This window comes from Henckelia pumila, chromosome 4, assembly GCF_033568475.1.
Source record: "Henckelia pumila isolate YLH828 chromosome 4, ASM3356847v2, whole genome shotgun sequence".
Classification (NCBI taxonomy): domain Eukaryota; kingdom Viridiplantae; phylum Streptophyta; class Magnoliopsida; order Lamiales; family Gesneriaceae; genus Henckelia; species Henckelia pumila.
In genome coordinates this window covers 207,863,050-208,007,228 of record NC_133123.1, presented here as the reverse complement: position 1 = coordinate 208,007,228, position 144,179 = coordinate 207,863,050, and the positions used below count along the sequence as shown (strand labels likewise).

Genomic DNA, 144,179 nt, shown 5'->3' with positions numbered 1-144,179 from the left:
TTGGATTTTATAGATAAAATATGATTTTATTTGATAAAAAGATAAAATATGATTTTGTATGTAAAATAAGATTTTATATATGGAATATGATTTTATCCTTTTAAATTTAAATTGCCATTGCATGTTATCCAATAAATTAATTTTGAATTAAATGTTATTGGATAAGGATGATCGATTGCCATGACCAATTTTGTAGGTGTATGTTAGGAATTTACATTTGTTTTTATTGTTGTTGGATTTAATGAAAGTGGGCTTGGTTTATGGCCCGTTCCCACCCCTTAAAAATGTATCCCCTACTTGTCATTGTTATTTATTGTAAATACATTAGATTTAGTGGGAGATGAAGATTTGAAGACGGAGGTGGGCCCAGCAAACAATAAAGACAGAAGAAATGTAAATTGGAAGCTCAATGTAATAGGATTGCATTGCATACTGCATATTACCTAGGATTGGACTAAGACTCGTGATTGGCAACCACGGGTCGATTAGAAATGGAATCGATCATCCTATATAATATGTGATATTATTGTTGTATGCATGTTTTAGACAAAATTGTGTGAATCCGGCAAGCATACAAAAATTTAAAAATGATGAGACAAATTTTCATAATTAAAATCCCTCATTTTAAATATGATTTAAAATTGATATCAAGATAAATAAAGAAAATTTAAATTTGTTTAAATGTTCCTACCTTCCATCAATGATCAATGTATGAGATGCTACCCGCGGATACGGTCCGGCTCATATTATTGGGGGGGCCCGTTCGTCGGAAAGCTGTACATTGGATCGACACATGTTGTAAGTTGGGTGGAACTCCCATGGGATCGGCTCATATTATTGGGGGATCCACATGGCGACCGTCCATCACAACTTAATATTGATGGGTCATCTTGACATGTCACAATAATCGGCGTCATATTATTGGGCCCTTATTGGACATGAGGTAAACACGTGGAGGTTGCTTTGGAAGAAATTGGGCTCTACCTTTTGAAAATTATGGTTGGCTGATATTATTCGGGACCATAGTTTGTCAATTGGACTCCATGTTCTCACTAAGGAAAACAGTTTCCCGTTTTCACTAGAGGGTAGTGAAATTGTTAAAATAGTGGGAGTGAGATTCATAAAATAAATTTTGCCTATTTTATGTCTTAGTAAATTACTTAAACAATCACTGATATTTGTCTGTTTCTTTTCAGTATTTCATAAAGATGAATTCGCGTAATCCACTTTTCTCGATCCTCGAACAAAATAAGTTGACTGGCGCAAACTGTACGGAATGGTTCCGTAAGTTGAAGATTGTCTTGACTTCGGAGAAGATGCTCTACGTGTTAGAAAAATCTCTTCCGAAGGAAGCACCAGCTGACATAAGTCCGGAAGAGTCAGCCAAGCTTGATACATGGTGGGACCATGATATCAAGGCCAAATGCTATATGCAAGCCTCGATGTCTGATGAACTCCAGAGGCGATTTGAGGACACCGTGAATGCTGCTGACATTCACGTACAACTCAAGGAACTTTTTGGGGCTCAATCGAGGGCTGAAAGGTTCGCTACTGTAAAGGAGCTAATGACGTGTCGCATGCGTGAAGGGAATTCGGTCCGTGATCATGGGGTACGAGTGATTTGGCTCATACAGAAGTTGGTAACCCTTGATTTGGTGTTGGAGCATGAACTCAACGTGGACTTACTACTTCTATCTCTTCCTTCTTCGTTTGACGGATTTGTGGTGAATTTCAATATGAACAAGATAGAGGCCTCCCTTGAAGAGATGGTCAATATGCTTGTGACATATGAATCCACATTAAAGAAGGATAAACCAGCTTTCTTGGTGGGCTCCTCTTCTTCTGCTAAGAAGGGGCCAAGTACAAAGGGTAAGAAACGTTCTGCCCCACCCAAGAAAATCGAACCAGAGAAGAAGTACAAGACAAAGGCTTCAAACATGGAAAAGTCCAAGGATGTTTGCCATTACTGCAAGAAGCCCGGTCATTGGAAGCGTAACTGCAAGGAATATCTAGAGCAGTTGCGAACTGCGAAGGGTATGTTCTATATTGAAATAAATGTTTCACTTAATACTACTTCTTGGGTATTGGATACCGGATGTGGATCTCACATTTGCAATGATTTGCAGGTGATGACAAGAAGTCGCAGGCTTAGAATGGGTGAGACCCAGCTGAGGCTCGGAAATGGTTCCAGAGTTGAAGCTAAAGCTGTGGGAGATATTTATTTAATTTTGCAGAACGGTTTTAAGTTACTTTTGAGAGATGTTTTATTTGTTCCGGATTTGATTAAAAACATTATTTCTGTTTCTATGCTTGATAGAGATGGTTATTCTTGCAATTTTGTGAATGGGATTTGCAATATTTACAAGAATGAATGTTTGATTGGACATGGACAACTTGAAAATGATCTATATAACTTAAAACTAAAAGACGTTCCAATAAATTATGTTGCTAAACCGGCAACAACAAACAAAAGGAAAATCGATAGCCAAAACCCGGCAAACCTTTGGCACGCTAGGCTAGGTCATATTTTCTCAAGGAGGATGAACAAGCTAGTGGGAGAGGGCATGTTTGATATGTCTGATATTAACTCTCTACCTACTTGTGAATCCTGCCTAAAAGGAAAAATGACTAAATCTCCTTTTAAGGGGAAACCTGAGCGTAGTCAAAATCTGTTGGATTTGATCCATACAGATGTTTGTGGTCCATTTAGAGTTGGTACTCAATATGGCCACACCTACTTCATTACCTTTATTGATGATTATTCGAGGTATGGGTATTTATATTTAATGAAATATAAGTCTGAAGCATTTGAAAAGTTCAAAGAATTCAAGGCTGAAGTAGAAAACAAGCTAGGTAAAAGTATTAAAGCACTTCGATCGGATCGAGGTGGAGAATACTTAAGTACCGAGTTTTTGGACTATCTAAAAGAGAATGGGATTCTTTCTCAGTGGACTCCTCCTATGACACCACAGCTTAATGGTGTATCGGAGCGTCGTAATCGAACTTTGTTGGACATGGTTCGGTGCATGATGAGCTTCACTGAGCTTCCACCTTCGTTTTGGGGCTATGCGCTTGAAACGGCGGTATTGTTGTTGAACAACGTCCACACTAAAGCAGTGGACAAAACACCATACGAGTTATGGAATGGCAAAGCTCCTAAGTATTCGTACTTGAGGATTTGGGGATGTCCTGCTTACGTGAAGCGGACAGTGGGAGATAAGTTGGATAGTCGATCCACCTTATGTTATTTTGTAGGGTATCCGAAGAATTCAATCGGATATTATTTCTATTATCCTGCTGAAACAAAGGTGTTTGTTTCAAGGAATGCCACCTTCTTGGAGAAGGAGTTCTTATTGGATAAGAAAGGCAAGATGATGGAACTCGAAGAAATTCGAGAAGAACCCGAAATACAAAATAACGATCCTACACCTCAGGAACCATTGATAGACACGCCTGTACCTAGAAGATCCGAGAGGACTTCTAGACCTCCTATTCGATATGGTCTTCTTCTTGAAGGGGATCAAGATGAACCCGATGTTGGATGTGATCCAAGAAACTTCAAGGAAGCAATTTCTGATGCGGATTCAAATTTATGGCTTGAAGCTATGCAGTCGGAAATAGATTCGATGCATACAAACCAAGTTTGGTCTTTAGTAGATCCTCCCGATGGAATTGTTCCAATAGGGTGTAAATGGATCTACAAGAGAAAGCTTGGGCCTGATGGTAAGGTATTGACCTACAAGGCGCGATTGGTGGCGAAAGGTTATACTCAAAGACAAGGAGTTGACTATGATGAAACCTTTTCACCAGTTGCAATGTTCAAGTCCATAAGAATCCTTATTGCCATAGCTGCGTGGTATGACTATGAGATATGGCAAATGGATGTGAAGACTGCTTTTCTTAATGGAGACATTAAGGAAGAAATCTATATGAAGCAGCCTGAGGGGTACACATCCATGGAAGCGAGCATAAGGTATGCAAGCTTCAGAGATCAATTTATGGTCTAAAACAAGCATCAAGAAGTTGGAACCAGAAATTTGATGAAACAATAAAAGATTTTGGTTTCATCAAGAACCCGGAGGAACCATGCGTGTACAAGAAAGTAGTTAAGGATGCTGTGACATTCTTAGTACTTTATGTTGATGACATCCTACTCATTGGGAATGATGTAGGGATGTTGCAGTCAACAAAGATATGGTTATCAGGTAGATTCTCGATGAAGGATTTGGGTGAGGCATCCTATATTCTTGGGATACAGATCTATAGAGATAGATCTAAGAGAATGATAGGACTCACTCAATCAACCTACATCGACACCATATTGAAACGGTTTTCAATGGATGGGTCCAAGAGAGGACATCTACCCATGTGTCATGGAGTTTCTCTATCCAAGTCTATGTGTCCCAAGACGGATGAAGAGATAGAGAAAATGACACATGTACCATATGCGTCAGCCATAGGTAGTATCATGTATGGGATGATATCTATCAGACCGGATGTAGCATTTGCTCTGAGTGTCACGAGCAGATATCAAGCTAATCCCGGTCAAATGCATTGGAAAGCCGTGAAGGACATTCTTAAGTACTTACGAAGGACTAAGAATATGTTCATGGTATATGGAGGAAGAGAACTAAAATTGGAAGGCTATACCGACTCTAGCTTCCAAAGTGACGTGGATGACTCGAAGTCAACCTCTGGATTTGTGTTCATGCTCAATGGCGGTGCTGTCTCTTGGAAGAGTTCCAAGCAGGACACCACAGCGGATTCCACCACTGAGGCAGAATACATTGCAGCATCAGCTGCTGCTAAAGAGGCCGTTTGGATGAGGAATTTCGTCCAAGAGTTGGGCGTCATTCCTGAAGTTGTTGGTCCAGTCCCAGTGTACTGTGACAACACGGGTGCCGTTGCTCAGGCAAAGGAACCAAGGTCTCATCAAAGATCCAAACACGTACTGAGGAAATACCACATCATCCGGGAGATTGTGGAAAGAGGAGACATCACTGTCGAAAGAGTGGCCTCTGCAGACAATATCGCTGATCCACTTACTAAGCCCTTGCCAGGACCATTATTTGACAAACATCGCGAAGCAATGGGTCTACGTAGTATGACTAGTTGGCTAAAGGGCAAGTGGGAGATTGAAAGAGTGGGTGCCCGGTGAGCCAACTTGTGGCTAAGGGCTTTGATGACTCTTTGTATAAACAATCTTTTGTTTAATATAATTTACACTTTTATTAATGGCAATGACTTTATCTTTCTTCATATTGTTATATTGTGATATACTATTGTTGTTTTGATAAAGACCTTGAATATACTATAGTGTATGTAAGATGTGGTAGAACATGGAGATGTCTATCATGAAACACATCTTATAGTCACTGTATATTCTAAACTGTTCCTAGTCGATTGAGCCGTCCGATAATAAGGATAAGGATCGCTCGAGTTTGAGACTAGCATTTGCGATGCAGAGTACCACGTTTCATTGGTAAGGAACATAGAGATGTTCGAAGCATGCAAATGGATATTCATACGATGAATGATCGAACTACCCTATCCGGACTTTCCAAGTGGTTATCACTTATCGAGTGGATAAAGTCCGCGGTTTTGGTTGTACACCATTAGTCCTTACTACTTGAAACATCATTGAGACTCTATATGCTAGTACTGTGCTTTGACTCGTTTACCGACTCTATTGGGGTCATCAGGTGTCGGGATTGGGTACAGTTACAACACATATAGGAGTCGATGCTTTGTTGTCAAGGATTCACCACATACTTGCGAGTGTGGATATCCTATGCGATCTGAGGAGATATTAGTGTGACGAATCTCTGGCCAGAGTACATGATGTGTTTTAAGAAATGGTTTCTTAGTAACACATGCGATGTCACTATTTGATCTTCAAGATGTATTGCATAGTTATCGAATCTCGAACGACTCTCGATATACCAATGGTTGTTGATTCGATCGGGATATATGGATGAGGGACCGTACTGTACGCTAACCAAAATCTATTGGTTCAGGCACTATCAGTGATACCTAGGGAATCATGGGGCGATGTTGCTAGGCGCTCTTACCATGATTCGATGGGCAAGTCGGAAATTGTTGTTCCGAGTCACAAGGAGTTGTGAGCCCACGTCTAGCTGTATCCCTGAACCATTGAGGGTCACACAGAGTAATGGATTTTGAATCCCCGTTGAGATAGTTAAATTTAAAGAGTTAAATTTAATGAACAAAGAAGTTGGACTTCTTAATTATGAGTAGAGGAGTGAGATTTCCTAAAATGACATAGGGATGGGCATTTTTGGAAACCACTGAATTCGGATTCAGAAAAATTTATCTTGACTTTAAAAGGTGCAGAAATGGTTTCTGTGCACATTGGTGAAATCAGTTTATCAATCGGAGTCACGATGAATTTTATATTAATTTCTGAACATGCGGGCTTTTCTTGTCGGGCTTGAACTTATGACTAATGGGCCCTAAGCTGTTAGTGGCCTACATTATAAATAAGTTATTGCAGTACAGAAATTACACACAACAGGTCACAAATTTTCGAAAAACCCTAAGTATTTTCTCTGATAGTGGCCGACCCCCCTTCCCCTCTGCTCGGAAAATCCAGTCTGTGAATTTTGAATTACAGTCTGGTTTAACGGATCAAATTCGTTAATTCTCTTCGTAGAAACTTCTGATAGATTTTCTAGTGCAATCTATCAGAGGGATTAATTATCCGTTCGTGGACCTGATTGAAGAACAGTTCGTCCATCAGTTCCAGGGATATACAACAAGAGCAGAGCAATCTGTTGGTGTCCATAATCTCGCTTCGAGATTGGAGGTAAAAATTTATAATCGTTATTTAATTTTTACACACACACAATTTAATCGTAAAAGTTTTGATACCCAATATGGAATCATTCCATATAAAATTTTTAAACTTCCGCTGCACCGGGTATCAATTCTGATTGATCTGATCGCCGCGTTCTCCAAAAATATAGTGTGAAAATAAGAGGTGAAAAGTGAAAGAAATTGTTAGATATATGTGCATTACCAGTGAGACACACAGAAAACTTACATCTGCATTCTAGAAGTTTAAACTGAAGAAACCTGTTCAAGCACATGCATATCGTCATATATGATCAAGTGTAGGATCATTTTGTACTATTGTAATCAAGATGTAAACTCTGTAATAGATCAGTTTAGTGAACTGTAAAGCACTACTATTGTAACAAGAATCATTCGAGGGCTGAGTTATTGAGTCTAGGAGTTCTGAGATAGGTAGTTGGATAAGCACTAGTCTTGGAGTGGGCTGTTGCAAAGTGTTGTAATATTCATAGTCTTCTAAAGTGAATCTTTTCGAGGTGGAAGAAGGGATGAAGTAGGAGATTGAGCTTCGAACATCCATAAACAAAGAATTGCGTATTTTACTTTCCAATTTCATTCACACTTTAGCCGAGCACACTCACTCAACTACAAAATCAGTCTAGTAATTTGATTATGGTTCTAATATAGTAGTTGGCATCATTTCGCACATAATAATTGTTTGTCAATTAATATCGACACAGGAGAAGGAGGCAGTTGGTTGACCAACCTGAACTGAACAAAATTTAGCATATTCGGTAGTCGACTGCTATAGTGCCATTAGTTTGGGAAGTCAGCATCCATGCACCCCAACCGATCTTATCAACTGGTATCAAAGCGAGGTCCCTTCTCGTCTTTGAACTTATTTCATATGGATATTTTGAGTGAGATTGCCAAGAGCTTCTGGTACACCACTGTGGAAACTGCACTGCCAAGACTGTTGAGACATTTTCTATGGTGAAGAATCTTTGGCAGCAGTTGATCAAGCTAGGCAATGAGAAAATAAATACTGAAGAGAGCAGGAGTCCATTAATCGAGCTTATTGAAGAACCCTACTGCTCAGATAGAACCACGAATATAGATGAAGAGAGATGGTTCATGGCTCATGATGATCAACCATCCATGAGTGAGGCATCATGTAGTGACCCGAACTCTGATCACCTACTAATTAGGAGCTTAGACATGCAATCATCTTAATCAAACATAATCAGAATTTTAAACAACAGAAATCATCAAAGTTATACAAACTCCAAGCAAAATAAATCCGAATACTAAAGTTATTGCAACCAAATAGAAATAAATTCTCAGTGCCAAACCAACAAGTTATGATACAACCCTCTGCAGAAACAAAATCTCCAACAGCTGCCAAAACCCTACAACTAAGTCCGCCCTGAGCCTCCTGCTCCGTCCAACCTAAGGCTTGCCCCGTGGAATGGGGTGTCCAAAACAATTCGAGGACGTGAGCGATAAAAATTCTCAGCACGAGAGTATGAGTATAACAATATAATGTGAGCATGAATGCAAGTGTATGGGGTACCAAGACACAAATTCAAGAAATTCTGTCCAACAGACTCGGCGCCAAGGTATGTAGCACTCTATGACGTTGCACCAGGAGGTGGCTCACTGTAACGCCCCGTTTTTATCTTAAATGAGTTTATTTGAGTTAATCGGAGATTGCAGAGTTCACGAGCCGACTTGATTTTGATCAGGGTCCTTTTTGCAAATTTTGGAATTTCAGGGACTAAAACGCAAATTTTGAGTTTTATATATTATCTACACTTATATTTAAGTTGAGAAGTCTCCTCCATCTTCCTCCAAGCCGTCTCCCTCCATTGTAGGCGCCCAAATGAGTTTCCAAGCTTTGTGATTTCATTCCAAGCTCGATCCGGCCGTTGGAATTTATTTCTGAAGGCAGATTATCGATCACAGCAGTGAGAGCTCTGTTATATTGTAAGTTCTTCTACGATCGGATACATTATAGTTTTTGGATGTTGTTATAATCGTTCGAGATTCGAGTATGTTGTTCTAGACAGAGTTCTGATCGTTTATTATCTGTCAGTTTTGAATTAGAGCGACGTTCGGATTTGTTATGATTTTTGGAAGCCATTTTCGAAAATCTTGGTTTTGAGATTTGTTGGGTTTGTCTTGTTGTTGTTGTATTAGCATTGAATTGAGTTGTTATCAGTATTGAACTGCTGTCTGCGTTGCCGGTTTGTTCAGTTATAGCCGTTATGCCGTCGGTTTGAGTTTTTGGAGATTTTGAACCGTTTTTGAGTTTGAACTTGGCTTGTAAGTTGATCGTGGTTATTGATCAATCATCTCTTGTATCTGAACAGATTCATTTGGAGTTGTCAAGCCCAGAACTAGCAGCTGTTTGATCGTTTCAGAGAATTGGACGAAGAACGGTATAAAGAGTTTTCCTTGAACCGTTGCCTTGTTGTTTTTAGATTGTGTAGTTGTTTATACAATCTCTTTTGTAGCTTATCCAGAGTTGGAGCTACTGCATTGAAAGGTAAAAGCAGTCATCGTAGAGGGATAGCATACTCGGGACTGTGGTTCTCGAGTTTTCCCTTTTGAAATCTCATACTTGCATCTACACTTGTTCTAGCATGAGGAACTTGTGTATTGTTTGATTGTATTGGTTTTTGTTAAAAGGATTATGTTTTATGTTTCTGTTATGCATTCATCTTGAGCCAATCTTGTTTCAGCGGGCAGAACCGCCCTTTTTGTTTAGACGTTTGGGAACTATGATTGAGTGGCCCAGGTCGTAGTCGTTTCGTCTGGTGCTAGCATACTCATTATAGTTGCTCAAAGTCTAGAGGAGTGAGATACGTGGCACCACCTCGATTGGGAGAGTCGGTGAGTTGTTACGTGATCTTATCCTCGGGATCCCAAAGGCACAGCAGCAATCCCTCGTTATCAGATTTGATATCCCTGTTTAAAGACATGCATTTCATTACGATGTTTTGATTTCGTTATTGTATTGAAAGCATGTTTGTTACTTGTATTACTTGTTATGTTGCTTTTACTGGGAATGTTGTTCTCACCGGTTATCCGGCTGTTGCTTTGTTTTGTATGTGTACTTGGCAACAGGTGGGGCAGGAACAAGTCAGAAGAGGCATGGTTAGCTTCGAGGGCAAGTAGTAGAAGTGAGACTCGGTTTAGAAGTTGAATTAGCATGTTTATCTAGTTTAAGATTGAAGCATGTTAGAACTCGAACTTGATATGTTTTGTTATTCGAATTAGTTTGTATTCAGATTGTAATCTAAAATCGAATTATGTTGTTGTTGTATCGATTTAGACTTCTGGTTGTTTTTAGGCCTTCTGAAAGCATGACTTGTTATGGCATGTTTCCCTACACCCTGTTATTGCTTATGTATTTGAAGGCATGTCGGACCAAGCGCGGAATCCTTTCCTTATTTTCTGCAGCCTGAGCATTTTCTGCCCAGGCCTTCCGCGCGCGGGCGAGGCGTTCCTCGCGCACGCGCGAGGCCTCCGTTGGGCCTCTGAATTGTTTGCCCGCGCGCGCGCGAGCTTGGTACCTTGCGCGGGCACGAGCCTTTGGTTGGTCTCGGTAGTTGAAGCCCGCGCACGCGCGAGCTTGGTTCCTCGCGCGGGCGCGCGGCGTTTAAAAAAAAAAAAAAAAAAACTTTGAATTGTTTTACTCTTGGATTCTTGTTCGCTTACTTGTTGTTTAATCCGAGATTAGTGGTTTAGAATCGAGGTCTCACATTAAGTGGTATCAGAGCCTTAAGATTCTTGGTCGAACTAGAGTGAGCGGGGTAGATCGAGTCTATGTGTAATGACTCCTCGCATGTGTTTGAATTATTTAATTGTGTACTTAATTCCATGCGAGCATGCTTTATTGTTTGAGCATTATTTGAATTACATGCAAAGTGTTATTTAAATTAATAAAGCATGATCTACTTGAGATATAACTGTTTCTGTTCTCGACTGGTATTCGGTATTCCAAGCGGTTGTAAGGGCACTGATGGTAGCGATTGAGATATCTCGTGTGCTAACCTTTGATTATCAGATGGGTCCTCGTCGAGTGATAAACAGAAACACACCACCAGTTATCCCTGCGACTGAGCAAGCTAGCACTGAGGTTGATCAGTTGGATGTTTCAGCAACTCCTATGGAAACCTTGCTGAAGAGGTTTCAGTCGTTCAATCCGCCATTGTTGATGGGTTCAGAAAATCCAGTTGACTGTGAGAGTTGGTTGGATGATATGGATCAGTTGTTTGATTCCATTGACTACACAGATGACCGCCGAATCAGGTTAGTAATTCATCAGCTGCGTGGTGGTGCTAAGAGCTGGTGGATCATGACAAAGAAAGCATTTGAGAGTAGAGGTACAGAGGTTACTTGGACTCTTTTTAAATCTGAGTTTTATAAGCGGTTTTTCCCTATCTCGTATCGTAAGGATAAGGGAGCAGAGTTTGCAAATCTGAGGCAAGGGAATCTGAACATTGAAGAGTACGTGGCTAAGTTCGATAGTTTGTTGCATTTTGCACCGCTAATTGCCGGAGATGAAGAAGCTAAGGCAGATCAGTTCATCAACGGGTTGAACCCCGATGTCTTCACGTTGGTTAACACCAACAGGCCTAGCAACTTTGCGGATGCCATGAATTACGCAAAGGGAGCAGAAGCAGGCTTGTGGAGGCAAAGAGGTAATCAGGGGGCACCTCAGCAGCAGAGGCAGTATCAGAACCAACCATCTCAGTACCAGAATCAGCCACCTCAACATCAGAACCAGCAGCAGAGGTATGAAGGTGGAAACAGTGGGGGAAACAGAAAGGATCAGTACAAGGCAAGAGGTAAACAGTTCAAGAGACAGGGGAACAGTTCGTCCAGTTCCAGTGGTTCGAAGCAATTCGGTTCAGGACCGAGTTCTGGGTCATCATCCTTGTACTGCAGCAAGTGTGGAGGAAGACACTCACCGGATCAGTGTGTGGGAGTCTTCGGCAATTGTAACACATGTCAGCAACCGGGACACTTCTCTAAAGTGTGCCCTCAACGTAATAGAGATAGAGCTCAGAGTGGGAGTTCGTCTAGACCTGCAGCTCAGATGGAGAGGCAGTCGTCTGCAGTACACTCTTTCCAACCCCAGCAACAGCAGAACAGACAAGGAGGTAGCTCTAGTGCAAATCAGCCTCCGAGACAGCAAGCACGAGTCTTTGCATTGACAGAGGATCAGGCTCAGGCAGCACCTGACGATGTCATAGCAGGTAACTGTTCAATTTTCGGTCATTCTGCTCATGTCTTGATAGATACAGGTGCTTCCCATTCCTTTATCTCTGAGAAATATGTGTTATTGCATGCTTTGCCAACTGAATTGTTGCCTACAGTAGTAGCTGTTACTTCACCTTTGGGTGGAGGAATTGTTTCTGTCCGACTAGTCAGGAACTGTGAATTTTGTTTCGAGGGGAATTTGTTAGAATTCGACTGTATTGTGCTTGGGTTGTCAGATTTTGATTGTATTGTCGGTATAGATGCTTTGAACAAGTACAGGGCAACAGTTGATTGTTTTCTGAAAGTTGTCAGGTTCAGACCTGAAATGGCAGACGAGTGGAAATTCTTTGGTAAGGGTTCTCGATCTAGAATTCCTTTGATTTCAGTGTTATCTATGACTCGTTTGTTACAGAGAGGTGCAGAAGGATTTTTGGTTTATGCGGTTGATGTACTGAAATCTAGCCCAGCTTTGGTTGACTTACCAGTGGTTAGAGATTTTGCTGATGTGTTTCCGGAAGATGTTCCTGGATTGCCACCCATTCGAGAGGTTGAATTCAGCATTGACTTAGTGCCAGGTACTCAACCTATTTCAAAAGCTCCTTATCGTATGGCACTTGTTGAATTGAGAGAGTTGAAGGAGCAGCTTGAGGATTTGATTGCCAAGGGATACATCAGACCTAGTGTATCGCCTTGGGGTGCCCCTGTTCTATTCGTTCGGAAGAAGGATGGTTCTATGCGGCTCTGTATCGACTACCGCCAATTGAATCAGGCTACAGTTAAGAACAGATATCCTTTACCCCGAATAGATGACTTGTTTGATCAACTGCAGGGTTCTTCTGTCTACTCTAAGATTGATCTGAGGTCAGGCTACCATCAGCTGAGAGTGCGAGAGGAAGATGTTCCTAAGACCGCATTCAGAACGAGGTATGGTCACTTTGAGTTTATAGTCATGTCGTTCGGTTTGACTAACGCTCCAGCTGTTTTTATGGGTTTGATGAACCGTATCTTTCAGCGTTATTTAGATGAGTTCGTCATTATTTTCATCGATGATATTCTTATCTACTCGAAGAACCGTACTGACCATGCAGAGCACTTGAGAATCGTCTTGCAGATTTTGCGAGTTGAGCAGTTGTTTGCCAAGCTATCGAAATGCGAATTCTGGTTAGATCGAGTTTTCTTTCTCGGTCATATTATTTCTGAAGATGGGATTTCTGTCGATCCCAGCAAAATCGAAGCGGTTATGAATTGGCCTAGACCAACATCAGTACCTGAGATCCGAAGCTTCATGGGTTTAGCTGGTTATTACCGTCGTTTCATCGAGGGTTTCTCATCTATTGCCAAGCCTATTACTCAGCTGACTCAGAAAAATGCACCTTTTGTCTGGACTACAGATTGTGAGGCTAGCTTTGTTGATCTGAAGAGGAGACTGACCAGTGCTCCAATTCTTTCTATTCCGAAGGGTACTGGAGGTTTCACAGTGTATTGTGATGCTTCTAACCGAGGTTTGGGTTGTGTTCTTATGCAGCATAAGCATGTGATAGCGTATGCATCGAGGCAGCTGAAACCGCACGAGACTCGTTATCCTGTTCATGATCTTGAACTTGCAGCGATTGTATTTGCTTTGAAGATCTGGCGTCACTATCTTTATGGTGAGACTTTCGAGATCTTTTCTGATCATAAGAGTCTTAAGTACTTGTTTTCACAGGCAGAGCTGAATATGAGACAGAGAAGATGGTTAGATCTGTTGAAGGATTTCGACTGTGAGATCAAGTATTATCCAGGGAAGTCGAATGCAGTTGCAGATGCCTTGAGCCGAAAGCTTTGTTCTTTATCTCTTTCAACTATCGGTGTTTCTCAGTTGGTCGATGATTGTTGCACTTCTGGTTTAGAGTTTGAAACAGATAGGGAGACTATCAGAGTGTTTGCTATTCAAGCCGAGCCGGAGTTGTTTGTTGCAATCAGAGAAGCACAGAAGTCTGAGCCGAGCATTCAGGTTTCAGTAGAGAAAGTCAGAACTGGGCATCAGTCAGAATTCCAGGTTAGAGATGACGTTTTGTTTGTGAATAACCGTATTGTTGTGCCTGATATTTCGGAGTTGAGACAACGTATTCTCCAAGAGACTCATTGCAGTCGGTTTAGCATTCATCCTGGAGGTCGTAAGATGTACAATGATCTAAAGAGTCAGTTCTGGTGGAAGAGAATGAAGAGCGACATCGCGAGGTTTGTGTCACGGTGTTTGAACTGTCAGCAAGTGAAAGCAGAGCGGAAGCGACCAGGTGGTCTATTGCACAGCTTATCTGTTCCTAATTGGAAATGGGATCACATTTCTATGGATTTCGTTACGAAGCTACCACGATCCGTTCGAGGATGCAATGCCATTTGGGTAGTAATCGACCGATTGACGAAGTCAGCTTGCTTTATTCCTTACAGGTTGACGTATCGTCATGATCAGATGGCTGAGCTTTATGTTAGCAATGTTGTGAGATTGCATGGGGTGCCGAAGTCGATCGTTTCAGACAGAGACCCGAGATTCACTTCGCACTTCTGGCATAGTTTGCAAGAGGCGCTTGGTACTCGATTGCATCTGAGTACAGCTTATCATCCTCAGACAGATGGACACTCAGAGCGGACTATCCAGACGTTGGAGGATATGCTGCGAGCGGTAGTGCTAGACTTTGGCACTAGTTGGCAGGATTCTTTGCCTCTTGTCGAGTTTTCTTACAACAACAGCTTCCAAGCGAGTATCGGTATGGCTCCTTTTGAGGCTTTGTATGGTAGAAAGTGCCGATCTCCGTTGTTTTGGGATGAATTGTCCGAGTCACCAGATTTGGGACCGGAGATGCTTAGAGATATGGCAGAGCAGGTTAAGGTCATTCAGACCAGAATGAAGTCAGCTCAAGATAGACAGGCAAAGTATGCGAATGTCAGACGTCGACCTCTGAGTTTTGAGCAGGAAGACCGTGTATTCCTTAAGATTTCTCCGTTCAGAGGCACCGTCAGATTCGGTAAGAGAGGAAAGTTATCTCCGAGATTCATCGGTCCGTACGAAATTCTCGAGAAAATAGGCGATCTTGCCTACAGACTTGCACTTCCTCCGTCTTTATCTGGTATTCACGACGTTTTTCACGTCTCTATGCTGCGAAAGTATCATCCAGATCCTTCTCATATCCTTCAGCCTGACGAAGCCGAGTTAGACGAGACTCTGAGCTATTTTGAGCGACCGATTCAGATCCTTGATCGGAAAGAAAAGCAACTCAGGACCAAGTTGATTTCGTTAGTGAAGGTGCAGTGGAGCCGTCACGGTGTTGAGGAAGCAACTTGGGAGACAGAGTTTGACATGAGACAGCGTTTTCCAGAGCTATTCGGATGACGTGAGTTGTTCTTCCAGTCTTTTGATTCTTTATTCTATCTTTGAGTTGTGGTTCTCGTTGATTTCGAGGACGAAATCTCTTCTTAGTGGTGGAGAATTGTAACGCCCCGTTTTTATCTTAAATGAGTTTATTTGAGTTAATCGGAGATTGCAGAGTTCACGAGCCGACTTGATTTTGATTAGGGTCCTTTTTGCAAATTTTGGAATTTCAGGGACTAAAACGCAAATTTTGAGTTTTATATATTATCTACACTTATATTTAAGTTGAGAAGTCTCCTCCATCTTCCTCCAAGCCTTCTCCCTCCATTGTAGGCGCCCAAATGAGTTTCCAAGCTTTGTGATTTCATTCCAAGCTCGATCCGGCCGTTGGAATTTATTTCTGAAGGCAGATTATCGATCACAGCAGTGAGAGCTCTGTTATATTGTAAGTTCTTCTACGATCGGATACATTCTAGTTTTTGGATGTTGTTAGAATCGTTCGAGATTCGAGTATGTTGTTCTAGACAGAGTTCTGATCGTTTATTATCTGTCAGTTTTGAATTAGAGCGACGTTCGGATTTGTTATGATTTTTGGAAGCCATTTTTGAAAATCTTGGTTTTGAGATTTGTTGGGTTTGTCTTGTTGTTGTTGTATTAGCATTGAATTGAGTTGTTATCAGTATTGAACTGCTGTCTGCGTTGCCGGTTTGTTCAGTTATAGCCGTTATGCCGTCGATTTGAGTTTTTGGAGATTTTGAACCGTTTTTGAGTTTGAACTTGGCTTGTAAGTTGATCGTGGTTATTGATCAATCATCTCTTGTATCTGAACAGATTCGTTTGGAGTTTTCAAGCCCAGAACTAGCAGCTGTTTGATCGTTTCAGAGAATTGGACGAAGAACGGTATAAAGAGTTCTCCTTGAACCGTTGCCTTGTTGTTGTTAGATTGTGTAGTTGTTTATACAATCTCTTTTGTAGCTTATCCAGAGTTGGAGCTACTGCATTGAAAGGTAAAAGCAGTCATCGTAGCGGGATAGCATACTCGGGACTGTGGTTCTCGAGTTTTCCCTTTTGAAATCTCATACTTGCATCTACACTTGTTCTAGCATGAGGAACTTGTGTATTGTTTGATTGTATTGGTTTTTGTTAAAAAGATTATGTTTTATGTTTCTGTTATGCATTCATCTTGAGCCAATCTTGTTTCAGCGGGCAGAACCGCCCTTTTTGTTTAGAAGTTTGGGAACTATGATTGAGTGGCCCAGGTCGTAGTCGTTTCGTCTGGTGCTAGCATACTCATTATAGTTGCTCAAAGTCTAGAGGAGTGAGATACGTGGCACCACCTCGATTGGGAGATTCGGTGAGTTGTTACGTGATCTTATCCTCGGGATCCCAAAGACACAGCAGCAATCCCTCGTTATCAGATTTGATATCCCTGTTTAAAGACATGCATTTCATTACGATGTTTTGATTTCGTTATTGTATTGAAAGCATGTTTGTTACTTGTATTACTTGTTATGTTGCTTTTACTGGGAATGTTGTTCTCATCGGTTATCCGGCTGTTGCTTTGTTTTGTATGTGTACTTGGCAACAGGTGGGGCAGGAACAAGTCAGAAGAGGCATGGTTAGCTTCGAGGGCAAGTAGTAGAAGTGAGACTCGGTTTAGAAGTCGAATTAGCATGTTTATCTAGTTTAAGATTGAAGCATGTTAGAACTCGAACTTGATATGTTTTGTTATTCGAATTAGTTTGTATTCGGATTGTAATCTAAAATCGAAGTATGTTGTTGTTGTATCGATTTAGACTTCTGGTTGTTTTTAGGCCTTCTGAAAGCATGACTTGTTATGGCATGTTTCCCTATACCCTGTTATTGCTTATGTATTTGAAGGCATGTCGGACCAAGCGCGGAATCCTTTCCTTATTTTCTGCAGCCTGAGCATTTTCTGCCCAGGCCTTCCGCGCGCGGGCGAGGCGTTCCTCGCGCGCGCGCGCGCGAGGCCTCCGTTGGGCCTCTGAATTGTTTGCCCGCGCGCGCGCGAGCTTGGTACCTCGCGCGGGCGCGAGCCTTTGGTTGGTCTCGGTAGTTGAAGCCCGCGCACGCGTGAGCTTGGTTCCTCGCGCGGGCGCGCGGCGTTTAAAAAAAAAAAAAAAAAAAAACTTTGAATTGTTTTACTCTTGGATTCTTGTTCGCTTACTTGTTGTTTAATCCGATATTAGTGGTTTAGAATCGAGGTATCACACTCACATACCTAAAAATGGATATAGGTGATCTGATCACGAGTCCACGTGTCCAACAATCTATTAACACATAGGGTAAACACCCTACTACAGGTTATCTCAAGGATAAAAGCTTGATATGATAATGCATGAAGCATAATATCGTGACATAATATATGCAGATAAAATCATGTCATATAAATAATGCAACACATAATACATTCATAGTCAGTCAAGGTATCTCGAACAGTACTTTCGTACCTTAAAAATATCAGATAAGCTAAACCAGCTCTACTATCTAAGCCTATAATCACAAGATTACTATATCACTAATCATTATCTAAAAGTCTTAACTAAGCTATTAAATACTCTCAAACTATTTATAGGAACTAAGGTATACCTACGTCCGTTAATAGCCCGTTGATGTCGAGAGTCCCACCTCGAAGGCACAACTTTGCTACAACTCCGGTAGCGCCTTTCTAATGCCCGACCCTCGATAACTAAGGCTAGGAAGCCCCTAAACCACTCAAGATTCGAGAGAAGAAATTCTGAATTGGTGCAAAATTATGAATCTCGAATGCCCTATTTATAAGCGGAGATCGGAACTTACGAACTGGAGATCGGACTTTCCCATCCTGCATGCATGGACACGTCGCATTTTTCTTTGATCGAAACTTCCAATCTGGGCTTTGGACCTTCTGATCCTGTGCATGCTCGAACAAGTGTCAAAAACCTTGCCATCTGTAATGACAAATCATTGGAAGCTCCAATTGTCGCCATGTGTTAAAATGCTGTTGAAAACACATCGAACACCTCATTGATGGAGTTCAAAAGCTGCGATCTCGGGATCGGACGTTTTGATCTCACCCTAATCTTCCGAACTTAGATTCATTCTTTCGAACTGGTTCAGACCTTCCGAACTCACCCGATACAAAATATTCAATAATCCTAATTAAATTCCAACCTTAATCTATCCTTAATCATGTTTAAATACTTAATCTTTTAAAATGAGAATGGGCTACTACATTCTCCCTCACTTAAGAGATTTTGTCCCCGAAATCAATTGTTAAGTAAGAAAACTCAACACCGAGTAAAACGTTATTTTATTACACCTGGACATTTTACAAGATTCAACATTGAAACCAAAAGTACCATCAGAACAACTCAAGGTGTTCTGTACACATACGACATTCCAATTCCCAAGTAGCTTTCTCTGTGCCTCAGTGTTGCCACTGAACTAGAACGAGATGAATGATCTTATTCTGCAACACTTTTGTAAGAGTGGGTGCCCAGTGAGCCAACTGTGTGGCTATGGGCTTTGTTGACTCTTTGTATAAACAATCTTTTGTTTAATATGATTTACACTTTTATGGCAATGACTTTATATTACTTCATATTGTTATATTGTGATATACTATTGTTGTTTTGATAAAGACCTTGAATATACTATAGTGTATGTAAGATGTGGTAGAACATGGAGATGTCTATCATGAAATACATCTTATAGTCACTGTATATTCTAAAACCGTTCCTAGTCGATTGAGCCGTCCGATAATAAGGATAAGGATCGCTCGAGTTTGAGACTAGCATTTGCGATGCGGAGTACCACGTTTCATTGGTAGGGAACATGGAGATGTTCGAAGCATGCAAATGGATATTCATAGGATGAATAGTCGAACTACCCTATCCGGACTTCCAAGTGGTTATCACTTATCGAGTGGATAAAGTCCGCGGTTTTGGTTGTACACCATTAGTCCTTACGACTTGAAACATCATGGAGACTCTATATGCTAGTACTGTGCTTTGACTCGTTTACCGACTCTGAGGGGGTCATCAGGTGTCGAGATTGGGTACAGTTACGACACATATAGGAGTCAATGCATTGTTGTCAAGGATTCACCACATACTTGCGAGTGTGGATATCCTATGCGATCTGAGGAGATATTAGTGTGATAAATCTCTGGCCAGAGTAATTGATGTGATTTAAGAAATGGTTTCTTAGTAGCACATGCGATGTCACTAATTTGATCTTCAAGATGTATTGCATAGTTATCGAATCTTGAGCGACTCTCGATATACCAATGGTTGTTGATTCGATCGGGATATATGGATGAAGGGACCGTACTGTACGTTAACCAAAATCTACTGGTTCTTGTAGGCACTATCAGTGATACCTAGGGAATCATGGGGCGATGTTGCTAGGCGCTTTACCATGATTCGTTGGGCAAGTCGGAAAGTGTTGTTCCGAGTCACAAGGAGTTGTGAGCCCACGGCTAGCTGTATCCCTGAACCATTGAGGGTCACACAGTGTAATGGAGTTTTAATCCCCGTTGAGATAGTTAAATTTAAAGAGTTAAATTTAATGAACTAAGGAGTTGGACTTCTTAAATAAGAGTAAGGGAGTAGGATTTCCTAAAATGACATAGGGATGGACATTTTTGGAAACCACTGAATTCGGATTCAGGAAAATTTATTTTGACTTTAAAACGTGCAGAAATGGTTTCTGTGCACATTGGTGAAATCGTTTCATCAATCGGAGTCACGATAAATTTTATATTAATTTCTGAACGAGTGGGCTTTGCTTGTCGGGCCCCAGCTTATGACTAATGGGCCCTAAGGTGTTAGTGGCCTACATTATAAATAAGTTATTTCAGTACAGAAATTACACATAACAGGTCATTATTTTGAGAGACAAAATTCGAAAAAACCCTAGCCCCTATTCTCTCACAATTCGGCCGAACCCTCCCCATACTCTGCCCGAGAAAATTCCGGTCTGTGATTTTGAATCGCAGTAAGGAATAACGAATCAGATTCGTGTAATCTCTTCGCAGAAAACTTCTGATAGATTTTCTAGTGCAATCTATCAGAGGGATTAAACCTCTGTTCGTGGACCTGATTGAAGGCGTTCATCGGTTCCAGGGAGAGACAACAAGAGCAGAATTGTTCTGTTGGTGTCCATTAATCTCGTTGAGAGATTTGAGGTAAAATTTATTTAATTATTATTTAAATTTTACACACACGTAATTCAATCGATGAATGGTTGATACCCATACCATGGAAACGTTCCATGAAAAATTTTTAAACTTCCGCTGCACCGGGTATCAATCATAATTGGTCTGGGAACTCGCCAGTTTTCCAACAGTGGTATCAAAGCCAGGTTGCTCAGATCAATCGATTGAATTAATCAATTGTACAAAAATTTTTGAGTCTCGGTTTTTGAAACAAAATAAATATTTTAATAAAAAAATTTTTTTTTCCGGGGGCGAAACCCGGGCAGCGATTGGATCGCTGCCCGGAGGGGGCAGCGATGGTCGCTGCCCCCAGGGGCGGCGCACGGCGCCGCCCAAAGGGGGCGCACGGCGCCGCCCAGGGCGGCGACCGTCGCCGCCCAGGGCGGCGCACGGCGCTGCCCAGGGCAGCGCTGTGCGCTGCCCAGCGCAGCGCTGGGCGCTGCGCAGGGCAGCGCTCGGCGCTGCCCAGGGCAGCGCTCGGCGCTGCCCAGGGGCGGCGCTCGGCGCCGCCCAGGGCGACGCACGGCGCCCCAGCGGCGGCGCCAGGCGCCGCCAGGGCAGCAAACGTTGCTGCCCTAAGGGGGCAGCCGGGCTGCCCCGGCCCGCGCCCCGGGTGCGGGCCAACCCGGGAGTGTCCCGGGTGGCCCGCGGGAAAAATTAATATTTTATTAAAAATTAATTTTAATATGTTAAAATTTTATTTTTGGTCCGGTCAAAAATTGTTTTTGATTGGTTCACGAGATTTCGGATCGAATTGTTCGAGTCCGTAAATTTTAAAATTGATTTTGGATAAATTTGAATTTTTGGAAAATTTTAATATTTTGTCCGTAAATTGAATTTTGAAATCAATTATTTTGGTACAATTGATGATAAGATATGATCTTATGATATATTAGATAAAATATGATTTTATTTGTAAAATTGGATTTTATAGATAAAATATGATTTTATTTGATATGGAGATAAAATATGATTTTATATGTGAAATGTGATTTTATATATAAAATATGATTTTATCTTGTTTAAATTTGAATTGCCACAGCATGTTATCCAATAAATTAATTTTGAATTAAATGTTATTGGATAAGGATGATCGATTGCCATGACCAATTTTGTAGGTGTATGTTAGGAATTTACATTTTGTCTTTATTGTTGTTGGTTTTAATGGGCCTGGTTTATGGCCCGATATGAATGTCATATGTAATAAAAGTGGGCTTGGTTTATAGCCCGTTCCCACCCCTAAAAATGTATCCCCTACTTGTCATTGTTATTTAATTGTAAATACATTAGATTTAGTGGGAGATCAAGATTTGAAGATGGTGGGCCCAGCAGACAATGAAGACTGAAGAAATGTAAATTGGAAGCATATGTAATAGGATTGCATTTGCATACTGCATATTACCTAGGATTGGACTAAGACCCGTGATTGGCAACCACGGGTCAATTAGAAATGGAATCGATCATCCTATATAATATGTGATATTATGATTGTATGCATGTTTAGACATAAATTGCGTGAATCCGGCAATGCATGCAATAAATTAAATATGATGAGACAAATATTTTTTAAATAAAATCCCTCATTTTAAATATGATTTAAAATTTATATCAAGATAAATAAAGGAAATTTAAATATTGTTTAAATGTTCCTACCTTCCATCAACGGTCAATGTATGTGATGCTACCCGCGGATACGGTCCGGCTCATATTATTGGGGGGGCCCGTCCGTCGGAAAGCTGTACATTGGATCGACAAATGTTGTAAGTTGGGTGGAACTCCCATGGGATCGGCTCATATTATTGGGGGATCCACATGGCGACCGTCCATCACAACTTAATATTGATGGGTCATCTTGACATGTCACTTTAAACGGCGTCATATTATTGGGCCCTTATTGGACATGAGGTAAACACATGGGGGTTGCTTTGGAAGCAATTGGGCTCTACCTTTTGAGAATTATGGTTGGCTGATATTATTCGGGACCATAAGTTTGTCAATTGGACTCCATGTTCTCACTAAGGAAAAAGTTTCCCGTTTTCACTAGAGGGTGGTGAAATCGTTAAAATAGTGGGAGTGAGATTCATAAAATTAAATTCGCCTATTTTATGTCTTAGTAAATTGTTAAACAATCATTGATATATGTCTGTTTTCCTTTTCAGTATTTCATACAATGAATTCGCGAAATCCTTTATTCTCGATCCTCGAACAAAACAAGCTGACTGGCGCCAACTATACGGAATGGTTCCGGAAGTTGAAGATTGTCTTAACTTCGGAGAAAATGCTCTACGTGTTAGAGAAAGCACCTCCGAAGGAAGCACCAGCTGACATAAGTCCGGAGGAATTGGCCAAGCTTGATGCATGGTGTGACCATGACATCAAGACCAAATGCTATATGCAAGCCTCGATGTCTGATGAACTCCAGAGGCGATTTGAGGACACGGTGAATGCTGCTGACATTCACACGCAACTCAAGGAACTTTTTGGGGCTCAGTCGAGGGCTGAAAGGTTCTCTACTGTTAAGGAGTTGATGACGTGCCGCATGCGTGAAGGGACTTCGGTCCGTGATCATGGGGTACGAGTGATTTGGCTCATACAGAAGTTAGCGACCCTTGATTTGGTGTTGGAGCATGAACTCAATGTGGACTTGTTGCTTCTATCTCTTCCTTCCTCATTTGATGGATTCGTGATAAATTTTAATATGAACAAGATAGAGGCCACCCTTGAAGAGATGGTCAATATGCTCGTTACATATGAATCCACACTTAAGAAGGATAAGCCAGCTTTCTTGGTGGGCTCCTCATCTTCTACAAAGAAAGGGCCAAGTATGAAGGGCAAGAAACGTTCTGCCCCACCCAAGAAAGTGGAACCCGAGAAGAAGCAAAAGACAAAGGCTTCAAACAATGGAAAATCCAAGGAGGTTTGCCATTACTGCAAGAAGCGGTGTCATTGGAAGCGCAACTGCAAGGAGTATCTTGAGCAGTTAGGAACTGCAAAGGGTATGTTCTATATCGAAATAAACATGTCACTTAATACAACTTCTTGGGTATTGGATACCGGATGTGGATCTCACATTTGCAATGATTTGCAGGTGATGACAAGAAGTCGCAGGCTTAGAATGGGTGAGACCCAGCTGAGGCTCGGGAATGGTTCCAGAGTTGAAGCTACGGCCATTGGAGATGTTTGTTTGATATTGCAGAATGGTTTTAAATTATTGTTGAGAGATGTTTTATTTGTGCCAGATTTAATTAAAAACATTATTTCTATTTCTATGCTTGATAGAGATGGTTATTCTTGTAATTTTGTGAATGGGATTTGCAGTATTTACAAGAATGAATGTTTAATTGGAAATGGACAACTTGAAAACGATCTATACAATTTAAAACTAAAAGACGTTCCAATTAATTGTATTGACAAACCGGCGATAACAAACAAAAGGAAAATCGATAGTCAAAACCCGGCAAACCTTTGGCACGCTAGACTAGGTCATATTTCCTCAAAGAGGATGAACAAGCTAGTGGGAGAGGGCATGTTTGATATGTCTGATATTAACTCTCTACCTACTTGTGAATCCTGCCTAAAAGGAAAAATGACTAAATCTCCTTTTAAGGGGAAACCTGAGCGTAGTCAGAATCTGTTGGATTTGATCCATACAGATGTTTGTGGTCCATTTAGAGTAGGGACTCAACATGGCCACACCTACTTCATTACCTTTACTGATGATTATTCTAGGTATGGGTATTTATATTTAATGAAATATAAGTCTGAAGCATTTGAAAAGTTCAAAGAATTCAAGGCTGAAGTAGAAAACAAGCTAGGTAAAAGTATTAAAGCACTTCGATCGGATCGAGGTGGAGAATACTTGAGTACCGAGTTTTTGGACTATCTGAAAGAGAATGGGATTCTCTCTCAGTGGACTCCTCCTATGACACCACAGCTTAATGGTGTATCGGAGCGTCGTAATCGAACTTTGTTGGACATGGTTCGATCTATGATGAGCTTCACTGAGCTTCCACCTTCGTTTTGGGGCTATGCGCTTGAAACGGCGGTATTGTTGTTGAACAACGTTCACACTAAAGCAGTGGACAAAACACCATACGAGTTATGGAATGGCAAAGCTCCTAAGTATTCGTACTTGAGGATTTGGGGATGTCCTGCTTACGTGAAGCGGACAGTGGGAGATAAGTTGGATAGTCGATCCAGCTTATGTTATTTTGTGGGGTATCCGAAGAATTCAATCGGATCATTTCTATTATCCTGCTGAAACAAAGGTGTTTGTTTCACGGAATGCCACCTTCTTGGAGAAGGAGTTCTTATTGGATAAGAAAGGCGAGATGATGGAACTCGAAGAAGTTCGAGAGGAACCCGAAATACAAAATAACGATCCTACACCTCAGGAACCATTGCTGGACACGCCTGCACCTAGAAGATCCGAGAGGACTTCTAGACCTCCAGTTCGATATGGTCTTCTTCTTGAAGAGGGTCAAGATGAACCCGACATTGGATGTGATCCAAGAAGCTTCAAGGAAGCAATTTCTGATGCGGATTCGAATTTATGGCTTGAAGCTATGCAGTCTGAATTGGATTCGATGCATACTAACCAAGTCTGGTCTTTAGTGGATCCTCCCGATGGAATTGTTCCAATAGGGAGTAAATGGATCTACAAAAGAAAGCTTGGGCCTGATGGTAAGGTATTGACCTACAAGGCGCGATTGGTGGCGAAAGGTTATACTCAAAGGCAAGGAGTTGACTATGATGAAACCTTTTCACCAGTCGCAATGTTCAAGTCCATAAGAATCCTAATTGTCATAGCTGCATGGTATGACTATGAGATATGGCAGATGGATGTGAAGACTGCTTTTCTTAATGGAGACATTAAGGAAGAAATCTATATGAAGCAGCCTGAGGGGTTCACATCCATGGGAAGCGAGCATAAGGTATGCAAGCTTCAGAGATCAATTTATGGTCTAAAACAAGCATCAAGAAGTTGGAACCAGAAATTTGATGAAACAATTAAAGACTTTGGTTTCATCAAGAACCCGGAGGAACCTTGCGTGTACAAGAAAGTAGTTAAGGATGCGGTGACATTCTTAGTACTTTATGTTGATGACATCCTACTCATTGGGAATGATGTAGGGATGTTGCAGTCAACAAAGATATGGTTATCAGGTAGATTTTCGATGAAGGATTTGGGTGAGGCATCCTACATTCTAGGGATTCAGATCTATAGAGATAGATCTAAGAGAATGATAGGACTCACTCAATCAACCTACATCGATACCATATTGAAACGGTTTTCAATGGATGGGTCCAAGAGAGGACATCTACCCATGTGTCATGGAGTTTCTCTATCCAAGTCTATGTGTCCCAAGACTGATGCAGAGATAGAGAATATGACACATGTACCATATGCGTCAGCTATAGGTAGTATCATGTATGGGATGATATCTACCAGACCGGATGTAGCATTTGCTCTGAGTGTCACGAGCAGATATCAGTCTAATCCTGGTCAGATGCATTGGAAAGCCGTGAAGGACATTCTTAAGTACTTGCGAAGGACTAAGAATATGTTCATGGTTTATGGAGGACGAGAACTCAAACTGGAAGGCTATACCGACTCTAGCTTCCAAAGTGATGTGGATGACTCGAAGTCAACCTCTGGATTTGTGTTCATGCTCAATGGCGGTGCTGTCTCTTGGAAGAGTTCCAAGCAGGACACCACAGCGGATTCCACCACTGAGGCTGAATACATTGCAGCATCAGCTGCTGCTAAAGAGGCCGTTTGGATGAGGAATTTCGTCCAAGAGTTGGGCGTCATTCCTGAATTTGTTGGTCCAGTCCCGGTGTACTGCGACAACACGGGTGCCGTTGCTCAAGCAAAGGAACCAAGGTCTCATCAAAGATCCAAACACGTACTGAGGAAATACCACATAATCCGGGAGATTGTGGAAAGAGGAGACATCAGTGTCGAACGAGTGGCCTCTGCAGACAATATCGCTGATCCACTTACTAAGCCTTTGCCAGGACCATTGTTTGACAAACATCGCGAAGCAATGGGTCTACGTAGTATGACTAGTTGGCTATAGGGCAAGTGGGAGATTGTAAGAGTGGGTGCCCAGTGAGCCAACTGTGTGGCTATGGGCTTTGTTGACTCTTTGTATAAACAATCTTTTGTTTAATATGATTTACACTTTTATGGCAATGACTTTATATTACTTCATATTGTTATATTGTGATATACTATTGTTGTTTTGATAAAGACCTTGAATATACTATAGTGTATGTAAGATGTGGTAGAACATGGAGATGTCTATCATGAAAATACATCTTATAGTCACTGTATATTCTAAAACCGTTCCTAGTCGATTGAGCCGTCCGATAATAAGGATAAGGATCGCTCGAGTTTGAGACTAGCATTTGCGATGCGGAGTACCACGTTTCATTGGTAGGGAACATGGAGATGTTCGAAGCATGCAAATGGATATTCATAGGATGAATAGTCGAACTACCCTATCCGGACTTTCCAAGTGGTTATCACTTATCGAGTGGATAAAGTCCGCGGTTTTGGTTGTACACCATTAGTCCTTACGACTTGAAACATCATGGAGACTCTATATGCTAGTACTGTGCTTTGACTCGTTTACCGACTCTGAGGGGGTCATCAGGTGTCGAGATTGGGTACAGTTACGACACATATAGGAGTCAATGCATTGTTGTCAAGGATTCACCACATACTTGCGAGTGTGGATATCCTATGCGATCTGAGGAGATATTAGTGTGATAAATCTCTGGCCAGAGTAATTGATGTGATTTAAGAAATGGTTTCTTAGTAGCACATGCGATGTCACTAATTTGATCTTCAAGATGTATTGCATAGTTATCGAATCTTGAGCGACTCTCGATATACCAATGGTTGTTGATTCGATCGGGATATATGGATGAAGGGACCGTACTGTACGTTAACCAAAATCTACTGGTTCTTGTAGGCACTATCAGTGATACCTAGGGAATCATGGGGCGATGTTGCTAGGCGCTTTACCATGATTCGTTGGGCAAGTCGGAAAGTGTTGTTCCGAGTCACAAGGAGTTGTGAGCCACGGCTAGCTGTATCCCTGAACCATTGAGGGTCACACAGTGTAATGGAGTTTTAATCCCCGTTGAGATAGTTAAATTTAAAGAGTTAAATTTAATGAACTAAGGAGTTGGACTTCTTAAATAAGAGTAAGGAGAGGATTTCCTAAAATGACATAGGGATGGACATTTTTGGAAACCACTGAATTCGGATTCAGGAAAATTTATTTTGACTTTAAAACGTGCAGAAATGGTTTCTGTGCACATTGGTGAAATCGTTTCATCAATCGGAGTCACGATAAATTTTATATTAATTTCTGAACGAGTGGGCTTTGCTTGTCGGGCCCCAGCTTATGACTAATGGGCCCTAAGGTGTTAGTGGCCTACATTATAAATAAGTTATTTCAGTACAGAAATTACACATAACAGGTCATTATTTTGAGAGACAAAATTCGAAAAAACCCTAGCCCCTATTCTCTCACAATTCGGCCGAACCCTCCCCATACTCTGCCCGAGAAAATTCCGGTCTGTGATTTTGAATCGCAGTAAGGAATAACGAATCAGATTCGTGTAATCTCTTCGCAGAAAACTTCTGATAGATTTTCTAGTGCAATCTATCAGAGGGATTAAACCTCTGTTCGTGGACCTGATTGAAGGCGTTCATCGGTTCCAGGGAGAGACAACAAGAGCAGAATTGTTCTGTTGGTGTCCATTAATCTCGTTGCGAGATTTGAGGTAAAATTTATTTAATTATTATTTAAATTTTACACACACGTAATTCAATCGATGAATGGTTGATACCCATACCATGGAAACGTTCCATGAAAAATTTTTAAACTTCCGCTGCACCGGGTATCAATCATAATTGGTCTGGGAACTCGCCAGTTTTCCAACAACTTTGTCTTTATGATCCAAAATACGCAATGTTCTCTTCACATATGTCAAATCTGTATCCAGTTGTACCTCGGACGACTGCAATATGTGAGACTCATCTGTCACATACCGTCGCAATAGTGATACATGAAACACATCGTGGAGCTAGACATATACGGCGGCAATGCTAGTATGTAAGCTAAATTTCCAACACTTTCCAAAATCTCAAATGGACCAATGAATCTCGGAGATAGCTTTCCCTTGAGACCAAATCTCATAATCCTGCGGAACGGTGAAACTTTCAAGAACACTTTTTCACCTGTTTGGAACTGCAAAGGTCTACTCTTGGTATTAGCATAACTTTCTTGACGATCTTGTGAAGTTCTAATCTGTTTCTTGATCTTATCAACTATATTTATAGCCTGTTGAACTAACTCTGGTCTTTTTACATGTCGTTCCCCAACTTCTTCCCAGAACAGTGGAGTACGACACCGTCGTCTGTACAATACTTCAAATGGTGTCATACCAATACTGCGATGATAACTGTTGTTGTACGCAAATTCAATCAATGGAAAATGATCTTGCCAAGATGGACCAAAATCCATAGCACAAGCTCGTAACATATCCTCAAGAGTACGGATAGTACACTCTGAATGACCATCAGTCTCTGGGTGATAAACAGTACTTAAACTGAGTGTAGTACCCAAAGCACGCTGAAAAGTCCCCCAAAATCGAGATGTAAACCTGGGGTTCCTGTCATTGACAATGCTCGCAGGCACACCATGGAATCACACAATCTCATTAATGTACAATCATGTCATCCGATCCAAAGTTCAATATCGGTTATACGGAAGAAAATGTGCTGACTTGGTGAGTCGATCCATCACAACCCAGATAGCTTCACAATTCCTCGAAGACATTGGCAAATGGGTCACAAAGTCCATCGTGATAAACTCTCATTTCCACTCAGGAATCGGTAAACTATGAAGCAATACTCGAGGTCGTCGGTGTTCTGCCTTAACCTGTTGACACACCAGACATATAGAAACATACTGGTAAATATTGCGCTTCATCCCTTTCCACCAAAACTGAGTTCACAAACCCTTGTACATCTTATTGCTCCTCGGATGAACACTCAACTTGGTACGATGCGCTTGAGATAAAATCTCATCTCTCAGAGCATTAATCTCTGGTACTACAATACGGGCGGATAAACACAAAAATCATCTGATTGATAATGGAATCCAGATGTAATGTCACTGTTGGCCAACCGAGCCAATCTTTGAGTCTTGGGATCAGTCATCTGGGCATCCCGAATTTGAGAATACAAAGTTAGCTCAGATAGAAATACAAACATCTAATACTCACCATTCCTTTTTTATGCTTAAAGGTGTACCCTGAAGAACAACAATCCCGGATTTCAATGGAGATATGACAAGTCTAAAGTTCCGACATGCGCACTTTGCGACTCAAAGCATCAGCGGTAAGATTAGCATCACCTGGTTGATAGTTAATCTCACAATCATAATCTTTCATTAAATCCATCCATCGACGTTGTCTCATGTTCAACTCAGCCTGAGTAAACAAATAATTGAGACTTTTGTGATCAGTGAAGATTTCAAATTTTTCGTCATACAAATAATGACGTCAAATATTTAGTGCAAAGATAATAGCTTCTAATTCAAGATCGCGCACTGGATAATTCCTTTCGTGAACCTTTATCTGTCTAGAGGCGTATGCAATCACATGCCCATTCTGAGTCAGGACACAACCTAACCCTTGTAGAGAGGCATCTGTATACACAACATACCCTCCAAATCTAGACGGTAATGCCAGTGTAGGAGCAGAAGTCAACTACCGACGAAGTTGATCACAAAAATTTTATTCACACTCTGAGGACCACTCAAAAGATACACCTTTCCGAGTACGTTGTGTCAAAGGGTCGAGCTAGTTGCGAGAAATTCGCGATGAAATGACGATAATACCCCGCCAGACCCAAAAAACTACATATCTCAGCCACTATCGTCGGATGCGACCATTTCAATACAACCTCTATCCTGATCGGATCAATAGAAACTCCCTCACTGAATATAACATGGCCAAGAAACACCACACGATCAATCCAGAATTCACACTTACTCAACTTAGCTTAAAGTTTCTTCTCTCTAAGAGTCTGCAGAACAAGTCTCAGATGGTATCCATGTTTATCCAAATTACACGAATACACCTATCATCGATGAACACAACCACAAACTTGTCTAAATACTCTCTGAACACACTATTCATCAAATCCATGAATACAGCTGATGCATTAGTTAATCCGAATGGCATCACCAAGAACTCGTAATCCCATATCTGGTCCGGAATGTAGTATTGGCTATATCTTGATCCTTAACTCGCATATCGTGATATCCAGATGTCAAGTCAATCTTGGAATATGCCGACGTACCCTGAAGCTGATCAAATAAGTCATCTATACGAGGCAGAGGATACTTATTCTTGATGGTCACGCGGTTAAACTGTAGATAATCAATACACAATCACATAGACCCATATTTCTTCTTCACAAAGAGAACGGGAGCTCCCCACGGAGATACATTAGGACGAATATATCCCTTGTCCAAGAGATCTTGCAACTGCTGTTTCAACTCACGCATGGAGACAGACGATACGGTGCTCGTGAAATAGGTGAAGTCCCTGGCACTAGCTCAATGTCAAACTCAACTTCCAGAACAGGAGGAAAACTCATAATCTCATCAGGAAAAACATCAGAAAACTCATTAACAACTGACAAATCCCCTATACCAACACTCTCAGTAGACAAATAAATAGCATAGATGAGGTAGCCTTCCCCGCCTGACTCTAAAGCTCGACAAATTCTCAAAGCGGATACCAAAGACATCGGAGGTCGCGCTCCCTCACCATAGAAAAACCAGCTATCATCCCCAACCGGATGAAACCGCACAAGTTTCTGATAACAATCCACTGAAGCTCGGTACCTGGTCAATATATCAATACCTAATATGCAATAAAAATCTTACATCGCTAATATCATGAGATTCGCTGTCAAAATGTTACCTTCAAATTCTAAAGGACAACCCAAAACTAGCGAATGCTGACGGCCAGTCGGTGTAGAAACAGAAAGTACTACGTCTAGGGAAATATATGGTAACTTGTGACGCTTGACAAAACGTGCAGATATGAAGGAATGAGATGCACCAGTATCAATAAGAACAAAAGAAAGTATACCGCATGAAAGAAACATACCCGCTATCACCTTCTCATTTTCCTCCACAGCTTGATCATGCCTCAGTGCAAACACTTGGCTCAAAGTAGGTGTTAGTAGATAAGAACCTCCAGATGATTGCCCTGGTGGCCTCTGCTGAACTGTAGTTTGAGAACCTTAACCAGAACCTGCTCGACCAGCCTGTGGACAATCCCTCTTGAGATGACCAATCTTCCCGCAACAAAAACAAGCTCCCGCAGCTTTACAACATCTATCTGATATATGATTCTTACCGCAATGATCACATTGACCCTTTTTCCCAAAACTCATGACACCACCAGATCCAAAAGATGAAGAAGTAGAAGCAGACTTCTTAAAATATTGGGCTCGAGGACCCAAAGAGTTACCTGGTCAAAAGAAAGAAGAGAAGTTCTGATTCCTCTTGAGGGTGTTCTCTGCTTGGTAACAACGGTTCACCAACACTTCATATGACGTTGGATCGTTATTGATAGCTACTTGCACATAAGTCTCTGGGTTAAGGCCTTGCAGTAATAGATCATACTTGGCTTTCGAGTTGTTGGCAACATACGGGCAGTAAGGTAGCAACTCAAAGAACTTCTGTTGATACTCATTGATAGACATGTTGCCCTGTTTCAAACTCATCAGCTCATTCATCTTTGCTTATCGGATTGTTGCACGAAAGTACAAATGTAGTAACCCATAGCATGTTTTAAGTTAATTAAATGATAAACATGATTAATGGGTTACTAAGCACATGATCAAGGGATTAAATGAATTAAAATATGAATTATGGACTTAGGAAATCATGGTGAGTTTGGAATGTCCGAACTACACACAGTTCGGAGGCAACGATGGACTTTGGAAGCAAGGCAGATCGAAACGTCCAATCGTGTTCGAAAGGTCCGAAGACAGGATCGGAGTTTCCAATGATGTGTACCAGTGACTATTCCATGAAGTTTGACATGTGTATGCCATGCAGAGATCGGAACGTCCGAACTCCGATCGGAGCTTCCAATCTTCGACATCCGATGATGTGTCAGGCATGCAGAGATCGGAACTTCCAATCCCTTGATTGGAGCTTCTGATAGACTTGATCTACTACTAGAGGTACGTAAGTACTGACTGAGATATCCAGCGAGTATACATGCTTATATGTTGCATTTACGTGGCATGATATATGTTTTACTGCTTTTATATTCATATGTCATGTGCACATACATGTTGAGCCTGTTTCCTATGATATAGCCATGATAGTAGAGTCGCTCAACTCTACACCTGTTTATATTGTTTGACACCGGGAGTTACCACGTGAGCGAAGACTGATACTACGATGATCTAGACGAGTGTGGATGTACCCCGTGGTTTGATTCCCAGCTGGTACTACACTCAGGGCGCCTAGTCTGAACATGACTTGATAGATAACCAGTTACCCAGTCATCACACTTGCATGCATCATATCTGTATGTTTACTCATATTTACGTGCTAGGCATTTGTAGTAGCCTGTATTCAAATAAATTTAATCAAGTACTTAATTATGACTAAGCGGGTCAAACATGATTAAGGAAATTTTCGATAAGTTAGCGGAGTCCTGAAATTGGTACAGAACGCTCGGAATTAGGACGAAAGGGTTCAGGCCATTGGAGAGATCAGACGGTCCGTTTCTGAGATCGGACGTTTTGATCTAGTAGTGCTGAAGTCATCCGTGATATCGGCAAGGTGACGTCATTGCTTACGAACTGATGTGACATTGGAAGCTCCGTTGGTGGATCGGATGCTCCGTTCGTGATTGGACGCTCAGTTCTTGAGATTGGACGGTCCGATCGTGCTCTATAAATATGGGATCCGTGGCTCACTTTCAACTCGCTCATTCACTTTTCTTCCTCTCGTTTCTAGCCCTTTCTAGTCAGATCTAGGGAATTCTATACATTATATTGGGAATTCGAAAGTAGCGGAGTGATCTCGGCATCCTAGCGGAGCTGTGCCTATGTTCTGAGGCAATATCCATCAACGGGCTAACGACGGACGAAGGTATAACTTTGGTGCCCTAAAAATATTAGGGAGTATCTATTAGCTTAGTTAAGGCTTTTAGATCATTTTAAGTGATATAGTGATTATTTCTTATAGATGGAGATTTTGAGTGCCTGGACTGCTAGATTGCTAGGGTGCTTGGGGTTCCCTCTTTAGAGAGGTACGGATGTATTATCCTAGATATCAGGTTGAATATACATGTATTATGTTTGCATTGTTTGTGTGCCATTACTATATGCATTGATATTATACGGCATGCATGTACACGTTAAGATTTATGCCTTGTTCTGCATAGCCTGTAGTAGGGGTCGCTCAACCCCGTATTTTAGTGGATGGATTCCATGGATTTGGATCCGATCATATCCACGAGTTTTTATGGTATGAGATCTACCTCCTGATGCGACGGCCCAACGTGCTACATACCATGGCGCCTTGACTAAGCAGTATTATGGATATGTTTTCCAGTACCCTTCATATTGCATGTGCATGCATGATATATGTATATTCGTACTTCTGTGGCGAGCGTTTATGCTTACGTCCAAGTGTTTTGTGTTGGACACCCTATTCGTTGGGGCAGGACTTAGGTTGGACGGACCCGGTGGCAGCGATCGTTGAGCTGCAGTGGTTGCGTGGGGATCCTTTTTCTGTTCAGGTTGTTAGGTTGAACCCTTAGTACCTTCCGTTCAATGGGTTTGTATAATATTTTATTTAGCCCGGTTGTTCTGCCGATGTATGTTGTATTAATAGGGATCAAGTTTCCGCCAGATTTATTTAATGTTGTATTAAGTTTTAATTGCGTGCTTAATCTCTGATTAGTTAGTGATTCAGTGTTGGATCACTAAATATATTGGTATCAGAGCATGCATTTGAATTTGGGATCTAGTAATCAGTTTCGGGATAACCTCTACCTTTTGCTCAGATGGCTGATGATGACGAGAGCCATGGTAGTGGCGGTGGACGGTGGGATGGTCGTGAGCATCATCGGGAGCGCCGTCATTATCGGGACGACCATAGACGTTTTAGTATGCATCGTTTTACGCAGATGGGTCCTAAGCCTTTGATGGGAGTAGAGTCACCCGAGGATGCGGAGAATTGGCTGCAACGCATGGAGGTTTGCTTTCGCGAGTTTCGGTGCACTGAGGAGCAAAATATAGAGACTCTTGACTTTCTTGTAGAGGGGCATGCGCGGAAGTGGTGGAATTCCACATCTGCACCTTTTGTTGTTGAGAAGGCACTTTTACTTGGGCAGAATTTCATACAGATTTCAAGAAGTTGTATTTTCTTCCTGCTCTCCGTCAGGCGAAAGCCAGTGAGTTTCTGAGTTTGTGTCAGGATACGATGACCATAGACGAGTATCAGCAGAAGTTTTTCGATCTCTTGTCGTATTGCCCAGAGATTTCTTCCAGTACCGAGATGAATTATAATCTGTTCCTTCAGGGTCTCAATCCGGAGATTCATGATCGTGTTGCAGTTTGTGATGACATGACTTACGAGGGTTTGGTGAGTCGAAGTCATCAGGCAGAGGACAGCCTTTGGAATAACAGATCCTTTCTCTCTTCTTCCAGACCAGCTAGTTCATTGGGCCCGAGAGCTCAACCTTTCAAGAAACAGGGTCTATCTTCTTCTTCTTTAGGTTCCGGTTCAGGTGGGGTTCACCACTTTGTAAAGAAGAAGGGCCAAGGACAGTGTGCTACTTGTGGAGGTCGTAACCCGACTGAGAAATGCCGCAGGTCAGGAGCTTGTTTTCGATGTGGCGAGATTGGCCAGATGAAGAGGGATTGTCCGCAGGGTACCGGAGGATCGGCATCTGGATATAGTTCTCATACTTCCGTTCCACAGAGGTATCAGAGACAGTTTATTGGGAGCACCAATCAGAGACCTTGTGTTTTCGGACAGGTGTTTGCGCTGAGTCAGGATTAGATTCAGCAGGAGAACGAGGACGTTATAGCAGGTACATTTCTTTTATGTGGCATTCCTGCATTTGTTCTCATCGACACTGTTGCATAACATTCTTTTATTTCAGCGATATTTGTTAAGCGCTATAGGTTGTCATACATGCCTCTAGATGTAGTGTTATCTGTATCTACTCCGACTGGTCATTCGGCTTTGGCTAAGCATTTAGTCTTGGGATGTACATTAGAGTTTGAGGGCTCGGAATTGTTAGCAAACCTTATGGTACTAGCAATGGAAGACTTTGACTACATTTTGGGTATTGATATTTTGACCTTGTATAGAGCTACAGTGGATTGCTATTAGAAGATTGTCCAATTTCGTCCGGTTGAGAACAATAGTTGGTTTTTCTATGGTAAGGAGGCGCGAAACCTTATGCCTTTGGTCTCAGCTTTGAGGGCCGGACAGGCTTTAGATGCGGGTGGGAAAGGCTACCTTATCCATGTGATTGATACATCCATAGGTAGCAGGTCTATAGAGGAGTTACCCATAGTTTGTGAGTATCCAGATGTCTTTCCAGACGAGATTCTAGGATTTCATCCTATCCAAGAGGTCGAGTTCGGGATTGAACTTGTACCAGGGACGGCACCGATTTCTCGAGCGCCTTATTGCCTAGCACCAGTAGAGATGTGAGAGTTGCAATAGCATTTGCAAGATTTGTTGGATAACAGATATATCCAACCGAGCGTTTCACCTTGGGGAGTGCCAGTTCTTTTCATCAAGAAGAAGGATGGTTCTATGCGTCTCTATATTGACTATAGACAGTTGAATCGAGCGAAGGTCAAGAACAAATATCCTTTGTCGCGGATTGATGATTTGTTCGATCAGCTTCAGGGTACCTCTATGCACTCCAAGATTGATTTGCGGTCGGGGTATCATCAGTTGCGTGTTCGAGATGTGGATATCTCGAAGACAACATTTCGTACCCGCTATGGTCACTATGAATTTTTAGTGATGCCTTTTGGGTTGACGAATGCGCCTGCGGTGTTCATGGATTTGATGAACAGGGTCTTTTGCAATTACCTAGACAAGTTTGTCGTTGTCTTTATTGATGACATTTTGGTATATTCGCATAGTATTGATGAACATGCGCAACACTTGAGACTGGTACTGCAGATTCTCCGTGAGAAGCAGTTATACGCCAAGTTTAGCAAGTGTGAGTTTTGGATTGACCGAGTGATATTTTTTGGTCATGTTATCTCTCGAGAGGGAGTATCAGTCGATCCAAGTAATACTGATGTTATTTCGAACTGGTCGCGTCCGACTACAGTTTCAAAGATTCGTAGCTTTTTGGTATTGGCAGGATATTATCGACGGTTTATCGAGAATTTCTCGCAAATTTCTAGACCATTGAAATAGTTGACAAGAAATGATGTTTCTTTTTTTTTGGTCAAGCGAGTGCGAGCAGAGCTTCGACGAGTTGAAAGGAAGACTGACTACTGCACCTGTTCTTGCATTGCCATCAGGACCCGAGGGCTATGTGGTTTACACCAATGCATCTCTTCAAGGGTTGGGCTGTGTTGACACAGAATGGGCATGTGATTGCCTATACTTCTCGACAATTGAAGACCCACAAAAAGAACTAACCAGTGCACGATTTGGAGCTTGCAACAATCATGTTTGCACGGAAGATTTGGCGTCATTACTTATATGGCGAGAAGTTTGAGATCTTTTTGGATCACAAGAGTTTGAAATACTTGCTCACTCAGGCAGAGTTGAACATGAGACAACGTCGATGGTTAGATCTTCTCAAGGATTATGATTGCGAGATCAAGTACCATCCAGGTACTTCTAACCCAGTGGCGGACGCACTTAGCAGGAAGGTGAGTATCAGTGCTCTCAGTGTTAGTGCAAGGGCAAGCACTATTCGATAATGTTGTTCTTCAGGATTTATGTTTCGACATAAGAAAGGACAACAGGGGATTCAATTTTCCTCCGTACTAGCCAAGCCATCCTTGTTTGCTCGTATTCGATAAGTGCAGTTTTCGGATCCGAAGATGCATAAAGCGAGACTTGTTCAGGAAGACAACGCATCCATTTTTCATTTTCAGGAAGATGGATTATTGTGTTTGTCTGGCAGAGTCGTGGTACCTGACGACTCAGCCCTGCGAGACGATGTTCTTCCATAGGCATATCGTAGTATATTCGCTGTACACCCAGGTAGTGCCAAGATGTATAAGGATCTATGTACCAGGTTTTGGTGGAAATGTATGAAGTGCAGTGTGTACCAATTCGTCTCTCGTTTCATTGTGTGCCAGTAGGTTAAGGCAGAGCATCGACGACTGGGTGGTCTGATGCATAGTTTGGAAATTCCAAAATGGAAGTGGGATCATGTGACGATGGATTTTTTCACCCATTTACCAATGACCTCCAGACAGTGTGATGCTATTTGAGTTGTGGTAGACAAATTGTCCAAGTCTACTCATTTTCTCCCGTACGATCGCGAGTTCAATTTTGATCGCATGACAAGATTGTACATTCGGGAGATTGTGCGTTTGCATGGAGTGCCGCTGAGTATTGTCAGTGATAGAGATCCGAGGTTCACCTCAAGATTTTGGGGTAGTTTCCAGCGAACTTTGGGGACTACTTTGAGTCTCAGCACAGCGTATCATCCAGAGACTGACGGTCATTCCGAGAGGACCATTCGGACATTAGAGGATATGCTGAGATCTTCCGTGAAGGATTTTGGATTATCATGGCAGGAACACTTGCCGATGAGAGAGTTTGCATGTAACAATAGCCACCATCGCAGTATTGGCATGACACCATTTGAGGCCCTTTATGGTCGTCGTTGCCAGACACCCTTATTCTGGGATGAAGTAGGGAAAAGAAAAGTGGAGGGACCAGGGTTGGTTCAGCAAATGATAGATAAAGTTATTTCAGAAATTGTTCTCTAAAACCGAATTTCGAGGACAAAATTTCTTAAGTGGGGGAGAATGTAGTAGCCCGTATCCAAATTAAGTTAATCAAATATTTAATTATGACTAAGCGGGTCAAACATGATTAAGGGAATTTTTGATAAGTTAGAGGAGTCCGAAAATGGGTATAGAACGCTCGGAATTAGGCCGGAAGGGTTCAGGCCATCGGAGAGATCAGACGGTCCGTTCCTGAGATCGAACGTTCCGATCTAGTATGGCTGACCTCATCCGTGACGTCAGCAAGGTGACGTTATTGCTTACAAACTGATGTTACATCAGACGCTCATTTGGTGGATCAGACGCTCCGTTCTTGAAATCAGACGGTTCGATCGTGCTCTATAAATATGGGATCCGTGGCTCACTTTCAACTCGCTCATTCACTCTTCTTCCTCTCGTTTCAAGCCCTTTCCAGATCTATGGAATTCTAGACATCTTATTGGGAATCCGAAAGTAGCGGAGCGATCCCAAAATCGTAGCGGAGCTGTGCCTAAGTTCTAAGAAAGTCTCCATCAGCGGGCTAATGACAGACGAAGGTATAAATTTGGTGCCCTAAAAATATTAGGGAGTATCTATTAGCTTAGTTAAGGCTTTTAGATAATTTTAAGTGATATAGTGATTATTGCTTATATGCGGAGATTTTGAGTGCCTGGACTGCTAGATTGCTAGGGTGCTTGGGGTTTTCTCTTTAGAGAGGTACATACGTATCATCCGAGATACCAAGTTGAATATACATGTAATATGTTTGCATGGTTTGTGTGTCATTACTATGTGCATTGATATTATGCGGCATGCATGTACACGTTGAGCATTATGCCTTGTTTTGTATAGCTTGTAGTAGGAGTCGCTCAGCCCCGTATTTTAGTGGATGGATTCCATGGATTTGGATCCGGTCATATCCACAATTTTTAATGGTATGAGAGCCACCTCTTGATGCAACGGCCCAACGTGCTACATACCATGCTGCCTTGACTGAGCAGTATTTTGGATAGGTTTTCCAGTACCCTTCATATTGCATGTGCATGCATGATATATGTATATTCGTAATTTTGTGTTGAGCGTTTATGCTCACGTCCAAGTGTTTTGTGTTGGACACCCTATTTGTTGGGGCAGGACTTAGGTTGGACGGACCCGGTGGCAGCGATCGTTGAGCTGCAGTGATTGCATGGGGATCTTTTTTATGTTCAGGTTGTTAGGTTGAACCCTTAGTACCTTCCACTCAATGGGGTTGTATAACATTTTATTTTGCCCGGTTGTTCTGCCGATGTATGTTGTATAATAGGGATAAAGTTTTCGCTGGATTTATTTAATGTTGTATTAAGTTTTAATTGCATTCTTAATCTCTGATTAGTTAGTTATTCAGGGTTGGGTCACTACAGCGTTAGTCGCTCATGTCCTGGTTATATTTTGGACACCCCATTTGACGGAGCAGGTCTGAAGCTATACGGAGCGAGTGGATCAAGGCAGGGCTTAGCTGCAGGTTCAGGAGGCTCTGGGAGTTTTTACTATAGTCTTGTATATAGTTTTGGGAATAAACAATTGGCTTGGTTTTACCGGTTGTATCCTGTCGGTTTTCTTGTAATTATGGGATTTTGGTTTCCGTGCAATAAAACTTTGTTTAAGTTTGATTAATTACTGTTATTTATATATTAAGCTACTTGCATGCTTAAGACTACTAGTTAGTAGGTGATCCGTGAGGGTCACTACATTTATGGTATCAGAGCATGCAAATATAAAATTTGGGACTTTTGGATTAGTAATCTGAATTAGGATTTGATTGGTTGATAATCTTTGCAGTATTATGGCCGATTAAGGATAAAATCTTCCTGTATTAGGTTCTGCAAGAGCAAGAGATGCTCCAAGACAGCAGCATGGACATCACCATCAGCATCACCACGAGGGTAGATGCTGCTATATGATTAATAAGTTTCTAAAGGTGGGGCCGAAACCCTTGGTGTGAGGCGAAAATCCTGAGGTTGCAGAGGATTGGATGGCCAGAATCGAAAGTATATTCCGAGCTTTTGATTTCACTGAGGAACAGAGGATGGAAGTGCTTGACTTTGTTCTGGAAGGTCGAGCACGTAAATGTGGGAAGCAAAGTTTAATCAGCTTCATACTGAGAAAGGACAGGTAACTTGGGAGGACTTTTGCCAGCAGTTCCAGAAGTTTTATTTTCCTCCAGCTGTACTCTAGGAAAGATCTATGGAATTGTTTGAAGCAATTATCGATGTCTATCAACGAATACCAACAACAATTCAAAGATTTGTTGCCTTATAATCCTCATATCAATGCCAGCGATGAATCGAAATATGACATGTTCTTGCAAGGGTTGAACCAGAAAATATATGAACAGGTGGTGATCTGTGACAATCCTACATATTATGAAACTCTGGTTAACCGATGCCGACAGGGGAGAATAGTATCAGATGGGCGAAGATAATGATGTCAGTCCAGCCCAGCCCAGTGGATCACTTGAACCCCGCTCACAGCCATTCAAGAAGCTGGGTATTACTTCTGTATCTACTTCTACTTCTTCTTCTAGTTCTCGTGGATTGTTTCAATTTGGGAAGGAGAAGAAATAGGGATGTTGTGATCACTGCGGACGACAACACCCGACTGAGGAATGTCGGAGGGCATCTGGAGCTTGTTTTATCTGCGGCGAGAAGGGACATCTGCGCCGTGATTGTCCACGATGGATAGAGGGCACTAGTTCCGGTGGAGCTAGTGGATCTCAGGATTCTATCCAGCCATATCAGCCACTAGCACCTCCGAATACTTCTATCCTGCAACCCCGGACTTAGGGGCAGGTGTTTGCTCTCAGCCAGGATCAGGAAAGTGCTGAAAGTGACAAGATGCTAGCAGATACTTTCTTATTATGTGGTATGCCTGCTCTTATATTGATTGATACTGGTGCATTGCATTCATTCATATCTAGCCGGTTTGTCAAGAAATACCAGTTACCCTATGTATCCCTAGATCTGGACTTAGTGGTGTCTGCTCCTATGAGTCGAGAAATTACAACTAAGCATCTAGTGATGGGATGTATGCTAGAATCTGAAGGTCATTTTTTGATAGCTAATTTGATGATATTAGTGATGTCTGATTTTGATTACATCTTGGGAATTGATATGATGACGTAATGTCATGCTACTGTTGACTGTTACCAAAGGCTAGTCCATTTTCATCCAGATAAGAGTGACAGTTAGTATTTTTATGGTGAGGGAGCGCGACCCTTTAGAGTTTGACGGGGACGGCTATCTCATCTATGTTGTTGATACTACCCAGAGTAGTCATGATATTGAGAATATTCCTATTGTTAGTGAATTCCCTGATGTATTTCCTGATGAGAGTCTAAATATCGATCTCACAGAAACTGTAGTCAATTCTCAAGATTTGATTATTTAATTAATCTAGAAAAAAATAATAAAGAGAGTGTAATAATTTGAATAAAAATTAAAATTAAAATAATAACTAATTATGAAACCATCTACTAACTAGAGTTCAATAAAAAAATTCAATTAAAAATAAGACAACCAAGACACACGCAGGTATCGAACTAATTTATGCATCCACATGGCACATACTGAAAATCATGTTTATTTCAATCACGGTGAATTTTCCTATCTTATTCAACAATCTATTTCTAGAATTTTGAAACCTATTCAAGTTAGACGGATTAATTATTTTTAATTAATTCTAATCAGACTCAAACACATTCAATATTTATGAAAATTCAGTTTTCACCTAAAACCGCATACTGAAACCGAATACTATTTCTAGTCGGTTTAATCATTTGTTGATTGATATTTTTGAAGTTATCTTTAATCAATCCTCTTTTGATTTGTTATTAATCAACACACATGTAAACAGGTGATCAAGGTATTCACATGAAATATTAAACAACATCAATCAATAACTGAAAAACCAAAATCTCAAACATGTAACCAAGTCTCAAACATAAATTAGTTTCGACCCAATCTCATAGTCTTGGTTGAAGAAAAACTATTCAATAAACAAGAACAATATTCAAAAAGTAGTTTAAATCATAATAGGAAGAAAAACTTAAGAAGAAGATGATGAAAATATGAAGGTTCTTCCATTTCTTCCAATCCCTAGCCGTAGCCTTCAATCTATGCGTGAATAATCTCACCTCTCATGTTCCGATGTCTTTTATTTATATGTCTTTGAAAGCCCATAAAATAAAGGTCGAAAATTTAATATTTTTAATTCCCAAAAATTCCAATTTCTGAGTCTGCGCGACGCCTCGCTCGAGCGGTAAAAATTTGCCCCTCGAGCGAGCAAATTTCTGCCAAATATTTTTTTCCCACAGCACAGGTCTCGTCCTAGCCGCAAAAAGTTACGGCTAGGGCGAGCGAGTTTCTGTCCAGCGCGCAACGATTTTAAAAAATTCATATCTTGAGTTCTAGCCGTCGGATTGAGCCAAAATTTGTACAGCAGCTTCAAAACATTTTGACTTTAATTTGAACGGTGGAGATCGGATTTGGATTTCTCTATCATCAAAAATAAATTTTTGACCATTATTGTTTCGTAATTCATGCTTGCGGCTCTTCTCTTGCTCCAAATTCTTTATTTCTTCAATATTTTCTTCAAATAAAACTCGGAGAGTGAAATTCACATGCATGAAATAAATTATAAATAAAACATGTAAAAACACACATGAAACCATATGAATGCATGCCAAATAAATCTAAAAATAGCACAAAATAATGCACACAAAAGACACTTATCTGTTCCTCCATACTTAAACTTTGATCTCCCTCGAGCAAGACATATGACAAACAAACACAAAACACAAATAAAACTAGGAACGATTCATGGCAAGTGTCAGCCTCAAAGAAGTTCTATTGTCAACTAAAAAACATGAATGCTCTCAATCTTTCATAATACACCTTCGGTTTAGCGTGAACATGTGTGTGTGTGTGTAATGTTATTCCAGTTACATACAACTTAGACAGAATCTGTTTCAAGACTTCTAAGCAACTTATGACATATTAGTGCAAGTTTCACCCTCAAGTGTCCATTTCTTCCAACAATCTCTTAACAAAACACACCTCCCTTGAGATAATTAATTACACATCTCCGGATTTTACATCCAGTTTTGTTTTAGCCCCAATAATTACCCGCAAACTTAGCTATAACTGTGAAAGGATTAGAATTTCAATCCCCTCGTCTATAGCCCGGATGGAGCATCAACCTCATTGAATCCGCAGACTTAGCCTTGGACGTGGTAATTAGGATTTCAATTTCTCGTCCATGACCCGGATGGAACTGAGTTTATCAAAACTAAAATTTTTTATCAATTTTTTCAAAAATTTTGGTGCGCCCAATATCATAAGTGCAAAGTTAGAGACTTGTCAAAATTCACAGAACATAGTTAAGCTCCACAAGAAACCTATTTTCGTGCAATGATCAAACAGACAGAAACTTTATCAAATCTTTCGCTACAATTCATTGGTCTAACATGAGTGCATAAAAACATTCAGGTTCAACCTATAGTTTCTCATGTCAAATCAAGAGCAAAAACAAAATTTTTTCACAAAATTCATAACTTCATATCATCATTGGCTCTCATCAATCATCCCACTTACACACATACAATCAACTACTAAAACGAACAAGACACAACAACCATGAAACGAACTATATGCAAACAAACTAAACGATTACGAATGCAACACAAACTTAACAAACAATGATAGAAACTAGTCTACCCCCATACTTATCCAAAACATTGACCTCAATACTTCAGAAACAATGAACAAAATACAAAAACAAACAAACACATGCAAAGACGAACATAAACATAATGAAAACAAAAATAACACTTCTTTGGTCTATGATTCTTCATCCTCCTCCGGTTGTAGAGAACGAACATCAACATCTTTTAGCGGGGAAACATACTGCACGTATAAAGGTGACGGGTAAGGCGGTAGATGTGCAAAATAAAAATAAAAATAAAAAGATCATTAAAAATAAAGGAAATAAAACACTGGGTTTCCTCCCAGTCAGCACTAAATTTATAGTCTATCGCCCGACTATCCAGTAGCAGCCATCAAAGAGGGCTACCGCCCATAGTAAGAATCATACGACTCTACGTATGGGTCTTGATTTCCTACGCCCTCAAGCTTGGCGTGATATTGACATGGGAAGCTCGTCGGTCCAGCAATACTCGGCATGAACTGATTAGTTTTGAAGGATACTCTGAATCAGGCTCAAGCTCATAGAGGATGTAATACTGTGGAGTTGGTGTCAATGGCAAGAACGTATCTTCTAATGGAGTACATGTAAAAACCATTGACGAGGTCAAATCTTTTGCCTTGTATATTTTTTTCTCCCCACTGTCACTTTTTGCTTCTCTTCGCATGAAAATTCCTCCAAAAATATTTCCTCATGATCTGGCTCAATTACTCTTTTCTCTTGACAGATCTCAGAAGCTGGTTCCATAAAACGCTCAATCTGCTCATCCGAAAAACTCAAAGAGTTGATGCAGTTTTCTAAGAACTTATTTATCTCTGCCTGTTTTCTCACAATGTTCTCCAACTGAGTCACATGATCCTCAAAATGCCCATACACACTTCTTGATGCTTAGGTGGTTGGTTCGCAAAATTTTTAAAGTTGATATCTGGAGAATGTTTGTGACTCCAACCCTGCAGTGAAGGATCACAATGCCCCAAATTGCAGATCCCATTAAAAAAAATCAAATGAAAAGGAACCCAACATTTCACAAATCTAAAAAAAAAAACTCGAGTTTTTATCGTAAAATCACACCTTAGTTTAATCCAAATCCAAGACTAACAATCCAAATTCCCTACAACCAGCACATGATATACTTAACCAGATGCCATACTCAGGCAAAGAAGAAGAGCAAAGGAAACTTTTACAATAAACAGAGAAGAACATGAAACCTTGGGTGTTGAATCTTGAATTTTAAGTTTTTTACAATAAACAGAGAAGAACACGAAACCTTGGGTGTTGAATCTTGAATTTTAGAATAACTTAAAATAGACACATTACGAGAATGCAAAAGACCATAGTAAAAAACCAAACATTAACAAAAATTAGAGAAGAGAACAAATGAAGATTGAAAGTAACGTGCTGAATGTTCAATCATTTTCATGCATGACTCCAGAGAGATTCAGGAAATTTCATATTCTTAACCTATTTCAACTGAAGTGACTTATTATTATTATAGAATAAAAGCAAAGCTTTAATTTTGCATTGGGCTAGATCTTATGCAGCATTCACTAAGCTTTTGTTGGAGGATATTTTAATGTTTTACTTTACTTAATGATTTGATAACAATCGTTGGAGAGTATTGATGGATAGGCATTTGGCAAGAAGTTCAATAAATGATTACTGGTGCTTGATGTTCATATTTTGATAGTAATTGCTCAGAGTCAGAGGTGTTCCAAATAAATTAGTGGTTTTCTAGGGATGAGGGGGATATGAAACTTGGTTTATCTTGAAAAGAGATGATGTCATACCAAAATAAATAAACACATGCATAGATCGTTCTTTGAATGGTAGTTTTTAGTTGCACAAAATGCAGTCGACACGAGAGAAATAAATAGAAAAATGATTTTCTTTTCATCGTTTTGTTTAAGATGAGACCATGAGAGGAATTCCATGTAAATGGCTACTCTAAGCAGAAGTGATCAAATGAGGCACATAATATCAGGGATCACAAAGAGAATGGCAAGAGCTTACAAGTTCTTGCTGAAGCTTGTTATTTTGCAGAGTAGTAGAATTTTTCTCCTCTGTCAGCTTATTTATCAGTGATTTGAACTGCATTCAAAACAAAAAAACAATCAGCAACAACAGGGAAATTTCCTAAATATATCCTTGTATCTTTTTCATTTTTCGTTTAATATCACTTTCACTTTTTATTTTCCAAATATATCCTTGATTCATTAAATAGTTTCTCGAATATGTCCTTAAAACAAAATAATCCCTATTATACCCTTTAATTCCTTATTTATTATTTAAAATTTTAATCCCATCATGCTTTCGTAAGTAAATTAAAACCAATTACCTCTTTGACCAAACTGTTGCCGGGTTATGTCCACCGAGTTTTATAGGTTGCTCCTCACAACCAAACCACGCGATCGCAACGATGGTTCCTGACACAGAATCCTTCAGCAGCAGCTTAGTACAACCTTATTTCATTTCCTACCTTAAGGTGTATAGTAACAGCTTAATTTTTAAATAAGAACAACATGACAGGGAAAAGCTTCGGAAATTTATTCAAACAACATATTATTACATAAATAAACCTTCTTTGAAGAGGAGGAGATAACTAGTTTAGCTACTCATAATAGTTTTTTTCTTGAAATACATAAAATTAAAACTTAATACAAACTTAGAAAGAGAAATATTAAAATGTTTTATTTGTAAGAAAACTGAAGGGAATTATCGATATCTTCAGCTTCCTCAATTGCCTGTATTTATAGCTGAAGTTCCACTCGTTTCACCGAGAAACTTTAGGGAATCTTACAGTTGTCTTGAATTATTTATGTCATTATTGATGGCAGTTGTCTTGAATTATTTATGTCACTATTGATGGCATCTTTTACTCGTTGAGGAGTCACATGTCTGCCACTTTCTTTTGGCTTTATTATCCTCACATGCCTTCTTTAATTTTGTCGGGGCATCTTTTGCTTTTGAAGTGGGCCCCTATGAAAGCGCGTCTTTAGTGGTCCTTGTCCACTTTTGCTAGTCTCGAAAAAATCCCACCGATCTGTTCGAGGTTTGAAGGTTTTTCCAAATTCTGGCTCCTTTTGGTTAGGACATTCTGGGCAGATATTTTCTGACCATCTCCGGATATGAGTCATATTGAAAAATTTTCGGCGAGTTTCTTTACTCCACGGTAGCTTGTTGTTCCACAAAATTTTTCTCTTCTTTTCGAAGAGTTTTTCCGCAAAATTCGTAGTTTTTCCTGTCATTGTATTTAACAGGAATGATCCATTCACCAAAGTTTGATAAAATTTGAACGGAAACTTGACCTTGTCCATCTCAGTGAGACAGACCCAGATACCCCATGCCCTCCTTGTTGAGATTTCATTCTCTCCGAAAGTGGACACCAATGGTATTTCTTCAGACATAGGATCCTTGATGAATCTTTGATTATTCATATCAGGTCTCCTTAGCTTGATGAAATGAAAGGACTCGTGTGATCCTTTCCCTGTTGGTTCTGGAGCTGCACTAAAGAAGTATAACTCGAGCACATCTCCTTTGGAAAAATGGTCATTATTTGCCCATGTTTCTTGGACTGCTTCCTGAATCCATTTTGGTAGATGTGATATCTCCTGGAAGCCTGGTGAAGTTGTATAAACTGAGGCTAGAGCCCCAAATTCATACCATAGCTTTACATCCTTAGGGTTGACATTATTTTTTAGCCAAACCCTTGGATATATCCCTGCAACATCAACTCTGCAAGTGTTCGGGTTAATTTCACTTCTTGTGCTTAATTTCTCCGACTTTTGTTGATAAACCTGGTATGGAGAAATAACAGTTGGGTTAGTATCAATTTAAGATTTTCCCTTGTCAGTATTGGGCCTAACATTGATCTCTTCCTCTTTTTTCCCAGAGGCGAAAGGTTGAGTTGATGAGTTTTTCTCATCAATTGTTGCTTTATCTAGATCATCAAAAGCTGATGATAGATTAGCACTTGTTTCTTGAGTTTTGGAATCCTCAACATCTTGTTTCACAACCGGTGGTTGTATTTCTTGTTCTTGTAAAACTAATGGTTTTAACATTTCTTGTTTATGAGAAACCAATGGTTTCTCTATAGCCCTCAGAATTGGCCCTTGAATAGCATCTCGAAGTTGAGTTTGAGCTTGCATACATCCTGTAATTCGATTAGATACTTTTAGGATGGAATCTACGTCACCGCCTTCCATCTCTTGTTAAAAAATATGCAAAAATATTTTCATGAGATTTAATAATAACCATATCAAAAATATAATTTTAACATAAAGCTTTCCATCTTAATAATCTAGCTTTCTCTGGTTTAGATACAATTTTATTTTTTAAGAAAGCTTTTACCTGGGTATTATCAACTTTTAAAGTAAATTTTTTAGCAAGTAAAAATAAAGGTCATTTCTCAAAAGCCTTTTTAACTAGGTAAAATTTCTTTTCGTTGATATGTCATCTGATACCCTCAGATTCTATAAAAAAGACCGCTACAGTATCTGCATGGTACCTCCCCATCTGGAGAGAGCTTAGTAAGGACTGCAGCCCACCAATCATCGCTGGCATCTGTAAATAACACCAAATCATCTTCATCTAAGGGTATAGTCATTTTCGGGAGTTTCTTACATATCTCCTTTAGTTGGTTTACCTCTTTAGTTTGTTCATCGGTCCATATAAACCTAGAATCCTTTTTTAATAAAGGATTGAACACCTTCATGTACATCGCTAGATTGTTTATGAACATTTCTGCAAAATTAACTACTACGAGAAAACTTTGGAGTTGTTTTACGTCTTTGAGTTTATCTGAAAAATTCTGTACCTTTTCCACAATATGGGGTTGTAGAGTTATTACAGATTTATCAACCTCAATACCAAGGAATTCAATTTTTCTTGTCGCTATGACTGCTTTCTTTTCAGATAAAACCAGTCCTTCTTGTTTACAAATTTTAGAGAAAATCTCTAAATGTTTAACATGTTCATCTATGTTTTTTGATGATATAAGAATATCATCAATATAAACAAACATGAAGTTGAAATAATCTTTAAAAAGATTATCCATCTTTCTTTGAAATATTTGGGGTGCATTAGCCAATCCCATAGGCATAACTTCCCAGATATAATGTCCTTGTGGTGTAGCGAAGACTGTGAATTTCTTACTGCCTTCTTCCATCCAAATCTGGTAAAATTCATACTTACAATCAAATTTTGAGAACACTCTAGCATTTCGTACACAGCTAATTAGATGTTCTCTACTGGGTATGAAGTACACATCAAACTCCAAGATCTTATTAATACATTGGTAGTTAATAACTAACCTGGGTTTTCCTCCTTTTATTTCACCATGATTTCTTACCAGAAAACCTGGGCTTCTATATGGTGAAACTCCTTCTTTGATTAAATCAAGGTCCAAATATTCCTTGATAATCATCCTTATATCCCTTTGATCTGGTATGTTCATCGGGATAGGCTTATATCTAAAAAATTCATACTCTTTGCCTTCCTTTAGAGTAAGACTGACTTTGAGTTGATTTCTATCCCACCATGCCAAAGGATGCTCGTTATAACTTTATTTGAGTCTCTTTTTGACATCTTTAAGGGATACCTTATTTTCTAACTCTATATCTCTGTGATTCAGAGTTAACTTGAGAAGCTTCATATCCTCTGTTTGGAGTTCTTGTTCTGTTGTTATTTTCAACATGGTTTCTCCAAACCTTCTTGGATCTTTCATTTTTGGGTAAAAAAGTTGTCTTTTATCACCATGTTGGTTGCGGAACATTATCGGCATTTGTCGATAAAAAGCAATCTTGAGTTTTGGGACGATAATTTTATGATCACAAATTGTAGTGAACATAAGTCGTCTTAACTCATTATCTTGGATATACTTCTTAAACATTTGTAAGAAGTTATTTTCCAACAGGATATCGGCTCCTGTATCATGGAAATATATTGGTGGTGTCTTTACCTTATACCAGGGTGTCTGACCTGCGCCTCCTATAAGTATCTCTGCTTGTTTTATTCCTTTGCAAAGAATTAAAATTCTTCGAGAGAAATTTCCTCCAGCAATTTTGGAAAGTCTTCTTCACATCCTTCAGGGAAGACTCATTTCTTTGCTGTACAAATTCCTGCTCCTGAATCAATATAAGTTGCAAAGTATTCAGCCTTATATTGTTCGTAAAACATCCTAATTGGAATGTATATGGAGAAAGGGCTTGTTGTCATGTTACTTGAAGGATTACTGAATGGTCCTGCCATTTTCAGTAAACTGCTTTGTAATTCTGTAATCCGTTTAAGACAATTTTACCTTAGTGTTTCTAAGACCTCAGTAGGTAGATTAGGGTTACTCTTTTCTACTTCTTCAATGTGTCTTAGTAAATCATGTTCATGATTTACTAACTTCAATAGGTGCTTCTTTATCTGTTTTTAAACAGAGTTTTCGAATCTAATTAAGGGTTTATGCCTTATCCATTTCTCTTGGTTTTCCATCTCGTAGAATTCTTATTGAATTCTCCAAGTTTTTTCTTTTGTCATGAACTCTATTCCTTTTTCAAAGCGTTTCCATGGTTTATGATCTTTCAGGAATTCTAAGCCAAGAATTACTTGATCTGTTCCTTTTCCCGGGATTCCTGACATTTGAACTTCCAATTCACCAACATTTATTAATCCTTGGTAAGTTCCTTTTACCTGCTGTTCTAAATAGTAAATCGAATTACAAGGAAATTGGTTTCTATGACTTGTAATTTCGAATACTATTTTGACTTTTTTTCCATCCTTCTAGATATCTAAGTTTTTCTATTATATAAAACTCATTTTTTTCTGGTGGAATTTCATGAATAGGAGTTTTTTCCCACCTTTGACTTGTCATTCGGTCACCTTGGAAATATAACCTTCGGGGTTCTATTTTAAGATCTCTGTATAAACCAGTTTATCTTGTATTTGAATGTCTGTTTCCTGAATTAAAGGAAACTCGATTCTTTCCGGGTATATTGCTTAAACAACTTTCCCAAAAATCTCTAGAATTTAAATAAACTCATTTCTAATAAATAATTGAGAATGGTGAGTATTAAAAAGAGCATATGAAATTTGATATGTAATAGAATATGGCCTATTACCTTCCTTCATTAATATTTTTTCCTTGATGTTTTGATGCAACATCAAGGCTCGACTAAAGTCTCTGTCAGCTAAATTGTAGGCTATTCTCGGATAAAATAACTCCTACAATTTTTTCTGCACATAGATTTCCTGATATAGTACCCAAAACAGCATCTTGGATATTCTCCATTCTTTTATCACATACTACGATATCTATGGGTGAATCTATTTCTTCTTTAAAAGTTGTCTTGATCATTATTTGGATTGCTCCAATATGAATCCAAGGCATCGTCCTTGCTACCTCACTTTTCAGCTTTTGCAATTCCTCTCTTACTTCTTTAAAAGGAATTAACTGCATCTCTATTTGATTACTCGTTAACTCCATAGGGATTGCCATTTCCCTTCTGGATACTTTGTAAATCAAATGATGTCTTATTTTTCTAAGCCCTAGTTTGCCTAAGACTCTTTCTACTTGTCCTGCCGAAAATCCTTGGTACTTCTGTAATGTTGGATTTTCTCTCATAATCCTTTGAACCATATTATGAGATATCGTGGTTTGACTAAAAAAACCCAGCCAAACTCTCATGTGTTTCATGTCGAAACACTTCTTCTTTATTCTGATTCTGATTCTGATTTATCATCAGATTTTTCTTGGCTAAACAATATCTCTTCTTTTTAAATGCTTTCATCTGAGGGGATATCCTCAAATTGATATACTTGGACTAGATCTTGAAAGAAGACCGCATCATCCATATCCGGTGTTGCTTCAAAGAGTTTAACTCTTTTTTTCTCATTTTCTGGACAGTTTGTAGATATATTTTCTCTTGCTCCACATGTCCAGTAATTGCAATCCTTGAAACTTTCACTTTCTCTTGAATGAGTTCTTCTGAAAGTTCTTCTAGATGGTGTTCTTCCCCTGCTTTGCGATGAGCTTGTTGCTGGGGATGTTCTTGTAGGTTCACTTCTTTTTCCTGATCTATAAGATCTGACCTTTTGTTTGGACCAAAATGTTCTTGGTTTTCAAGAACTTCTCATTATTTTATTGTAGAGATTATTTTTGAATTTCTTCCTCTTAACTCCCTGTGATTTATTCTCAATAACCGTAGGGAGATCATTTTCTCTATAACATAGAGGAGTATGCTTATTAATACCTCTTATCTTTTTGTAGTTCTTTTGTAATGCTGTCATATGGCACCATTCTGCCAATTTTCCTTTAAGAAAAGAGACTCTTTTTGCCAATGTATCTGGATTTCCTGGAACGTATTCTTTTATCAGCATTTCTCTCTAGGGACTTGGCATCTTTGCAAAAAATAGCTGAATAACTATATTTTCTTCGACTCCCAAATTCCATCTGTATTTAGTGAATAACATGATGTATTCATCAACTAAACAGATATCGTGCAACTTGAGATTATACAGAGCTTGAGTATATCTTCTTTTCTTCTCTGTATCTTGATTATTGAAATAATCCACTCCTATAAATTGTGCCTTTAATAAGGTGGGCATTCTTCCTCCGATTTCGCTTAGAGATTCTCCTGCTAAGACCGATTCTTTAGTCTCTGGCATAGTCATTTCCCAAGTTATCTTAACAGATCCCATTAGACTCATTTTCAGAAGCTTGATAAATCCTTCTTTATTGAGATCTAAAGTACCTGCTTCTATTCTCATAGCTGACGTCCAATCATCTATGAGATCTTTTCTATTTTTGAAGTCCAGAACATCAAGGTTTAACATAACCCCATAAGGATGTATCGGATCTAAAATAGTTTTTCCATAAGGAGTTTGATGTAGCAGTATCTTACTCCTTCTTGACCTAGTTCCTGCTGGATGTGAATTTTCTCCAACGTGAAACTCACTATGTGGTTCTTCTGTTTTAACCACATATCTTGGAGGATTCCCTATAGGTTGTTCACCCTCGGGGAAATTTATTTTCAGATCTACTACTTTAAGATTTGAAAATGAATCTGCAAGATCTTGTAGATCCTCGAGATTTAATCTATCTAAAGTAGTCATCAGATAGTGTTTTTCTCTAATACTGTTTTTATGAGATTAATCATCATTTTTTCATCAGTTAAAGGTTTTTGTACCATTTTGGTTTTACCTTTCTGATGTAACAGAGGTTCGGTACCAAACAAGAGTGGTAACCTTCCTCCTGTACTACCTTTTCTAGAACTAGAGGTGTGTTCTAGATTTATGATTTTAGTTTGAAGATCCTTTAGAGTTCCAAGAATTTCTTCTTGTTTCTTAAGAATTTCTTCAATCTACCGAGGTATTTCATACAGCTGATTACTTAATATTGTACCGTTTTTTGAATTTCTCTAAGATCTCCGGAGATTTTAGAGGAATCTGGTGTAATCTCTAGAAATTAAGAATTAGAAATCATATTTCTTAATCTCTTCAGAGAGTATAAAGTACCTAAGTTTTTTTAAGTTCTGTTGTAAAGAATCTATTTTAAATAGATTCACTTATTTATGAAATTTCATATAAATGAAATTCTTCTGGTTCAAACTCTCGTTTGAATCCATGGTTAGTTGAAAATCTCTTCCTCAACAAAGAAAAGTGTGATTTAATGAATGAGCTAATTGCATCCACACTCCCTGTGAAAAGTCTAAAAGACATAAAACCCCCTGTGTAAAATTAATAGCATGTTAGACCCTATGTTTTAAAAAAATTAGCATAAAAACCCCTATGAGAGGGTATAAATGTGCCCGAGTTTGTATAACATAGGGGTGAAATGTGCTACATTTTAAAAAACTGAGGGATGCATTAGCCTATTAATATTTCTTAAGGGGTTTTATGTCTTTTAGACTTTTCACAAGGGGTGTGAATGCAATTAGCCCTTTAATGAATAATATAAAGTCTGAATAATATTACCTAAGCTCTGATACCATTTTGTGAGCCATAAAGATAAATTAATACAAAATATTAATATAAGGGTAGTATAGGAAATTTTTAGTTTAGAGGACATATCAGAGAAACTGTTTGTTAAATGAGGGATATAATTAGGAACGAATAAAGTGTTAGTATATTTTTGGAAAAGTTTGGAAACTTTAGGGACGTATTCTGGTTTTATCCCGCAACAACAGGTATTATATTATTTCGCCATTATCACATCGATCTATTGTCACGTCAGCTGCTCAAGAATAAGAAAAGCGAAATGAATGAAAATTTAATAGTCTCCAGTATCTTCATTGTTTCAAGGTTCATCAAGATTGATTCAAACCGAAAATTGAGCATAAATACATCACTCGTTTATCTCAACTTTATATGTTTGACCTTTCCAAGTTCAACCTAACTTTTCTAAGATAAAAAAATTGATTTTCATATAAACATTCTCAATCCAAATGGACTTCAAACCCATAATAGGGACAACTGACCTCTAAATCGAATAGAAAAATCTTAAAACCTCTGTCCCAAATAACAAATAATCAAAGAAAAACAATGAATTCCAGACCCATCGGAAACCAAAAAGACCAGAAAAAAAGATGATGACATACCAAAATAAATAAACACGTGAAGGACCGTAGAATGGCCATTAATTAGATCGTGCTTTGAGTGTTAGTTTTTAGTTGCACAAAATGTAGTCGACACGAGCGAAATAAATAGAAAAATGATTTTTTTTTCATCGTTTTGTTTAAGATGAGACTATGAGAGGAATTCCATGTAAATGGCTACTCTAAGCAGAAGTGGTCAAGTGAGGTGCATAATACCTTGCAGGCATCTGAATTTCATTATATACATGGACATAAATCTAACACATCATTAGATCATTCTTTTACTCCAGAAACTATTTTAAAATGAACCAACAATAGACATCTTAAAATAAAACAAGCTTATGGTGAACGACGACGCTGAAAGTACTTATCGTAATTGAATCTATCTTTATTTGTTTTAATAATTTATTATTTGGTATTTGTTTGATATTTTACCTATTTGAGTCAATTAATAAATAGGTGTCGCATGTTCATAGAGGTGATAAAAATGCACTGGAGAAAGTAAACTTTGTACATTAAAAAAAGGAAAAAACACACAAGAAATTTTGGTTTTGTCAATCGAATCGTACATGCAAGTGCACTCTTAAAACAGTTTATACCCGTCGGCCAACAACATAAGTTTTAGTAAATACAACATGCAATTCTTTAAAAAATTTTAAAACATATAAGCATGACTTTAGTTCAATGTTTTTGCCCAGTAAAATTAAATGCAAGATGTATCAGACAGAAACTGAAAGATACTAAACCCAAAAATTTTTTTAAAAAAACATAACACTAATGTACTAATGTTACTTTACCCAAAATGTTCAATCTTTTGGATTTAAACTATAGTGAATAACCTCCAAGTTTTAAAGGTTAATAAAACTTTATTTATGTTTTTTTATATTGATTGGGTAAATTCTTACCAATATGCTGCTATATTTAATCATGTTTTTATCTTGTTCTGTTAGGATGCCTTCACTGTTTCTTGCCGATATTTTTCATTGTAGGTGTTGGTGATGTAAGATAAAAAGAAACAATTGGTGCCGTAATAGCTATTTAGACTATGACTCATCTGAGACGTATTCATAATACAGAGATGGAACATAAATTTTATAAAACCAACCGTGACAGTACAAGAAATGACTGATTCAATAAATTGTCGCCCAAACCAAACATTAATATAGAATGCAAACCCAAAATCATATTTAATCTACTTATTGTTTGACTAACCTTCCAACAACACATCGAATATCTGTACATATCTCACAAGCAAAGCCAATAAGATTCAACAAATTGCCAGGTTAACTCACTTGCAGTTGTCTTCCATTAAAACCTAATTCGATTTTGCTAAAAGAAAACCCAAACAAGAGCAAAAGACAATAAAACTAAAGAGAGATCAAAGAGAATATCAGAAAAAACAAAACAAAAACAAAAGAAGAGAGTAGAAGAAGGATCGAAGTCGAGAATATCGTACGCTGTCGAAGAAGCTGCGAGAAATAAGAAGAGTTGAAAAACAAACCAAAGGAAAAAAACGAGCACAAGAACCACAGAAGAAAACGAGAGAAGCAGTAATTACTGTTGTTCACGGGCAAGAAAATGGCCCATTTCAATTTATTCACGCTTTAAACCAGGAGTAAAAATTTATAAAATTTTAATATGTTTAATTTAAACCATTAACGTAACTTTATAAAATTTTAGATGTTTAATTGGAGTAAATATTTTGTAGATCTCACAAAATGATGTTATTAATTTTTATGTCATTGTAAATTTGAAATAGAAAAAAATATGCTTGTATAAAGATTATTTTTAATATAAGTAGTATGTATGAGATTAGTATTTGTATACAGTGTAGTGACCCATATCGTGATCACCTACTAATCAAAAGCTTAATCATGCAATATTAATCTTAATTAAAACATAATCAAAATTTAACAGCGGAAAATACCAAAGTTATACAAACCCACGCAAAAAAAATCCGAAATTATTACAACCAAATCAAACTAGATTCTCGGTATCAAAATAACAAGTTCTGATACAATCCTCTGAAGAAACAAAACCCTCCAACAGCTGCTCAACCCTGCAACTAAGTCCGCCCTAAGCCTCATGTTTCGTCCATCCTAAGACCTGTCCCGTCGAATAGGGTGTCCAATAAATACAGAAATATGGACGTGAGCGACTACGCTCAGCACGAGAGTATGAGTATACAAATACTATATGAGCATGAATGCAAGTGTGCGGGGTACCAAGACTCAAGGTCAAGAAACTCTGATCAAACAGACTCGGCGCCAATGTATGTATCACTTTGTGTCGTCGCACCAGGAAGTGGCTCTCACACCCTATTGTGGATATCGCTGACCTGATCACGAATACACGTGTCCAACCATCCACTAATACTTAGGATAAACACCCTAACACCGGCTATCTCGAGGATAAAAGCTCAATATGAATATGCATGAAGCATAATATCGCGACATAATATATGCAGATAAAATCATGTCATATAACAATGCAACACATAATACATGCATACTCAGTCAGGATATCTCGAACAGTACTTTCGTACCTCAATAATATCACATAAGCTACACCAGCTCTACTGTCCAAGCCTATAATCACAAGATTACTATGTTACTAATCATCATCTAGAAGCTTTAACTAAGATAATATATACTCCCAAACTATTTATAGAAACTTGGATTATATCTTCGTCCGTCGTTAGCCCGTTGTTGATTTTCTCAAAACATGGGCATAACTTTGCTACGACTCCGGAGACGCCTCGCCAAGGCCCGTCCCTCGACAAAGAAGGTTGGAAGCCCATAAAACTACTAAGAAATTGAGAGAGAAGCTAGTGAATTGGCAAAAAAAAATGGGCTACCAAATGCCCTATTTATAGGCGGAGATCGGACGTTCTGAGCTCCCGATCGGATGTTCCGATCTCTGCATGCTGGCCACGTCCCGAATGGACACGATCGAAATCTCCGATCTCGACTTCGGAAGTTCCAATCTCATGCATGCAGCTACGTGTTCAAACGTCAACGATACGTCACAAGGGCGCATGGCCTAAATCGATCAAAAGTTTCGATCTCACATTCGGACGTTCAGATCTAGCTTCTGAACACCATCGCTTGATCCGATCATATCGGATCTTCCGATCTCGTTCGGACCTTTCAACCTTGTCCAAGTCCACTTCGACCCTTTGACCATTTCTGACGTCCTGAAGTCGATTTCTTGGTCTGATTAATCCAATTAAAATCACTTAAAAGTTTAACCATTTAATCTTGTAAAATAAAATTGAGTTACTACAAAGAGATTATTTTTAATAGAAATAAAAGTGTGTGAGTTTGAGACATTTAAAATTAAATGTCCACCCAAATCTTTAGGTTGAACCAAAGACAATTGTTGACATTTTATTGTTGTACCTTATGTTTTAATTCTTGTACTCAATAGAATTCAATGGAGTTTTTAAAAGTCTATTGATATTTTGAATACCTCTAGACTTTTGTAGAGTTTTTAAAAGTCAAATTTGAATACCACATGACTTTTTAAAACTCTACAAATGTTCATCTTGAATATCATTAAACTTTTATGTAATATATAAAAATTTAAATTGAATACCTCTAAATTTTTAATCTTCACAAAAATCATTAAAAATCATTAAAAATCTAAAATTAAAGTATGTAAAAGATTTGCAGAGATTTTGTACAGATTTTTGTTCTTATTGGGCCAATTCTCACCATAAGCCCAAGATTTAGCTAGATAGAGCCCAATAAAGTTCTAGCCTAGATCAAGTCGACCCACTCTATCTCTCCACCGCTTCACTCACTCTCGGAGTAATCTCTTCTTTGCTGCCATGGCGTCCGTCTTCTCTGCCTCAACCTCCGTTACTCTCGGGTGAAACGCTTATAAACGTATACATGTGTGTGCAAGAACTTAATATTGCTCAATTATCGCTTCGTTTGTGTTTAATTGTTGAATTTTTCGTTAATCATTCCATAATTATCAAATTTAATGTTTCATAGTGTTTTATGTTGAATTTCTGTGGAGAAAATGATTCCACGAGTAAAAAGGCTGATATTCTAGCGCGGTAATTTAGGATGGAAGTGGTTTGCTCATATAAGACGATTTTATATAGCAATATCATTATAGTAGAGGAATTGATGTGATGATGTGGTCGAAATGTTCCAACTAGTTTGATTTTGTTGTATATGGAGTATGACTTGTACTGGTTTTGTTTGTGTTTAATTTGTTGGTATATGCTGAATGCTGATATTTTATTAGTCCTCGTGTTATTATCTTCAGGATGAATCAAATTTATCTCAACTCTGACTTGGACCAACTTCAACGGCAGAAAATTTTTATGTATTCTTTCACACGCACTAGTATCGCGATTCCAAAATGCGGTGTCAAGCTTTATATGGTGCCATTTAAATTGTTTTCTGGACTGCGCATTTCAAGAAGCTGTGCCATGGCTAAATCATTGGTGTTTGGTGGTGAACACTCTGAAAAACAACTGATATCTGGTGCTTTGGGTACAACAAAATCCCAAAGGTAAAAGCTTTAAACAAATTAGTCTGTAAGAAGACGAAGTTATTTAATGGTTAAATTTTCTTTTTAAATTCTTTGGCTTGTAAACTGTTGGTGTTGGTGGCTTCAATCTAAATTGTGAAAGTTGTATGTTGATTCGAAAGGACCATGGCCATGATTGGACCATAAATAGATATTAGCTTCTCAACAGCTGTGTTATTATGAAACTTTACATCTGTTACTCTCTTAAAGGTTCCATTCCATACTTGCGTAATTTCATTCTTTTTATTAGGTTTAAAATGCTGGATGACTCCGAATTTAACACACTGGGCGGCACAAATGATCTTGAAAGGCAGCTTCAGGATTTCTTCAGTGAAGTTAAGTCTATGATAAAAATGGGAAAGGAAGAGGACGCTGTAGATTTACTTCAGGCAAATTATGAAGCTGTTAAGGCACAGGTCGATTCAGGGGATCAAGGTATTGAAGAAGCTGCTCTTCTTGATGTAATAGCCTTGGGGTACATGGCCCTTGGAGACTTGAGAACTGTTGGGTCGCTGATGAATTTGGTAATATACATGGTTGTTGCATGTTTTGGAACAGTATCTCGATGGTGTTTTTTAAATTTTTTGTTACCTGTGATATCCGTACTCTTTAATGCCGTTCATTAACACAGTGCAACAAATGTTCTTTATTGGTTAATAATAATTCTTGATATAAGGTAGAGAGGAATATCTGTTTCACTCGGAGATTTGTATAATAGGATGAGAAATAAATCTTTTCTTGATGACGGTGCTAGTGGTTGTTCTTTCATTGGTTCTGTTTTGGTGTCTTCTTCTTCTGATGGCAGGCTTTCTAGGGATTCAATTAATTGTTTATTGCTTACACACAGTTTATCATGTTGACTTGGGGCTCTATTCTATGTGATTCAAGCTGTACGAGATTGTAAATGGATTGAAGGACGAGGAGCCGCTTCTTGATTCAATACTCATGCATATGGGAAGTATGCACGCGAAGTTGGAAAAATTTGAGAAGTCTATGCATTTCTACGGGAGATCCCTGGAGATAATGGAAAGAAAATTTGGTAGGTCTGACATTTTCTTTTTATATGTGGCCATTCCATTATCGAGGATGAACTTGTGACTTTTGTGTATGTTTGTGTGCATGCATAATGTTGGTGTTCTTAGCACCTTTCAATAGGATATACAGCATTTCTGGGTTATCATCATCCAATTTTTAATTTTCTGTGCGTAAATTCTTGTTGCTGCTTTTCTTTAATCTGCAAAATTTTCTTAATGATATGTTGAAAGTCCCTTCCAGTTTAGGTTCACTTTTTACTCTACAGGAAGTAACAATTCATTACTTTGCACACCATTGTTGGGAATGGCAAACGCTCTGGGTTCTGATGGAAGAGCTACTGAGGCAATAAAAACATACCAGCGTGTTATTACAGTATTGGAATCTAGTAGGGGTGAGGAAGGTGAGGAATTGGCAGTGCCTCTATGTGCTTTGGGTAATCTTCTAATAAAGGAGGGGAAAGCATCGGATGCTGAGTATCCTTTCCAGAGGTAACTACAGTTTCTTAGACGTACAGCTTTGTTACCTAAAAGCCTTTGAGCTGATTTATTCACCATTACTTTCTACTCACTGTCTCAGAGTTTTAAAAATATTTACGAGGTCATATGGAGAAAGAGATGTAAGAGTTGGAATGACTATGTGTTCTTTGGCCCAAGTGAAATGCGCAAAAGGTGAATTTATCAGTTACTATACTCATTTTACATAAGCTCATCCAAATAATTTGCTCTTCCAGTTCAAGTTTCAGATGAAGAATTACACAGTGATGGCTCTACTATCTAGTAGTATTTGATCCGCTATCCTTTATACTCATATAATAAAGTATCAAGTAATACAGTCGAGCTCGATTCAAGCTGGGCATGAGGAAAAATTTGTTTGCTAGACCAAATATGGGATCAAAGAGAGTCGAGTGAAATTGCAATCAAATTTTTTTCTTTTGATTTTTAACTTTTACACGTGATTGCTCAGACAAGACATGATCCAGTTAGATTCAATAAAGTATCTCATGTTATGGCACCACTTTGTACTTTGTAACAGAGTTCCTGGATTTTGAAGGCTCGGAGTCGTGATAAGGTTGTCCTACCCTGTCATTGTACTTTTTCCTTAGCTTGTTTTATGGGCCTTGTGCAGGAGAGGTGAATGATGCCATTGATTTATACAAGACTGCCATTAATATACTCAATGAATCAAAATACATGGCACTGGATGACAAAGCCTTGGAGAAGATGAGAATCGACTTGGCTGAATTACTCCATGCTGTGGGAAGGTAAGAAATGTTCTATGAATTGTGAATGTGGCTTGATTATTTATCTTAGAGCCTCCTATAACGCCATTAAGTGACCCATCACTGCATTTGCATCATCTGCATCTGTTCACAGGCTTTTCCTTGTTCATCTTGTTCCTTTTGATTTGAGTATCAACGGCAGGGTACGAGGGTTACTTAAGATGTGTCTTCTTGTTTGTTTGTTGGCTTAAAGGCTGTCCTTAATCACATTGAACTTTTATGTATTCCCTTTTTGAATTAAGTTTCTTCTCTGAGCATGAGATTATCTGTTGGGGCTGCTATGACTTTTAAAATCACAGCTTTTTTATCCTTCCTGTAGAATCACTTCTCTTTTTATCGATACCTGTAGGATCAACTTATTTTCATGATAGTTGGATAATGTTACATCATGTCAAGCGGCTCTAAATGTTGTATCCTTGGAACAATTATCAATGCTTTCCTGCTTATTTTAATCGTACGACGAGAGGCTAAAATAGAAGAAACGATCTAGCTTGTGTTGCCTATTGCTCAAAAGTGGAGCTTTTTTGGTTTTCACTATCCTGAACATGTGTTTTTTGCTCTCAGACAACAAGAAGGTCGTTTGCTGCTGGAAGAATGCTTGTTGATATCTGAGAGGTTTGATGGAAAAGCACATCCTAGCTCAGTACCCCACCTTGTAAATCTTGCAACCTCCTATTCACGCTCAAAAAACTTCGCCGAAGCAGAGCGCCTGCTGAGGATAAGTTTACAAATATTAGGGAAGAATGCACCCCCGGATGATCCATCCATCACCTTTCCTATGTTAAATCTTGCAGTAGTTCTCTTCAATCTACACCGTGATGAAGAAGCTGAAAGACTTGCCATGGATGTTCTACACTTCCGTGAGAAAGCTTTCGGTAAAGAATCTGTACCAGTTGGTAAGTCTGCATTGCCCCGTACTCAGCTAATTGTTTGTGCCTGATTGTGCTTCTTCCTCCTTTCGCCCATAGCACGATATAATTTCTATCAAAAAGTCTTAAGTAGTTTCTTGACCGCTATTGATTCTGTTTTTGACATTTTTGTTCCATTCACTGACGCCACAGGCGAGGCTCTGGATTGTTTGGTGTCTATTCGATCCCGACTAGATAAGGACGATGGTGAGTCAGTGGAGCTGCTCAAGAGGCTTCTAAAAATCCAGGAAAAAGCATTTGGCCCGGAAAGCATGGAGGTAATCGAAACGCTCAAAAGAATCGTACATTTCTTAGACAAGATGGGTTTGAAAAACGAGAAAAATCCTCTGCAGAATAGATTGTCAGTTCTAAGAAACAAACACAAACAGATGGTTATGTATTAGCAGCCCCTATTTTTCTTGTGTTCTTTCTGTTCGTCCCGCTGTTGGAATTTCGATACGTGTTGAAAAATCGAAAATCGAGGCAGCAAGGAAGTTCATCCCTAAATAGTTAGTAGATCGATGCATGTGCAGATGTACTAATAGGTAATAGACCCAGGCTTGCAAATATACCTCGTCAAGTTAATTGATATTTTAGAAGATGCATTTTTTATTTATTAATCAAGTTATTCAATCGTAATACTTGTCAAATATCAAATAAGAAATTGAAACAAATTATTTGATTTGATCAAAAATAACGCATTGGCAAGACCATAGCATCGTCTTGGCCCTAACGGCATTGGTAAAGTGAAACTTATCCCATGAATTCAAAACAAATCGACAAAACAACATTTAAGGACATGACAATAAATTAACAAAGAAATATGATGAAATTCTCAGTAATAATTGACGAAAGTTCTTGTTCGGAACTTGAACTTTCCTCGCTGCAAATCTTGGCGGTCAGCTGGGGTATTCAACTTTGGGTTGGTTTGAATTTAGATAAAAACTTTGGTTTGAAGTTAGACTAGACGAGACACCACGTCTTTGAGTCCGTTTGGTTAGAGAATCCAATAAGATAAAAACACTTTTTTTAAAGGAAAAAAAAAATTTTAAACAAATTGTTGTGTTTGGTACAAAAACTGTTTTAAATAGCTATAATTTATGGTTTTCGGGCTTCTACGTCGAACTACATTTAAAAATAAAAATAAAAACACATTTTAACATTCATACAAACATCAAAATGACTTATGTTTTTTGTTTAATAAAAACACTTTAAAAAACTGAATTTATTAAAGGGTTTTTTTAAGTTATTGTTTATATATCCAAATTTGCTCTTTATATCTCATTAGTATATCACTCATGCGATGCACCAAATGTTATTTTATGTGATTAATTATTAGAAAAAATAAGTATAAGTATTTGCATAAATTAGTTCTAATTATTGATATAATGTAATAAAAAAAAAACTTTTATAAGACGGTTTTATGAGTCAATTTTGTGAGATAGATATCTTATTCGGTTCGACTAAAAAAAATATTATTTTTAGGCTAAAAATATTATTTTTATTGAGATAGAAATCGGTTTGACCCGTCTAATAATAGTTTTCTTTTATAAATTGTCATTTTTACAAAATTTATCTAAAAATAATAATTATTTTTAGTAAATCTATAAAAAAAAAAAAAATTACTTACACAAATATAATGAGAAATATTATAAAAAAGATTATACTCTAAATCTTCAATGAAAAAATCAATAAATTTCGTGGGACGTCCATTGATTTATCTGTTTTAAGACATTACAACAATGACATCTAGAAAAAATATGAAAAAAATACGAACTATTTCAAATCCATAGGCATCAATTACGTCAATTACACAAAATATTTGATGTATTCATAAATAAAATATGGAAAATAACCAAAAAGTTCAGTTTTTTCGATGACATCTACATTCGTCAATTCTCTAAAGTTCTTGAATTCAAACATTTTTGACGAAAACCTATCATCAAAAATCTCACACGCATTTGTTTTATTGAAAAATTTGATTTTGTATTTGTTTGACGTAGTCTTGTATTTCAATCTATTTTATGCAACAATCATGTTTTTAATAGTATAAAGATGATCTTCTTTGAGTATTAGCTTCAATTTCTCAACGACGTCATATTTTATTGTTGCATATAGGCTTGACCCCTGTAAAATTGATAAAACATAAATTACACTAACATTTTTTAGATAGATGGATATCAAAACAAAAAAAATTTATTATACCTCAACATCTTGAAATATGCATTCCACTGTGGGTTTTCCATTGCTTTGATATGGATGTAGTTCGTAACAACGAACCAATCGTAGTTTCAACACAAAGTAACAGTTTGAAGGCTCGAGCTCACTAATAATTTTAAACTATGGAGTCATTTGGATTTTAGAATAAATTGTTGGTTTTTTTTTAAAAAAAAAAATATGAAATATTATATTATAATGATGCAAACCATATTTATACTAATCTATCATTGTTTCAAATCCACAACGGAAGTTGTGCTGAAATATCTCTTACGTTTTAAAAAATTTAATGGCACGCAAAATTTAAGCGATGGTTTATTTGAATTTTTAAGTTTGAATTTTAAACATTCGGTTGTATTTTGGAGGTTTGTTCGAGCCTACTACAAGGACAATGCCCTAAGACATTTATATTTGGACATGTGTCCCACTTTTAGTTTATTTTATAGTTTTTTATTTTTTTTTTCTTTGACTCACTTGCAAATGTACTTCTAATTTTGAACCATCATTTCAATTTTGACAACAATTTACACTTTTTTTATTGAGCTACAAACTATGCATCTTAAATATTAAATTGGTTAAATCAGTTCATATTTATTTTTGATAAGTTTTTTTAACATGATAATAGTTTAATGAAAGTATATATGAATGATTAATTTGTTTAACATAAATAATTAAATTATGAATTCATCTTAGGAAAAAATTAAATATTAGTTTATAGTTCAATTAGTATATCAATTTTTTATTAATATATTTATAATAGTATTATTCTTAATAAAGTGAAGTGAAATTTTTTACAATAAATACTAAAAATATAATAGAAATTGGACATATGATGTTTTCTGTAAAAACAAGAAATTAGTAACAAAGTGAAAATTTTCCAACTAGTAATGAAGATTATTAAAAAAAATTAATTTATAGATACATTTTTACTATTTAATTTTATAATTTCATACGCACGATTTAAATATAAAATTATTTTAAACTAAAATTATCTTTTAGATTTGTATATCTTAATTGTTTTATTTGAAACTACAATTATCATTTAGACTATTTTAAATTAAAATCATCCTTTAGATTTTTATATCTATATGTATTTTTTTTTAAAAAAATACAAATATTTGAGTATTAACCAATTTAAAATTTAAGATGCATACTTCATAGTTTGTAACTTATGAAAGTAGCTTATGAAATATCTCATTTAAAAAAAGATTGTAAAATGTTGTCAAAATTGAAAATGAGGGTTCAAAATTGAGAAATGGATTTGCAATTGGGTCATAGGATAAAAAATAAACAAAAAACAAGAAATTATAAAATAAACAAAAAGGTGAGACACATGTCTAAATATAAATGGCATTGTTCTTGTGGTAGGGCCGAACAAACCTATTTTGGAGACATTTTTTTGAATTTTAAATTCAATTTAAGAATTAGATTGGTTATTTTTATTTTTATTAATTTTTTTGTGAAATGAAGCCATTTGGATTTCAGAATAAAATCGTTGGTTATTGTTCTAGTATATATATTAAGTTTTAAAAAATTTAATGACATGCAAAATTTAAGCAATGGTTTATTTGAATTTTGAATTTTACATTCTGTTATATTTTGTATATACAGACGTATATTTAAAGACATACATACATATTACGTATATATATATATATATATATATATATATATATATATAAACATACATATATGGTCAAATACGTGTATGTATATATATTTATGAAATATTTGGGATATACGGACTTTGTTTTTTGAATTTTAAAAATTGAATTTTAAATTCAATTAAAGAATTAGTTTGATTGATTTTTTTGTATTTTTAATTGATATATTGTATATTTAAAAAGCAAATATCATGGGATTGAATCCCAAAGTTTTGGGATTTTTTTGTATGTTTTATTGGCAATTCTATATTTTGTTATAGGCAGGGTATCAATATATCAAATAAAAATATTCTCGATATTTTTAAACAATTTTTTTATTTTATATAGACACATTTTGCGGTTATATTATGTATATATATATATATATGTATATATATATATGATCAAAATATTAGATAAAAAGATTTATATTTTAACAAATGTAGGTATTTTTCCATATTTGTAACAATGTATGTATATACGTACGTACGTGTGTATATATATATATATATATATATATATATATATATATATATATATAACATTCATCGGATTTTGGGGTATATATATTTACATTCTTTAGAATTTTAGAAGTTGGATTTTAAATTTAATTACGAAATTATATTGATTGATTTTTTGTATATTTAATTGATAGATTATATATTTTGAAAGTAATATGGTGGATATTTGTTATCTTAAAATTGGGTATTTCTCATACATTTTTCGTAAACAAAAAAAATATTTCTTATACATTTTTTATTTTATTTTATGATAGATCATGTGACTATATAGTGGAAAAATCTATTTTTATTTTTGTATAAACAATGTATATATAATATCGTTAAATATTTAACCTTCGGTACTACAACTATAAACTAATGATTGAAATATTTGATTTAAAGAAAAAAAATTCGATTTGTATGGTAAATTATATCATTTATGGAACATTTTATATATAATTGTAAAAACCTAAAAATTCTGAGCTTTTATTACATACACATATATATATATATATCATTTATGTATTCTTTCAAAATTTACTATTCTCTTAATTATATATAATTAATTAACTAAATATTATTTTTGTTTTTAGCAAATCTGTTTTGACGGCATTTTACTAAAATGAAAAAAATTCAACTTATATATTTTAATATATATATATATATATATATATATATATATATATATATATATATATATATATATATATATATATATATATATATATAAATTCATGCCAAGTCATATGTAAATGCATGGTACCCTGTATCATCACACAGTGAAAAGTCTGCAGTATCTATCATTTACTCGGTCTGATATTACCTTTGCTGTTAACAAGCTATCTCAGTTCATTCACTCTCCTTCTTCTCTTCATTGGGGTGCTGTCAAACGTCTCCTGCACTATTTAAATGGTACCTAATCCTATAGACTTCTCCTTCGGCGACATAGTTCTCTGATCCGTCTCTGCATGCCTATTGTTATGCGGATTGGGCTAGTGATCTTGATGATCGCACTTTCACTGGTGCCTATATTGTGTTCTTGGGTCTCAATCCTATCTCGTGGAGCTCCAAAAAGCAGGGGTCTGTTGCTTGCTCGTTTACTGAAGCAGAATATCGTGCCATCACCTCTACGGCTACAGAATTTTAATGGGTTCGATCACTACTTGTTGAACTTGGGATTCTCCCAAGTGCTCACTAGCATCTACTTTGTTTCAAGATTGGTGTCTCTACGAGCTCACCATTTGAGGAGGCCCATTGAAATATATTTTATATTTTATGTAATATATTTTATATTATCTTTTGTATATTGTACTTTTTCTTTTATTTTCATTAGCTCTAGTTGTATATAAATATGTATTGTATTCATTTTTTGTAATATATTGAAATCATATTTTTCCATCAGTCTCTCCAGTATGCATGTATCATACATACGCTAATATTAATATGATCATATAAATCAGATCAACATTGAGCTAACTCATGTGGTCATATCTAAGTTTTTAATGCTGTCATAAGACCTTGTTTGGTACGTTGGATAGAGATATGATAAAGTATTAATCAGTCAATTATCTGATGTTTGGTTGGTTTTTTGTTCAAACTCATTGGCCCATGAAATAGGGAGAAGCCCGCACTGTAGCCATTATTTCTTGGACAAATTATACAACAAATATGGGTGTGATAATTTATGTAGGTCTGTGATTAACGTATAAATTTACTAAGATATCCCTGCACATTTTAAAAACTCAAATGGATTTTCCCTCTATCCAAAAGCTACATTCCGTGTATTTTTTGAAAAAACCATCCATGCTCATGGTTAAATTTTTTTTCCTTAAGCACAAAATGTTCATACAAAAGAATTTATAATCATAAAAAAATATTACAGAACTCAAAAAAAGTACTGTGATTAGACTTTAGAAACGGTGGAATTATCTTGGGTTTCAATATCAATATTGAAGTAAAAAATTTGCAGATCTAATATTTATTTTCTCGTTTTTTGCTTTTAATTTGGTTCTTCCTTGAATGTTGGGAGTTTTGGTTAGTTTGCTTTTAATTTGGTCAATAGTATTTCAATGTTGGAAAATTTGGTAGTTAATACGATAGGATGAGAGAAAAGCAAATATTGCTGTCAAAAATTTTGGAAACAATGAGAAGGGTAAATGCAATGAGAAGAAGGGAAAGAAGATGAGCAATGCACACGAACCAAGAAAAGAATAAAAAGAGAAAATGTACTAGAAAATGAATTAAATTTTTAAAGTAAAAAAAATATTATTTATTTATAATGAAAAGGGTAAAAAATAATTTTAAAATTTATTATTATCTCAATCTCGATATCAATGATTCAAATCAAACATATAATTATTTATTTCAATCCTATCATATTCTTTCCATAATCCCAATATACTGTATCATTATATTATCATATCTATGGAACCAAACGTTGTCTAAGGGTAGGAAAATTCTATGCTAGGAAACAGGCAGTGCCCGTTTGCCAAAATCAACGGTCTCAGATTATGTGCATATCAATTGATTTGATCTGCAGATCAATTTGGGCCATTAATCTGCCCTTAGGATAGCCAACCCTAAGAGCAGCATAGACAAACCCCTAAGGCCATCTCCAACCTATATCCTCTATATTTCATCCTCTATCCTCTAAATAGAGATTCGTGATCTCTATTTTCAAAAAATTTCTCCAACCCATATCCTCTAAATATTACCAAATACTCCATTTTTTATTTTATTTTTGTAAAACATATATATTTATATAATAAAAAAATTACATAATATGTTTTTCAACTATATTAATTGGATATGGTTAAAATTAAAATCGTGTAATATATTAATAATTATGTATTATAATGTTAAACATATTAAAAAATTAAATTTACACGACTCGTTATTTTTTTAAAAAAATATGCATTTATTTGGTAATTAAATTGCAAACACATGAAAACAGTTGCATTGCACACAACACAAACATTAATCATACAGACAAAATAAAAATTAACATAAACATAAACAACACATAAAAGTTTAAAGAACAATACATCAATTGACAATTAGGAATACTAAAATTCTGAATTACTATATTCCTCCCACAAATGGTCGATAAGAGCATCCCGAAGTGCATAGTGAGCCGACTTATCTTTTATTTGACGATGTCGTGCAAGAAACTCTTGAAATCGAACATGCTCATCATGTGCCATTTCAACATATGGGGTGGGTGCTTCGCGATAATTTGTGACTGATACATGCTCATCCCTTTCGTCTTCAATAATCATATTATGCATTATTATGCATGTGGTCATGATATCATGCAAGACTCGTTTGCTCCATAATCGGGCTGGTCCAGTAATTATTGCCCACTTTGATTGAAGTACACCAAATGCGCGTTCAACGTCTTTTCGACAACTTTCATGTCGTACTGCAAAATATTGTCTCTTTGGACCTTGTGGATTGTGAATTGTTTGCACTAGAGTAGCCCACTTTGGATATATACCGTCGGCTAGATAATATCCCACTGTGTATTTGTGGGGGCCTCGGGTTGCTAATCTCATCTTAGGGCAATTAATGAACAATTAACATTCATTAAACATCAATTAAGAAACCAAGAGCAAAGTAAATTTTTTTTTTTTTTAAAATTCCAGTGTCTCGCTCGATCGGTGAAAAACACCCGATCGAGTGAGCACAATTGCTCAGCTCTCGGATGGAAGTATAATTTGGCCTCGCTCGATCCGTCAACTTCTGCGGATCGAGCGAGCCAAAAACTAAAATTCTCTGTTTTGCAAATTACAGGGCTCGCTCGATCCGTCAACTTCTGCGGATCGAGCGAGCTCCAAATTCCAGAAATTCTGCAGAAGAGTTTTTGCTGTCAAACTCGATGCACTATCAAATCTCATCACCATAATTAATGCAAAACATGGTTTAAAAATCTGGAACTTGCATCTACATACAAACAAGGTCTCAAGCATTTATACATGCATTTATTACATCGAAAAAGTCGCTAAAGAACGATAAACGACATCAATTATTTCATATTCCATACATGTAGTTCAAAATAAACTAGACCAAGGTTCCTTGCTTCTAGAGTTCAAGACATCATCTACAACCCGAGTCCTCATGTGCTAAACTCTCTCCCAGCTGTCAATGACGTCGATGACTAGCTCCTGCCCCATCTGTTGTCATGCACACATACAAAAAAAGACAACAGCCAGATAAACTCCGGTAAGAAAACATTCTCAGTATAACCAACATATAGAAAACGTTAAATAAATCATCTTGACTCTATTTAAACTCGACTCAACAAGTAGAGTACGTAAACTCTTTACAAACGAATTGATTCACATAACTTTAAAGCCATCAAGATTCATAACTGATCTTGACATGGATATCCATCTAACGAGTTCGTAACCGACTCGCAAATAAGGTTAACAGCAACCTTGGCATAGAATCGATTCAATATAGCATCATATCAACTCAAATTTAAAGATCCACTACCTGAGATGGATCGACAACATCACAATCAAATCAAAACATAAACAAGTATGTGATTTTTGCGGGCCAACTCAAAGATAATCGTTCTTGAGTTTCAAAGTCCCTACTTCGCGATGTCGTCATTATACCTTTGTTTATCTTGGTTCTGAACTCTTCAATCTGAAATATAACAACCAAAATACTCATATCAAACTTCATTCAAGATTATAATTTCAGAAACGAGTCAAAACCATCAAGAATTCATCAATCAATCGCATTTCAAACCTCAACTCTTTCTTCTTCAGTTTAACTCGGCGTCTTGAATCGTTGGCCTTCAAACTCGACTGAAATTGAAGAATAAAAATGCTATAACATTCACATCATCAAGATAACAACTTCAGCTCAGATATAGGCTATCAAAACGATCCAAAAACTCGAATCAACGGCGTAGCGATTCAAAATCGGTAACCGACGTAATCCCGAAACCATTTCTAACTTCTAACCAACTTATACATGTATTTCAAATCAATAACCAGCTGATATATCATTCGAATCTTCATCTCAATAGCTATAATCAACAACTATAAGCTGGAAATCATGTTTAGATGCATTCAATACAAACTTCTCAATCCGGTTTCAACATAGAATCGCATAAACGTCGATAAACATAATCGAAAACTCAACATCTGATATATGTCCTTTATTGAATTTGAAATCCATATAACACAACATAAAACTTACACGAAATCGAAGCCCTCGTCGTAAGGATTCCAGAAAACTTTACGGAATCGAAATCGGACAACCGGTTCAAAAGTTACGAGGATTTGAATATCGGAAAATCAAAAGAAAATAAAGATCTCGGCTTGATCTGTACAAGTTTTCTAAATTTTCTAAGGCAAATACACGTTTCATGCTGAGTCTTACAATTAAAATCTGATAACTTTCAACCAAAATTGCACTTTAGTTCCTCATCTTTTCAATATTTGCAATTTGGTCCTCGATCCCTATTTTAATTCAATTTCAATCCTAAATAATTTAAGAATATTAGAATTTAAATCGAAATTCTAAATATTCCCAAATTAAATATACTCGGATTAAAATTAAATAAATTTGGATTAATATTAATTAATCCCGGGCCTTACATTTCTCCCCCACTAAGACATTAGTTCGTCCTCGAATTCATAAACAGTATAGATATGCAGTCCGCATGCTCATAAGAATAAAGAATAACTGAAAACTGAATAAGAACTCACATCAGTGAAATAGATAAGGAAATCGTTGCTTCATATCTTCTTCGACTTCCCAAGTCGCTTCTTCAACTCCGTGTCGATTCCATTGAATCTTCACCAATGAAATGGTCTTCGTTCGGAGTTGCTTTGCCTTTCTATCGAGAACCTGAATAGGTTGCTCGAAGTAGCAAAGAGTATCATCCAACTCAGCTTCATCAGATCGAATAACATGAGATTCATCAGATATATATTTCCTCAGCATCGATACATGAAAGACATCATGTATTCCAGATAAAGACATAGGAAGAGCGAGTCGATAAGCAAGATTGCCTATCTTCTCGAGAATCTCATACGGCCCAATATACCTCGGAGATAATTTTCCTCGTTTGCCAAATCGAACTGTGACCCTGAACGGTGAAATCTTCAGAAACACTCTATCTCCCTGATCAAAAGATAACGGCCGTCGTCGTACATTTGCATATCTCGTCTGTCTATGCTGCACTGTTCTCATTCTTTGCTGTATCAATTTCACTTTCTCAATCATCTGTCTGATCATATCTGGCCCTAACTCAGGTACCTCAGACACATCATCCCAATACAAAGGCGATTGACACTTCTTTCCATATAATGCTTCAAATGGTGCCATCTCTATACTCGTCTGATAACTGTTGTTATAAGAAAATTCCATAAGTGGTATAGAATTTTGCCATGTAACACCAAAATCAAGTACTACAGCTCTAAGCATATCCTCAAGCGTCTGAATAGTTCGTTCGGATTGACCGTCAGTTTGAGGATGGTAAGCAGTACTCAAATGTAAGCACATACCTAGAGCTTCCTGTAGGCTATGCCAAAAGTGCAAAGTAAATCTCGGATTTCGATCAGATACAATAGACTTTGGCACACCGTATAGTCTTACCACTTCTCGAATATAGAGATCCGCCATTTGATCATGACGATAAGTCATTCGGTAGGGAATAAAGCACGCAGATTTCGTCAATCTGTCTATGATCACCCAAACAGCATCGCATCCTTGAGATGATCGTGGCAACTTCGTTACAAAGTCCATGGAAATGTGATCTCATTTCCATTCAGGAATCGATAAACTCTGTAATAAGCCACCTGGTTTCTTTATTTCAGCTTTCACCTGTTGGAAATTCAAACATTTAGATACAAATTCAGTCACATCAGACTTCATTTGTTTCCACCAGTACTGACTCTTCAAGTCATTGTACATCTTTCTGCCTCCAGGGTGAACACTATAGAGACTGCAATGGGCTTCTTTCAAAATATTCTGTCTCAAATCTGCAATATTGGTAACAACTATTCGGTCATTCACATACAAGATATCATCGTCACTAACCTTGTACTCAGAATGATGTCCTGATCGAATCATTTCAATCGATTTCTGCACATTCTGATCGGCTTTTTGTGCTTCTTTGATACGAATCAATAACTCTGGCTCAGCACTGATTGCATAAACTCTCATCGGCCTTTTATCTGTCTCAAATACATATCCAGAACTACAACAATCTTCAATCAAATTAGACACACCTATCGTAGACAAGGATAAAGCACATACCTTTCTACTTAGGGCATCCGCTGCTGCATTAGATTTTCCCGGATAGTATTTGATTTCACAATCAAAATCTTTCAATAAATCAAGACAACGTCGTTGTCTCATATTCAATTAAGATTGTGAAAACAGATACTTCAGACTTTTGTGATCAGAAAAAATTTCAAACTTCTCGTCATATAAGTAATGTCTCCAGATTTTCAATGCAAAGACAATTGCAGCCAATTCAAGATCATGAATCGGATACCTGACTTCATATGGTTTCAGTTGTCGAGAAGCATAAGCGACAACATGTCCTTTCTGCATTAAAATACATCCCAAACCCTGGTGAGAAGCATCACAATAAACAATAAAATCACCAGTACCTATAGGGATTTTCAAAATCGGCGCTGTAGTCAATCTCTTCTTGAGTTCAACAAAACTTCTTTCACATGCCTCAAACCAAATAAATGGTACATTCTTCTGTGTAAGCTGTGTAATAGGCTTCGCTATTGATGAAAAATCTCGAATGAATCGACGGTAATAACCTGCCAAGCCCATAAAACTTCGAATTTCTGGCACAGATATCGGTCTCTGCCAACTAATAACAGCTTCAACCTTACTCGGATCCACTGAAATGCCGTCTCCTGAAATTACATGACCAAGAAAAACAACTCGCTGCAACCAAAACTCACATTTGGATAACTTGGCATACAATTTCTCTTCTCTTAATATTCTCAATACAGTTCGGAGATGATCAGCATGTTCACACAGATTCTTAGAGTATATCAAAATATCATCGATAAAGATAATCACAAAACCATCTAAATATCTTTGAAATACTCTATTCATCAATCCCATAAAAACTTTCGGTGCATTCGTTAGACCAAAAGGCATGACTATGAATTCGTAATGGCCATACCTGGTTCTAAATGCAGTCTTAGGAATATCTTCGTCTCTAACCCTCAACTGATGATATCCGGATCGGAGATCAATCTTCGAATATACCGACGAACCCTGCAATTGATCAAATAAATCATTGATACGAGGTAAAGGATAACGATTCTTTACCGTTGCTTTGTTCAATTGCCGGTAGTCAATACATAATCTCATTGATCCGTCTTTCTTTTGAACAAATAATACCGGAGCACCCCATGGGGATACACTCGGTCTGATATATCCCTTGGCCAACAAATTTTCAACTTGGTCCTTCAATTCTTTCAGTTCAATCGGTGCCATTCGGTAAGGTGCTTTCGATATCGGCTGTGTACCTGACATCAATTCAATACCTAAATCTACCTCTCTGTACGGTGGCAATCCTGGAATCTCGTCAGGGAATACATCTGCAAACTCGCTCACCACCGGTATATCAGTCAATGTCGAACTAGTCTTCAGTATATCGACTGCATAAATAAGGAATCCTTCCGCCCCTTTCTGTAACAAGTCAGTCATAGAAAGAACAGATATCAAAGGAATTCTGGCTCGTGATCCCTTACCATAGAATTTCCACTCATCAGTCATATCAGGTCTGAACTTCACAATCTTCTGAAAACAGTCCACTTTTGCTCTGTACTTGGTTAGCATATCGATACCGATTAGGCAATCAAAATCAGATAAACCAAGAACGATACAATCAAGCTCAACTTCATTACCTTCGTACTGTAGTACACAGTTTCTAACAGACTTCACTGATACTATACCTTTTCCTAACGGTGAAGATATAGACACTACAGTAGCTAATGACTCAACAGACAATGAATACAACGTAACAAATTGTTCAGATATGAAGGTATGCGACGCACCAGTATCGAATAAGACATAAGCAGGATAACCAGAAAGAAAACAGTTACCTGCAATTACATTGTTCGGTGCTGCTTGTGCTTGCTCTTCTGTCAATGCAAACACTCGTGCTTGTTGCCTCGAAGGTTGATTCACTGTCTGACCTCCTCCTCTACTCGGTGCTGCAGGCTTTGGTTGAAAAGAGTGAACAGAAGATGTAGATTGACCTACCAGTCTCAATGATCCCGTACCCTGTGCACCTTTAGAACCTCGTTGTGGACACACTCGTGCAAAGTGTCCCATCTTGTTGCATATGTGGCAGCTTCCAAATACATCTCGGCATTGTTCATTGGTATGGCGACCACCACATTTGGTGCAATACACATCAGACCTCTGTCCAGCTCTAGACTGTCGGGAGCTACCTGAACTCGAAGAGCTACTACCACCAGATCTATTGAATTGTTTACTCTTGCCCTTGAAGAAGTTCTTCTTTCCACTACTGCTACCTTCAGCTTCAAATCGAGGTGGCGGTGGAATCTGTGGCTGCTCTTGGGACTGTCTCACTGGCTGTGGCACAAACTGTGCTCTTCGTTGTTTCAGTATCCCTGCTTCTGCACCTTTTGCTCGATTCAGAGCATCAGCAAAGGTATTCGGTCTTCCCGAATTCACAAGTGTAAATACATCAGGATTCAAGCCATTGATGAATTGATCGGCTTGAGCTTCATCATTAACAGCGATATGTGGAGCAAACTTCAACAGGCTAGTGAATTTTGCAACATATTTTTCGATATTCAACTGTCCCTGTTGCAGACTTGCAAACTCTGCTCCTTTATCCTTGCGATAAGACACAGGAAATAAACGCTGATAGAAAGCAGTTCGAAATACAGACCATGTAATAACAGTACCTTGGTTCTCCAATGCTTTCTTCGTCTCTATCCACCAACTCTTATCAAGGCCATGCAGTTGATGAATAATCAGTCTCACACGACGATCATCTGAATAGTCAATAGACTCGAATAACTGCTCAATATCTTCCAACCAGTTCTCGCACTCTATAGCATTCTCAGTTCCTTGCAACTTCAGTGGTTGAAATGACTGGAATCGTTTCAGAAGTTTCTCCATTGGATTAGCATCACTAAACTCATCAGTAGAAGTACTACCCTGTCCATGTTCAGACACTGTCACTGGGACCTGTGTAGCATTCGTCTGTTCAGGCTGATTCATAGCCAACGTCTGTCTAACTCTCGGTGTTGGTCGGGGAGGCATATCTGATAATCAAACAAATTAGTGTACAGTTCAATCTCAATTACAACAAGTCTGTTGCAGTCCACATTGCCTTCATAAAAGATCGAGTTTCGATTCATCCTCATAATACATGCTAGTACTTCAATCAAATAACCAGATAGCATGTAATTCAAACCATTGTATAGCATATTCTTCGCAAATTATCACAACATCATGTGACAATTTAATATCTGTAATCAATCAATCATATACCATACAATTATGAAAGCAATAAATAAATCAGAATAGAAGACTCGATCTACCCCGCTCATCTAATCTCAGTCCAAGAAACTTATCGCTCTGATACCACCTGTTGTAGGGACCTCGTGTTGCTAATCTCATCTTAGGGTAATTAATGAACAATTAACATTCATTAAATATCAATTAAGAAACCAAGAGAAAAGTAAAATTTTTTTTTTTTAAAATTCCAGTGTCTCGCTCGATCGGTGAAAAACACCCGATCGAGCGAGCACAATTGCTCAGCTCTCGGATGGAAGTATAATTTGGCCTCGCTCAATCCGTCAACTTCTGCGGATCGAGCGAGCCAAAAACTAAAATTCTCTGTTTTGCAAATTACAGGGCTCGCTCGATCCGTCAACTTCTGCGGATCGAGCGGGCTCCAAATTCCAGAAATTCTGCAGAAGAGTTTTTGCTGTCAAACTCGATACACTATCAAATCTCATCACCATAATTAATGCAAAACATGGTTTAAAAGATCTGGAACTTGCATCTACATACAAAAAAGGTCTCAAGCATTTATACATGCATTTATTACATCGAACAAGTCGCTAAAGAACGTTAAACGACATCAATTATTTCATATTCCATACATGTAGTTCAAAATAAACTAGACCAAGGTTCCTTGCTTCTAGAGTTCAAGAAATCATCTACAACCCGAGTCCTCACGTGCTAGACTGTAGTGACCCTTACCCGGATCACCTACTAACAGAACTTAGGCATGCAATTAACTTAATTAAACAGATATCAGAATAAAACTGCGGAAACCATAAACTTTATACAATCTCAAGTAAAGGAATCTGTAATTTATCCAAATAATATACAACCAAATCGAATAGCTGTATCAACCTCAAAACAACAGAAATAAAACCTAGACGAAGCTCCAACTGGTCAACCACTGACTAGCCCCTCTTGGATCCACCCGCCTCGTCCAATTGCAAACCTGCCCCATGAAATAGGATGTACAGAAACACAGAGTACGAGACGTGAGCATAAAACGCTAAGTACGAGAGTATGAGTATACATGCATGCAAAGTGAACTCCCTATAAACTCGAGGTCAAGGATCAGATAACAGAGACAGACCGGGCCCTGGTATGTAGCACGCTGTGCCGTCGCTTCAGGAGGTGGCTCCCATACCATAATACAAGTGGATATGCCGGACCCAAATCGATGGAAGTCCAACGACCAACAGGATAGGGAAAAACCCTACTAGCAGACATCTCGAAGGAGATAGCTCAGTATGCAAATGAATGCAACATAAATCAATGACATATAAACCATGCAGTCACATAATACATGCATACTCAGTCAAGATATCTCGAACAGTACTTCCGTACCTCAAATCAGTGCAAGCTCTGCCAACTCTAGGTCCACGCCTATAGTCTGCTATACACTGCCAAATGATACTACTATCATTAAAGCGCTCTAAAAGCCTTAGCTAATGTTGTAAATTTTTCCTCGCAAGCGTACGAGTGTCAAGTTTTAATATAGTGATAAAATCAAGTATCGATCCCTCAGGGAGTAAAATGAAAATATTTAGTACTTGTAATTAGAATAGTCCAAACTTTATCTAGAAAATCAAACTTTGAGAATTTTGCAATAAAATAAATAATCAGTTGATTTTAGATAGCACGCAAACAACTTTCAGGAATAATCAATCAGAGAAAATGGTCTAGAGGTATAGATTTCACCTGGTTTCAACAACAATCAATCCTAATTAATTAATCTTCATGAATTTCAAAGAATTAATAGCCAAGAACACTTACGTGTATTATTCCCTCTCCCGAGTGCCGAATAAAATATATCAACTACAATTGAATTCCAATATTCCTATTAAGAATTTACTTGCAGTGATCAATTCAAAACTATGTTCTCTTTTAAAAAGCTCTGTTATAGTTATAAGCTCTCCCGAGTCAGATAAACAATTAACAGTGTATTTTCCAATGGTCCTATTCAAAATCTCCTCTCCCGAGTGCCAGATTTCAAATAAATATTACAAATCAATTTTTGATCAGATAATTGAAAAGAAAATCAATTCTAGAAAAAAATAATTAATCTAGAAGAAACTCAATTCAATAAAATCAAAAATTCATGAAAGCGTCTACACCAGGTTCCATCCGACCTCTAGACTCTAAAAATTAGTTCATACTAAAATTCTGAAAACAATAAATAAATAATCCAAAAATATTTAGAATAAAATAAAAGATAAAAGAAACAAATCCGTCGTCGACGCCGTGTCCGGTCTATCAAACTCCGTCTTCGTTCTTCACGATGAAGCTCTAGAAAATCCTTCAAGAAATCTCTCGATCAAACCTCTGATTTCTTCTTCTGTACGTGTGTGGCGGCTCTCTCTTCTCAGATTCTAATGTATTCCTTTTATATCGCATCTCAAAAGCCCACTCAAAAGCCCACAAAATATAAAAGTTTCCTTCCGATTAAAATTTCCAAACGCTGAAGCTTGCGACACGCGGGCGCCCCAAAGATCAGGCGAGCGTGCATAGGGCTCTGGCTCAAATCTTCACTCTTCAATGAACAAGCGCGTTAGCTCCTTCTCTTCTCTTCATTAGCGCTAAAGTTAGCGCTAAAACAAGGCCCAATATGAAAGCCCAATTTTATTTCCCGTTTCTTTCTTCTTCTCTGACTTCTTTCTTCTTTCCTCTCTTATTCTTTTAATTCTTTTCTCTCAAATCTCATTTTTCTCATTTTTCCTCCTTTTCCACATAAATTCCATAATTTCCTACAAACACAAAAACAACAAAATACCCACATAAATCTGCTCGAAATAAGCAATTAACAATTAAAAGCATATATAAATTAAGTGTATAAAATACACTTATCAAATACCCCCAAACTTAGACTTTTGTTAGTCCCGAGCAAAACTATTAAATTCCAAAAACTAATTCTATCAAACCAACAAGAATAGTCAAGAAATATTATGGAACAATGGCCTCAACAATGATTTCAAAAAAATATCAAATCCAATCATATCCAACCTACTAACACTCGAAAGTTTCAATCATAACAAAATAACCGCATAAACTCACAATCTCCGCAACTCAAGTTCAAAACACCATTCTCCAAATTCAATTCAAACATTCATAGATCATGAGGACTTTTCAAGGATAGCATAGGATCAAATATAGGATATTAATAAAAAATACTCACAATTAGGTAAATGCAAAGAATAAACGTGTAAGTGTTTAGATCAAAATTCATAATCATTAAAATCATCAATCAACAGTCCATATGCTAAATTCTCGCAACTCTTCTCCACTAGTATATTGGGCAACTGAGACTCGGTCAATAGGACTTATTCAGCTTATAATGTAAGGCCTGGCTCACGGCTACAAATAAAGGATAAGAATTCAAAATAAGGAGTAATTTATCATTATCAAACTCAATTACGACTCCCTTTTCATTCACAATTTCACATTCTTTCAATTCACTTCATTTCTCAACTTTTTCACAACTCTTCTTTTCAGAACTTTTTCTTTCTTTCCCAACTTTTTCAATCATATTTTTCAACTCTTTTTTTTTCTACTACCTTTTTTCATCTTTTCAATTCATCCACCACACCAATCCTTTTTTCACAAATAAAGCTAGGAGCATACAACATTTTAGCATTCAAATTACTCCCTTAAAGGTAGGAAATAGTATATAGGCTATTCAGGTAGTCAATGTAGGACCTTGAAATAATAACGAATGGGGGTATAATCACACGTTTACACGCATGCCATTCGATTTTCAATAAAGCTCAAACAAGGTACTAGGGATAAAATAGATAATTAGGTAGCTTGAAAGGCTCAAACGAATTCAGAAAAATCTCCTAAATCATTCCTAATCTCAGTATTGCCCGTATTTCACCTCGAAGAGTGTTCGAACTAGTTTTAGACAAGTCTCAATCCACAATTAAATCATACAAATTCAATCAGTGCAGAAAAAGAATAATCATCAGCAGTTAAAGATGATTTTCACAACAAATTCAGAATTTTCGTACCTTAAAGTACTAATATACAAGTGTAGCTCAAATGGGCAACTAAGGATAAATTCAATGAAAATTAGGCCCAACAATTTCAAACAATGCCTCAATCATATCTATGTCTGTATGTCTCAAAAATCAGATTCAAGTATTAATCACAGAGTATATAGGAAAATTGTTCATCTAATTGGTTCCATTTTTTCAAAAATTTTTGTTAGATAAGTGGACAATCATGGATTTCAGTTATAGCACAAAAATATTTTTCATCAGCCATGCATCCATATATTTCTCAACTCAATTCAACTCAACTCAACAAAAACAACAATTAAAAATTTTATCTATAAAGCACACAATAAAATTCAACTACTCAACTATCAACCAAACAACTAAATCACTAAATCAAAAACTAATTCACCCCCCCAAACTTAATGTAATCATTGTCCCTAATGATTAAAAATCAATAAAAAAAACAAGGGACTCATACCTTCGACACCGAGCATCAGGACTCGGCGTCATCATCATCATCTCCATGGAACGAAGGTGCAGCAGCAGCAGTATCATCAGAAGACCACTGCGGAGGAGCTGGATAAGGCACAACAGTGGGCGGATAATTCTGGGCAAGAGCGGCAGTGAAGTCATGCATGTATGTCATATGTGCTTGCATCATCTTCCACTGCTTCTTCATCTGAGTAAGCACGGCCGTAGAATCATCACGAGTAGAATACTCAGTGGCCGGATGCGTCGGTAGTGACATTGGTCCTTCCAAATAGGAAGGAGCTGGCTCAAAGTGTGGTAGTGGCTCCGAGGGTTGCGGTGGTTCAGCTGCCTGTTCAGAAGTACTGGCTGCTTTCTTCTTCTTGTCCCATCTCAATGCACCAGTAATTCTTATAGGACCTCGAATTGGAAGAATCTGCTCTGTATCATCCCACACAACACCAGCTAACCGGCAAAGTTGAGTAATCAAAGACGAGTGGGGTAAACTGATAGTCGAGGAACCCCTAACTGCAGCAATAATAGACTCCTGAATTACTCTCCCAGCATCAACGGCTTTCCCTGTCACAATGCAGTACACCAGTCCAGCTCTAAACTTAGTCACATCGGATGTATGCCCAGATGGCAACATCCTGGCAGCCATAAACTCATGCCAATTGTTCGCTTCTCGTCGAAGAAATATGGATGGAAATGTAACAACTTCATCCTTCGCATTCCTCTTCCATTCCGCCCCATCCTCACACAAGGTCTGAAGTACAATGTTATCTGGATATGACTGATTCTTGAATACCTCATACTCATCATCTGCAATGTCCAAATCTGGCATTTCATAAAGGCTGTTAATTGTACTCTTATCAAAAGGCACCAATTTCCCTCGAACTCGAACTTTCAGATTCACGTCTTTGACCATCAAATTTGCATAAAACTCATGAATCAATGATATAACAGCATCTGGTGGACTCCTAACAAATGTCTCCCAACCTCTTCTCTTAGCTTCAATTAACGCCGGTGCACTATGCTCTCTCAAACTCATTCCTCTTTCTTTGTGCATCCCTCGCTCCATTACATCAAAACAATACTCCTCTGCTGTGGCATTCCAAAATCTATGTCTATCATATGAAGCAGCAGAGGACGACGAAGAAATTGCTCCTTTCCCTTTGGTTTTCGGTGGCATTGTAACTCACTAATTCAACTCAATTCAAATCAAATGTCTCAAACAATGCAATAAACTCCCAACAATTCCAGCAACCAACGTTATAATATAACCCAAGCAATTCAACAAACACTTGGTAGGCACTAATACAATGATATAGAATTTCACTGCATCAAACGTACTCCACTCCACAACTCAGACAACCCAATAGCCTCAAATCACAACATTTATCAAAAATCAAATGTAAGAGATAAAATTTCAGCTTTTGTACCGTTCACGAATACATTTTCCAAATTCTTCAATTTCCCCTTTCTCGACAAGCTTAGATGGAGCAAGACCAATTCTGAGAATCTCTGCCTTGTAATTAAGATCACAATCTTGAGATGATGATATTTTGTTGAGTAGAAGATTTACGATGATCGTGCCAGTGCGTCGAACGAGGGATCGTGATTTAAGTCTGGGAGGAAGACTCTAGAATGGGCTTTTAAACTCCTGAAGTAAGGCGTGCGCGATAGCGCTGTTCAATCGCGCGTTAGCGCTTGATGTTGCGGTGTAAAGTAGCGCGATAGCGCTTATGTGGTGGTAAAGTAGCGCGATAGCGCTATTGGTGAGCGCGATAGCGCCTGCATTGGAGGGTGTAGGAGCGCGTTAGCGCATAAGATAGCGCTGTTGGTGAGCGCGGTTAGAGAGCGCGATAGCGCATGCTTCTTGCGCTGGTATAGAGGGCGATAGCGCATGGTGAGGCGCTATTCGTGTAGCTTCAGTGCGTAGAGTGGAGGCGGGCGCGCATAAGCCTCTGATTTAAACTCTCAAATCTTGAGCGGACGCCTCCAATCTTGGGCGAGCGCCCATAATGCGCTGCAAGAAGACCAAAATCCTGAAAAATAATTCAACAATTTTAAAATTAGACCTCCAAAATTATCAACAATAATTCAAAAATCATAAAATTAACTAATGAGCAAAAAAATAAAAATAAAAAAAAAAAAATTAAAGCAGAAATTTAAATAATAATAAAAAATATAAAATAAATAAAAAATAAAACAAAAATTTTGGGTTGCCTCCCAAAAAGCGCTTGGTTTAGAGTCGCCAGCCCGACTTTCAAAGTATTAAGTCTTCCTTATCTCTTTCACGCGCCAAATAAATTCCACGAACCGCCTTTTAAATTTTGCTTTTTTCGTGGCCTTCTTTGGTGGTTTTGGCGCTCTCTCATTCGATGAATCAATCGCAATGTCGGCTTTTGAACGACCCTCCAACTTCATAACCGGTTCAATTAAGCATAATTGTTCGATATGGATTAGGTGCTTTCGTAAATAAGTTGAAGATTACTCGTTCGCACTCCACACCCATTGACAAATCCCCTTTCATCACTTCAATTTTTGCATCCGCCGTGGCCAAGAATGGTCTCCCAAAAATGAGCGGAGCACCATGATCTGCTTCTATATCCAATACCACAAAATCCGCTGGGAAGATGAATTTATCCACCTTGACTAGAACATCTTCAATAATTCCTATTGGATATTTAATGCTCCGATCCGCCAATTGCAATGAAATCTTAGTCGATTTCATGTATCCCAACTCCAAGGCCCTGTAAATAGATAATGACATTAAATTAATACTGGCCCCTAAATCACAAAGTGCATTATTAAAATGAGAACCACCAATAGAACAAGGAATAGTAAAACTCCCTGGATCCTTAAGTTTCTGTGGCATCTTCTTTTGTAGCACTGCACTGCACTCTTCCGTCAGATTGACCACCTCGTTCTCTAGCAGTCTCCTTTTCTTGGACATCATCTCCTTGATGAATTTCGCGTAGTTCGGCATTTGCTCCAAAGCATCAGCAAAGGGGATGTTGATGTGAATTTTCTTGAAAATCTCCAAGAATTTGGAGAACTGCTCGTCCAATGCTTTCTTTTTGAACCTCTGCGGGTAGGGAAGTGGAGGCTTGTACATCGGTTTTGGCTCAGATTCAAGCTCCTTCTCTTCAACAGCAGGTTCTTGAATTCCAACTTCTTTTCCACTTCTCAACTCTATGGAATTGCACTGCTCCTTGGGATTTACCTCAGTATTGCTAGGGAACTGGCCGCGGTTGTTGTCTTTCAGTGCGTTCGCCAACTGCCCTATGCTGGTTTCCATGGATTGCAACACAACACCCATGTTGGCCATGTGCATCTCAAAACTGTCAAGTCGAGACTCAGTTCTCGCCATCCTCTTACCTGATTCCTGCACAAAAGTACTAACCACATCCTCCAACGACTGCTTACCCTCATCCTTGTTTGTATTGAATCCCGAAGGATTCAGCACATTTTTATTGTTAGCATACGAAAATTTTTCATGATTACGCAAGCTAGGATGATAAGTATTTGGGACAGGGTTACCTCTATAGCCTCCATATCCTCGGTAGCCATTTGAATTTATATAATTGACTTGCTCTATGGTCGGTGATCCTTCAACTCCATTTGAATCTGCAACATTAATTTTATTCAAAGAAGCTACCTGTGTAGTCAGTGCAGATAATTGAGCAGTGATGGACGTGAGAGGATCCACTGCATACACTCCAGCCGGCTTCTTTACTCCTATACGCTCAGATGGCCATTGGAAACTATTGACCGTCATCTCCTCCAACATATCATAAGCCTGAACATGATCCTTCGCAAATATGGTACCTCCAGCCGCTGAGTCCACATTCATTCTCGTAGGTGCATTCAGTCCATTGTAAAACCACTCAATCTGTTCCCAATCTGCAAAATTGTGGTTAGGACAATGTCTTAATAATTCTTTATACCTTTCCCATGCCTCGTAAAGTTGTTCAGTGTCCATCTGCCGGAAGGTGCTGATCTCGATCTTCAGTTGGGTGGTTTTGGCAGGTGGAAAATATTTCGCAAGAAATTTTTCTGCCATCCCCTCCCAAGTAGTGATGCTTCCAAGCGGCAATGATTGCAACCAACTTCTGGCTTGATCCCTGAGAGAAAACGGAAACAAGCGTAAGCGTATAGTATCCTCAGACACACTATTAGTTTTTACCGTATCGGTTATCTCCAAAAAGGTTCGTAGGTGTAGATAAGGATCGGCAGTGGCGCTCCCATTAAATTGGTTCTGTTGAACCATGTTGATCAATGCAGGCTTCAGCTCAAAATTGTTTGCATTGATAGTTCCTCGAGCGATTCCAGAATAGTGAGCCTGGATCGTCGGTCTGAAGTGATCTCTAATAGGCACTAGGGGAGCTTGGTTTGCTTCTTGTTCAGCCATTCTTTCAAGTTCTTCTCTTCTAGCTCGTCTTAAAGCACGTGCAGTACGCTCGATCTCCGGATCAAACAGTAGAGAATTAGCACTTTGAGATCGTTGCATAGACTGCAATTAAAAGATAAGAAAAAATTAATTAGTAACTTAAAATAAAAAAAAAGCTCTAAATTAAAATCTAGACTAATTGGTAACAAGACTAAAAAATAATCAAAATTTACTCCCTGGCAACGGCGCCAAAAACTTGTTGTGAATTTTTCCTCGCAAGCGTACGAGTGTCAAGTTTTAATATAGTGATAAAATCAAGTATCGATCCCTCAGGGAGTAAAATAAAAATATTTAGTACTTGTAATTAGAATAGTCCAAACTTTATCTAGAAAATCAAACTTTGAGAATTTTGCAATAAAATAAATAATCAGTTGATTTTAGATAGCACGCAAACAACTTTCAGGAATAATCAATCAGAGAAAATGGTCTAGAGGTATAGATTTCACCTGATTTCAACAACAATCAATCCTAATTAATTAATCTTCATGAATTTCAAAGAATTAATAGCCAAGAACACATACGTATATTATTCCCTCTCCCGAGTGCCGAATAAAATATATCAACTACAATTGAATTCCAATATTCCTATTAAGAATTTACTTGCAGTGATCAATTCAAAACTATGTTCTCTTTTAAAAAGCTCTGTTATAGTTATAAGCTCTCCCGAGTCAGATAAACAATTAACAGTGTATTTTCCAATGGTCCTATTCAAAATCTCCTCTCCCGAGTGCCAGATTTCAAATAAATATTACAAATCAATTATTGATCAGATAATTGAAAAGACAATCAATTCTAGAAAAAACAATTAATCTAGAAGAAACTCAATTCAATAAAATCAAAAATTCATGAAAGAGTCTACACCAGGTTCCATCCGACCTCTAGACTCTAAAAATTAGTTCATACTAAAATTCTGAAAACAATAAATAAATAATCCAAACATATTTAGAATAAAATAAAAGATAAAAGAAACAAATCCGTCGTCGACGCCGTGTCCGGTCTATCAAACTTCGTCTTCGTTCTTCACGATGAAGCTCTAGAAAATCCTTCAAGAAATCTCTCGATCAAACCTCTGATTTCTTCTTCTGTACGTGTGTGGCAGCTCTCTCTTCTCAGATTCTAATGTATTCCTTTTATATCGCATCTCAAAAGCCCACTCAAAAGCCCACAAAATATAAAAGTTTCCTTTCGATTAAAATTTCCAAACGCTGAAGCTTGCGACACGCGGGCGCCCCAAAGATCAGGCGAGCGTGCATAGGGCTCTGGCTCAAATCTTCACTCTTCAATGAACAAGCGCGTTAGCGCCTTCTCTTCTCTTCATTAGCGCTAAAGTTAGCGCTAAAACAAGGCCCAATAACAATCAATCCTAATTAATTAATCTTCATTAATTTCAAAGAATTAATAGCCAAGAACACTTACGTGTATTATTCCCTCTCCCGAGTGCCGAATAAAATATATCAACTACAATTGAATTCCAATATTCCTATTAAAAATTTACTTGCAGTGATCAATTCAAAACTATGTTCTCTTTTAAAAAGCTCTGTTATAGTTATAAGCTCTCCCGAGTCAGATAAACAATTAACAATGTATTTTCCAATGGTCCTATTCAAAATCTCCTTTCCCGAGTGCCAGATTTCAAATAAATATTACAAATCAATTATTGATCAGATAATTGAAAAGACAATCAATTCTAGAAAAAACAATTAATCTAGAAGAAACTCAATTCAATAAAATCAAAAATTCATGAAAGTGTCTACACCAGGTTCCATCCGACCTCTAGACTCTAAAAATTAGTTCATACTAAAATTCTGAAAACAATAAATAAATAATCCAAACATATTTAGAATAAAATAAAAGAAACAAATCCGTCGTCGACGCCGTGTCCGATCTATCAAACTCCGTCTTCGTTCTTCACGATGAAGCTCTAGAAAATCCTTCAAGAAATCTCTCGATCAAACCTCTGATTTCTTCTTCTGTACGTGTGTGGCGGCTCTCTCTTCTCAGATTCTAATGTATTCCTTTTATATCGCATCTCAAAAGCCCACAAAATATAAAAGTTTCCTTTCGATTAAAATTTCCAAACGCTGAAGCTTGCGACATGCGGGCGCCCCAAAGATCAGGCGAGCGTGCATAGGGCTCTGGCTCAAATCTTCACTCTTCAATGAACAAGCGCGTTAGCGCCTTCTCTTCTCTTCATTAGCGCTAAAGTTAGCGCTAAAACAAGGCCCAATATGAAAGCCCAATTTCATTTCCCGTTTCTTTCTTCTTCTTTGACTTCTTTCTTCTTTCCTCTCTTATTCTTTTAATTCTTTTCTCTCAAATCTCATTTTTCTCATTTTTCCTCCTTTTCCACATAAATTCCATAATTTCCTACAAACACAAAAACAACAAAATACCCACATAAATCTGCTCGAAATAAGAAATTAACAATTAAAAGCATATATAAATTAAGTGTATAAAATACACTTATCAAATACCCCCAAACTTAGACTTTTGCTAGTCTCGAGCAAAACTATTAAATTCCAAAAACTAATTCTATCAAACCAACAAGAATAGTCAAGAAATATTATGGAACAATGACCTCAACAATGATTTTAAAAAAATATCAAATCCAATCATATCCAACCTACTAACACTCAAAAGTTTCAATCATAACAAAATAACCGCATAAACTCACAATCTCCGCAACTCAAGTTCAAAACACCATTCTCCAAATTCAATTCAAACATTCATAGATCATGAGGACTTTTCAAGGATAGCATAGGATCAAATATAGGATATTAATAAAAAATACTCACAATTAGGTAAATGCAAAGAATAAACGTGTAAGTGTTTAGATCAAAATTCATAATCATTAAAAGCATCAATCAACAGTCCATATGCTAAATTCTCGCAACTCTTCTCCACTAGTATATTGGGCAACTGAGACTCGGTCAATAGGACTTATTCAGCTTATAATGTAAGGCCTGGCTCACGGCTACAAATAAAGGATAAGAATTCAAAATAAGGAGTAATTTATCATTATCAAACTCAATTACGACTCTCTTTTCATTCACAATTTCACATTCTTTCAATTCACTTCATTTCTCAACTTTTTCACAACTCTTCTTTTCAGAACTTTTTATTTCTTTCACAACTTTTTCAATCATATTTTTCAACTCTTTTTTTTTCTACTACCTTTTTTTCATCTTTTCAATTCATCCACCACACCAATCCTTTTTTCACAAATAAAGCTAGGAGCATACAACATTTTAGCATTCAAATTACTCCCTTAAAGGTAGGAAATAGTGTATAGGCTATTCAGGTAGTCAATGTAGGACCTTGAAATAATAACGAATGGGGGTATAATCACACGTTTACACGCATGCCATTCGATTTTCAATAAAGCTCAAACAAGGTACTAGGGATAAAATAGATAATTAGGTAGCTTGAAAGGCTCAAACGAATTCAGAAAAATCGCCTAAATCATTCCTAATCTCAGTATTGCCCGTATTTTGCCTCGAAGAGTGTTCGAACTAGTTCTAGACAAGTCTCAATCCACAATTAAATCATACAAATTCAATCAGTGCAGAAAAAGAATAATCATCAGCAGTTAAAGATGATTTTCACAACAAATTCAGAATTTTCGTACCTCAAAGTACTAATATACAAGTGTAGCTCAAATGGGCAACTAAGGATAAATTCAATGAAAATTAGGCCCAACAATTTCAAACAATGCCTCAATCATATCTATGTCTGTATGTCTCAAAAATCAGATTCAAGTATTAATCACAGAGTATATAGGAAAATTGTTCATCTAATTGGTTCCATTTTTTCAAAAATTTTTGTTAGATAAGTGGACAATCATGGATTTCAGTTATAGCACAAAAATATTTTTCATCAGCCATGCATCCATATATTTCTCAACTCAATTCAACTCAACTCAACAAAAACAACAATTAAAAATTTTATCTATAAAGCACACAATAAAAATCAACTACTCAACTATCAACCAAACAACTAAATCACTAAATCAAAAACTAATTCACCCCCCAAACTTAATGTAATCATTGTCCCTAATGATTAAAAATCAATAAAAAAAACAAGGGACTCATACCTTCGACACCGAGCATCAGGACTCGGCGTCATCATCATCATCTCCATGGAACGAAGGTGCAGCAGCAGCAGTATCATCAGAAGACCACTGCGGAGGAGCTGGATAAGGCACAACAGTGGGCGGATAATTCTGGGCAAGAGCGGCAGTGAAGTCATGCATGTATGTCATATGCGCTCGCATCATCTTCCACTGCTTCTTCATCTGAGTAATCACGGCCGTAGAATCATCATGAGTAGAATACTCAATGGCCGGATGCGTCGGTAGTGACATAGGTCCTTCCAAATAGGAAGGAGCTGTCTCAAAGTGTGGTAGTGGCTTCGAGGGTTGCGGTGGTTCAGCTGCCTGTTCAGAAGTACTGGCTGCTTTCTTCTTCTTGTCCCGTCTCAATGCACCAGTAATTCTTATAGGACCTCGAATTGGAAGAACCTGCTCTGTATCATCCTACACAACACCAGCTAACCGGCAAAGTTGAGTAATCAAAGACGAGTGGGGTAAACTGATAGTCGAGGAACCCCTAACTGCAGCAATAATAGACTCCTGAATTACTCTCCCAGCATCAATGGCTTTCCCTGTCACAATGCAGTACACCAGTCCAGCTCTAACCTTAGTCACATCGGATGTATGCCCAGATGGCAACATCCTGGCAGCCACAAACTCATGCCAATTGTTCGCTTCTCGTCGAAGAAATATGGATGAAAATGTAACAACTTCATCCTTTGCATTCCTCTTCCATTCCGCCCCATCCTCACACAAGGTCTGAAGTACAATGTTATCTGGATATGACTGATTCTTGAATACCTCATACTCATCATCTGCAATGTCCAAATCTGGCATTTCATAAAGGCTGTTAATTGTACTCTTATCAAAAGGCACCAATTTCCCTCGAACTCGAACTTTCAGATTCACGTCTTTGACCATCAAATTTGCATAAAACTCATGAATCAATGATATAACAGCATCTGGTGGACTCCTAACAAATGTCTCCCAACCTCTTCTCTTAGCTTCAATTAACGCCGGTGCACTATGCTCTCTCAAACTCATTCCTCTTTCTTTGTGCATCCCTCGCTCCATTACATCAAAACAATACTCCTCTGCTGTGGCATTCCAAAATCTATGTCTATCATATGAAGCAACAGAGGACGACGAAGAAATTGCTCCTTTCCCTTTGGTTTTTGGTGGCATTGTAACTCACTAATTCAACTCAATTCAAATCAAATGCCTCAAACAATGCAATAAACTCCCAACAATTCCAGCAACCAACGTTATAATATAACCCAAGAAATTCAACAAACACTTGGTAGGCACTAATACAATGATATAGAATTTCACTGCATCAAACGTACTCCACTCCACAACTCAGACAACCCAATAGCCTCAAATCACAACATTTATCAAAAATCAAATGTAAGAGATAAAATTTCAGCTTTTGTACCGTTCACGAATACATTTTCCAAATTCTTCAATTTCCCCTTTCTCGACAAGCTTAGATGGAGCAAGACCAATTCTGAGAATCTCTGCCTTGTAATTAAGATCACAATCTTGAGATGATGATATTTTGTTGAGTAGAAGATTTACGATGATCGTGCCAGTGCTACGAACGAGGGATCGTGATTTAAGTCTGGGAGGAAGACTCTGGAATGGGCTTTTAAACTCCTGAAGTAAGGCGTGCGCGATAGCGCTGTTCAATCACGCGTTAGCGCTTGATGTTGCGGTGTAAAGTAGCGCGATAGCGCTTATGTGGTGGTAAAGTAGCGCGATAGCGCTATTGGTGAGCGCGATAGCGCCTGCATTGGAGGGTGTAGGAGCGCGTTAGCGCATAAGATAGCGCTGTTGGTGAGCGCGGTTAGAGAGCGCGATAGCGCATGCTTCTTGCGCTGGTATAGAGGGCGATAGCGCATGGTGAGGCGCTATTCGTGTAGCTTCAGTGCGTAGAGTGGAGGCGGGCGCGCATAAGCCTCTGATTTAAACTCTCAAATCTTGAGCGGACGCCTCCAATCTTGGGCGAGCGCCCATAATGCGCTGCAAGAAGACCAAAATCCTGAAAAATAATTCAAAAATTTTAAAATTAGGCCTCCAAAATTATCAACAATAATTCAAAAATCATAAAATTAACTAATGAGCAAAAAAATAAAAATAAAATAAAAAAAATTAAAGCAGAAATTTAAATAATAATAAAAAATATAAAATAAATAAAAAATAAAACAAAAATTTTGGGTTGCCTTCCAAAAAGCGCTTGGTTTAGAGTCGCCAGCCCGACTTTCAAAGTATTAAGTCTTCCCTATCTCTTTCACGCGCCAAATAAATTCCACGAATCGCCTTTTAAATTTTGCTTTTTTCGTGGCCTTCTTTGGTGGTTTTGGCGCTCTCTCATTCGATGAATCAACCGCAATGTTGGCTTTTGAACGACCCTCCAACTTCATAACCGGTTCAATTAAGCATAATTGTTCGATGGATGGATTAGGTGCTTTCGTAAATAAGTTGAAGATTACTCGTTCGCACTCCACACCCATTGACAACTCCCCTTTCATCACTTCAATTTTTGCATCCGACGTGGCCAAGAATGGTCTCCCAAAAATGAGCGGAGCACCATGATCTGCTTCTATATCCAATACCACAAAATCCGCTGGGAAGATGAATTTATCCACCTTGACTAGAACATCTTCAATAATTCCTATTGGATATTTAATGCTCCGATCCGCCAATTGCAATGAAATCTTAGTCGATTTCATGTCTCCCAGCTCCAAGGCCCTGTAAATAGATAATGGCATTAAATTAATACTGGCCCCTAAATCACAAAGTGCATTATTAAAATGAGAACCACCAATAGAACAAGGAATAGTAAAACTCCCTGGATCCTTAAGTTTCTGTGGCATCTTCTTTTGTAGCACTGCACTGCACTCTTCCGTCAGATTGACCACCTCGTTCTCTAGCAGTCTCCTTTTCTTGGACACTCCTTGATGAATTTCGCGTAGTTCGGCATTTGCTCCAAAGCATCAGCAAAGGGGATGTTGATGTGAATTTTCTTAAAAATCTCCAAGAATTTGGAGAACTGCTCGTCCAATGCTTTCTTTTTGAACCTCTGCAGGTAGGGAAGTGGAGGCTTGTACATCGGTTTTGGCTCAGATTCAAGCTCCTTCTCTTCAACAGCAGGTTCTTGAATTCCAACTTCTTTTCCACTTCTCAACTCTATGGAATTTCACTGCTCCTTGGGATTTACCTCAGTATTGCTAGGGAACTGGCCGCGGTTGTTGTCTTTCAGTGCGTTCGCCAACTGCCCTATGCTGGTTTCCATGGATTGCAACACAGCACCCATGTTGGCCATGTGCGTCTCCAAACTGTCAAGTCGAGACTCAGTTCTCGCCATCCTCTTACCTGATTCCTGCACAAAAGTACTAACCACATCCTCCAACGACTGCTTACCCTCATCCTTGTTTGTATTGAATCCCGAAGGATTCAGCACATTTTTATTGTTAGCATACGAAAAATTTTCATGATTACGCAAGCTAGGATGATAAGTATTTGGGACAGGGTTACCTCTATAGCCTCCATATCCTCGGTAGGCATTTGGATTTATATAATTGACTTGCTCTATGGTCGGTGATCCTTCAACTCCATTTGAATCTGCAACATTAATTTTATTCAAAGAAGCTACCTGTGTAGTCAGTGCAGATAATTGAGCAGTGATGGACGTGAGAGGATCCACTGCATACACTCCAGCTGGCTTCTTTACTCCTATACGCTCAGATGGCCATTGGAAACTATTGACCGTCATCTCCTCCAACATATCATAAGCCTGAACATGATCCTTCGCAAATATGGTACCTCCAGCTGCTGAGTCCACATTCATTCTCGTAGGTGCATTCAGTCCATTGTAAAACCACTCAATCTGTTCCCAATCTGCAAAATTGTGGTTAGGACAACGTCTTAATAATTCTTTATACCTTTCCCATGCCTCGTAAAGCTGTTCAGTGTCCATCTGCCGGAAGGTGCTGATCTCGATCTTTAGTTGGGTGGTTTTGGCAGGTGGAAAATATTTCGCAAGAAATTTTTCTGCCATCCCCTCCCAAGTAGTGATGCTTCCAAGCGGCAATGATTGCAACCAACTTCTGGCTTGATCCCTGAGAGAAAACGGAAACAAGCATAAGCGTATAGTATCCTCAGACACACCATTAATTTTTACCGTATCGGTTATCTCCAAAAAGGTGCGTAGGTGTAGATAAGGATCGGCAGTGGCGCTCCCATTAAATTGGTTCTGTTGAACCATGTTGATCAATGCAGGCTTCAGCTCAAAATTGTTTGCATTGATAGTTCCTCGAGCGATTCCAGAATAGTGAGCCTGGATCGTCGGTCTGAAGTGATCTCTAATAGGCACTAGGGGAGCTTGGTTTGCTTCTTGTTCAGCCATTCTTTCAAGTTCTTCTCTTCTAGCTCGTCTTAAAGCACGTGCAGTACGCTCGATCTCCGGATCAAACAGTAGAGAATTAGCACTTTGAGATCGTTGCATAGACTGCAATTAAAAGATCAGAAAAAATTAATTAATAACTTAAAATAAAAAAAGCTCTAAATTAAAATCTAGACTAATTGGTAACAAGACTAAAAAATAATCAAAATTTACTCCCCGGCAACGGCGCCAAAAACTTGTTGTGAATTTTTCCTCGCAAGCGTACGAGTGTCAAGTTTTAATATAATGATAAAATCAAGTATCGATCCCTCAGGGAGTAAAATGAAAATATTTAGTACTTGTAATTAGAATAGTCCAAATTTTATCTAGAAAATCAAACTTTGAGAATTTTGCAATAAAATAAATAATCAGTTGATTTTAGATAGCACGCAAACAACTTTCAGGAATAATCAATCAGAGAAAATGGTCTAGAGGTATAGATTTCACCTGGTTTCAACAAAAATCAATCCTAATTAATTAATCTTCATGAATTTCAAAGAATTAATAGCCAAGAACACTTACGTGTATTATTCCCTCTCCCGAGTGCCGAATAAAGTATATCAACTACAATTGAATTCCAATATTCCTATTAAGAATTTACTTGCAGTGATCAATTCAAAACTATGTTCTCTTTTAAAAAGCTCTGTTATAGTTATAAGCTCTCCCGAGTCAGATAAACAATTAACAGTGCATTTTTCAATGGTCCTATTCAAAATCTCCTCTCCCGAGTGCCAGATTTCAAATAAATATTACAAATCAATTATTGATCAGATAATTGAAAAGACAATCAATTCTAGAAAAAACAATTAATCTAGAAGAAACTCAATTCAATAAAATCAAAAATTCATGAAAGCGTCTACACCAGGTTCCATCCGACCTCTAGACTCTAAAAATTAGTTCATACTAAAATTCTGAAAACAATAAATAAATAATCCAAACATATTTAGAATAAAATAAAAGATAAAAAAAACAAATCCGTAGTCGACGCCGTGTCCGGTCTATCAAACTCCGTCTTCGTTCTTCACGATGAAGCTCTAGAAAATCCTTCAAGAAATCTCTCGATCAAACCTCTGATTTCTTCTTCTGTACGTGTGTGGCAGCTCTCTCTTCTCAGATTCTAATGTATTCCTTTTATATCGCATCTCAAAAGCCCACTCAAAAGCCCACAAAATATAAAAGTTTCCTTCCGATTAAAATTTCCAAACGCTGAAGCTTGCGACACGCGGGTGCCCCAAAGATCAGGTGAGCGTGCATAGGGCTCTGGCTCAAATCTTCACTCTTCAATGAACAAGCGCGTTAGCGCCTTCTCTTCTCTTCATTAGCGCTAAAGTTAGCGCTAAAACAAGGCCCAATATGAAAGCCCAATTTCATTTCCCGTTTCTTTCTTCTTCTCTGACTTCTTTCTTCTTTCTTCTTTCCTCTCTTATTCTTTTAATTCTTTTCTCTCATATCTCATTTTTCTCATTTTTCCTCCTTTTCCACATAAATTCCATAATTTTCTACAAACACAAAAACAACAAAATACCCACATAAATCTGCTAGAAATAAGCAATTAACAATTAAAAGCATATATAAATTAAGTGTATAAAATACACTTATCAACTAAGCTATTGCATACTTCTAAATATTTATAGGAAGCAAAAGCTATACCTTCGTCCGTCGTTAGCCCTTTGATGTCGATGCCTCCAGAACTTGGGCACAACTCCGCTACGACTATCGAACGCCTCGACGACCGCCGGGTCAAGCTTAGGAAGGCTAGAACAACTCGAATAGACTAGAAAGGAGAGGGAAATACTCGGAATTGGCAATTGGAAATGAAGCCCCGGCTCTCTATTTATAGACAACGATCGGAACTTCCGATCCTCGATCAGAACATTCGAACCTCGATCGGAACGTCCGATCCTGCTATCGGAGCTTCCGAAGATTTTGATCTGCCACGTGTCTATATATCACTTGTCGTCATGCCTGACGTAATATGATCGGAGCTTCTGATCCTGCATCGGAGCTTCCGATCCTGTTCGGAACTTCCGAACCTACCTTCGGAGCTTCCGAACTCTATTCAAGTAATTATGATTAATTCCTTAATTACTGATTTTGGTTACGGGCTACTACATTCTCCCCCACTTAAGATATTTCGTCCTCGAAATCAGATCTTAAGTACTGAATGCATTACAGAAATCAGAAACATTCTTTATTCAAATCAAACGTTTACAGAGTTTGCAACTGAATACAACTTAAGAATGAAATCAAAACAACTCAGGATGGTCTTCACGCATCCTGTCCTCAAGCTCCCAAGTAGCTTCCTCAGTGCCTCGGCGCTGCCACTGAACTAAAACCAGAGGAATGACTTTGTTCCGCAAAACCTTATCCTTAAAATCCAGGATACGAATAGGTTTCTCAACATAAGTCAAATCCTTGTTCACCTGAACCTCAGACCGCTGCAGAATATGAGATTCATCCACCACATACCATCGCAACAGAGTACGTGGAACACGTCGTGAATACTAGATAGATGCGGTGGCAAAGCTAGTCGATAAGCCAAATCGCCAATGCTCTCCAAGATCTCAAACCGACCGATAAACCTGGGAGACAACTTGCCCTTAAGGCCAAATCTGAGAATCTTGCGGAAAGGTGACACTCTCAGAAACACTTTCTCCCCGACATCGAACTGCAAAGGCCTATGCTTGATATTAGCATAGCTGGCCTGACGATCCTGTGCAGTCTTATTCCGTTTCTTGATCTGATCAACAATGTCTATCGCCTGCTGGATAAACTCCGATCCCTCAGCCTGTCTCTCCCCCACTTCTTCCCAGAAGAGTGGAGTACGACAACGTCGCCCGTACAACGCCTCAAAAGGTGCCATCCCAATACTAGTATGATAGTTGTTGTTGTACGCGAACTCGATCAACGGCAAATGATCCTGCCAGGCTGAACCAAAATCCATGACGCACGCTCTAAGCATATCCTCCAAAGTACGGATAGTGCCCTCTGACTGACCATCAGTCTCCGGATGATAGGCAGTACTCAAACTGAGAGTAGTACCCATCGCACGCTGAACACTCCCCCAGAATCTAGAAGTGAACCTGGGGTCCCGATCGCTGACAATGCTCACAGGCACCCCATGAAGTCGAACGATCTCCTGAATGTACAACTGAGCCATACGATCCACATTGTACTCCCGGCTATAGGCAATGAAATGCGCTTACTTGGTGAGTCGGTCCACCACAACCCAGATAGCATCACAGTTCCTCGGGGATAACGGCAAATGGGTCACAAAGTCCATTGTGATAAACTCCCATTTCCATTCAGGAATAGGCAGACTGTGAAGCAATACTCCAGGTCGTCGGTGCTCTGCCTTGACCTGTTGACACACCAAACATCTCGAAACAAACTGATAAACACTGCATTTCATTCCCTTCCACTAGAAACGAGTACGTAGATTGTGAGACCTCGGTTCTAAACATCTAATTAAGGAGTAAACAATAATTAAGCATCCAAGATCTAAGAACTAAAAGCAAAGCAAGGGAAAAAAAAAAAATTTTAAAGAGGGCCGCGCTCGGGCGGCCAAAAACCGCCGCTCGAGCGTGCCCTGGACAGAGGCGCTACTGGTTGCTAAAAATTGCAGCTCGAGCGCCCCCTACAGCAGAAACAGAACAGCAGAAAACATGCTTGCAATCCATCTAAAACTATTCCAATGCAATCCAAATCAACACATACATTATAAATGCAGTTCCTCCGATTAATACATGAAGTTCTAGAGTTTAACAACTACTCCAAAATAGAACATGCCACGATAACAACACGGCAAAGCTTGCATGTCAATACAACATAAAAACGAAGTTCGATATCTAAACATGTTCAAACAACACTAGGTAGACATGCTAACACGACTTCTAAACCGAGTCTCACTGCTACAACTTTCTCTTGGAGCTAATCATGCCTCTTCTGACTTGATCCTGCCCCATCTGTTGCCAAGTACACATACAAAACAAAGCAACAGCCGGATAACCGGTGAGAACGACATTCACAGTAAAAGCAACGTAACAATTTATACAACAATCAACATGCTTTCAATACAACAATTAAATTAATAACAACGTAATGAATGCATGTCTTTTAAACCGGGATATCAATCTGATAAACGAGGGATTGCTGCTGTGCTTTTGGGATCCCGAGGATAAGATCACGTAACAACTCACCGACCCTCCCAATCGAGGTGGTGCCACGTATCCCACTCCTCTAGACTTTGAGCAACCATAATAAGTATGCTAGCACTAGGCGAAATACTACAACCTAGGCCACTCAATCATAGTTCCCAAACGTCTAAACAAAAAGGGCGGTTCTGCCCGCTAAAAACAAGATTGGCTCAAGATGAATGCATAACATAAATATAACACATAAGTCATTTAACAAAAGCCAATACAATCAAACAAGACACAAGTTCCTCATGCTAGAATAAGTGTAAATGCAAGTATGTGATTTCAAAGGGAAAACTCAAGAAGCACAATCCCGAGTATGCTATCCCGCTACGATGAATGCTTTTACCTTTCAATGCAGTAGCTTCCAACTCTGGATATGCTACAAAAGAGACTGTATCAACAACTATACAATCTAACAACAACAAGGCAATGGTTCAAGGAAATTCTCTATACCGTTCTTTGTTCAAATCTCTGAAACGATCAAACAGCTGCTAACTCTGGGCTTGATACCTCCAAACGAATCTGTACGGAGACAAATGAATGATCAATAACCAAGATCAACTTATAATCCAAGTTCCAACAACTCAAAAATGGTTCAAAATCCCCAAAACTCAAACCGACGGCATAACGGCTATAACTGAACAAACCGACAACGCAGACGGTAGTTCAATACCGATAACAACTCAATTCAATGCTAATACAACAACAACAAGACAAACCCAACAAATCTCAAAACTCACATTTTCGAAAATAGCTTCCAAAAATCATAACAATTCCGAACGTCGCTCTATTTCAAAACCGACAGATAATAAACGATCAGAACTCTGTCAAGAACAACATACTCGAATCTGGAACGATTCTAACAACATCCAAAAACTAGAATGTATCGGATCGAAGAAGAACTTACGATATAACAGAGCTCTCACTGCAGTGATCACTAATCTGCCTTCAGAAATAAATTCCAACGGACGGATCGAGCTCGGAAGGAAATCTAAAAGCTCAAAAGTCCAAAAGGGGCGGCTCTAATGGAGGTTCACGGTTGGAGAGGAAGAAGGAGGCTTCTCCAATTAAAATCCATGTGTAGATAATATATAAAAATTAATATTTGCGTTTTAGTCCCTGAAATTTCCAAAATTTGCAAAAAGGACCCTGATCAAAATCAAACCGGCTCGAAAACTCTGTAATATCTGATTAACTCAAATAAACTCATTTAAGATAAAAACGGGGCATTACATAGATCCTTGTACATCTTGTTGCTCCCAGGATGAATACTCAACTTAGTACGATGTGTCTGAGACAAAATCTCCTCTCGTAACTCTTCATCCTGCGGAATCACAAGCCTACCAGACAAACACAGAAAGCCATCTGACTGATAATGAAATCCAGACGAGCTACCCTCGTTAGCCAGACGAGCTAAACGCTGGGTCTTCGAATCAGACATCTGAGCATCTCGAATCCGAGAATACAAAGCTGGCTCAGATAATATTGCAAACATCTGGATATTCTGCATACCTTTCTTATGCTTGAAGGTATAACCTGAAGTACAACAGTCACTGATCGCACTAGACATCGAACAAGTCTGAAGTACGGATAGTCGCACCTTGCGACTCAAAGCATCAGCGGTGAGATTAGCAGCTCCCGGATGGTACTTAATCTCGCAATCATAGTCCTTAAGCAAGTCCATCCAACGTCTCTGCCTCATGTTCAACTCCGCCTGAGTGAACAAATATTTGAGACTCTTATGGTCGGTGAAGATCTCAAATTTCTCGCCATACAGATAATGACGCCAGATCTTCAAAGCAAACACAATGGCTGCTAACTCCAAATCGTGGACTGGATAGTTGTCCTCGTGAAGCTTCAACTGTCTAGAAGCGTATGCGATCACGTGCCCATTCTGAGTCAGAACACAACCTAACCCCTGAAGAGAAGCATCAGTGTATACCACATACCCTCCAGATCCTGACGGTAATGCCAACACCGGCGCAGAAGTCAACCGCCGTCAAAGCTCACAGAAATTCTCCTCACACTCGGAGGACCACTCAAAATCCACACCCTTGCGGGTAAGCTGCGTCAACGGTCGAGCTAACTGAGAGAAGTTCAGAATAAAGCGACGATAATACCCTGCTAGACCCAGAAAACTACGGATCTTAGCAACTGTCATCGGACGGGACCAATTAAGTACCGCTTCAATCTTGCTTGGATCAACAGAAATCCCCTCCCTGGATATGATATGGCCAAGAAAGACCACTCTATCCATCCAGAACTCACACTTGCTCAGCTTGGCGTACAACTGCTCATCTCGAAGAGTCTGCAGTACCAACCGCAAGTGAGAAACATGCTCTTCCATATTACGCGAATACACCAAGATGTCGTCAATGAAGACCATGACAAACTTGTCCAAATACTCCCTGAAGACACAGTTCATCAGATCCATGAATATAGCCGGCGCATTAGTCAAACCAAATGGCATTACTAGAAACTCGTAATGCCCATAGCAAGTACGGAATGCAGTCTTGGCTACGTCCTGATCACGGACTCTCAACTGATGATACCCAGATCTCAAGTCAATCTTGGAGTAAACTGACGTGCCCTGCAGCTGATCAACCAAGTCATCAATACGAGGCAACGGATACTTGTTCTTCACAGTGACTTGATTCAGCTGCCGATAGTCAATGCACAACCGCATCGACCCATCCTTCTTCTTTACAAAAAGAACAGGAGCTCCCCAAGGAGATACACTAGGAGGAATGTACCCCTTGTCCAAAAGATCTTGTAGCTGATTCTTCAATTCACGCATCTCTGATGGAGCCAGACGATACGGTGCTCGAGAAATAGGTGAAGTACCCGACATCAACTCTATGCCAAACTCGACTTCCCTAGCAGGAGGAAAATCAGGAAATACATCTGAAAATTCATCCACAACAGGAATGCTCTCTATCCCAATACTCTCAGCGGACAAATCAACTGCATAGATAAGGTAGCCTTTCCCGCCAGACTCTAGATCTCGACAGGCTCTCAAAGCTGATACCAAAGGCATCGGAGGTCGCGCTCCCTCACCATAGAAAAACCAGCTCTCACTCCCCTCTGGATGAAAGCGTACTAATCTCTGATAGCAGTCCACTGAAGCTCGATAGGTAGTCAACATATCTATTCCCAGAATGCAATCAAAGTTGTCCATCGTCAGGACCATGAGATTCGCTAACAGAATGTTCCCTTCGAACTCTAAAGGGCAACCCATCACTAGACGCTTAGCCAAAGCAGATTGGCCCGTCGGAGTAGAAACAGACATCACTACGTCTAGTACAATGCATGGTAACTTATGCCTCTTAACAAAACGTGCAGAAATGAAGGAATGAGATGCACCAGTGTCAATAAGTACAAGAGCATGTATACCATAAAGCAAAAATGTACCTGCGATGACTTTCTCATTCTCCTCCACTGCCTGATCATGTCTCAGGGAAAACACCTGGCCAGAAGCTCGTGGCCTCAAATGAGAACTCCCAGCAGGCTGTCCCTGCGACCTCTGCTGTACGGTGGCCTGAGAACCAGATCCTGAACCAGATCTAGAACCGCCTCCCCCAGATAGTGGACAATCTCTCCGGATATGACCAGTCTCTCCATAACGGAAACAAGCTCCAGAAGCTCTACGGCACTTGTCGGATGGATGGTTCTTCCCACAGTGATCACACTTGTCCTTCTTACCAAAATGGACAACACCTCCAGAACCAGAGGAAGAAGTAGATCCAGACTTCTTGAAAGATTGGGAACGGGGACCCAAAGAACTAGCAGGCCTCGACTGAGGAAAAGACCTGTTCCGCCGAATGCTGTCCTCCGCCTGGTGACAACGGCTCACCAAACCCTCGTAGGACATGTCGTCGCCAACCGCCACACGGTCATGGATCTCAGGGTTAAGGCCCTGAAGGAACAGATTATACTTCATCCCAGAGCTGTCAGCAATCTCGGGGCAATAGGATAGCAGATCAAAGAACCTCTGCTGATACTCATCGATAGACATGGCTCCCTGTCGCAGACTCAGAAGCTCGCCTGCCTTCGACTGACCGAGTGCAGGAGGAAAATACAGCTTCTGAAAAGCTGTGCGGAACTCGGCCCTGGTGGCCACTCCTCTTGCCGCAACAAAAGGTGCAGAAGTAAACCTCCACCACCTGCGTGCACGTCCATCCAGAAGATAACCCAGGGTCTCCATCTTCTGCTCCTCGGTGCATTGGAAAGTCTGAAAAATCATCTCCATGCGGTCTAACCAATTCTCCGCATCCTCCGGAGACTCACCTCCAACTAAGTGCTTAGGACCCATAGCTAAGAATCGACGCACAGTAAAACGCTCGTCGTCATGATGAAGATGACGCCGTTCTCGATGAGGCTCCCGGTCGGCATCACTCCAACGCCCACCAATACTGCCATGAGAACTCCGGTCGTCACGATCTGCCATCTACAAAAGTACCTCACAGTTACCTTACGCAGAGTCTAAATCCCAAGAATACTATGCATGCTCTGATACCATAAATGTAGTGACCCTTACCCGGATCACCTACTAACAGAACTTAGTCATGCAATTAACTTAATTAAACAGATATCAGAATAAAACTGCGGAAACCATAAACGTTATACAATCCCAAGTAAAGGAATCTGTAATTTATCCAAATAATATACAACCAAATCGAATAGCTGTATCAACCTCAAAACAACAGAAATAAAACCTAGACGAAGCTCCAGCTGGTCAACCACTGACTAGCCCCTCTTGGATCCACCCGCCTCGTCCAATCGCAAACCTGCCCCATGGAATAGGGTGTCCAAAAACACAAAGTACGAGACGTGAGCATAAAACGCTCAGTACGAGAGTATGAGTATACATGCATGCAAAGTGAACTCCTTATAAACTCGAGGTCAAGGATCAGATAACAGAGATAGACCGGGCCCTGGTATGTAGCACGCTGTGCCGTCGCTTCAGAAGGTGGCTCCCATACTATAATACAAGTGGATATGCCGGACCCAAATCGATGGAAGTGCAACCACTAACAGGATAGGGAAAAACCCTACTAGCAGACATCTCGAAGGAGATAGCTCAGTATGCAAATGAATGCAGCATAAATTAATGACATATAAACCATGCAGTCACATAATACATGCATACTCAGTCAGGATATCTCGACTAGTACTTTCGTACCTCAAATCAGTGCAAGCTCTACCAACTCTAGGTCCACGCCTATAGTCTGCTCTACACTGCCAAATGATATTACTATCATTAAAGCGCTCTAAAAGCCTTAACTAAGCTATTGCATACTCCTAAATATTTATAGGAAGCAAAAGCTATACCTTCGTCCGTCGTTAGCCCTTTGATGTCGATGCCTCCAGAACTTGGGCACAACTCTGCTACGACTATCGAACGCCTCGACGACCGCCGGGTCAAGCCTAGGAAGGCTAGAACAACTCGAATAGACTAGAAAGGAGAGGGAAATACTCAAAATTGGCAATTGGAAATGAAGCCCCGGCCCTCTATTTATAGACAACGATCGGAACTTCCGATCCTCGATCGGAACGTCCGATCCTACCATCGGAGCTTTCGAAGATCCTGATCTGCCACGTGTCTAAATATCACTTGTTGACTTCGGATAGGGGTGATCGGAGCTTCCGATCTAGACAATCGTCATGCCTGACGTAATATGATCAAAGCTTCCGATCCTGTTCGGAACTTCCGAACCTACCTTCGGAGCTTTCGAACTCTATTCAAGTAATTATGATTAATTCCTTAATTACTTATTTTTGTTACGGGCTACTACATAGACTCTCTCCCAGCTGTCAATGACATCGATGACTAGCTCCTGCCCCATCTGTTGTCATGCACACATACAAAACAAGACAACAGCCGGATAAACTCCGGTGAGAAAACATTCTCAGTATAACCAACATATAAAAAGCGTTAAATAAATCATCTTGACTCTATTTAAACTCGACTCAACAAGTAGAGTATGTAAACGCTTTACAAACGAATTGATTCACATAACTTCAAATCCATCAAGATTCATAACTGATCTTGACATGGATATCCATCTAACGAGTTCGTAACCGACTCGCAAATAAGGTTAACAGCAACCTTGGCATAGAATCAATTCAATATAGCATCATATCAACTCAAATTTAAAGATTCACTACTTGAGATGGATCGACAACATCACAATCAAATCAAAACATAAACAAGTATGTGATTTTTGCGGGCCAACTCAAAGATAATCGTTCTTGAGTTTCAAAGTCCCTACTTCGCGATGTCGTCATTATACCTTCGTTTATCTCGGTTTTGAACTTTTCAATCTGAAATATAACAACCAAAATACTCATATCAAACTTCATTCAAGATTATCATTTCAGAAACGAGTCAAAACCATCAATAATTCATCAATCAATCGCATTTCAAACCTCAACTCTTTCTTCTTCGGTTTAACTCGGCGTCTTGAATCGTTGGCCTTCAAACTCGACTGAAATTGAAGAATAAAAATGATATAACATTCCCATCATCAAGATAACAACTTCAGCTCAGATATAGGCTATCAAAACGATCCAAAAACTCGAATCGACGGCGTAGCGATTCAAAATCGGTAACCGACGTAATCCCGAAACCATTTCTAACTTCTAACCAACTTATACATGTATTTCAAATCAATAACCAGCTGATATATCATTTTAATCTTCATCTCAATAGCTATAATCAACAACTATAAGCTGGAAATCATGTTTAGATGCATTTAATACAAACTTCTCAATCCGGTTTAAATATAGAATCGCATAAACGTCGATAAACATAATCGAAAACTCAACATCTGATATCTGCCCTTTATTGATTTCGAAATCCATATAACACAACATTAAACTTACACGAAATTGAATTCCTCGTCGTAAGGATTCCAAAACACTTTACGGAATCGAAATCGGACAACCGGTTCAAAAGTTACGAGGATTTGAATATCGGAAAATCAAAAGAAAATAAAGATCTCGGCTTGCTCTGTACAAGTTTTCTGAATTTTCTAAGGCAAATACACGTTTCATGCTGAGTCTTACAATTAAAATCTGATAACTTTCAACCAAAATTGCACTTTAGTTCCTCATCTTTTCAATATTTGCAATTTGGTCCTCGACCCCTATTTTAATTTAATTTCAATCCTAAATAATTTAAGAATATTAGAATTTAAATCAAAACTCTAAATATTCCCAAATTAAATATATTCGGATTAAAATTATATAAATTCGGATTAATATTAATTAATCCCGGGCCTTACAGTATTCTTTTCCTTGTATAACATAGCTAGCGGGAGGAGCTACCCCGTTGGCCAAATTAGCAAATAAATGAGATTTTGACAACACATTAATATCGTTGTTTGAACCTGGAAAACCAAAATATGCATGCCATATCCACAATTCGTAATCTGCTACGGTCTCCAAAATGATAGCTGGTTTTCCGCTACGACCTGTATATTGTCCAGCCCAACCGGTAGGACAATTTTTTCATTTCCAATGCATACAATCGAGGCTTCCCAGCATCCCCGGAAATCCACGTTGTTTTCCAATAATGAGAATCCTTTCAATGTCCTCGGTATTGGGAGACCGAAGATACCAGTCACCAAACACCTCCACCATAGCCCGACAAAATCTTTCAAGCTTTCAATTGCAGTAGACTTACCGATTTTAATATACTCATCCGTTGAATCTGCCGATGTACCATAAGCTAAGATTCGCAATGCAGCAGTTATCTTTTGGTGTGGTGACAACCCGGGTCTCCCTAATCCATCTACTTTCTGAACAAAGTAATTGTCATGCTTTTCAACGGATTCCATAATTCGCAAGAATAGGCGGCGAGACATTCGAAAACGTCGTTTGAACATTGACTCATTGTACATCGGAGACTCTGAAAAATAGTCAACAAATAAGCGTTGATCAGCGGCCAATCTATCTCGATTAATCACAATATGGCCAGGAATTGATCCTCCATGTTGCAAATTATCACTTTCTTGGAAGTACTCGGCGGCAATGGTAGCACTAATTAGTTGACTTAAAACCATTTGTTGTTGGTCAATGAGATGAAACTCATTCTTTATCATGACACTAGGTTGCTCTTCACCATCAGATGGTGGCGAGGGTGCATTGAAAGAAAAATTTGAAGTACCTCCCTCATGAAAATTCATTTTCAGTAGGATGTGTAAATGAAGACCAAGTCCTGGGTCTTAAATACTCATATTAAGTAGGATGAATAAATGTCACGGAATATCTAAAATTGTATGTTTACAATAAAAAAACACAAAAATGGTGTGTCTAGTTGGCCACTACTCACGGGTAGTGGAAAGCGATGTGACTAGTCATTTATGTATATAACATATATTTATATTTTTTTTAGAATATATATATACATATTTTAATACTTGATTGTACATAAATGTCACGGGTTGTGTCATTGAAATGGAATCCAATAATGGATTATCCACTTGTGTCATTTTATTTACAATAAAATACTCCATTATTTGTCTATTTGCAAGTACTCATGTTTTCTACTAGCAGCTGGCATGGGTGTGTCTAGTTGTCCACTACTCACGGGTAGTGACAAATGATGTGACTGGTCATGTACAATACACACATATAAAGATCATGTATATATATATTTACATATTTTAATACTTTATTTGCAAGTAGTCATGTCTTCTAGTAGCAGCTGGCATGGGTTGTCTAGTCGCGATCAGAGACAACTCAATACTCAACTATTGCACAGCTTTATCACGTGTTGTCTACAATCGTGCAATGAAAGACATAAAAGATGTGATGTCTAGTTGGCCACTACTCACGGGTCTTGATGACTGATTTGACTACTCATCTATACACATAACACATCTTTGCATATTTTTTTTAAAACTTAGTTATCTAAATATACACTTTTCAGATTCAATTTGCGTATCTCAAGAAACATACATCCAAGTAAGTTGATTAGAAGCGTCAGATCATATATCCTTTAATATTAACCGTTGGACCATATTTGTTATCCAAAATTGTTGAGCTATAAATAGAAGTGACATTCTTAGCATTCACATATATCAGATACATAAACTAATTATTTACTATCAAATGACTTCATCTAAACGCGGTGTTTCTTTCTCAATCGAGGAGGACAAACTCCTTGTCACGGCGTATCTTGATGTCTCCCAAAATCCAATAATTGGTATAAACCAATCACGTGATAAGTTGTGGTCACGAGTTGTAGCAACCTACAACGAACAAGTCACTGATAGCTCAGCAGAGCCTCGTACTATTAATGCCCTCCAATGCCGCTGGTTCAACATAAACAAGATTGTTCAAAACTTTAGTTCATGTGTTAGCCAGGTGGAACTTAGCCGTCCAAGTGGTGCTTCTGAGAAAGACATTGTGAGTAGTAAATTTTGTTAGAATATATATTTCAAATGAATTTTATTTTTACAATATGCAACTAAGATACAAATTATATGTGGTTGTAGTTGGATCGAGCAAAAGAATTATTTAAGCAATCATCTGGGTTGACTTGGAGGTTGGATCATGTTTGGCAGTTACTTAAAGATCAAGAGAAGTTTAGACCATCCAACGCTGTTTTACCTAATTTTGTATCAAACCTTGGGAACATCGATTCATCCCAATCAGACTATTCTCCCAACACAGAATCACCAACACCCGATTCTCCAGTTTTATCCGGATTTGCTATAAACCTGGATGAAGATAGCCCATCAGGGGGTTTTAAGCGTCCAATTGGCATAAAAAAGGCCAAAGGAAAAATAAAAGCTAATGAAGAACACTCGAATGACCTTTCCATAATGGCCAAATGTAGTCAGAAAATGGTGGTTGTGATGGAGAATGCTGAGATCCATCGAAAAGAGCTCATTGATATTGAGAGACAAAGAAATGATATAATGGCCGAGAAGAAAGATAATAAAATACTATTGTTGAACTCCATGTCTGTTGATGAGTCAGTGCGTCCATACTTGATCAAACAGCAACAAAACATTTATAAGAAAAGACTAGCAAAGGGGGATAGTTCCGCTGGGAATTTTGCACCTTTCGGACAATTTTTTGGAGGAACTTCACCACCCGGACCCAACCTATCAGACTACTAGTTTATTTTCTTGATTACGACGAGTGTGTTTATTTTTATTGTTATTTGTGTTTTTTTTTGTTGGTGATTTATTCTCGTGTCAAAATAATCGCATAGTTTTCAAGTTATATTAAGTTGACAAAATGTTTGTAGTAAATCGTGTTTTGAATAAAATGTTTGCGCTAAATTGTTTTGTGTGTTTCTAATTACTTTGTTCATAATTTCCATTTAATGTTATTTAAAAATAATAAAATTACAATTAATTTATTGAAAAATTATAAAAAAAAACAAATAAAATTTAATTAAACTAAAAAAATTAAGCACTGAAATTAATTTTAAAAATAAAATGGGAGAACACTCAAAATAATAAAAATTAGACCAATTTACCAAGTAATATTTAATATAAAAACTGAAAATAATTTAAAATAGGGACTAAAAAATAAATTCATCATTTTCAAGGTCTAAAAAATAATTTTGGAGGATGGCATTTTCATAAATATGTCATCCTCCAAATCCATCCTCTATTTGAACAGTGATCCTCCAAATATGGAGGATCACTGTAGGATCCTCCAAAATGAAGGATGCAAATAGAGGATGGTTGGAGGCCAAACCATCCTCCATTTTGAAGAAATCCTCCAAAATAGAGGATGATTGGAGATGCTATAAGGGTAAAGAGCATGAAATTTCTTGTTCCATGTCGATGGTATATTCTTTTCGACTTCGACTGTGTCGGTTTAGTCGATTCACGTATGCATGTCACTTTGTATTATTTTGGATGAACAAAAAACAAATATTAATTTGAAAAAATAAATATAATATGAACATCTAACTAAACATAAATGAACTCCGTACAAAAACACTTCATGGTCAGTCTACAAATAACCAATAAAAATGTCTATTTATAATAGAATGAACTTGAAAACTAAATTCCAACAGAAACTTGAGTAATTATTGCCTGACAACCACTTGAATTATGCATATAGCAGTGAGGCGCACATGATGTATGCGTGTAAAATGAATAAATAATCTGGCTAAAGAAGGCAAAAAAATATTATAATATATATATATATATATTTTTTCCTCACATTGTCCTGCAGAGCAATCTTAAGTTGCATTTCCTGCACTTTTTTGCAATATTCTGATTTCGGAAACTTGCTGACAGTACTTGACAAATTATGAATCATTTTAATTTAAAATCAACCAACATGTTCCAAATAATTCACAGTTACGGTTGCAAGAAAATAATTCAAAAGCAAAATTTGAAACTGAAGCCTACACTAGAAGCAAAATGACACAGCTCTCTTTTAACGAGAGAATCAAGAAAGCTAAGAAAATGGAGAAGTTTAATGTAAATGGCTTTCCTGCATATTTTCACCTATACAACTCATATTTGCATCAATATTCATCCAAGTAAGTATACAATGTTTCGTCTTTCTTCGGCTTGCTTCGACTAAGCAACACCTTCAGAAGTCGTATACTCTTGCTACGAAGCTGTTCACTATCTTTGGGGCTTCTGTTTCCGACATACAAATGCATTGAAGCTGGTTTCCGAGGTTCAGATATGGACTGCAATGTTCAGCCAACACTGTGTTAGAAACTATTTTTCTCAACAATTCGAGTCCATAATTAGTAAAGGGTCGATAAATTTAACTTTTAACATGGCCCTCCCATGTAAATCAGAGACCGATGAACATATAGGAGGAACTATAGCTAAGAAATACACAGTATAGTGCTGGAATATAAAGGGGGTTGTCCACCAGGGATTTTTATTTCAAAATTATGTGCTTCATGGAGTGAGTTTAACAAAAAATTTATATTTTATTACTAGATGATATATAGAAGGATCTAATACTACCATTTGTCTTTCCAGAGAAGGGGTTGGAATAGTTGTCCGGCTACGATTTGGGGTGCTTGGACGTGAACATTTTGGAGATGCGGGATTGCTCGAGTGGGAATTAGGACGTACAAGAGGAAACCGGGGGGAAGATGCTGTCCGTTTTTCTGATATCATCAAGCAAACACATAATCAACGCAGTATAAACTTAACTTCTGAAGAAACTGAGTTTTTTTAATATGTTACCCAAATTTATATTAGGCATCTTGCTAGAGAATGAAGACTTTCTAGAGCGCCCTTTGCTGCAACATGTGATAGCATAAGTTTCATTGCTTGGTATCTCCAAACTTAGAATTTGATTAGAAATAATTTGCAAGCATATAACTCACCTGACCGTTGATGGAGGAGTTTCTTTGGTTGTAGCTCGAGCTGCATGGTGATTTGCTCATAAGAAAAGTGGTTAAAATAGAAATGCATCGACGCTAACACGAAACCAAAGCCATTATATACACTACCATTCCTAGATTGGTGCCAGTCATCTCCAACATTCAGGCTGCATTCTTGGATTCTTAAGTTAGCTTGAACGGCTCCATCCATTGTCTCGCCCACTAAATCGATAATATTTAAATTTTTAAGCCAGCATATATAAAGTTTATATTTATAATTGCAAATTGAAACTAAAATAATAATTAGCCAAAGCTATTGAAGCTGTTCCCTCCCATGAATCACTGCTCTCTCAACGCATTATAATGTACAATAACATTATATGAGTTTGTAGACCTGGTAAAATGTATCTCTTGTGATACTTTGGAGCCTTGATCATTAGTGACTGCTGCGACAAACCTTCACGATCGATGTAATACTGGCATCTCCGCAATCTCTAAAACACCACAAAGGAACAATCAAGAATCAATACAAACATCCAAAGGCTGTGTATATTTCTGCTTTTGAACATATTTGGTCATAATTGATGTGGTGCTACATCGCATCTCTATCGCAGCAAAGGAATTCACAGAGATACAATCAAATTCTATGGACTACTAAATGAGTATAATAAATGTCGTGTTTAATGACTATATTCTTTCTCGACCACATTCACGAAAAGATCTGCAAACACAGGAATGGCAGGATTACCTGCTCCATGCAAGATATATGGAATTCATTTCCAGAAACTTCATCGACCTTTTCATCCAGCAGATAACTGATCTTATAGGTGGCATGCCCCAAATGGTCCACCGTATTAACAATTGCATCAACGGCATAATCTTTCAATGTATTCGCCACTCTACATAATCAATCACAGACATTTCAGGAGGAAAAAACTGAGTTGAGGATTCTTTGGAGCAAATTAATAAAAATAACATGGAATGGAGTCTCTGCAGTAATCTATATTGACTCACATCTCCTTTTGGTTGTCATCCATATAAGACAACTCAAAGTATTCAGCAGCTGAATATAATTCTTTGCTAAGATTCTTCAAGTCCTAAAGAAATAAAGACGAAATCAGAATGGCTAATTGAAATTCAGCCAGTTGAAATTTTAAATCTGCAAATTAAAGATCCTAAACAAAGATGAAACATAACTCGTCTCCAGTCTCTTAATGAAGTTTCATAATCATCCATTCCCCACATTCATTAAATGGTATACGATGACGCATTCAATTTTCACCATTTACCCCTCAGGCTATCACCGGAACTAATTCACATGGATACCTCGGTAGTACTACTTCTGTAAAGAGGTGATACTGCACAAGGACCACAAACTAGCAGAATATTAAAGAACACTGAATGAAACAATTAATAACCTTTAAACTATCCGAGAGGATCATGCTTTGCTCCATGAAGACATCATCGTAGTTACATGATTCACAAGGATCACGCATTGAAGCAGACGCAGTAAATGTTGCCATGAAGTACGAATAATGGTAGCCAAAATGTGCTTATCTTGCTGCAAAAACCATCCCACAAACATGACATAACTACTAAATCATGGCTCAAATCTTAAAACAGGTAAGAAAACGTGAATGTGTGAGCAAGGACTACTGGCAAGATAAGCAGGAAAATGAAACAAACATAAATCCTAATATTCTGAAAAGCATTAACTATAATTAAAGGAGTGAATAAGCCGGTACGAGACACTTTCATACCATTTCTTTAAGGAACTAGGATTCCCATTAAGAACAATAAAAAAAGAAGCTAAAAATCTCGCTAACAGTTAAAAAAGTACATTCACATTGTTAAGTTCTCAAAACATTATCCATTAACTCATTTCCTTAAAAGAACACCAGAAATTCAGGAATTCAAAATCAAGAAAACCAGGCAAAAAAAAAAAAAACTAGAGGAAACAAGATTTGGGCTCCAGCTCCATTTCAATGTACATGAGCAATAAAAAGCTTGCTCAGCATTCCTACCAAAAGAAACCCACCTTTAAATTCCCAAAAAGACTCTACTCCTTCGTTTTCCCAACAAAACAACGAACCCACACGGCACGAAACAGTGTGAAAAAAACGAAGCTTTATGTAAAACTAAGTCACCCCGCAGTTACTATGCATTCAACTCGATCATTGAGTGCTGGTTTGAAAAAAATATGAAGAAAGGACAGAAAAAAAGGACCAGTAAACTGATAGTGACCATTATGGTTTGGTACCAAGATTTTGACTACACCCAAATGAAAAACGACAAATTTTTCTGAGTTATTCTTTTCAATCCGTTGGTGGGATGTTGAAAAGGGGAGAAACAGAGACAAAATAACTTTATAAGAAAGCGCCTCAAATCGACAAGAGCAAAATTTCAAGAAACGGAAGTGGTTCCTTAAACGGTCGTTGCACCTCTACTGGAACTAAAATTAGTCTAATTTACTAAAATGAGAATTACTTTCCAAAATAATTGAAATAAATAAATCTTATTCTACATAATTTCTTTTCCTAATAAAAATAATAAAAATAAATTAGTAATTTTTTTATGATAAAATAAAAATTAGATCGATAATTATAATAATGCTATGTTAGTATAATACTAAATTATCAGAACAAATTAATAATGATATGTGAAATAATAGGAAATTAAGTTAAGAATAATATTAATTATATAAAATTTAGTAATAATAAATAAGGAAGTTTAACATATATAGTGTATATTTTGATTTATTAATTTATATTTATGAACAAAATAATAATGACTATTATCTATATATATTCCACTATATATAAAAAAAACCTACTCATTAGACACCATCTTTTTGTTTACCAAAATTATCCTTATGTAATGTATATGTTACACTATTGTTTTCTTTTGTTTTTTCTTTTTTAAAAAAATCGATATTTCAAATTACAGTTTAATCTCTCGAGAATTTTACATCTATGATACTACTCTTATTTGAATATAAATCAAATTAATTACAAAAATATTATACAAAAACGCAACGCGTGTATCAATACACTAGTTATATTTAAAGAATATGTCATTAGACCAAAGAGGACACCATCTTTTTTTTTTTTGTCGAAATTATCATTATGCGATATAGATATTATATTTTTGTTCTTTCTTTTGTTTTTTTTTATTTCAACATTTCAAATTACAGTTTAGTCCGTCGATAATTTTTACAACTATGATGTTACTCCTATTTCAATATAAATCAAATTAATTAAAAAAATATTATACAAGCACGTCGTTCAATATACTAGTATTATGATTGTTCCGTTCAAGATATATATCAGATATTAAATCTGTGTTATTTTTTTTTTACTATATTTATAAGCATATAGATATGTTATTAATTTGTAATAAAACAACTTTTTAATTTTGATAGTAATATGTAATTGGATTTGAAAAAAAAAATTATCATGATTATTTTCAAATTATTTTGACTATTTTTCTCTACACATATATTTAAATAATTAATAAAATAATATTGGATACAAGAATAATAACAGTAAATGATTGGAAATAAATTAATATTAATATTATTAATTGTAAAAAAAATAATAAATTTGTAATGCTAAAAACTTAACTAATTCAATTAAATGTTACAATTTTAATAAAGTTTTATTATTAATATAAATTAAATATAAAAAATAAATTTTAATATAAAAAAAATTCAAAGAATTAATATAATTAAACACAAGTGAAAAAAAAATTTAGTATTTCCATAATTATAGTAATATATTTGTTTGTTCATGTAAAAATGGTCTAAAGGATAAATTTGAAACTTAACATAATTAAATATCAGTTTAAAAAATTAACATAAAGTAAAACTGTTAGATCTCTTAGTTTTGGTGATAACAAACTATAATTCATTGTTATAAATGGCTACTTTTTAAATATATTAATAGGCACTTGTCCGGTGACTCAAGAAGCTAAAATTTCAACCGGATACATCTATTCAGAATATATCACCCGGTCAAGAAGATTGCCTCACCTGATCATTTAATTTCACCTGGTGCCTCCAATGCCTCCGTCATCGTCACCACCGCCTCCTACATCTACCCCCACCTCTGACGCCTCACAATATTGTATATCTTTCAACTGGTCGATAGGATATATTTTGATTCAAGCTTCACGTACTTCAAAACATTTCAGATGCTTTTTAAGAGAAATCGGTTGATGAAGCAATGCACAACCATCAATGATCAAGGAATTAGACAATTACCCGAAATGTGCACTGCTAAGGGTATGTGCAAAAGCTGTTTGGGACCGTTGTTTTCCTTATTTGGAAGCTGTCCAAATCATGCATTAAATGAAGTGTATAATCTATAAAGGAAGATGGAGACAACAGTACTCTTGAATTTATTATTCCCACAGCCTAATGTTGAACAGATTTATGCAAGAGACAATATAATTAGAGAATGCTTCAAGTAAGAGAACCATAATCGATCTATATGTTTATCCAAGAACTGTCTCTTACAAAGCTTGCATTCTCAGTCACTTTGAGCACTCAAGAAAACCATATTATCTACCGCTCAATCAACCCTCGCTTACAAGATTAACATCTGATCTTTCAAGGATCACTAAAGGTTTCTCAAGCTCTCTTGACCGCTTCAAAGACATAAAGCTTTCAAAGAAGAGTTTGATTGTTTAGATCGAAAGATTCAAATTTCTTATGTATTATCTTGGTGTTTAGTTGATAAGAATTGAGGTCGTATCTTTTGTTAACTAGGATTTCCGATTATACGGTGTATAAGTCATAAATTTGGAGTGAATTGTATATAAGGTTTTTATAAATCAAAGTCTTCTAGTGCATGCTTTCCTAAGTGGAGAAGGGGAGACGTAGAAGGATTTTTCCTTCGAACTTCCATATATCATGTGTTTCTTTCTTCTGCTTTTATTTATTTTGTTGATACTATTGATTGAGTTGAGTAGAAAATACTCATTGAAAATTTTCAAACTATTTCTACACTACTCGTTGTTTGATCATTTTCAGACGTTGAGATATTTAGTTTAGTTTGGTTAAAAGACCTAACTCAGCCGACCACAACAGTTGGTCATTTTTAGTAAAATTTTTAAAGAGTGTGTATTCACCCACCCCTCTACAAACACATCTGATCCCAACAAGTGGTATCAGAGTGGGTTTTATCTCGACCTCTGAAATTTTATACTCAATCATGAATTCTTACAACAAGATCCCTTTGTTCTCTAAGGAGGAATATGAAAAATGAAAAATTCGTTTGCAGGCACATCTTTCTTCCCAAGACGATGACATGAGGTATGTCATCACAGATGACCCAATGAAGATTCTTAAAGCCAACACTTCCATTGTTATATCTAGTGGTGAATCTCAAATGGTAGAAAATCACCAATCGAAGTGGACCATTGAGGACAAAAAGAAAGTCAATCTTGACAATGTGGCTAAAAACATACTTTTGTTGGAGAACGCGGCGATCAAATCAATTAGGATTGATACCCGGTGCAGCGGAAGTTTAAAAAATTTTATATGGAACGATTCCATAATGGGTATCAACCTTACGATTAAATTGTGTGTGTAAAAATTAAATAACGATTATAAAATTTTTACCTCCAATTTCGAAGCGAGATTATGGACACCAACAGATTTCTCTGCTCTTGTTGTATATCCCTGGAACTGATGGACGAACTGTTCTTCAATCAGGTCCACGAACGGATATTTAATCCCTCTGATAGATTGCACTAGAAAATCTATCAGAAGTTTCTACGAAGAGATTAACGAATTTGATCCGTTAAACCAGACTGCAATTCAAAATTCACAGACTGGATTTTCCGAGCAGAGGGGAGAAGGGGGGCGGCCACTACTGAGAGAAAAATAGGTTTTTTTTCAAAAATTGTGACCTGTTGTGTGTAATTTCTATACTGCAATAACTTATTTATAATGTAGGACACTAACAGCTTAGGGCCCATTAGTCATAAGTTCAAACCCGACAAGCAAGGCCCGCATGTTCAGAAATTAATATAAAATTCATCGTGACTCCGATTGATAAACCGATTTCACCAATGTGCACAGAAACCATTTCTGCACCTTTTAAAGTCAAGATAAAATTTTCTGAATCCGAATTCAGTGGTTTCCAAAAATGTCCATCCCTATGTCATTTTAGGAAATCTTACTCCTCTACTCATAATTAAGAAGTCCAACTTTTTTGTTCATTAAATTTAACTCTTTAAATTTAACTATCTCAACGGGGATTAAAAATCCATTACTCTGTCTGACCCTCAATGGTTCAGGGATACAGCTAGCCGTGGGCTCACAACTCCTTGTGACTCGGAACAACAATTTCCGACTTGCCCATCGAATCATGGTAAGAGCGCCTAGCAACATCGCCCCATGATTCCCTAGGTATCACTGATAGTGCCTGCAAGAACCAATAGATTTTGGTTAGCGTACAGTACGGTCCCTTCATCCATATATCCCGATCGAATCAACAACCATTGGTATATCGAGAGTCGTTCGAGATTCGATAACTATGCAATACATCTTGAAGATCAAATAGTGACATCGCATGTGTTACTAAGAAACCATTTCTTAAAACACATCATGTACTCTGGCCAGAGATTCGTCACACTAATATCTCCTCAGATCGCATAGGATATCCACACTCGCAAGTATGTGGTGAATCCTTGACAACAAAGCATCGACTTCTATATGTGTTGTAACTGTACCCAATCTCGACACCTGATGACCCCAATAGAGTCGGTAAACGAGTCAAAGCACAATACTAGCATATAGAGTCTCAATGATGTTTCAAGTAGTAAGGACTAATGGTGTACAACCAAAACCGCGGACTTTATCCACTCGATAAGTGATAACCACTTGGAAAGTCCGGATAGGGTAGTTCGATCATTCATCATATGAATATCCATTTGCATGCTTCGAACATCTCTATATTCCTTACCAATGAAACGTGGTACTCTGCATCGCAAATGCTAGTCTCAAACTCGAGCGATCCTTATCCTTATTATCGGACGGCTCAATCGACTAGGAACAGTTTAGAATATATAGTGACTATAAGATGTGTTTCATGATAGACATCCCCATGTTCTACCACATCTTACATACACTATAGTATATTCAAGGTCTTTATCAAAACAACAATAGTATATCACAATATAACAATATGAAAAAAGATAAAGTCATTGCCATTAATAAAAGTGTAAATTATATTAAACAAAAGATTGTTTATACAAAGAGTCATCAAAGCCCTTAGCCACAAGTTGGCTCACTGGGCACCTACTTTTTCAATCTCCCACTTGCCCTAAAGCCAACTAGTCATACTACCTAAAAAATTGGTCATGACAATCGATCATCCTTATCCAATAACATTTAATTCAAAATTAATTTATTGGATAACATGCAATGGCAATTTAAATTTAAAAGGATAAAATCATATTTCATACATAAAATCTTATTTTACATACAAAATCATATTTTATCTTTTTATCAAATAAAATCATATTTTATCTATAAAATCCAATTTTATACATAAAATCATATTTTACTCAATATATTCATAAGATCATATCTTATCATCAATTGTACCAAAAATAATTAATTTCAAAATTCAATTTAAGGATAAAATATTAAAATTTTCCAAAAATTCAAATTTATCCAAAAATCAATTTTAAAATTTTCGAACTCGAACAATTCGATCCGACGCCTCGTGGACCAATCAAAAACAATTTTCGATCGGACCAAAAATAGAATTTTAACATATTAAAATTTAATTTAAAAATTAAAAAATAATTTTTCCCGCGGGCCGCCCGGGACATTCCCGGGCTGCCCCTAGGGCAGCGACGATCGCTGCCCTGGGCAGCGATCACATCGCTGCGCAGGGCAGCGCCGTGCGCTGCCCCCCCCCCCCCGGGCAGCGATCCAATCGCTGCCCAGGTTTTTGCCCGAAATTTTTTTTTTTATTTTTAAATATTTATTTTGTTTCAAAAACCGAGGCTTAAAAAATTTTTGTACAATCGATTAATTTAATCGCTTGATCTGAGCAACCTGGCTCTGATACCACTGTTGGAGAACGCGGCGATTAGATCAATTAGGATTGATACCCGGTGCAGCGGAAGTTTAAAAATTTTATATGGAACGATTCCATAATGGGTATCAACCTTACGATTAAATTGTGTGTGTAAAAATTAAATAACGATTATAAAATTTTTACCTCCAATCTCGAAGCGAGATTATGGACACCAACAGATTTCTCTGCTCTTGTTGTATATCCCTGGAACTGATGGACGAACTGTTCTTCAATCAGGTCCACGAACGGATATTTAATCCCTCTGATAGATTGCACTAGAAAATCTATCAGAAGTTTCTACGAAGAGATTAACGAATTTGATCCGTTAAACCAGACTGCAATTCAAAATTCACAGACTGGATTTTCCGAGCAGAGGGGAGAAGGGGGGCGGCCACTACTGAGATAGTGCCTGCAAGAACCAATAGATTTTGGTTAGCGTACAGTACGGTCCCTTCATCCATATATCCCGATCGAATCAACAACCATTGGTATATCGAGAGTCGTTCGAGATTCGATAACTATGCAATACATCTTGAAGATCAAATAGTGACATCGCATGTGTTACTAAGAAACCATTTCTTAAAACACATCATGTACTCTGGCCAGAGATTCGTCACACTAATATCTCCTCAGATCGCATAGGATATCCACACTCGCAAGTATGTGGTGAATCCTTGACAACAAAGCATCGACTTCTATATGTGTTGTAACTGTACCCAATCTCGACACCTGATGACCCCAATAGAGTCGGTAAACGAGTCAAAGCACAATACTAGCATATAGAGTCTCAATGATGTTTCAAGTAGTAAGGACTAATGGTGTACAACCAAAACCGCGGACTTTATCCACTCGATAAGTGATAACCACTTGGAAAGTCCGGATAGGGTAGTTCGATCATTCATCATATGAATATCCATTTGCATGCTTCGAACATCTCTATATTCCTTACCAATGAAACGTGGTACTCTGCATCGCAAATGCTAGTCTCAAACTCGAGCGATCCTTATCCTTATTATCGGACGGCTCAATCGACTAGGAACAGTTTAGAATATACAGTGACTATAAGATGTGTTTCATGATAGACATCCCCATGTTCTACCACATCTTACATACACTATAGTATATTCAAGGTCTTTATCAAAACAACAATAGTATATCACAATATAACAATATGAAGAAAGATAAAGTCATTGCCATTAATAAAAGTGTAAATTATATTAAACAAAAGATTGTTTATACAAAGAGTCATCAAAGCCCTTAGCCACAAGTTGGCTCACTGGGCACCTACTCTTTCAACTTTACAAGACGATGCTCAGCAAGATTAAGACCTTTACCACAACCAAAGAGATCTTGAAAAAGCTCACTCAACTGTGTGAAGGAAATGATCAGACGAAGGAAAAAAAAAAGCTCACCGTGTCCACCCAAAAATTTGATAGTACCAAGATGAAGCCAAAGGAAACCATGTGTTGGGATATCAATTATCAAGTTTTTGTGTTAAACAAATACTTAATTCAAAATTAAGAGACTAAGTTAAGTAACTCAACTGGATGATATTGGACAACAAACTGAGTTACTCAACTAGACAAAAATAGTCGACGCCAAGAAACAGTCCTAAGCTTAACTGGATTGCACGACTAAAGTTATCAGAATATTTTAGACTAAATTATTCTAAGCTAGTTAAAGATGCTCGAATGGACACTCAAAGTTAGTCATGAAGATCTAATCCAACTGAACTGAACATAAGCTAAACTGGATCAGTTAATCAAAAACGATCAGTTTACTCAAATGAGGATTCTCAAGGCAGCTATCAAGAGATCAGTCGAGAAGGACAATCAGTTGTCTTAAATATTTTTGGATAATGTTTCCCGTACACTCAGGCAAAGCAGAATCTGCATACACATACTTTTAGTTTTAATGTCAGATATTATGAACATTGATAAAAGACAATGCAACATATCCTTTTTTTTTGTACGGAGCTGATTTTGAAGTACTCTATAATTGCATTCATATCTATATGCCTAAAACATAATGTATCCTAAAAATGAAATGCAGTCACATGCACATGATATGTTTAAAAGTGTAGTGTTGTCTCCCATGTTGGAAACATGTCCAACAACACACTAGTTTTCAAAAAGTTAGTTGTAATTTTCATAGTTAATTAGCATTAAACAATTACAAGTACTTTAGAAGTGGTAGCCTGCAAGCTAGAAGAACCTTCTTCAACGTACTCCCCTAGGTAGTTTTTTTCCATTTTATTCTGATGTTTATCAAGATTTTTATTCACAACATTAGTCATCAAGCTTTTGCTAAAATTGAACAATAAATTTGTGAAACCACTTTTCACATGTGACAAGATCATGGAGTAAACGAAAATCCCTCAACTACTTGGTGATTTAGTCAGAGTTCATGAATAAGGCAAAGTGTGTTAAAAAGATTATTCACAGAAAACTTAGTGTCAATTGGTTGATTGCAACAAAGAATAAAAACATTACACAGAACAAAATGAATGAATGAATGAATGAAATATTCTTAATGCCCTAAAAATGTTCATACATATGACGTGTTGTCCCTGGTGTTGTAACACTGGAGACAACATCAGTGAATATTTATAATGCAAACATACTGGGAGACTTCCTAGCATTGGAAAATCTCTCTAAGTCTAAAGCCTTAGTGAAAATATCTGCAGTTGGTTATTAGTTCCAAAAAAAATCGTTCAAATCATACATTTTTCTACCAAATCTCGAATAAAGTGATGTCGAATATCAATGTGTTTTGTGCGAGAGGGTTGAACTGGGTTATTTGATATGTCAATAGCACTTGAATTATCACAATAAACAATGAGAGACTCAATTTTAAATCCATAATCTTCTATCTTTTGATTCATCCAACAAGTTGTGAACAACAACTCTCGACTGCCAAATAATCATATTTAGCAGTCGAAAGTGACACACAATTTTATTTACGACTATACCATGACACCAAATTATTTTCAATATAAAAACACCCTCTCGTAATGCTTTTTCTATAATTCAAATCTACAGCCCAATCAGCATCACTACAACCAAAAAAGATTAGTATTTGTTTCCCTAACCATAATCACAAATCCAAGGTACCAGATATGTATCTTAGGATATGTTTAACAGCTTTCAAATGTGTGACCTTTGGATCATATTGGTACCTAGAATATAAACACACACTAAACATGATATCAGGGCTACTTGCAGTTAAGTACAAAAGATCCAATCATGTTGAGGTACATGATGTTGTCAACACCAGCCGCAACATCATTCTTGCCCAATTTTTCACTAGATCCCATCGGCGTTTTCATGTGATTATCATTGTTATTACAAACAATTTTCACCAAATTTTTAGCATAACTATTTTGGCACAGAAAAATACAATCATGCATTTTCTTAATTTGTAATCCAAGGAAATAACACAATTCACCTATAATCTTCATTTCAAAATTGGAAGACATACATTCAACAAAATCATCAACGTGCTCTTGAGAGAAAGCACTAAAGATAATGTCATCCACATAAACTTGGTGAATAATAAAAAGGCATAATTTCTTGGATGTCAAGGCGAGTCTCAGTCCTTGTCATCCTCTTGCTCGATTCCTGCACAAAAGCATTAACAACATCCTCCAAAGGAGGCTTACCCTCACCCTTATTTGTATTGTATCCCAGAGGAGGATTCAACACATTATTAATGTTAGCATAAGAAAAATTTTCATGATTACGCAGACTAGGGTGATATTGATTAGGTACAGGATTACCTCGATAGTTGTTGTAGTTTCTATTGTTCACATATTGAGCTTACTCCACACTCTCAAATCCATCAGCAAAATTTACGGCAGTCGCCAGCGATGCTGTCTTAATAGAAACTTGATTGTCTTTGTTCAGTGCAGCCAACTGTGTAGAAATAGTAGCCATCTGAGAAGTCAAAGCAGTGAATGCATCAACCTCATGAATTCCAGCAGGTTTCTTTATTATAGATCTCTCAGTCGGCCACTGATAACTGTTAACAGTCATTTGTTCAAGCATCTCATAAGCCTGTTAAGGAAATTCAGAAAATATTGAACCTCCAGCTGCAGCATCCACAGAAATATGAGTTGGTCCATTCAAACCATTGTAGAATAATTCGATCTGTTCCCAATCTAGAAAATTATGGTTTGGACACTTCCTAAGCAACTCCTTGTACCGCTCCCAAGCTTCATAAAACTGCTCAAAATCTTGCTGTTTGAAATTAGTGATCTCAATTTTCAGCTGAGCAGACTTTGCAGGAGGAAAGTACTTAGCCAGAAATTTAGATGCCATGTCTTCCCATGTAGTGATACTTCCAAGAGGTAATGACTGCAACAAACTACGAGCATTGTCCCTAAGAGAGAACGGGAAAAATCGTAGTCTGATAGTGTCCTCAGTAACACCATGAATCTTCACTGTGTCAGCAATCTCCAGAAAAGTACGCAGATGCAAATTTGGATCTTCAGTAGCTGCACCCCTGAACTGATTCTGCTACACTATATTAATCAGAGCTGGTTTCAACTCAAAATTATTTGCCGTGATGTTCTGCCGAGCTATCCCAGAATAATGAGTATTGATCACTGGTCGAAAGTGATCTCTGATTGGCACCAGAGCATTATTGACAGCTCTTTCCCTTTCTTCAGCCATTTGTTGCAACTCTTCTCTTCTAGCTTTTCTCAAAGCTTTACCAGTTTTCTCGATTTCCGGGTCAAAGAGCAGTGAGTCGTAACTTTGGCTTTTTCGCATAAACTGCATAGACAGGAAAGATTTAAAATTAGAACCAACAAAATAAAATAAAATGCTCTAAATCAAAATTAAGACCAATTAGCACAATTTAATATAAATCAAATAAAATTCATTCCCCGGCAACGGCGCCAAAAACTTGTTGCGTAATTTTGTGCCCGCAAGTGCACGGTGTCAAGTTTTAATATAGGAATTAAGTCCAAGTCGATCCCACGGAGAATGAATAAAATGATATTATATTAAATATTTGCAACTAATAAAATCTTAATCCTATGTAGAGCTACGAGAATGATTTGAGTTTATATCAAACTAAAATTTGCAATAAATAAAATTAATTAACGGCGAGTTCGCAAGACGAAAATTCAATGAGAGACAAATTCTAGAGGTTCGACATCACTTAACCATCCACCATTTTAATTCATAAAGAAATTTATATCATAAATTCTTCTAGTTTATTAGCCAAGAATCCCTATTATTTTCTACTACCTCTCTCGAGTGTCAAGCAGAAATTCGTATTCAATAGCAAACTCAATATCTCTATCAAAGTTCAACTATTAAATCCGGTAAATAGTACAATAATTCTTACAAAGGATTCAATGGAGTTATAAGCCTCTCGAACCCTATAAACACCAATGATGTATTTTTCATGTCGTATGCAAAATCCCCTCTCTCGAGTGATAGATTCTAAATAAAATATCATTCAATATATGGCCAATAAATTGAACGCAATCAATTCAGGAAAACACAAATAAACCAAATGAATAATTCTAATATATCAATCAAAATATCAAAAACATGGTTTCAAGTCAAGCTACGTCGTCCCTCTAGACAAAGAAATTAGTTCATAATGAAAATAAAAATCAAACAAAGCATGTTCTTGAACATCATTCAAAAAATTAGGAGAAAGAATGAAATAAAAACGAAGGTAGATGATGCTTCTCCGTCTCCGGTAGTCGCTTCATCCGTTTTCGTGCCAAGAATGATTCTTCTCCCCTTTCCTTGGTCTCTAGCCATCTCTAGCCTTCAAAAACTCTGAATACTCTCTAAACCCCTGTATCTCTCAAAAATAAGAGGGTGTTTGGGAGAGCTTTTAAGCTCTGAAACAGCTTAAATTTTTTTTAAGAAACAGCTTATAAGCTGTCAAAATAAGCTGTTTGACAGCTTATAAGCTGTTTTTAAAAAAGTAGATACCCCCTTAATTTTTAAGAAAAGGTCTTATTTTAATATTTTGCTTTCCAATATTATCCTTGTATATTTTCATTTATGGCCAACGTGCCCTTCACACAATTTTCACTTCAGTTGCACGATTCAGCCTCCACGCAGTCAACAACTCTTCTCTCCATCTCCGGTACGCCCTTCCATCTTCTCTTCCGCACGCACGAATTTTCTCCGAATGGGTTAGAATTTTATTTTGGTTAGTTTAATTTCTTTTGATATCCATCTACTGCAACAACGGTAGAAAAAAAAATTAAACCTTGATTCATGAAATCGAAATTGATATATATGATTGTGGAGTTTTTGGAAGAAAGACCCCTGTTTTCTGTTATCGTTTTGCTTATGGTGAAGTCAAAGAAATGGGTAGGGGAATAGGGTAATCTGTAGCTTATGGTGGAACCAAAGAAATTGGCAGGCGAATAGGGTAATCTGTAATGCTACTGGGGTATATCTTGATTCATTTTGACTTTGTGATTGAACACAATCTCTGTATTTTGACAAAATGAATATAATCTCTCATTACCTTACTAATCACGATTTATGTGGGCTTAAGGATTTGATGCTAAAGTACACTAGCATAACATAGGCGTGCTAGGTGTCGATCCCAAACATTGCTTGTTTATGTCATGAAAAAAATCTGTCAATGATTATGTAAGCCTAATATCAATTCAAATAACCAAAAATGTGTTTTCGTATTTTGCTTTCAATTTCTCAAGTAAAAGCATGAGCTATAATAGTACCCAAACGCCACACTCTGGTCTCTTTTTCGGCCTTATGTCCCTCTGTAAATTTGCTCATTAGTTTTTATTAAAAGTTTTTTAAGTGTGTGTGTATATGTAGATATAGTAAGAAATTAATGAACTTGTCGGTAAAAGCCTGAGCTATAATAGTACCCAAACGCCACACTCTGGTCTCTTTTTCGGCCTTCTGTCCCTCTGTAAATTAGCTCATTAGTTTTTATTAAAAGTTTTTTAAGTGTGTGTGTATATGTAGATATAGTAAGAAATAAATGAACTTGTGGGTAACTTGTATCTTAAACAGCAATAAAATAGCCCAAAATTACTGGAACAACTCATCTATTAAAGGCCAAACTTTGCTACACTCCAAGCATGGTAGCTAAACTTGTTGAAAACACCATTGTCTTTTCTCTGATATTCCAGCTAAGAAGAGTTGTGTGAGTTTTATCAAATGGCAGTCTCATTCCGTGATATCAGTTGTCTTAATATCACATGACATCATTTTTCTTGATAGGTTGATTCATAATATTGTTCTTGGTTCTTGTAATATTTATTAAAGCATGTCTTCTAGTTTTATTGTCAAGTAAAGATTTATATTTTATTTGCATAATAATACTTGTTGCCTATTTAAAATTAGGAGTCGTACTTTATACTTTTAATCAAAATTATATGCATAGGTTGATATATAATTTTTCTTTTGAAGTCATCTCTAGATGTCAGTTTTTTATTTATTTATTTTGGTTTGCAATATAGTTGAAAATGAAAAATCAAGACAATAGAAACAAAGGAGTGATGTAAAATCCAACTTTGAGTAAAATTACAAGTAAAAATTCAAATAAAACAAATCAACAAAATTTAAGTTTGTTGAGTACGTTTCTATCACTGAAATTTGTTGATTTGTGTGAGGAGGAAATTTTACTGGGCAATCGACCAAATAGTCACTTTAATACGAATGGATGGAAAAATTTAGTGAGAAAGTTTAACGAGGCAACTGGAAAAGTGTATGTGTACAAGCAACTTCGAAATCATTGGGATTCCATGAAGAAGGATTGGTTATTATTCAAGAAGCTAATGCACATGGAAACTGGAGTTGGTTGGAATCCTACAAATAATTCACTAGATGCCTCCGATGAATGGTGGGAGAGAAAAATTAGTGTAAGTTCTAGAACTTTATTTGTATAAAATTGTTTATTCGATCGTTGAATCTTAGATTGCTAAAATATAATTTATTATTGCAGGAAAATGGAGATTATGTCAAATTTAGAAATAAAGATTTATCACTCATTTGGTTTCGATATGATAAGTTATTTTCTGATGTTGCTGCAATGGGGGAAAGTTCAAGGGCATCAACCCAACAATGCGTGCATTGCGTTGGTGGCAATGATGAGATCGTGAAGGAAAATGATTATTTGCCAGATTTTGAAGAACACGTTGAAATCGATGATGTTAGTGAATATAATGATTTGGGAATGGAGAATGACACAAGATTTGGAATCAAAGAAACAAGTAATATGAGTAACGACATTGTGTTTCCATCTTTGTCATCGCTCAAACGAAAATTTAATGGAGAAGAAAGCAAGGAAAAGAAGAAAGTTTCTGGAGCAGCCTCACTAAAGGAAGACATTCACTCTCTTTTGAAGTATTTGGAAAATAAGAGCACCACAACCTCTGCACCTTCAACAGAGAAAGATATTGAATCTGCAATGGTGATATTAAAGAATATTCCTGGAATAGAACATAAAACTGAACTTTGGTGTTATGCTTGTAACTTGTTGAGCAAAAAAAAAATGCGAGTGATTTTTCTCAATCAACCTGATGATGATTGTCGGTTGGCATGGCTGAAATATAACTATGACATGAGCAAGAAAAATGACTGATTTTGATAATGCTTTGTTTGCACCTTTATTAGTGGTTTTGTTGCATCCTTAATCTTCTTTACTTTTTGTTTCTTTATTATTATTGTTTGATTGTAAACATGATACAATATTTTGTTGAAGTTATTCAATGTTTTATGTTTTGAAATTTTACACTTGTTTATATTTGTTTTTGTTTTTGGTTTTTTTTTTTGGCATGATTTCAATAGTTTAATGGAGCCTTGGGATGTTCGACATTGTGCTTTAAATCACTCAAATACATTTTGTGAGGAGGAACCAATTGAAGATGGAGATGGATTCCAAGACGATCCAGAATGGTTGATTGTAAGCAAAGTAACGGCACTTAGCATTTTAACGTATTTCGAGACTTATATTCATAAAGTTCCATGTCGCACATCTGACCGAACCGGTAATAAATTCATGGAAGAAGTATTAAATGGACATGAAATAAGGTGTTACCAAGCTTTTCGTCTGACAAAGCCTGTATTCTTGGATTTGTGTCATGAGTTAACCCAGAAATATGAATTGTATCCCACCAGGGGAATGTCGATCTATGAAGAAGTCGGAATTTTTTTGATGACTTGTGCTCATGGTACAGATAATAGACTGCTACAAGAGATATTTAATCATTCAGGTGAAACCATATCAAGACATTTCCATAGAGTTCTGAAAGTTGTTGGTAAGCTAGTTGAAGATATAATTAAACCTCATTCCGAGTATAACGAAGGCAAAGGATACCATATGTCTCAACATCAACGATACAAGCCATTTTTTTATGTACGTTTTATTTATTTTGAATATTATAAACGTCACATGTTCGTGTATTAAAATTATTCATTAATGTGATTTACTAAAGTGTTTATTTTTTAAATGATTAACAGGATTGCATTGGGGCAATTGATGGTACACATGTTAAGACACGATTACCGCAAGGAAAAGAAATCCCATATATTGGACGCAAAGGTTTTCCTACGCAAAATATTCTTGCAGTTGTAGATTTTAATATGTGTTTTACATTTGTGTGGGCTGGATGGGAAGGAGCTGCTCATGATAATAGAATATTTGGAGAAGCTATTCGTAGGCCGGAACTTAATTTTCCTCACCAAAAAGGAAAGAAGTATTACTTGGTTGATGCTGGATATTCACATATGCCAGGATATATGGATCCTTATAAAGGTGAGAATATAAGGTACCTCTTGAAGACTTTCGCCGAGCTAGGACCTCGCAACTACGTGCACCAAGAAATTTGAAAAAAAAATTCAACTTTTTCCACTCTTCATGCAGGAATTGTGTTGAACGTACATTTGGAGTTTGGAAAGCAAGATGGAATATTTTGGCTGATATGCCTTATTTTCATATTGATACGCAAAGAGAAATTGTGCTGGCAACAATGACAATTCACAACTACATAAGAAAGAAAAATGTTTCAGACGAGGCATTCCAAATGGCTGAATATGAAAGTTATCAACCATCTATTGAACGAAATATATCTATCGCTAACTCTACGGCTGAGAATGAAGACAATCCTAGCAATGTATATTGGATGGCAGTGCGTGATTCAATTGCTATGGAAATTGCAAGAAGTGGACGATAATTTTAATAATACATTTTTTTTTTACAATAAAGACATGTTTTTAACATTCGATCATATTTTAATAGCTTAAATTTTAATAATCATCATTTTGTTGTTTTCATCGATTCCACAGTATATTCCATTTTAGCTTTATTATCAATTTGTTATATATATATATATATATATATATATAATATTTAAAATAATTTTTGTTATATAGTTTTCTTATAATTTAAAAAAAACTAAACTATCAAGATATTATTGAATAATTTTAAAAATATTATAACATTACTTTTTTTTTAAAAAAAAAAAATCGAAGCATAAAATTAATATATAAAATCGTATATATATATATAATTTAAAATAATGTTTTGTTTTATCATTTTCTTATAATTAAAAAAACTAAACCATCAAGATATTATTGAGTAATTTTAAAAATATTACATATTTTTTAAAAATAAATTCATACCGTACAATTTTTGGAAATTAAAATATAAAATAGTTTTTATTTACTTTTAACATTTACCATAAAATTTTAAATTATTTTCGTATATATATAATATTTACATTACCTTCATATTATTATACCCTTTTGGTAATTTTGACAATAAAAAGATCTTATAATGTCAAACACATCAACAGCTTTAAGTTGTTTAAAATAAGTTCATCCAAACACTTTAACAACTTATTTTTAAAATAAGACCTAACAGCTTATAAGCTCCTAAAACAGCTTATAAGCTCCTACAGCTTATAAGCTGTTTTTAATAAGCTTAACCAAACACCCTCTAAGTCATAAAATCCCTTCTAAAACTCGATTAAAGACTTTCCATATTTTTGGAGACTGCGCAGCGCTGGAGCGCTAATAATTCGGCGCTGGGGCGCTCAAGTTTCGTATTTTATTTTTCAATGACGGACGTATAGCGCTAGGGCGCTCAAAAAAAGGCGCTGGGGTGCTCTGGACATGAATTTACGGGCGCTGGAGCGCTGGAAAACTAGAGCTGGGGCGCTACTTGTTCTTCCATTTCACCATCTACGCAGAATTTTTGTAAAAATCATAACTTAAGTTCTAGCCGTCGGATCGAGCTAAAATTTTGACAAAAACTTTAAAACATCCTAAAATTCAATTTGAATAGTGAAGATCGGATTTAGATGTCTGTAACATTCCCAGTAATTTTCTGAAGTTTGCTGTCCCGTAATTCGGCTTTCCGCTTCTTCTTGCTACTTTTCTTCAAATCCTTGCAACTCACAAAAACAACAACAAATACGCATAATATTGACTCGATACATCACAAAATCGAAGTCAAATCATATATAAATTAAGTGCATAAAATGTACTTATCATCAACCAACATATCATTGAGACTTGCAGACAGATCAATTACGTATCCATATGGTGTGGTTGAGGATGTTTTGGTAAAGGTTGGCAAACTCATCTTACCTGCTGATTTCTTGATTTTGGATTTAGAAGAGGAACCGTGATATTCCCATAATTTTTGGGCAATCTTTCTTAGCCACTGGTGGAGCAAAGATTGATGTGAAGAAAGGTAAATTGACTACGCAAATTGAAGATAAAGAGGTCACCTTCAACGTTTTTGAATTGGGAATCCACCCAGAGAGAGAGAGAGAGAGAGAGAGAGAGGAGAGGAAGTTGAAACCAGATGAAGGAGCGGAACGATGTTACAAAATTGAGGTGATGGAAGAGCAAAGGAAAGAGCTCGACATTGTGAAGAAGATTGTAAAGATGTACAAGAAGAAGAGGGATCAAATCAAGAAAGTTTGAAGGCTCAAAGAGAAGCACAAGACCTCCATCAAAGTGGCGATGACGGGCTAGAACTGGCTATAGTAAGGATGATGACCATAAACAAAGCGCTTCTTGGGAGTCAACCCAAGAATTATATCCTCTTTTTTATTTTTATTTTTATTTTTATTTTTATTTTTATTATTTTTGTGTTTTATATTTTATTTCACAATTTTTGTTAATTTATATTTGAATTTACATGTCTGAATCATCATTCCACTGTGATATTAGTTAATTGAGAGTTCTAGCTATGTGTGAAGTCAAGTGTTGCAGTTCCACCACACCCTCATATGATGATGGAAAGGACGATGTCTACTGATGGTTGTCACTAGTGGTATGTGCAGCCCTCTGTTCTTTTTTCTAATTTATTGTTCATTGAGGACAATGCACGTTTTTTAATTTTGGGGGAGGTTTGTCTTATTTTAACTGCTAGTTGTTGTTTGCTTAAACTCCTGCTGCTAAAAAAGCATTGTGATTTTGATTTATGTTGTGTCGAAGTCGTGGAAGATGTGATTGTTGTGGCTAATGATGAAAAAATGAGCTAAGCGGATCAACGTAAATGTGTCATAAATTTTCTTCTGAGTTTTTCACAAATTGATGCCCATAAAGCCATGACCATCTGCCATTCTTGATGCTTAGAGAACATTTTTATTAACTTGATAATTCTAAATAGACAAATAAATTCTTAAATTCTCTGTGATTTTTGCTTGAACCTGAGGTAGATTTTTACAAACATATAAATGATTTAGGTGTTTTTGAATCAATTGAGCCTTCAATTGAGCTTTTTTAGCCACTCTATATCCATGAGAAGTACAAAACGAAATGAGAAGCTAGAAAGTTCAAAACATAAAAAGTGTAATGGCGGAGAAAGTAAGGTGAGGGGAGGAACGCTTGGAGAACAATGGAAGGCGGAAGATTTGGGAAAAATACGAAGAAGCATCAATCTGAGAATGGAGAACGCTCTTTAATCTTCATCCTCGTTTTTTCCCTTTCATGATTTATCTCTTTTGATGGATTATTTTCAGAACATGTTTTACTATTTTTATTGAATTCATCATGAACTAAACTCCTAATCTAGAGGAACGACGTAGCTTGACTGATACTATGTTCTTGATATTTTGATTGATAAATTTTAATTCTTCGTTGGTTTATTTATGTTTTCCTGATTTGATTGCATTCAATTAATTGATCACCAATTGAATTATCATATTTTGAAATCTGGCACTCGGGAGAGAAGATTTTGAATAGGAGCGTAGAAAAATATATCATCGGTGTTTATCGAGTTCGGAAGGCTTGTAACGCTAGTGAAGACATTAGAGAATTTATGTGCTATTTATCGGATTCGATATATGATTTTAAATAGGAATATTGAAATCAATATCAGATACGAATGTTCTATTTTCCACTTGGAAAAGGAATATAAAATATTAGGAATTCTTGGTTAGTAAACTAGAAGAACTTCCGATTTAGATATTAGGAAAGAACATGGTTGAAAATCTAGTGAAATCAAACCTCTTGAATTTATCTCCATTTGATCTTCGTTCTACAAATCCGTATTTATTTTATGCAAATTTTAGAAATTAAAATATCACTTCACTTTCGTAGCTCTAAATAGGATTAAGATTATATTAGTTTCATATATTTAGTGTAATATCAATTATTCATTCTCCGTGGGAACGATATTTTACTCATTTTATATTAAAACTTGACATCATGCACTTGTGAGCGAATAAAACACGCAATAAGTGTCGTGGCTGGAAGAGGGGCGGGAGTATCCCGACGATTAGTAAGATGAGCTTCATAATTGAGGAGTTTTTCATGTAATTCCTCAAACGAGATTGTAGTGTCCTGTGCTTGGATGACATTGGCGAGTTCCTTGTAGTCATCATCCAGACCATGGAGAACTTTGATGGTAAGACACTCAATATCAAGAGGTGCATTTATGAGAGCGAGTTCATCAGCTTTGGATTTGATGAACTACATGAATTCGGTGATGGACTGATAGCCCTTTACCAGATTTTGAAGTTGCGTCTTGAATTGAGTGATGTTGCTACAAGAGGGTTTGCCATAGTTGAGGGCAAGAGTGTTCCAAGCGGCAGTAAAGGTGGTGGCAGTTGCAATAAATGGTCTTGAAAGTTGCAATAAACGGAATCAAGGAAGGAGACACTGATCCAATGGTGATATTGAGGATCAGCTGGTCTTGGCGGATCTAGGATGTGTACTCGGGATTGAGAGAGTGAGTGGTGGAGGCGATGGCCATGGTGGCGGTGGTGATGGTCTTGGTCGGACAAGGATGAGAGAGGAGGGTCGTGAACTGCATATGCCAAGAGAGGTAGTTCGAAGAGGTGAGCTTCAAGAACGCGTGGGCAACAACATTGAAGGAGATTGGAGAAGAAACAGTGCCGGTGGAAGCCATGGATTCGATCGGAAAAAAAAGAGAGATTTTTCGGTGACAGAATGGCGGCGGCGGCTGCTGGAGGCTAGGGTTAGTGTTTAGTGGCGTAGACCATGGGCTCTTGATACCATATAGAAACTAATGAGAGAATGATATTTTCTATCTCAAAGAATGAATACACAAGATGTTTATATACAATAAATTCCAATAAATTTCCTCCTCGAGCATGGTGATTGATGTGATTGTACCATTTCCTGAGCCTAGAGGATGTCGTCTCGTATTTGTCTTCCGACAACAAAACCACTTTGAGAAGTCGAGATTATCTTATCCAAGATTTTTCTTCTAACGATGAGGGAGGATTTTGGTGATGATTTTATTTCTAGTGTCGCACAAAATCAGACCAACGTTGAGCATTATATTGTCACTCTTTCGCAATAAGATATTAATGGCGGCACCGTGAAAATTAAATAAATATTTCTTGATAATATCCCAACAATGTCTGAAAAAATAGCAGGCGATTCGAAACAATCGCCCTTTGTGTATTCGATGCAAAAATTTATTGAATTTTTTTAAATGACAGACTTTTGTGGAGTTGATGAACTTCTACAGACTTTTATAGAATCTCACAGACTTTTAAAGAATTTCACACAATCTTACAGATTTGTTTTCATGACTTTTATTGGCATTTGTAAAATTTTTCTAGAACACTATGAATCTTGTAATTCATGATTTTTATTTTTATATATTTATTAGAATTATTAATCGAGTGTCAATAAATTATATTTATATTTCTTTAAAGTAATTCATTTTCTTTAAAATATTTTTATCTATCAATGTAAAAAAAATTTACTTATCAATTTGATTTAAAAAAATCGATAAGTAGTATTAAATTTATTATAATTAAGAAATTAACATAACTCAATAAAATTTGAATATATTTAATTTTAGTATCCTTATTTATAATATATATATATTTATAATAATAATATGTATATGATTGATATATATTGATTTGATATATTGACGTAGTTTTAAATTTTTTTTAACACGAACGTGATCAAATCAATTTATATCAATCATATACATATTATTATTATAAATATATATATATATATATATATATATATGTGTGTGTGTGTGTGTGTGTGTGTGTGTATATAGACATATGTATATTAAAGTGAATAAAATCATTATCGAAAATTTTGAGTTATAATAAAGATTAAGCTATAAATTAAAAAAAATATAAAAAATAATTAAAACATCAAAATTTTATAAAATAAATAATGAATTAATCATCAAAAATAATTATTTTTATTTTCAATTTATGATTAATAAAATATTATAATTTTTTGCCGTGTATTATAATATTTATTTAAAATTTTTAATGAATATGATTTTAAATCTTGTGAGGTTTTCTAATTAAAATTCGAAAAATTATGAATGATAAAATTTTTAATTTTATTTTAGAAATAAAAAAATATATTTGTATATATATTATTTTTTTATTATAACTAGTATGTATAAGACTTGTGTTAGTATAGAGACTATTTTAATAGAAATAAAAAAAGAGTGAGTTTGAATTAAATGTCAATCCAAATCTTTCGGTTGAACCAAAGATAATTATTGACTTTTTATTATTGTACCTTAGGCTTTAATTATTGTATTTAATAGAATTCCATGGATTCTTTAAAAGTTTATAGATATTTGGAATACCTCTAAATTTTTATGGAGTTTTTAAAAATCAAGTTTGAATATCACATGACTTTTTAAAACTCATCTTAAATATCACTAAACTTTTATGAACTATATAAAAATTTAGATTGAATACCTCTAAACTTTTGAAGTCCAAAAATTTTAGGGCAACCCGCAACCTAACTTTTATCACTTTTAAAAAAATTAATAATACCAAAAAAAAAAAATTGAAAGCATAAAATGTTGTCGTTTCAACTTGGTAATTTCTATAATTTTTTAATTTTAGGTTCTTCATTTAAACTTGCTAAGTTTTCATCATTTTCATCCATTATATTTATCGTTATAGTTTTTTATGGAAAAATTGCAATTTTGATCTTATATGTTTGTCATTTTGTGATTTCGATTCTTTATATTTTCGAATTTCAGTTTTAGTCCTGCATGTTCCGATTTTTGACAATTTTAGTCATTTTTTTTTGAAAATGCTTATGTGGTACTATACACGTCAGCTCCACATCAACATTGCATCGAAAAAAAAAACAAAGATAGTGAACTAAAACTGAAATCTGAAAGACATAGATTATCAAAATCGCAAAATAACAAGCATATAGAACCAAAAAATCAGTATTCTCGTTTTTTAATTATTGCGTGAGATATCTTGGGGACTTTGACATTATTTACGTTGAAGCTTCAAGCTTATATGTTTGTTTAAGTTATTTTAAACTCGAATTTTAATTTTATTATTTTTTCTTGTAATAAATTAAGATATACTTTTATGATTTTTTTTTTTAAAAAAAACGCTGTGTCTATATAAGAAATATTGTTATTTTATGTCTGCATGTGACTTGCTAAAACAACTTAGTCCTACACTTAAAAGATCATACCTATTTTGAGCAACCAAGAATTTCTTGTAAAAAGGAATTTTTTTAATAAATGAATATCATATTTTCAAATTCACGTTTGATCAAAGGTTATTTGTCACAATTTTCGATGAGATATACGCAATACCGATTCCATTTTATAATTTTTTTTCCCAACAGGTAGATTTGATCATGCCATCACGTAAAATGGTAGATCAGATATATACTCTACAACCTCTACAAAAAGAAAGAAACAGACAAAGACAAGCCTAAAATTTCACTATAGCCTCATATTCACATATTGCCAACTAGGGATTTGTCATCGCTACCCTCGGGTCATGCCCTAATGCCCACTGCCCAAATGCCTGAATAGGGATCCAATGACTCAGTTTTTTTGCACTTGAGATATTGATCACATGAAAATCTTGTGTGCAAAACAGAGAAAGCCGTCAGATTTAGCACATGGCCGTTGCCCATATACGAACATCGACGGATCCGCCTATTTATACATCACCTTTTCAGATGTATGATCCCATCAAATGCAAGGGTTCCTTCAAGATCCCCGATCATACGAGATATTTGAACTTCGAGGCCTCTTTGAACTTCTCTGAAGAGGGTTCTAATACTTTCAGCAAACCGTTTCATGTCGAATTTTACTAGCTGTTCAATGGCTTCCACTTCACCAACAAAGCCAGGTGCAAGCTTAGCTTGCAGTTCCATTAGTTTTTGCCCTGTTGCAACTATATATCTCTGAAGCTGAAACGTTTCTTCGAGAAAAAGCTCCAATCTTTTGGTTTCTTCTTCTGTTTTAGCAACTCCGCGGTTCGAACTCTGGTTGTTCTCATGCTGCACAGGATGCATAAATAGAATAGTTTGTGTATATAAGCAAACTTAGACAAATTTTCAACTGATATAAATCAAGAAAATGTTGTCTATTAATTAGTACGAAATGAATTGGATCATACCATTCTCTTGCAAAGATGGTCGATTTTCCCCGAAAGTGATTGATACCTGTCCACTTGTTTGTTCAAGTGTGACAAAAGTGTGTAGAATCCCTCAACTCCAAAATGTACGTTTTTGTCACTGTTCTCACTATTTTCTTGCTTTCCTGTAAGCCTCTCGAGCATGAGTAGTTGCTGCTTAAGCCGCTTAATCTTGTACGAGATTCCGAGGGCATGAATATCAATCTTCGGATTAATTTTCTTGCTTACTTCATGGATTACAGATGTTGATGTTTCGGAACTTGCAACGTCCTGTGTCTCGAAACGTTCCTGGTGAAGACGAACCAGCCCTGGTTGAAGTGCCAAAACTATATCATTTGCTTTAGGATTCCCCACTTCTTGAGAAATTTCATCACCTATTGCCTCCATTTCTTGCCTTTTCTGTTCTGGTTTTCTTCTAAAAACCTTTACTTTCGTCCAAACTGCATCGTGGGCTATCGTCGCCTCGTTTGGAGAAGTGTTGACACTCGGTTTCTTGCGATTTGGAGGATTGAACTGTAATACAATATGCTCTTCAGGTTCATGTAATTCCGCTTTGCGGTCCAACGGTACACCTTCCAACTTAATGTTGTGTTGCCGGAGTTGTTCAATATCGTGATTGAGGCCTTCGATATGTGCCTGGAACCGCTTTGATTCGAGTTCCATGCTTAGCAAACACCGGTGCAAAGTTTCTAACTTTTCATCTTTGAGTCTTAGTTGATCTACAAAAGCTTCTACTTCAAGGTGATGCCTTTGCTCAATGGCTAACTTGTACTTGACTGCCTCAGAGTTCACCAAATTTTCCAGATTTTCTACGTCAGAAAATACCTCTAAAAACAAGAAATGACAATGTTAAAACAATGCATAAACAATGAATTATTGTTCATAAGAAAGTACAGGTTTCGTCATAGACTAAGCTCTTACGAGTTTCCACAGGTCCATCGGTTGAATACGGATCCGATACAAGAGAAACAATTTCGAGCCCATTTGAGATACAACTTGGATACAGTTTGTCTTTAGACTCCGAAAACGCCTTCGACCTTTTTGCTTCTAGCTCACCTTGGTTTTTCTTGGTTTTTAACGATTTCAACTCCTTTAAAAGCACATGTTTTTCAGCAATGTCGAATCTTGACTTCCTCAGCGTAGCTGATAAAACTCGATCTTTCTGTTCCGAATCCTTGCTCATCTTACCAAGTTCCACGGATAATCGTTGAGTCATCAAGATAGACTGCTCCTTTTGCTCCAATGCCAAATCAAGTTCTTGTTTTACTGCTTCAACTTGCCTAAGGGCTCGTCCCATCTCTGATTCGAGGTGTCGTTGGTTTGATACAAGCTCCATAAACGCAGTTTTATGCTTCGAAACTTCGCTAGAATGGCGTCGAGCTTCAAGATACACGCATTCTTTCAACTCCTCCACAAGATTGGAAGCCTTCTCTAGCTTCTCTTCAATCTCCACTCTCTTCTTCTCCTTTTCCTCAATGGACTCATCCCTTAACCTCAAAAGAGCTTCATTTTCCTCCAACTTTGCATTCAATACAGAGATGGACTTGTTCTTATTCGAAACAAGAACTCTTAAATCATTCATTAACGCGCCGATTCGCAGTCCAAGCCTCTTCTTCTCATTCAACCAGCTCTGCTCCCGAGCTGAAACAATGCTCACAACTTTCTCATTAGCTCTTGCATCCTCACTTCTTATTTTCTTCAATTGTTCTATCTCCCTTTGTGCATTCTCGAGCTTCCGCATAAGCTTCAGTGTTCGGGGTTCGGATTCGGGTTCCTCCCTTCGGGCTTTCCAAGCAAACAATCCAAAAAGATGGGCACTGCATACAAGCATCTTATTTCTTACATCAGACTCCGGCGAGAGTTTTAAGGCAAGAAAAGCACAACAAACGCCCAGAAACATCGGATACAAGCCATCATTTTGCTCGTCGGATGTAACTTTACGGGAATTTGAGACACCCTTTTCATCCATTACTCGACTTTTCTTGATCCAAAAGGGAACTAAAATCAAGAATGCTCCAAGAACTCAATGCTCATTTCAGATAATCACAATTTATTACTCTTTTTCAGGATCAATTTATCTTAAAACAAGAAATGTTTTGCTTCTTTTTCCGAGACTAGAGGAGAGGGCCCAACTGATAATGCTGGTAACATCTGTTTTGTTGGGATTATGATTTTTTATATATCATCACAGAATGCCAAAAACAGGTTTCACGCATAAAAACTGGAATATTTGTGTTTTCATGCTATTTGAAACTAATAGTTCAAGAAAAACAAAACTCAAAAGAAAATTATTCACTGGTTTTTAATTAGCCCCAACTCCTTCCTTGATATGCCTGACATAATAAATTATTTATTTATTTATTTTCAAATTTTTTTTTAACATTTTTCTCAATGTAAACTAAATTTATAAATTTAAATGTAACATGATAATAAACTAAATATAAGATATTCGAACTATATATTTGATATGTGCACGTACGTTCAAGAGAAACTAAGCACTAATCCTCATATGGCCAAAAGCAAATATATCTTGTAGGAAGCATGTTAAGATCGACCTACTCAAAATCTTATAAGATCTCATAAAAAACCGATATATTTTAAAAATCAAAATCCTTTGAGCCCTAATATGACTGGAGAAATTGTATAGCGATAAACCAAGTAATAAACCATCATAATTGATTTTTTTTTTTAAAGAAGATGAAGAAGAAGAAATATTATAAATAAACAATGAAATCATCTATAAATAATTTGTCCAAAATAATAATAACTAGTAATTCATTTTGGGTGCATAAATAATTTATGTTACATTTAAAAATAAATAAATATTTTTAAATTTAAAAAAACAGTGTTGAAATATTATAGTTAACATTGTGGTTTTTGGTTTTTTTATGTGGCATTAATGTGACGGAGTGAGAATCACAAAAAAGTAGTGATAGGGTGTGGTTAGCATTGTGGATGTCCTTAGCCCCCGACATTTCTTTCAAAATATTCAAGTTCATTTTATTTGTATTTGGATTTCTTTTTTAATTTGGTCTGAAATAAGTTTTTAAAGATAATAATAAAATATAGCTATTTTTTTTAAAACAAAAAAAATTAAATATAACAATATTAACTACTTACAGATGGACCACAAGTTCAAATTTCAGCATATATTAAAGGGTATTAATTAGCCAACCAACTTATAATTAATTTATGAAACGACCGTTTTCGTAAATTCCCATGAAAGGACACGACATGTTCCTTGGGAACGACCAAGATATATGTTCTTGTAGTTTATGGAATTGTCTTGTTATAGAATGTGATTCCACGTTAATTGTCACACCACCGTCTCGTCTCAGGCCAGTGCCCGTGTGATTGTATAATAGGTTTTGGAGTTCGAAATCCAATTATTTTTTAAACATTAATTTTTTAAAAAATTAAAATCAGCGATCGATAATATCGTTCTCATACAATTGAACTTTTCTTTCAAATTGGTACGGTACTCGAAGGCCACGCTTTATTATGTGGGAGAATAATACTCATAGAAAAATTAAGTTTGAGTAGATATAATAATAATTCCCATTTCAATGGTAGAGTTAGGCATGGCCCAAACATTAAGTGATAATATCTGTTAATGGTCCAACACACTGACATTTCTATGTGCATTTAATTAATTGGGCAGACAAATTGCATGCAAAATCATTTAATATCACGAATCTCACCCTTCACCATATGTTCACTTATTTTGGGACATTCCCTATCAGTAGGGGTTATCCTTTAAATAGGAGTGTGTAACTGTAAACCACCATCAAATTACTCCATCCGTTTCAAAAAATTTTATTCATATGTTTATTTATTTTGTCATTTATAGTTATATGTTTAGGTTATAAAAGTTTTGGAAAAATGTACAACCATTTCTTACCTGAGTTGAATAATAATAAAATAGCAAATTTGTTTTTTTTTATAATAATATTCTTAATATCTACGAAAATAAACAAATATATATAGTTGCGATTTAGTTTAATGCGATTCAATGTTGATTAAATAATTTTGAAAATAAATAGATTCAATACTGGAATTCGCATTTGTCTTTTGTGCAACAATCCATGGGTTTACATAATTTTGAGAAGAAAGGTTATTGATTTTATTTTTGGAATTTTGATCCGATTGGTTTGATGGGGCACTAAAGGCTTGGCCCAACCAAAAAATATTCATTATTGCCCAACCCATCCATTCGCGATCCAACGGCCTTGATCGAGTCTTGTAATAACTCGTATCTTGTTTTCATAGTTAATTACATGTTAAACATGATTAAGAGGTTACTAAGTATATGATCAAGAGAATAAATGAGACTAAAATATGAATTTTTTGGATTTCGGAATTACTAGGCGGATCGCTACATTTAAATATAGTATCCCGAGTTCCACTTTACATGTTAATTAGAATATGACATATAATTTTAAAAGTGAAAAAGCATGATGAAGAAGTCATTATTTTCTGAAAATAAATGGAAAATCAGCTCCGAAAAGTCCAAAAATGGTAGGAAGGGTCCCAAGAGTCTCGGACAGTTCGAAAGCAGCCAAATGAGTTCGAAAGAAGCGAACCAGCTCGGAACTACCGAACTCAGCCGGGAACCAGTTGTCAAAAATGTTTTGTACACGCGGAATGCATGCACAAATTGGAACTAACGATCCCAGGCTTATAAATAGGGGTCGAGACCTCAGTTTTATATACAAATTCAGAGGTTTTCGAACCACCAGACGGTATATGTGAGGTGCTTTAGGAATAACATCTTGTGGGGAGTAGAAACTAGGTTTTCGACATCAGCGGGCTAACGACGAACGAAGGTATGGTCCGAGAATCCTATTTAAATTATAGAAGTATATGTTAGCTTAGTTAAGACTTGTAGACTATGATTAGTGATATAGTAAATATTTGATTGTAGGCTTGGAACCTAGGTCCTGAGGTAGACTCAAACTATTACGTAGAGATACGTAAATATTGACTGAGATAGTCAGAGAGTATGCATGTTTATATGTTGCATTTTACGTGGCATGATATATGTTTTACTGTTTTTATATTCATATGTCATGAACACATACACGTTGAGCCTATTTCCTTTGAGATAGCCATGATAGTAGGGCCGTTTAACTCTACGTTGGTATACAGTCGTGCACTGGTAGTACCGCTACGGCAGGGGCAGATACGTCTGGCTACTACGGTGTCTTAGATGAGTGTGGTTGTACCCAGAGGTTGATCCGTGCGGTTACGACACTCATTGACGCCTGTTCTGAGCATGATTTGAAGGATGACCCGATACCCAGTCATCAAACTTGCATGCATCATATTTATATGTTTACTCATGTTTACGTACTGGGCGTTAGTCGCTCACGTCATTGGTATTATCTTGGACACCTCATTCAATGGGGCAGGTCTCAGGTTAGACAGAGCAGGGAGTTAGAGGCAGGACTAGAGGGCTGGAGATAGCAGAGGGTATATTATACAGCTGGATTCAATATAGCTGTATAATAATACATTTCAATTTTTATTTTTCTACATTTCAATATGGTAGTATCACTACTGATTTGGGTTCTAGTATCGGTTGTATTATGCCGGTCTAAGTATTTTATGAGATATGTTTCTGCAAGATTTACTATGTTAATTAAGTATATTTTTATTAAGCTAATTACATGCTTAATACTACTAGTTATTAAGTGATTCATAGCAAGGTCACTATATTTTTTGTATCAGAGCATGCTTAATATTTTTTGAGAATTTAGCTTAGTATTGGGATTTAAATGCGCATTTAGGATTCAATGTGCATTATTCTTTTCAAGATGGCCAGAAGAGGCGATGAGAGACATGGCAGTGTTGGCCATGGGGGTGATCCTCATCATCACCACCACCATCATGAATACTTTGAACAAGTTCTTGCAAGTTGGGCCGAAACCTTTGGTGGTAAGTGAGAATCCCGAGGTTGCTGAGGATTGGTTGTCCTGGCTGGAAAGTAGTTTTCACGCTTTTGCTTGCACTGAGGAGCAAAATATGGAGGTACTTGAATTCTTGTTGGAAGGGCGAGCATAGAAATTGTGGAAAGCGAAGTCTGCCCAGGTAATTACTGAGAGAGGCCGGATAAAATGGGAGGAATTTCGTCAACAATTTCAGAAATTCTATTTCCTCCAGCTAATCGCCAGGTACGATCTATGGAGTTGGTGACTTTGAAGCAAGGGTCGATGACTATCGAAGAATATCAGTAGAGGTTATTGAGCTGTTTTCGTACAGTGATAAATCCAAGTATGGTCTATTCCTACAAGGTCTTAACCTGGAGATCTCTGAACGGGTTGCAGTCTGTGTTGATCCGATGTCTTATGAGACTCTGGTTAACAGTTGTCGTCAAGTGGAGAGCAACATGAGGCGTACAAGGACACTAATTCCTACTCAACCCAGTGGATAACTTGGGTCCAGGGACCAATCATTCAAGAAATCAGGTTCTTTTTCTACTTCTACTTCTTCTTCAGGCTCTCG

General features: G+C 37.3%; 5 protein-coding genes, 1 non-coding gene and 1 pseudogene across 6 annotated transcripts; 4 read left to right on the top strand and 3 right to left on the bottom strand.

The window, feature by feature from the left end:
- Nucleotides 1-58,770: 58,770 nt before the first annotated feature.
- LOC140865302 (uncharacterized) lies at nt 58,771-63,421 on the top strand. Its single transcript, XM_073269898.1, has 9 exons — nt 58,771-58,904; nt 59,313-59,561; nt 59,830-60,103; nt 60,468-60,618; nt 60,880-61,102; nt 61,191-61,282; nt 61,740-61,875; nt 62,458-62,789; nt 62,955-63,421. Exons 1-9 carry the CDS (start codon nt 58,864-58,866, stop codon nt 63,203-63,205), a joined length of 1,749 nt encoding a protein of 582 aa, XP_073125999.1. The 5' UTR covers nt 58,771-58,863; the 3' UTR covers nt 63,206-63,421.
- Nucleotides 63,422-70,226: 6,805 nt separating this feature from the next.
- On the bottom strand, nt 70,227-107,544 carry LOC140862682 (protein ANTAGONIST OF LIKE HETEROCHROMATIN PROTEIN 1-like; annotated as a pseudogene).
- Nucleotides 107,545-108,472: 928 nt separating this feature from the next.
- Nucleotides 108,473-109,488, top strand: LOC140862681 (uncharacterized). The gene is made up of 2 exons (XM_073265715.1): nt 108,473-108,769; nt 108,859-109,488. Exons 1-2 carry the CDS (start codon nt 108,473-108,475, stop codon nt 109,486-109,488), a joined length of 927 nt encoding a protein of 308 aa, XP_073121816.1.
- A 1,196-nt stretch (nt 109,489-110,684) lies between these two features.
- Nucleotides 110,685-114,076, bottom strand: LOC140865996 (protein ABIL3-like). Its single transcript, XM_073270850.1, has 10 exons — nt 113,725-114,076; nt 113,105-113,247; nt 112,701-112,783; nt 112,435-112,585; nt 112,081-112,180; nt 111,816-111,908; nt 111,690-111,729; nt 111,547-111,602; nt 111,322-111,467; nt 110,685-111,032 (listed from the first exon to the last, which is right to left on the bottom strand). Exons 2-10 carry the CDS (start codon nt 113,207-113,209, stop codon nt 110,862-110,864), a joined length of 945 nt encoding a protein of 314 aa, XP_073126951.1. The 5' UTR covers nt 113,210-113,247; nt 113,725-114,076; the 3' UTR covers nt 110,685-110,861.
- A 9,870-nt stretch (nt 114,077-123,946) lies between these two features.
- LOC140869927 (small nucleolar RNA R71) lies at nt 123,947-124,052 on the top strand. The gene has a single exon (XR_012146916.1). It is a non-coding gene; the product is annotated as a small nucleolar RNA R71 (small nucleolar RNA).
- Nucleotides 124,053-128,590: 4,538 nt separating this feature from the next.
- LOC140862680 (uncharacterized) lies at nt 128,591-131,730 on the top strand. Its single transcript, XM_073265714.1, has 4 exons — nt 128,591-129,154; nt 129,259-129,566; nt 129,662-129,911; nt 131,416-131,730. The coding sequence occupies exons 1-4, from the start codon at nt 128,591-128,593 to the stop codon at nt 131,728-131,730; spliced, it is 1,437 nt and encodes a 478-aa protein (XP_073121815.1).
- A 5,472-nt stretch (nt 131,731-137,202) lies between these two features.
- Nucleotides 137,203-139,644, bottom strand: LOC140862679 (uncharacterized). The gene is made up of 3 exons (XM_073265712.1): nt 138,597-139,644; nt 137,658-138,502; nt 137,203-137,538 (listed from the first exon to the last, which is right to left on the bottom strand). Exons 1-3 carry the CDS (start codon nt 139,642-139,644, stop codon nt 137,203-137,205), a joined length of 2,229 nt encoding a protein of 742 aa, XP_073121813.1.
- Between the last annotated feature and the right edge of the window lie 4,535 nt (nt 139,645-144,179).

Bases quoted from the DNA above. Each gene is read 5' to 3' on its own strand.
- LOC140862679 (XM_073265712.1), bottom strand. From the start codon at position 139,644: ATGGATGAAAAGGGTGTCTCAAATTCCCGTAAAGTTACATCCGACGAG. The intron at 138,503-138,596 runs GTAAGAGCTTAG...TCTTGTTTTTAG, and splicing joins CGATGGACCTGTGGAAACTC to AGGTATTTTCTGACGTAGAA. The intron at 137,539-137,657 runs GTATGATCCAAT...CATCCTGTGCAG, and splicing joins ACCATCTTTGCAAGAGAATG to CATGAGAACAACCAGAGTTC.
- LOC140865302 (XM_073269898.1), top strand. From the start codon at position 58,864: ATGGCGTCCGTCTTCTCTGCCTCAACCTCCGTTACTCTCGG. The intron at 61,283-61,739 runs GTGAATTTATCA...GGCCTTGTGCAG, and splicing joins CCAAGTGAAATGCGCAAAAG to GAGAGGTGAATGATGCCATT. The intron at 62,790-62,954 runs GTAAGTCTGCAT...CTGACGCCACAG, and splicing joins TAAAGAATCTGTACCAGTTG to GCGAGGCTCTGGATTGTTTG.
- LOC140862680 (XM_073265714.1), top strand. From the start codon at position 128,591: ATGGAGCCTTGGGATGTTCGACATTGTGCTTTAAATCACTCAAATACA. The intron at 129,155-129,258 runs GTACGTTTTATT...AATGATTAACAG, and splicing joins GATACAAGCCATTTTTTTAT to GATTGCATTGGGGCAATTGA. The intron at 129,912-131,415 runs GTATATTGGATG...TTTTGGATTTAG, and splicing joins ATGAAGACAATCCTAGCAAT to AAGAGGAACCGTGATATTCC.
- LOC140865996 (XM_073270850.1), bottom strand. From the start codon at position 113,209: ATGGCAACATTTACTGCGTCTGCTTCAATGCGTGATCCTTGTGAATCA. The intron at 112,181-112,434 runs GTAATCCTGCCA...GTGGTGTTTTAG, and splicing joins ATATATCTTGCATGGAGCAG to AGATTGCGGAGATGCCAGTA. The intron at 111,033-111,321 runs GTAGTATTAGAT...TGAACATTGCAG, and splicing joins CTTCTCTGGAAAGACAAATG to TCCATATCTGAACCTCGGAA.
- LOC140862681 (XM_073265715.1), top strand. From the start codon at position 108,473: ATGACTTCATCTAAACGCGGTGTTTCTTTCTCAATCGAGGAGGACAAA. The intron at 108,770-108,858 runs GTGAGTAGTAAA...ATGTGGTTGTAG, and splicing joins GTGCTTCTGAGAAAGACATT to TTGGATCGAGCAAAAGAATT.